Source organism: Hibiscus syriacus, unplaced genomic scaffold (assembly GCF_006381635.1).
Source record: "Hibiscus syriacus cultivar Baekdansim isolate YM2019G1 unplaced genomic scaffold, ASM638163v2 tig00110893_pilon, whole genome shotgun sequence".
In the NCBI taxonomy this organism is placed as follows: domain Eukaryota; kingdom Viridiplantae; phylum Streptophyta; class Magnoliopsida; order Malvales; family Malvaceae; genus Hibiscus; species Hibiscus syriacus.
Window position 1 is genome coordinate 3580008 of NW_024062901.1, and position 131776 is coordinate 3711783.

The following is a 131776-nucleotide window of genomic DNA, read 5'->3' on the forward strand; positions in this document are numbered from 1 at the left end:
ATGGATCATATTCATAAATATATGAACTTAAAAATGTAAAAATAATAAAACTTATGGTTAAAATTAAGATTATATAAAATTTAATGATCAAATTATAAAAATATAAATATTTAAGAGACATGATTAGAATTATCATAAAATATAAATACTAGTAGTGTAATTAACCATTATTTATTTAATCAGTGATTAAAATAGAAGTATTAAAATTAATAGGGACTAAATGTGATATTTGTCCTAAATATATTATTTAATACTGGTAAGGATTAAAACATAATAAAATAAAATTCAAAGGCTGAATTAGAACATTCAGAAGTTATTTTCAGTGACTAAAATGAATAATTATAAAACTCGGATGGTTACGGAAAGGGTTTAGCCATACATGTAAATTACGCATATACCCCTTCCCAAAACGACGTCGTTCGGGAAGGGGTATAAATCCCCCAAACGGCTGGCCCGAAGGGCCAGCTCTCTCATTCTCCTTTCTTCCTTCTCTCTCAACACTGAGAGAGAGCCAGAATCCTCTCGCCTCTCTCTAAAATTGAGAGAGAGGCCACCGCCCGGCAGCCGTGCTACGGCGTCGGCAACCACCGCCGGCCACCGCTGCCGGTGGCCGGAAAATTTCAAAATTTCCCAAAATAAAGATCCGAACGTCCTAAAGATGAATCCGGTGTCCTTTTTCTCTAAAAAGCCTTGTAGTTACCTAGATCTACAGAAATACTCTCGGTATTTCAATTTATTTTGCGGCGTGTGGAGGTTCTGACTATGGTGTAGCTTCCTCAGTGGTAAGTTTTCTCACTCTATTCTCTCTTTGCTTTTTGATTTATTGCTATGGGTTTTGTTTGGCTTGCTGTTGTTTCTGTTATCTCCCATTCTTTCTCCTCCCCCCCTCTTTGTTGCAGGTATGGTCGATGGCTTTTATAGCCATCGACGGTGTGGCTCTCGGACCGGTCTCAAATGGTGACCCTAGGTGAGTCACCGGACTATGGTGGTGACTCACCATAGGGTTTCAACGTGGGGCAGAAACGAGGTGCTTCTGGAGTCTTCTGTTGGTGTCGTCGTGGTACTGGTGTGTCGACAATGGCGGTGGAGGCGTTGACAGTGGGGCATTGGACCACCTGGCAGTGAAGCGACGGTTGGAAGCTTGGAGATAGCTGAGGCGGCGCCGCGTGGTTTCCATAGGGTATCATACCCTAGGGTTTTCGTCTGGAAGCATCAGGACCGTTGGATTTTGGCCAGATCCAACGGCTGTGAGCAATGGCGACTGGGGCATGAGATGAGAAACCCTAGTTGGGTTTTAGGGTTTATGTTGGGCTTCTGTATCTGGGCCACATTGTTTAGGCTTGCAAACTGGGTCTGAGTTCTTGTAATTGGGCTTTGTAATATTTAATAAATAATATATAATAATAATTATAATAATAATAATAATAATAATTTTAATAATAATAATAAATTTAAATGAAAAAATTGATGTCTACACCAATCACCATCATCATCATAATCAACTTCCTTTTATGTCCTAGAAGATATAGGGCAATAACAGTCAACCATGGGAGGAGCTGGTACTTCTTTGTTGTTTAGAACCCTTGTAGTTTTGGGGTTCATGTCTGTTATTGTATCGATTGGAATCCTGCAAAGCCAAGGACACGGAACGACGACGACGACGACACATGATGACCATCGGACTTGGACGTCGATGACAACGACGGAGGCGAACCTGCAGCCGCGGGAAGAGCAAGTGAAGGTTTTAGGCAAAGGAGAGTTGAGTGTGGCGTATCCCAAGCAGGATCTCAACTGCATGAGCAAAAGAAGAGTTCCTAATGGACCCGATCTTATTCATAACAGGTACAACTCTAATAATATTTCTACATGTATACTAATAAGTGATCAATTCGAACTTAAATCATAAAGGTCGCTTGGTTAAGAGAACTTCGAATTCCGAGCATGAATAGTAATACGAATATGTAAGAAAAAATATAATCAACTGTTACATTGAGTCTTGCTGTATATGTGGTATGTAGTATGTTTTAATCTCCAACATTCACTTTATTCATTAGCAAACTAGCATATATAAAATATACTTATTACAAAGCAAACTAGCTGATTAACAAATCAATAGAACTAAAAGCTGAACCAGCATATATGATAATACACTATTTTATACGTAAATAAAGTCGGAAGACTCGAACATAAAATTAAATGGATCGATCGTAATGTTAAATATGAACATATAATATTTTAAAAATGATTGTATGAATCAATTGTTATTTTACGAGAAAAGTTCTCTTTATCTTTATTTGAGATCTTTTTCACTTTTCAACAGGCGAGCTGGCAACTCGGGACGACCGCCGGGACAAGCCTAGCCTCGGCACCGATGTGTGTGGATCGGGAAGCTTCAAATCAAGCCGAAGTGCTAAAAGATCGACGATGAATGACGAAATCTGCCATATATCTTGTATGTATTTTTTGTTGGAAGTAGGACTATAAAACTTGATATTGAAAAAGAAACATTTGAAATGTCCAATATTAAAGCTTGCAATGCATGCTTGTGTAGTACTTTTGATGTGATAGAGGAGTAAACAAATGGAAGCTTGGCTAATACTATGAAGATATATTCCCATCGAAAGCTTCTTGCAAAACCCTTTTGTATCAACTTTTAAATACGCATGCATGCATGAGAGGTCATGTACCTGAAATCTATCAAGCGTTTGAATCCTGATATTTAAGATGTCAACGAAAAGTCTTAACCATTGTTCGTTTACGTTATTAGAGGATTCGGTTTATCGAATGTGTTTCGAGTTAAAGGAGGGGCATGAGTTCCAAGACTAAAGTGAATCCACCATTAAAGGTGTTAAAGCTCTAAAAAGGAAAAGTCGTTTTACGTAAAACTTTGGGTGTTAGTCTTTTTCTCTTGATTCTTTGGTTGTTTTGGTCTTTGGGTTCATTCAAACTTGCATGAGCACGAGATTCTTACATTTATAAAGACGGATGGAACGTGAAGTTAAGAATTTATATTAAGATTTTAAAGAAATTTAAAATTAGATTAAAATGAAAAATACAAAAATATAATTAAATTATATAAAAATTTATTTTTTTTAAAAATACTACAACCCAACACTCTCGATCCATCCCTCACCATATATATTATTCTCGTCTAAGTGTTAAAATGAAAAACAAATGAAAAGGGGCTGCTCCCTCCACCCAAAATTTGACCTTTTTCTTTTATTTGAGAGACTTATCTTGTGCTTGAGAAGCAAAGCAAAAGTAGGGTAAGACTCAAATTGGGGCAATTACTGCTAAATAGAAAAAGCAAAAGGAGGGAAATGCTTATGTATGAAGCTTTTGCTGCATTTTGCATGTGAGATTGAGGAATTTTTATTCTATAAATAAAATAAAATAAATGTTTATATTAGGAGGAGAATATGACAAGGATCAACAGTTCATTCTATTTTAGTGTGGGGCAGAGAATTGCCAGATATATGGGCTGAAAAAGATTAAGAGTGAAGAGGTTGAAGATGGTCAAAGTGATGGGATTTTAGTTCTATCGAATAATTTTAGGTGAATATAAGATAGTATCATTCACATGCTTTCTTCGTCTATTGAAATTGCACAGTCTTATAGGCTTAACTGTTTAAATTCGATATTTTTAGAGAGAATAACACTTTAGTTTACCGTTGAGACAATTTCATAAGTTCGATATCAAGATATAATTTAAATTTGATACCTAAGGTAAAACTTTTAGTTTTAAACCTTTTTATGACCATTAGATGAGAAAAATCGAAGACTGAGATTAATAGTAAGAAATGTGAAGATATTTACTGAAAAGAAAAAAAAAACAAAGTAATCTTAGCCTCTAATTTTCTCATCCAACGATCATAAAAAATATAAAACTAAATATTTTATATTAGATGTAAATAAATTCTAACCCATATATATATATATATATATATATATATATATATATATATATATATATATATATGAGCATAATTCTTGTCTCGAGAAGTGTCCTTCCAAAATTTAAAATTTTAATATTAAAGTAGCACATAACATTTTACTCCATCTATATATGTATTTAGAAAATCGATTTCACAGCTCATGTCTTATGTATTTATTTCACAGCTCATGTCTTATTTGAAAGGGTCTGAGTCTAGTATTCGGCCGAATTGGCCCATTAGGGCAACCGTTAATTTTATTAGCTCATTAGGGGTTTAGGGCACCAAAATAATTAATTTGAGATCTACGACAATTAATTGTTTTGGATGCCCTAAATGGGTTAATTAAATTAGCAGGTTTCCCTAATAGGCCAATTTGGCCCAATATTCTCAAGGGCTTTTGCATTTAAAAATTATTAGGCCCAAAGCAATTTCTAGGGTTTTGAACATTTTAACTTTTGCTTAACGTCAATTAAAGCTTTTAACACCCATGGCCCATACTTTGGGGGTAATAACCTATAGAAACTCTTATTCGAATTTGATATTTAAACTTAAATTTTAAATTTCTTTGATATTGTGATACAATTTTAAAGTGGGCACCTAAACCTTGTTCTTAAACCTAGTTAGTATCTTAATTTGACAAAAAAATTTATAATTTAGTACTCAAAGTTCATTTTTTAGTCTTTTTGAAAATGTGACACAATCTTAAAGTGTTAATGATCAAATAAAAAAAATCATATCAAATCCATACACAAATGAGGTAAAAAAATTATAATGCCAGTTTCGTATAGATTATCAAATTCAAAGGTTAAGATATACATTAGCCCCTTTCAACTTAAACTATCTAGATCTCTTTCTAAATTCTTAAAGGGTATCATGGTTACCAGTGCTTTCGTACTCCCGATGCAAGTTTCTTCTATTGGTCTTCTTCTAGGTTTCTAGTTCTACAGGTTTCCTTGGTTGATTGTTTTCCCGATGCGTGGTCGATTGCATGTGACATTTTTTTTGGCTTTCGGATATAAGTGCCGGATGAGATTAAAATTACAGGAGGATTTCTTTTCCGTTCGTTCACTGTGAATACTCTTCAAGTCCTCCTCCTCTATGTCTGGTGCTCAGGGACGTCGACGTGATCTGTCTTTCTATGTTGTTGCCTCAACTTTTCAGGCTCATCAAACTGCCACTAGTCGTTCATCGTTACATTTTTCTTATGATTGTCCCGAATGTATATATGACATTGTTCTGCATGATATCATTTATTATTAATGCAATCAACATTTTTCTTTAAAAAACCACATCCTCATGAGCGTTATAATAAAAATCATACAAATCGAATTAATACTAAATCACAAAGAATGAAATATTTAAATACCCATTAATTTTTAATGTATATAATTTTTAAGATATATACATTGGGATATCCTTTGTTATTATAATTTTTTTATCAAAAGATAGATAATATAAAGACATGGAACATCCTCAACTTGTAACATCCTCAATACCGGGTTAGTGACCAAATTGTAAAATTTTAGAATTTGGTGGTTAAAGCAGAATAGTTAAATAGTTCAATGATTTATTTCAAAATATTTCCTGGAAGTTGTTAGTAATTATCAAAGGAATTAAAGGGCAAAATGGTCATTTGGCAAGAAAGATATTCCCCCCCTTATATGAATGATTCACGTGGGGTGGGGGAGAGTTATCTACAAACTCTTCTTCCTTCTTCTTCTTCTTCTTCTTCTTCCTCCTCCCGTATCTCCAAGCTCAAAGGTAAGTTTTCTAATTAATTGATTATTTGTTGATTTAAGGTTTGGGTTTTGATCATTAGATGATAACTAAGCTTAAGGAAAACTTAAGTTATCTTAAAATTAAAAGATAAAGGAGTTAGGGAAGATTAAAGATTTCGAGTTCTTGAATGAAATCTTGGAATAGAGTTTATAATTAGAAGTGGAAGTCAAATTTGACTTTTCATAAGTGGAATTAAGAGATATAAAGTGATAGAATTGAAATTATAACATATTGAAAATTTGGGTATGATTCTTGATTTTATATGGAGAAAGGAATTGTGAGGTTAAAGATGGTTTATATGGATATAAGTTGGTTTATATAATGGTAGTTTGATTTAATAACATGATAGGGGTTTAAAATAGAAGAATTGAGTGAAGAGTTGATGATTTTCGGGTTTGAATAGTGAATTTTCGAGCATGAACAGTGATTTCTGGGCAAAAATTTACAGATTTCAGTAAGGGTATCGATACCCTAGGGGAGGTATCGATACCCCCTAAAGGAAAAATGGAATTTTGGTTCATTAAACTAGCTTAAGTTATTAACATCAAGTTATAAGGTTTAGGCTTCTGATAATCGTTTCGAAAATTATGTTTATGTAGATATTGAGCCTAAACGAGTTCCGGAACAATCAAAGAATTAGGATCGAATCAAAGCAAGGCTAAGGTGAGTGTAAGTTAATTTGTACTTAGGTTATTGAACAAACATTGGCTTGCGATGAGCCATTGACGGAGTTATTGTGGTAAGAAGTGACTCCTAAAATATTATTCGATTTGTAATTGATATAATGCTTATGTGGCATGAGTGTATGTGATATATACATTATTGCATATGTTACATGAATTGTGTGAATTCATGTTAGTGTGATAAGTTATGTGAACTGATATAAATAGTGTTTGTAATTACATAAGTTATATGATATGAGATAAGACAGATATATGTGGTAATATGAGGCATGATATGAAAAAGATGAAAAAAAGGAATATGAGATATGTGAAAGTGAATATATGTATACAAGACATGACATATGTGCTTACATAAAAACATGAGAAATGATATAAGTCATATGAAACGATCTACGTGAATACATGCACTTGTGATACATGTGATATGATATGAGATATATGGTTATACATACATGTGGTAATTGACAGAAAAGAAAGAACACGTGATATGAAATGTATAAATGATAATGCCCATGTTATATGATATGAGAGCTAGTGGTATAGTTGGCATGCCAAGAGTCGAGGGTTTACCTATGTCTTTCGGGACATATGGACAATTATAGATTACCTATGTTCTTCGAAACATATGGACTGATCACCTAGATTCTTCGAGATCTATGGACTGGTCCTTCGGGACAAATTTCATATGCCACTCAGTGGGACTTATACGAGCTGTGGTGACAGCAATAGTGCACAACCTCAATGTACTCGAATACCTTAAGTTCTCAGTAATGTACATGGGCCTATAAAAGATATCAAAAGTGTTGGCATGAATTATGTGATGTTATGTGTACTCTGTTGTGAAATGATATACGTGTTCTATGATATGTATAGAAATGTTCAACATATGCTTATATGATCACAAAAAATTAGTAATAATAATATGAATACTGAAAAGCATGTTAATGATATATGTATATGTATAAATTGGTTAATGATAATGATAGAGGTCAGGACCATAGTAGTATATGTGCATGTATATAGTGGTTATATGATAGCATTAATTATTTATGCATTGATATGAGTAGAGTAATGTTACATGGTTTCATGCCTCACTAAGTCATCGACTTTAGCATGTGATTGTTTCACACATAGGTTTGGAAAGCGAAAAGAGAAGTAAAGAGGAACAAGACAGGTCAGTTCTCCTTACCGAAGATCAGATTAGAAATGTAGTTGAATTACATGTATTTTGTTACATAGAATTTAGTTGGCATGTAATATAAAAGATTTGAATCCGATATGCTCTGATCGAGTTTTGTAACGTTTTAAATGTATATAAGGAAATGAGAACTTTATCGTGTTGAAAGATTAATTTTTCGTGAGTTTTATACATGTTTTCCGAAGTTACTGTAGCAGTATTGTAGTAGGATATCGATACCCCTGAAGTAATCTGGAAAAAATTTAACATTCGGTACTGTTCACGGACTGTTCACGATACTATTCACGATATTGTTCATACGGTGTTGTTCATACCGTATTTTACTGTTCATGAAAACGTATTTTTTCAAATTGGTTTTAAACATAATTCAATAATATATGATCCTATTTTATTAATATAAGTTCAAATGTTCTATTATTTTATACGAATATTGTTTTAAAAAGTCAATGTGACATCTCATACTCGTATTCGGGTCGGGTACGGGTTGGGGTGTTACACAAGTACTCTTAACCATGAAGTGACTTGCACAACTAATCAAAGAATAAATGAGAAGATTCATTTAAATAGAGATCAATGCAAATTTTTATATTAGTAGTAAATTCTATGTTTAATAATTTATATTATAAATTTAAAATTAAATCATTAATTAAAAATATTATCCACTTGAATCTATTGAGTGGTCGTAGGTCCAAGTAATTATGTCTTAAAGGTGTGTCTGCGTTTTCGATAACATGAATAAAAATTATTTGATTCGTATTTTTCACTCTATTTTTATTATACATATGATAAATTATTTATATATATATTCAATATAACAAATCACACAATAATATCTTTTAAGAAAGCTTTAAACAACAAAGACAGATAATTAAACCCAACACCTCTTAGTTCACTGTACCTAAAAGTGCATAAAAAAGAAAGCACGGCAGATTGAAGAACAGCAGCTGATCACCCACAACATCAAAGACAAAGACACCCCACTTTCCTTTTGACTACTCTAATTAAGTAATAATTAATCTGTACAAAACAAGGGATTTCACCTAATCACTTAATAATCTATTCTCTTCTCTGTTCTTTTCTTTTTTGTTTATTTTTATTCAATCTTGTCATAATACAGCTCCAGGTAATTTACTACTGTATATGTATCCCATATATTCCTCGTGTAATCTTCAAGCAACGCTGATGATGTTATTGTTATCCCCGCTTGACATGGCCTGAAAACTAGACGAGTGTGCCTCTGACGTCGGCGGCTGCTCGTCGGAGGAGGAGGGTGTGGAGAGTTTCAATGAAAGCGGTGAAGGGTCAAGTTGGATCTTCTGGTTTAAATTAAGATCTGACATTTTTGATGATGGAGGAAGTGGAAGAATCGGCACCGGACGGATAAGGTTCGGGGACGTTTTCGCCACCGGGATCGGCCCTAACGTGAGATTTTCCATGGATTTATTTTCTCCTGTGAATTTTAAAACTACTGGAGTAGTGCTTAGACTCACAGGAAACATTGACATTGGAAAACCACTCATCTGCGGTGGCACCGGAATGTTTTCTCGGTGGACTGGTTCATCTTCTTCCAATATGGTTGAGTTTATGAACTGCAAAATTCAAACCAACAAAAGAAACATAAATAAATAATTCCATATCAGGAATACACATGATGCACGAAGTTCACGTATACGTACGGAATCAGTTGTAATATCAAAAAGACTAGATCTCCGGCGGCGGCGATTATGGTTATTTCGCCGGAGAAAGTACTTTTGTGCATGACTGGCCACCTGAGTTGGTGTACGTGTCTTCACGAAGTTCCTTGAAATCCCTCTCCAGTCTCCTTTCCCTACCTTCTGTAACCCTAGTAAGAACAATCTATGCTCCTCCTCCGTCCATGGAACACCTGCAAATAAAATTTGCATTTAAAAAAAACCGAACATGAATCATAAAACGAACACAAAAAATAATAAAATAAACCTCTCTTTCGTTCACGGTATCTTCCCGATGCATGAACGACATCGTCGGAGGCATAACCGGCATCGGCGTTAGAATCCTGAGGAGTCTGATCAAACTGAGACAGATTATTCATGCTAACACTTTTCCTAAACGATCCTTCCGTCACTCGAACACCGAATAACATGATGCCCTTCTCTCCGCCACCGTCACCGCCGCCAACAACCCGAGACATGATGCCTCAAGTGGAATGAAGAAGAAGATGAAAGACAAGATATAACAAAAGAGTGGAGTGGAATTAGGGGAGTGTTTTTCAGTTCATGAAAGAGGGGATAAAAGGTGGAGCATGGAGAAGAAGATATAGGGACATGTCCAACAAGGAGGACTTATTCAAAGCAACGTGATGTGCCATTGATGTTCAACATCTGCTGCCCATTTTAAGTGTTTCCCAATGATCATGAATCACGACCATCCAATGTCCCTAGTCCTCCTTTAACGATATAAACAAGGCCAAGTGTTTTAATACTAGTATAATAGCCAATAAACCAGACTTCTCGTGTGTTTCCTAACATTTGATAGTCACGTTTCGAGGTATAAATTTAAATAATTATAAGATAATATACGTTTAAAATTAATATAAGGATAAAGTAAAATTCCGTATATTATTAATAATGAGTAAGATACTAATTAAAACCACGACGGAATATGGCATTGGTTTAATCAACTGTGGGTGACCATTGGTTTTGGATCCAATTATAAATTATATTAAATTTTAATAGATGTGTGCATATAAATAACAAATATGCACCAACAATCATTGATCTAGTGGGATAAGTTACTAGGTCATTTATGTAAGATCAGGGGTTTGAATCTGAAGTTTACAAATGAAATAAATTGAGTTGAGAGAGTCGCCTATGCGGTACTTGATCTGTATTAATTGGTCAATAGATCGGATTCAAAAAAAAAAAATTACAAAGATGCGTTAATGGGAAAACTATATGACATGAGAAATAATTAAAACAGAATTAAAGAGGATTAAAAAAAAGGTATGGTGGAAGAAGTGAGCGTCTCCCTACCGTCGAATTGGAATATTCGGTGATGCTTACAGAAAGATTTGGTTGTCTACTCTCTTATGTCCTTTCCTCCCCCATTTCTTTATTTATTTAACTCAATATCATGGTGGAGGATAACAAAACATGGACCCCACTAATCACCCACACTTACATATATAAATCATTAAAGAAATAAAAAATAATTTTAATTTTTTAATATATCATCACTTAATTTATGGATACAACACAAATTAAATTATCTAATCTTTAGAGGTCTAAAATTCAAACATTATTAATTATATATATTTATTTATTATCAAATAATTAAAAATATATACTATCAATTATAATCGACGTAGATTAATATATAAATTATTGATACAATATCATCGATAAATAAAATATGAAATTGTATTAAAAGATGGACGGTTGGATTGTGGTTTGATAATTGGTGATTTGGTTGGGGCCCATTTATCCCCTCGTAGCGCCACTACCTGGCTGTTATCTAAGAAACGAGTGACTGATTTGCAACTTTCACAAATGGTGGGAGCACGTGTTTTATTATTACAATCCTTGTTTTCTTTCTCCTGCTTTTCATCACTTTCAGACATATTTTAATGTAACGTCCTCACCCTTCTCTCTTTTTCTTCGTTGGGTCTTGTTGGCTTGCATTGGCTGTATAATTGTGAAAAAATAGGTAAAGTACACAATTAACCCCTCAACTATAGGATGATGTTTCATTGAGTTGTCCGACTATTAGAAGTTACAAAATAGTCATTATTCATATGCTTCAAATTCATCATTTTTCATTGAAAAGCTTGACGGTCATCGGAGTTAGATGTTAATTTACTGATTAAGATATGATAGTCGTTTTAGATTATGTGATTGAATTTTATCTTATCCTAATAAGCAAGTTAACGTCCAACTTAAGCTGTCATCAATTTTGTTAATTGAAAATGATGTGTTTGGAATATATAAGCAGTTGAGTGACCATTTTGTAACTTTTAATAGTCATTGACTCAATAAAATAATGCCTTATAGTCCATGGGTTAATTTTTTAACTTTTAATAGTAAAAAAACTCAATAAAACAATGTCTTATAGTCGAAGTACTATTTGCATACTTTACCCTAAAAATTACTATATATAGTTTTGTATTGTATTAATATTTTTTTTTGTAAAATATTATTAAAAGTTCCATAAATATTTGTTATGGTTACTTTTACTTTGATTTTTTTTATAAATATTAAGGTCTTGAAAATTTGAACTCGAAATTAAATATAAATTTATGTATAGTTAGATATTTAATTTTGATTTAGATTTTTTTATAATTATCATTCGATCTATTAATCGACTAATAGATCAGATGCTATAGAGGCAAGGGCGACCATTCCAACCCAATTTGCTTCCATTGCAAATGCTAGAATTTAGACCTATGATCTTACTTAAGTAATTTAATGTCTTATCACACTGGACCAACTAGTTATATTCTAAATTTAACTACTAATTTAATCGTTTACACTTTTTAATGATTTATTTTAGATGAAGTAATACAATAATTGGTTATAACCTTTCTTTTATAAAAAATATCTCAAAAACGAATTTAAAATGTAATATAAATTATTCTATCACACAATGGCGGATGCACTACGTCCCCATAGGGGCCAAGTGCATCCCCATTATTTTAAAAAAGATGTTAAATTTAGCTTAATGTGTTAAAGGGACAAATTACAATTTTTGCGTACATATTATTTTTAAGAAAATAAAATTAAAATTTTGAACATCTATTCTTAAATTTATAGATCCGTCACTGCTATCACATAGTTATCCCTTCAAATATTACTCTTTACTTACATTAAAAGAAAATAAAAATATCAGGATCACCATTTAACTCGTTATATATTAGAAACTTAAAAGTAATTTTAATAATACATTTTTATTGGTATACCACAAACTCAACTCGACTTCTTCGCCTATATAGTGTTGTGGGAAAAATGATTTTTTTTCATATAAGACATCGACCATATTATTTTATGAACTAGGGTTTCTTATTGGTGTGAAGACGTCGTGCATTCCTGGGATTTTCTCCATTTGTCTGAAGACATCATACAGTCGTGGGGTTTTCTTTATTTGTTGAAGACACCATGCAGTCGTGAAATCTTCATATTTAACTTGAAGACGCGTGAAATACTTAACGTCTTTAGATAATACTGTATAATTCACCATACATAAAAAATAATATTCAAGATGAATTAAATTGAAATTTTTTCCTCATCTTTTACTCGGCCATTTTATCAACTCAAAAGACAAAGTTGAAACACAATAATTAATAAAACAATAGTGTTCACTACAGTGTGGTTTTGGTCAAGTCTCATGCTTTTTGAATCGATGGCTACATCATTTTGGATCCACAGTCTAAGACTTTCGTGGCGGCTAAAACCATTCACATTATTTTTCTTATCTCATCTATTGTTGTTAATGTTATTTTGAGTTTTAATTTAATCAATATTTTTAAACAAGTTTAAATTCACGTTTTTTTTTAAATTGTAATAATCTTGTTGCCAATTAAATTAAGAGTTAACTATAAATAATGCAATTACTATGTTATTTAAAATTTGATTTTTTATTACTTATTTATTTTATTGATTGTATTCGTATTGAAATTTTATTTTGTACCAATTTATAAATAAAAAATTTAATATGTTGATACATATACGATCATCTGTCAAAATTACTTTTAGATCCGTCACTGTTTGAATGCAATATCGAACGAGCCATGCGACAAGTTATGTACTCTTAAATGCTAAGAAATGATGATCAAATGTGGATGGTTGGATTGCCTTTTGACTTGGCATGAAATATTCATGGAATGGGTGCACGGCAAGCTTCGAAAGTGAAAGGGAAGAAAGAGGAAGGTTCATTAGCAATATTCAAATTATAGTTTGAAAAGCATATTATGAAGTGTACAAATTCTGGTTTCTCATACAAATCAGTGGGCTACTTTTGGTGCTTTAGAGTGAGCAAAGAATCCATCTGTATCTAGTTGCTTTCATATCATTGCTCATTCATTACAGAAATGAATTATGAAAGAAGCAAAGACTGTAATTTCGTCATCACAGAGTTTACAGCTCTGGAAAAACCCTAAACTGTGATCCCAATATCAATTAAAAAAAATGAAAAGAATGGATTTTTTGCTGGTGTAATTACTCTGTTTTACCCAAATTTGGTATCGTTACAAAACCGGCTTCTCCCAAGGCAAGGCGCCTGTGGCGGGATCAGCTAAATTTGCCAAGACAAAGTCCCTCAGTCTGGTGTCCCATACTTCACAAAACTGTAATCGCCAATTCGGTGGTTCAATGGCCTCGGTACCGAGCCCGGGCGCCCGGTCTTTCGACCCTTGGTTCTGGTTTTCTTGCCAGTCGACGACATAGGTCGCCACCCTTCTGAAGAACTTGGTTCTGAATGTGTCCCAAACCTGGTACTTGTAGTGGTTTATAAGCATGGAACTTTCGTGCACATTCAGATATTTGAACCCTTTCCTCAGCTGGAAATGGTGCACCACATTGAGAAGTGTCTCGTTGAGCAAATCGGGTCGAATTATCGACTTGTGCCGCTCGGGACTTTGGAGCCGGCAAGTGTAACCCACGGTTACTCCTTGTGATGGAGGTGAAGTCAATCCAGATGGCCCAAAACTGTGGCAAACTGTTCTTATTTCTGCAATGGTTGTTGAGGAAGAGTAATTTGCAACCAAGGATCTTAACGAATTTGGACCAAGTAGTCCTCTCCGGTGATGACGAGGGAAGTAGTAGAATTCATCAACGTCGAAGAATGCTACCCATTTACACTCATCTCTTGCTCTCAAAGCACAGTGTGAAAAGCCAGCCTCTTGTGTTTTAATCCATGGCCAGGCATGTCTGCTGACATTATAGTCTAGAAAATCTAGCTCTTCAATAACTTGTTGCGTTCCATCGTCGCTGTTGTTGTCATAAATGAATCAGCGTTCGACGCCTAGCCACGCATGGTACGTAATCCACTCACATTCAATGCCGATGCCTGGTTCCATAGCATAGTGCAGGCACAAAGCTCATACTTTCCCCTGATCTTTTCTTCATGTAGGACTCTGAATTGTAAAGTTTAGCCACGGATGGCATCCGATTCGGCTCGCCCTGGGCACCACGGTCACTAGCATGGACGAGACTGACTCGAATTCCCTGAGCCTTATACGGATTGTTTCGTATAGTCCTCGGCAATGAACACCTGACCACCTCTTGTGCAGCCGCTACTGCTTTAGTCACCATAACAAATCCTTCATCTTCACCCCTACTACCTAAACCGAACCGGCACCTGAATCGAGTCGGATTCGATACTCCATGGGGTCGAAGATTCAACCCTTTGACGAAAACCACGACTGTTTCCCCATCGACTGCGGCTTCGTACACCATTCTATCCCATGAATGAACCGTTCTGTTAGTACTCAAAGACGAACTACGATAAACATTGTCACCACGCCACCTCAACGCTGCCGTAGCCGAGTAATTCAAAGGTGGGAGAGGGCACCTAACAATGGATATAAACCCATCATATTCATCAACAGACAAAACCCCATGCTCGATAAACACCTTCTCTTTACTCTCCTCACTCACTTCAGCAGAATCATTCAAAGCTTTGTAGTAAACACAGTCCAATTTATCAGCTTGATAAACTTCGCCGGAAACAAGTAAGAGCAAGTGATCGGGGAACAAGACTCGATCTTCAACTACCAAAGGCAACCGTGATTCACCACGAAGACAACCCTGAAGGGAAATCTTGGACAAGATCGAGAAGCTCGAAACGCTGAGAAGCGGGTGGAAATGCACAGTCCGAATCGGAAACCGAGAGGAAGACAAGAACAAAGGCAAAACCAAGAAAGATAAGCATACCATTAACAGCCTTAGAGACAAAAAATGAGGCTGGGAGTTTGGTTTGTAGCTTCTCTTCCGCTTCCGACGCTGCTCAGACTCCATATATCTTTCCAAAAACCAAAGAAAACCCAGAAAAGTAGAAACAAGAAGATGATGGATCTGAGGTGAGTACTGAGATCTGGGAGCAGAGAGTACCGACAGTTTAACAGAGTTTTAGACGATTAATAGTGGAGTCAAAGGTGATGATGTGGTAGCGGAAGGCTTAACATGGAACAGAATATTAGCTGCAAATGTCGTTTAATGCCATAATGATGCCATTGGAGACACTTGCCACTAATGGACAGGCTACTGTCTTCGTCACTTTGTTTTACTATGATAAACAACAAATGTTATGAAGCTTCCATTTGTTCGATGCTTAACTTAAAAGGGTGATTTTTGTTTCTCTTTCAAGCTTAGGGGACTAGATTTATTAGCTTGGTTGATAAGGTTGACGCTTTTGCATATGGATGAGGGCAAAGGGCATCTAAATTAATATATTGGCTTTGCATTTGGCTTTATTTATATGCAGAATGGTCGGGGCCACCTCCTCCTACTTCGACTCATCCTCCATAAAGGATCTATCTCTACCCTTCTCCATATTCATCATAGCACTGCCAAATGTTTATTATCAAATTATTAAATAAATTAAATAAATATTATTTATATCTACCTCAAATTTATCAAAATAATAATATAATCTTACACAAACATAGATGCCGATGGACCGGAAGTAGGCTCTTCTTTTGTGAAATTAAAAAATTTAAAGCTCCGTCAGGACCTCAACCCATCAGCCCATCCCACACCTTAGTCCATGTGACTTCGTCAACCCAAAAAAATGTGATTAAAGGATAGGTTAAATTAGGGAAATAATTTTCTTTTTTAATAGTCTGGAGTAATTATAATTTAGGGTAAATTACGAGTTTAGTATTTAAGCAATCAGTTTTGATCCATTTCAGTACTTAAACTTTCAATCTTTTTAAAATCATACCTAAAGTTTAATCTTTGTTTCATTTTAGTACTCACTCAAAATTTAACATTAAATTTTGTGGGGAAATTTAAAGTTTTGGTACTAAAACGGACCAAAATTTATAGTTTAGGTACTAAATGCGTTAAGATTTTAACGGCATGGTATTAAAAATGAAACAAAAACTAAATATTAGATATGATTTTGAAAAAATTGAAAGTTTACGTGCTAAAATGGAGTAAAATTGATAGTTTAGATACTAAATACATAATTTATCCTATAATTTCATATTTATTTATAATTTTTAAATTATTTATAGCGCACACACATCTCAATTGTTTGATATTAAGGTTTTAAAAATTAATATTTTTTAACTACTAAAATCATTTAATAAATTAAATAATAATTCTCATTTGAAAAATAGAAATTATCTTTATATCATAGTTTATTTAAAGTGTCGTAATTTTTATCAAGTTAAAGTTTACAAAGTAGTATCTGTTGTAAATAGTCTTAATTATTCGATGATAAACGTTCAGCGTACGCCCGTTCGTTCACCATCACCGATGGCCATATTCTCTAACATATTTCTTTCATTATCAAATCATTTTAATCTTTTCAATTAAGTCACTGTTTGAATGTGACAAAATATTGAATGTGGCTATTGGTGATGGCATTATGATTGAATGTTTGAATTTAGCACCATCGATATAATAATAAAAGATTTATATTATTTTCAGATATTGATTGATATATAATCTAAAATTTAAACTTAAATTTTTCTCAATTTTTTTGTTTTATAATTCGATAATCAAAATTTAAATAAAATAAGTCAGGTTTAATTTTCAAATAATATCTAAATTTGAATCATAATAATTTGAAAGTGTCGAATTGAGTTGGAAAATGTTGGTAAGGTGGGTGGGAGCAAAAATATCTTTGTGGACCAAATTGTGTATTAGACCTTTTTTTTAAGGTAAAACTATTATATATTCGTTGGCTAAATAAAACAACATCAACAAACGTCTTGCCACATTCATACAAGACAAATACATTCAAGTCTATCATAAGCAAAATAAAATGTCACTCAACTATTTATTATGTTCCAAACTCGTCATTTTGTGCTAAAAAATTGGCGACTGTCTAAGTTGGATGTTAACATAACGATAGTCGTCTGATATTTTGATATGCGATTTTATCATATCGCAGTCAACAGGTTAACGTTAAACTCAGAATACCGTCAATTATTAATGGAAAATGATGAGTTTGGAACATAATAAATAGTTGGATGATCATTTTGTAACTTTTAATAATCGAGCGACTCAACAAAGCAAAACTCTTTAATCGAAGGATTATTTTATAGCTTTTAATAGTCACTTAATAAAGGAGTAGTCATATAATCAAGAGATCATTGTATACTTTACCCTGAAAAGTATCACTAAAATAACAAGGGTAAATTAAAAACTTGATAACTAAACTTTCATGTGATTCCTATTTTACTCACTGTACTTTCAAAATTTTCAATTTGCTCACTAAACTTTATACATTGAACTTTTTTTGTCACTCTAACATTAAATAATTAACAGTGCTATGATTTGGAAACCTATAACAAAATGACGTAGTTTTGGATCTCTAAAACATTTAAATTTTGACCAGAACGGTGTCGTTTTAGTCTAGATAAAAAATTATATTTCTTTTTCTTCATTTCTCCCCTTTTCTCTCTTTATTCTTCTTCTTCATCCTCTCATTTCCATTTTCTCTACTATGGAAGTTATGGAAGAATGCAAGGAAAATCAAAAAACAATTTTTTTGTATTTTCATCCTCTTTATTTTTTCTCTTTTCAGTCTTTATTCTTCTTATTCAATTTCTTTATTTTTTGATATTTTTTTTTTGGATTTCATAGAGAGAAAAATATTTTATTGTGATTTTTTTGGTTCTTGAAATAAGTTTATAAGATTTCCATTGGAGTTGCTTGTGGATTTCGATGGTTGACTGATTAATTTGCATATAGGGTTAGGGTTTGGTATATGATTTTGGGTATAAATTTGGGTTTCAGAGTTTTTTTTTTTTGTTGCATGATTAATTTTTATTTTGTTAAATAGAAATCTTATGTGTATGAGTTTTAATATTAAAATAAGTCACGTCAACGAGCTGTCAGTGGTATAACGTCAGAGTGATCAAAAAAGTTCAAGTATAAAGTTCTATGAGCAAATTGAAAATTTTGAAAGTACGATGAGTAAAATAAGAATCACATGGAAGTTTATGGACATCATGTACAATTAACTCTCTCTCTCTATATATATATATATAGTTGAAAGAGCATTCAAATATGACAAGGAGTTCAACAAAAAATTGTTGACAAATACTTGCAAATTTAAAAAGAAAATAGATTCCGTATTCAAGCAATTCAAAAGAAGAAAGAGCAGTCAAATCTGATATCGTATGAGAAGGTGAGTTTATACAAATAAAACAATAAAGAAAAAAAAAGCACTCGAGTAATTTATCCTAAATCTTAAGATAATAATAGTTTTATATTTCATTCCACACGAGTTCACTGATTGTTAGCATCCTTGAAGGTATTATGTTCAAGTATCTACAACAGACATTTAAGCATTTATTATTAAATAATTAAACTGCTTATAAATAACTTATATTAATAAAAAAATTTATATAAGTTTTTGTATAGATTCTTTCTTACGACTTCTTTAGAGGTTGTTTGGTTCAGGGAATGTGGGATTTCAATTGGAATAGAATTCACATTTTCACTTTTGGTTGGTCGGAAATCTCATTCCCGGTAATATTTTATTACAAATAGTAGATTTTTTGGGGTATATTATCGGGAATGTCATTACCCCTTCCCTTAGGTATTGTTGGATTACCGGCATTTTGTACTAAAATGCCCTTATTTTTTTTCAAAAATATCATTCTTCTGTCATTGAATAATAAAAATTCTACGAATGTTAAATTACAAATTTATCCTTAAATTATTTTAGATTTACAAAAAAATCTATAATTAAAATTTTATATGAAGTTTAGGGGTTAAAATAAAATTTTACCATTTCATTAAACCTTTTTATATTTTCAATTTCTATAAAAAAAATTATATAAATTTTATGAATTTAAATTTTTAAAGAAAATATATAAATATTTTTAACTTGTTAAAAAAATAAATATATAATAAGGACAATTTGGTTAAATATATTTCCAATAATCTTTTATTCCTTTAACCAAACACGATAATCTTACATTTCTGCTAAACCAACTAAACACACATAATACAACATTCTCAGTAATCCTATTCTCTGATAATCTTTTATTTCCACTGATAATATTACATTTCGTGAACAAAACACCCTTAATGTGCGATACTCTTTCCATCGTATTAAAAATCAGAGGTTAAAAGGCTTTAAAAAATGTTACTACTTGCTATAAAAAATAAATCTCATAACTAAAGTTATATATGAACGTATTGAAAATACAGTATCCCTTTAACATATGTGAAGTTAAAACAAAATATTAATTTTTAATTTAATATTTTTTCAATTTCTATATAATTATAAAGAAGATATTATTTGTAATTTTTTTGAAAGTTGTTGGGATGATGGCTATGTAGCGAATGGTGAGGCCCTCATTCTCACGCCGAAGCAAAGTGGGTGTATGATCAATCGAACAGTGAGTAAAATTTAGGGTCCAAAGATCTTTCCAGTATCAGTTTCGCCCAATGGTTGAAGGGCACTAGGTCCCCCACCTTCACACCAATCCCATGTGTACCCTTGCTCAAATCCCTTTTACCCTGATTCCCTAAATTGGACCGTTTCTTAAATAAAATCTCAAATCTTTTATATATATAATTTCAATTAAATAAATTTAAGTTTTTGTTATTGAATCCAAAATATTTTTTTATTATGATATTCATTTTTAGATTATTTTTTGGACTCTTTTTTTTCTGTCACTTAGGATAAAAGTGTAAAAGATTTGTGAAAATAACACGTGCCGAATACATGTAATTATACGAGCACAATCACGGGTCGAGGAAAAGTGGGTGATAATAAAAATTTATTAATTTATATTCAATTACTCAATGAATATATTAAACCTTAATTTCTAATAAACGCTCATATAATTATGTATCTTTAATATATTATGAATATATTTGTTTTTGGGTAAAGTACACAAATGGTCCCTTAATTATAGATATTCTTATTAATTTATTTGATTATTAAAAGCTATAAAATAATTCTCCGACTATAAATATTACTTTGTTAAACCCATTGACTATTAAAATTACAAAATGAACACCAAACTATTCATTATGTTAAGAACTCATTATTTTTTGTTAAAAAATTGACGATTGTTTAAGTTGGCCGTCAACATGATGGTTGTGGTATGATAGTCATTTGAGATTTTAAGATTATATTTTATCATATCAGTCAACAAGTTAACGTTCGGCTCAAAATAACGTCCATTTTTAATGAAAATGATGAGTTTGGAACATAATGAATAGTCGAATTAAGAGAGACTCAACAAAGCAACATCCTATAGTTGGAGGACCACTTTGTATTTTTTAATACTAAAGAAACTTAATAAAACAGCACATTATAGTTGGAGGAGTATACCCTTATTTTTTGGGACAGAGCTCATACGATTTTTTCATATTTTTAGTGTATCTTTTTTTTTCTTTCATCTCAACCCAAATGCGTCCTATAAAAGAACATCTTCTGAAAAATTATCCTTACGAAAAACACATAGTTTATGTGGCACAAAAATATAAATCAGTCTATGTGGCATCAAAATATCAATCTAAACAGTAATCGTAAATGAGGGTAACAATAAACAAATAGATTTTTAATAGATGATATTTAGATTAAAAAAGATTTGAAGTCTAAAAGACGGTAATTTAATTTAAAATTTAAAATTAACAAAATTGTGTATAATAGAAATTACGATAAAAATCATAATATTTTAAATTGAACGTAACCTAAAATATTATATTATTTTTAATATTTTTATTTTAATTAAAAATATTATTTTTTTCATGATATAATATTTTTTAATTGATACTAAAAAATTGTTTAAAAGAGTATAACATTTTAAATTATATCTCATTTAAAATGTTATAATTATTATCACATTTTTTATTGCCCTCCAGTTCTAAGGTTTCGGTCTTAATTAATCTGGACCGACCCAGGATTTACACTTGGCTTTGGTACGTGAGTCTCTCAGCAGAGATTTTATGTATACATAAGGATTCGAATATGAGACCTTACTTAAGCGATATCGAGTTGCTTACCACTTAACCAATCTCTATCGATAATTATTACCACATTTTTAACTATATTCTAAAATTAATATTTTTTAATTGTAGATTAAATTATGCACATCAAAATTATCCGTAATATCGTCTTGAAAATGAACGAGTTAATTGTATCATACATCCTTAAATTATAATTATTTTAAATTGATCCTTAAATTTTTAAATGTTTTAATTTCATCCCTAAACTATGAATATAATTCTAAATTTATCCTCAAACTTTTGAAAATCTTCTTTCATCCCCAGGTTTTATCTTTCATTCTAAATTGGCCCATAAAAATTTTCAACATTTCAATTTCGTTCCAAATTATAAATATATATATATATATATTAATCACATACCATGTTAGTAAATCAGGCCAATACATATTATTATATATTTGAAAAAAATAAAGTTTAAGTTAAACTATGATTAAAATTAGTTACATAGTTGGATGAATTTTAAGATGAAATTGGAAAATTAAAAAGTTTGGGGACCAATTTAAAACGTGAGTCATAATTTGAGAATAAAATTAGGATATTAGAAAGTTTAAAGACCAATATAAATGAGAGTTATAATTTGGGGACATATGATGCAATTAACTCAAAATAAATTGACAAAGACAGGGAGACAAGAGTGGCAGTTGTGTCACGCCAGGCTAGCCCTCCTAACACATACACACGTCCCCACTGCCCAATCTTCTTCCAAATATTCCCTTCTCGACACCAATATCATATCGTATCCATTATTATTTCCATATTCATATCATCTGGACCGACCTCCCATGTATCACCATCACCCAAATTAATTAATTTAATCACAATCTGAATTAGGAGAGATTTTATATGTGGTTTTGTTACATTAATTATATATTACAAAAAGTACAACAACAAAAAAGCAAGTGGTCCAAATAATGAAGAAAAAAATAAAAGGTGAAACCAGCAACCAAAAACCGTTAAAATTAACGGAGGATTGCAAGGGAAATTCTAAAAGTTTTGTGAGTGAATTAACGGGTTTTTTTTTGCTTTTGTTCTATTCGGAGCTTGTCGTTTTGAGACGTCTGGTGCGAGAATCTAGTGGTGATGGAGAACTCGGTGCTGATGCTGATACGATCGACGGTGGTGATAACGACGGCGATGGCGACAGTGATTGTGGTGATGGAGATGATGATGATGATGATGAAATCGGAGGCGATGATAAAATGGACGGTGGAGATGAAGAGAGATCGTCAAAGCTGTCTCTTAGCTTTCTCTTGTTGATTCCTTTTCTTGTTCTTTCTTTTTCTTCTCCTTCTCCGACTCGGAAATCTCTGGTCATGTAATCTTTTATGCGTTTAACGTCGGATAATTTCACCGGCTTTACTATGAAATCCTCCGCTCCTTCTTCCAAACATCTGTTCGTCAAAATTTTCCAGAGAATTAGTCAGCCGATTTGCATTCGTTTTAGCAGATTGAAAACAAGAAATTAACCTGTCGATTCGAGCTAAAACGTTCTCCGATGACATGATTACGACCGGGATTTCTCTAAAAGCAGAGGATTCCTTCACTTTCTTGAGTAATTCATAACCCGTCATACCAGGCATACAATAATCGGTGATAATCAGATCGACTTTCAAATCCTGAATCATGATCAAAAGAACTGTTAATCAGCTGGAATTTTCTCAGGAAACTGCGATTATAGCGAGAGAAATTCGAATTTGACTCACGTTAAAGCCATTACTGTTTTTCTCTTCATCTAATCCCAAGAACTGCAAAGCTCTGATTCCACTATCAACTGCAGTCACTGCATCAACCAAACCATATCGAAAGAGAAAATTCATATAAAATGAAGCGGTTATTGGAGAAAAAGATTCAAAGAAATCGCAAAATCCACCTTTGCAAGAGGATATTCTGAGCAGCCTTTCAATGACTTTCCGATCAACGATACTATCATCAACGGCCAGAACATGAACTTCGCCGTCGATCTTCTTCGTCCTCCGCCACATGACGCCGCCGTCTCTCGCCATCTCTCAAACCAAAAGAGGAACCGGATTTTTCTTTACTGATCGGATCAATGAAAAAGGGAAAATCCACACCCAAAAAAAAAAAACAGAGGGTTTTTCCCCTTGGATTTGTGGGCTTGCTTTTATTTATAAGCTGTAACCTACAATACAATGCCTATCTGTCTGTCTCTTCTCCTCTCTCTTTCGCCATCAAACTACATTGTTTTTTCTTTATTTTATTGCTTACTATTTGTTTTTTTTTATTTTCTCTCTCAAAATCAAATCTTTCTTTCTCTAACAAATCCTCGCAATCTACTTTTTTTTTTTTTAAATACAAAGGCTTTTCAATAGTTGATAATAGATGGGATTCGGGCGTTTTTATTAAAAATTATCCTAACAATCAAATATTATTTGTTAGATATTTTTATCTAGATATTATTAAATTAACATTTTTTTTTACAAAATAAAGATCATGAAGTGTGACTTGAAGGGATTTTATTCGAGATGACGTTACGTTAAAAAATACAGATTATGAGATGCATCTTTGTGAGGTCATGTCCAAGTTGATGTCACGTTAAAATGTGTGAATCATGAAATACGCTTTCTCGTGAAAATCTGACACGTATATAAATATGCATATTATGAGACGCGCCTTCTATTATTCATCTTGAATTATTGTTTACTCTATTATTACTCGAGCCTTAAATTTCGGCTATTCACCCATCCCCTGTAAATATCCCCAAATGCAAACATAAAACACACTAAAATTACTTTCACATTCTTCCTTCTATCAAACTAAGTAGATTTTGTTATATTTTTTAAAATGTAATATTTATTTTTTATTTAATTATTTAACCAACTTTTATTGTACTAATTATTTTTTATTTTTTTGTGATTGTAAAATAGAAGGCGATATCATATCTCGAGACATTTTTTTATACAGTAATAATATTAAATTGTGTTATTTAAATTACTGTGAAAGTTTTTTATTTTTAACATTATTTTATATTTTAATTCCTATATTATTTAATTATGTGTATTTTAGCTATTGTTTTTGAATATATAGGACTCTTAATCTTTTAAACTCTCAAAATGAGACGTATTTCAACTATTGTTTATTATGATGGAGAAATTCAGAAAGATGAAACCGACGTCGTCTTTGCATCAAATCATTATGACATAATGTCTTTCAAGAAAAACATCACTCTTTAGGAGTTGATCGCTAAAATTTTAAGGAAGGTTCGTATTGGAAGTACTAGAAGACTGTCCTCACTTCAGTACATATTTTCAATTGCACTATTATAATTAACTCATACAACGTTCAAACTCTCCAACGATGACGATGTTGTTATAATGGTTAATGCTCATAATTAAAATTTAAACGCTGATACACAAATGTATGCCACGTTTATTGAAGCGTTTGTGATTCATGGTATGTCATTATGCTCCCACTATGGGCTGGCTTAACAAGATGATCAAGTTGACAACCCAACTCAAGTAATGTGTAATGATTTTAACTCGTTTATGGGAAATCCACATCCTGGTACCATCACATCAAGTTCAATGGGGGAACATTCATTAGCAACTTGTTACGATATCAACCGAGGTGGCTCCATAAACAATCCATATGGCAATATCGCTTCCAGTTCAAGGGGAAGTCATTCATCTGCCATTTTATTTGACCTAAACATGAAGATGCCCTCGATACAATAATTTGTTCAGTACCCATTTGACACGACACCTTCAAGTTCCAGGAGAGACATTCAACTACGAGCTTCATCGACCTCAATATGTAGATGCATACGACACAACACTCAATTCAAAACATGTATGACAGGATGCGTTCAAGTTCAAAAGAAAGACATTCAACTACCATCTTGTTTGACCTAAATATCAACATTACAGATGAACCCTCATCTCCACTAGAAGAACCTCCTCATGAGCCAGGTGCAGATGATGCTGAGACTGAACTATTTGTTTAGCCAACACATTGAGCTTCTTCAACTTCAATGTGAATATGTCTTTGACACTAAACTCAGTTTAAAACTCGTATGACATGATGCCTTCAAATTGAAGGAAAAGACATTCAACTACCAGCTTGTTCAACCTAAATATCGACATCATAGAGGAACTCTCATCTCCACCAGAATAACCTCTTCATGATCCAGGTACAATGGTGTTGAGAATGGATTATAAATTGAGCTAGAACCACCACAATTCAACATGAACTCTGATGATAATGATGTAGATGAAGTTCTCACAAATACGATATACATGAAACCTCCAACACACACGTTTGAAGATGACTATGGTGTAATTTTCGAGCCAAAATTTATGGATATGCCTAATGTTGGTGATTACTGATTTAACTCATCAATTAATGATTGTTAGTTATATATCGGACTGGAGTTTTTATCCAAAAAAGAAGTGATGATTGCAATTAAGAATTACAACTTTTGTAATTCTGATTACTCTAGAGTCGATCGATCCACCATCGAAATGTATGTTTGCTACTGTGTTTAACGTGATAATGGATGTTGGATGGTTTGTGTATCGAAGAGAAAGAGAAAAACAACATGTGGGAAGTAACAATATACAAAGGTCCTCATACATGCTATACTAGAGGGGTCAACTAGGACCATCCCAACTTGGACTCTGACATTATATGTCAAACCATCATGTCCATGGTCAAAGCAAGCTCCCATATAGCTATTACGGTGCTTATTTTCCTTGGATTTGTGCGCTTGCTTTTATTTATAAGTTGTAACCTATAATACAATGCCTATCTGTCTGTCTCTTCGCATCTCTCTTTCGCCATCAAACTACATTATTTTTTCTTTATTTTATTGCTTATTATTTTTTTATTTTTTTATTTTTTCTGTAACATCCCAAAAGTATGGCCAATTACCAAAATAAAATTTTAGAAAATTTAGTGACCAATCTTAGAAAAGATTGAATAGTTCGATTACTTATTGGAAAATTTATAGGTTGGATTTAATAGTAAAGTTTGAAAACAATAAGGGTATTATGGTCATTTCACAGAGAAGATTTTTATTTCCCTTTATAAAGGGTAATAAGCACGCGGGAAAGGAGAGAATTTCTCCAGAGTCTTCTTCAGTTTCTTCTATCTTCTCCCAGCCGTGAACTTAAACTTGTAAAGGTAAGAATTCTTAGTAGTTGATTATTAGCTGAAATTTAAGTTGGGTTTTGATCATTGGGTGATACTTAAGCTTAAGGAAAGCTTAAGTTGTCTTAAAATCATAAGATGAAGGAGTTAGAAGAAATTAAAGCTAAGGAACTTTGAAATGAAATCTTGAATGAGAGTTGATAAGTTAAATTGGAAGTTAAATTTGAATTGTCATCAATATAATTAAGACATATGAAAGGTTAGAATTGAATTTAGAACACATGGAAATTTGATGAAATTCTTTGATTCAAGAATTTTGGTGAATTATGAGGGATAGTGAAGTGTTATAGTGTTATAAGAAGGTTTACATATGTATAGATAAGTTTTAAGGCATAAGAAGGGGGTTAATAAGTAGAAATTGAGGACAAAGTAAGAATATTCAGAATCAAAATGTAATTTTTGGGTTGTGTGCATCGATGCATCTTCAATGTGTATCGATGCACATGTTAAGGGATGTATCGATACACTGTAGAATGTACCGATGCACTTCAAGGGGAAAATAGAATAAACCTTTCTTTTGGTCTAAGAAACGATAGATTATAGTATATAAATTGGATATCGATATGTATCAATGTATGATTATATAGATATTGAACACAACTTGTGATGAGTCTAATTCCGATATTGGATTACATGAATACAAAGATACAAGCATGTGGTGATATGATGTTTATGAGTAGATAGATATGCCTATATATATATATATATATAGAAGTTAAATGCATCTATATATATGATTCAGGTGATTGTATGTTGTATGATTTTATGATGATAAAAGATGTGAACATAAGGTTTATATGAATACAAGAATGATTATATGAAATAGGATCATATGATACGAGTTATATGGGAAAATATATTTGAATAAGATAAGACATATATGTTTATGTGAAACTATGAAAAGAGATATAAGCAATGTGACAAGAAAAATGAAATGACATGAAAAGTTGATACAAGCTATGCAAAAATGATCTATGTGATATAAGTTACGTGATATATGAAAGTGAACCACGTGTTTATGTGAATATGTGAAATGAAATAATGATAATGCCCATGTTATGTGTCACGAGAGCTAGGGGTATAATTGGCATACCAAGAGTCGAGGGATTATCAGTGGTCCTTCGGTACATAGTGGTCCTTCGGTATATAGTGGTCCTTCAGGACATAGTGGTCCTTCAAGACATAGTGGTCATTTGGGACAAATTCTACGCTCCCCTAGTGGGAATTATACGAGCTATGGTGACAGTATAGTGCACAACTTCTATGTACTAAAATATCTTTAGTTCTTACATATGTACATGGGCGAAGTTAAAGAATAATATGAATAAACTTGATATAATCTTATGTCTGTTTTGTTGGGAAGTGATATATGTGCTATGATGTGATAAAAATAGAAATGATTATAAATAAATATATATAATTTGATATAATGCTACATGTACTTGTTGTGAAATCATATATGTATATGTGTGTATTGGTTATATGAAAGGATATATGCTTTTATATGAGATGAAAGTACTAATTGTTTTTGCATGAATATATGTATAGTTTCATTACATGTTTTATATGTCTCACTATGTCATCGACTTAGCGTGTGAATGTTTCACACGTAGGTTTGAGAAGTGAGAATGGAAGTAGCGAGGAGCAAGACAGGTCAGTATCTTCCTTACGAGGATCAAATCAGAAATATATTGAACATATGTATTTTGTTTATAGAGTTTAGTTTGCATGTAGTTACAAGATTTGAATTGAATATGCTCTGATCAGTTTTAAAGAAACAATTTGATTATAATTATTAATGTAAAATACCCATTTTCTTAAATGATAAATTTAAGATTTTACAGAATTGTAAAGAATAGAGTTTTGAAAAGCCAATGTAACACCTCGGACTCGGATCCGGGTCGGATACGGGTTGGGGGTGTTATAGTTAATGGTATCAGAGCTACGGTTTAGCCGATTTTAGGCTAAAAACGAAGTCAAAAGTGTTTGTAAAAAAGTATACATGTCAACACAAAGTGAAAAAATTTATGATCTGATAGTGTAAGGAGTGTACTATCTTGTTAATAAAGGTAAATTATTATATTATATTAGATGTATGATCATGAGAGCTTCCAAAGTGAAGCACAAGGCGATAGACTGAAGGTAATAGCAATTCATCTGCCCTGGCCAGGCAGGGAGAAGAGCAAACACCTCAGGGAGTGCTTGTATAAGATTAGGGAATGTCTTCATCATGTTGAAGGATATTCTTATGTGTTTTAAATTTTCTAATCCTTTAACTCATAGAATGAATGTATAGAAATAGTTAAAAGAGTTAAGAGCACCCGAGCTCAAGAGTGAATTTGGGGAAGGTTATGTTGTTACATACATTTGGATAATGTTAGAAGGTTTTCATTTCTCTAAAGTGGAGAAGTTAAATTGAGTAGTTTCGTTACTATGTGGGCAAGCTAGAGTATGATGGATAAATGTCACCAGTTTATAAGACAAATGATGCTAGAATATACGAGTTTGAAACAAGGGAAATACACGTGTATGTACATAAATGTAGGTCTAATAAGTTAAGCAGAAGTGTTGCTGAGTTAATTCCAACTAAAAAGAGATTAATGTGGTTGAATATTTAGGGCTTGCACCTTAAATTAAAAGAGTGTTAATGATTTTGAATTTGTTATTATTTCAAGAAATGAGTAATCGCGTTAAAGCTCTAGAGAGAGCTCATAATGAAAGGATTGGAGAATATTAAAAGATCGAGGAATAGAGAATATTATTTTGGAATGGTTTAAGAATATGTATATCAGTGATCAGTTATAAGACAAAGGAAAAAGGAATGGTTGAATTCGAACCAAATGAATTGTATTATTGATGAGTGAGAATAAAGGTTTGATAAGTGAAGGAAATAGAGGATGAATTATTTTGACTGGAAAAAGCATATATGGATAGTTTGATAAAAGTTTATGTTTTGATTAAAAGAAATAAGTTGAATAATAAGTAGTGTGATAGTGAGTATATTAAAGTTAAAGGATTTGTATGTTTGATGGAAACTAAGAATTGATAGAAAAGTTAAAAGGATAAAGAGGGATAAGTATAAATGATATGAAATGAATGTAAAAACATAAGGGAAAAAGGTAAAGAAAAAATTAAAGTAATGAAGTGAAGTTTATGATAGTACGAAAAATTTATTGAAAATGTGATATGTGAAATGGAATAGTAGACATGTAGATAATATTGTGTATAAGCAAGAGTGTGAATATGATAAGGGGTTTGTATTATAGATGGAAAAAGTTAGCGATGGCTAACAAAATTATGTGATGAAAATGTATTGAAATTATAAGATATTGTTAGGTTATGATAACCAACTATGAAGTGGATCCGGATACAGTTGTATATTTTGATCATAGTAATGTGATATAGTGAAAGACTTACAAGTACCAAAGACGATAAAGAATAATGTTCTCTATAAGTAAAGTTAACTATCAAAGTGAGGAATATGTGATAACGATCGGTAATCAGAGATGAGTATAAGTAATATGAAAAAAATATATGAACATGAAAGGAAAGATATGATTTGTGTATAAGGAGATTTCGATTTTGAATGAATAAAGAAATAATGGAAAAAAGAATGAAAATGATTGAGTTTAAAGGATCAAATATAATAAAGGTTATATAGAAGTGTAGATGATAAGTTTGATATAGAAGTAAAAAAAGTGTGCAAGGTGATGTGAAAAGATTGTTTGATTCGATAAAATGTATGTTAATCAAATTTGAAGAAGAATTGAGTTCTTTGGGAATTAAAGACAAGTTATAAAGTGCAACTGTGAAAGATTAAAGTAGTGAAAGTAGCAGGGAAAATTTGGAGGTATATGTAGATAATGCTCTATCGATATGCGTAGTGAAAATTCGAGTACAAATTTTCTTTAAAGGAGGAGAGATTTGTAACATCCCAAAAGTCGGGCCAGTGACCAAAATAAAATTTTAGAAAATTTAGTGACCAATCTTAGAAAAGATTGAATAGTTCGATGACTTATTGGAAAATTTTTAGGTTGGATTTAATAGCAAAATTTTAAAATAATAAGGGTATTATGGTCATTTCACAGGGAAGATTTTTATTTCCCTTTATAAATGGTAATAAGCACGTGGAAAATGAGAGAATTTCTCCAGAGTCTTCTTTAGTTTCTTCTTTCTTCTCCCAGCCGTGAACTCCAACTTGTAAAGGTAAGAATTCTTAGTAGTTGATTATTAGCTGAAATTTAAGTTGGATTTTGATCAATGGGTGATACTTAAGCTTAAAGAAAGCTTAAGTTGTCTTAAAATCATAAGATGAAGGAGTTAGAAGAAATTAAAGCTAAGGAAATTTGAAATAAAATCTTGAATGAGAGTTGATAAGTTAAATCGGAAGTTAAATTTGACTTATCATCAATATAATTAAGACATATGAAATGTTAGAATTGAATTTAGAACACATAAAAATTTGATGAAATTCTTTGATTCAAGAATTTTGGTGAATTATGAGGGATAGTGAAGTGTTATAGTGTTATAAAAAGGTTTACATATGTATAAATAAGTTTTAAGACATAAGGAGGGGTTAATAAGTAGAATTTGAGGACAAAGTATGAATTTTTGGGGTTAAAATGTAATTTCTGGGTTGTGTGCATCGATGCATCTTCAATGTGTATCGATGCACTCTCAAATAAATGAACATCAAATGCAATTAGTGCATTGATGCATGAGGAGTGCATCGATTTACCCCTTTAAGAGTAAAACATCGAAGGTGATTTGTGTACCGACGCATGAGTAATGCATTGATGCACATGTTAAGGGATGCATCGATACACTGTAGAATGTACCGATGCACTTCAAGGGGAAAATAGAATAAACCTTTCTTTTGGTCTAAGAAATGATAGATTAGAGTATATCAATTGGACACTGTTATGTATCAATGTATGATTATGTAGATATTGAACGTAACTCTGTTTCGGAACAATCAAAGAATTAGACACGATCGAGAGAGAGAGATAAAGTGTTAGTGTTGATTCAAATTAAACAAGTCTAAGGTGAGTACATGATAATAAGGATATGCATGTTAGGGAATTAAGACTTGTGATGAGTTTAATTCATATTGGATTACATGAATACAAAGATAAAAGCATGTGGTGATATTATGTTTTTGAGTAGATAGATATGCCTATATATATATATATATATATATATATCTAGAAGTTAAATGCATCTGTATATATGATTCAAGTGATTGTATGTTGTATGATTTTATGATGATAAAAGATGTGAACATAAGTTTTATATGAATACAAGAAGGATTATATGAAATGGGATCACATGATATGAGTTATATGGGAAAATCTATGTGAATAAGATAATACATATATGTTTATATGAAACTATGCAAAGAGATATATTCAATGTGACAAGAAATATGAAATAAAATGAAAAGTTGATAAAGCTATGCAAAAGTGATATATGTGATATAAGCTACGTAATATGTGAAAGTAAACCACGTGTTTACGTGAATATGTGAAATGAAATAATGATAATGCCCATGTTATGTGTCACGAGATCTAAGGGTATAATTGGCATGCCAAGAGTCGAGGGATTATCAGTGGTCCTTTGTGACATAGTGGTCATTCGGGACATAGTGGTCCTTCGGGACATAGTGGTCATTCGGGACAAATTCTACGCGCCCCTAGTGGGAATTATACGAGTTGTGGTGATAGCATAGTGCACAACCACTATGTACTAAAATATCTTTAGTTCTCACATGTGTACATGGGCGAAGTTAAAGAATAATATGAATAAACTTGATATAATCTTATGTCTGTTTTGTTAGGAAGTGATATATGTGATATGATGTGATAAAAATGGAAATGATTGTACATAAATATGTATAATTGATATAATGCTACGTGTACTTGTTGTGAAATCATATATGTATATGTGTGTATTGGTTATATGAAAGGATATATGATTTTGTATGAGATGAAAGTACTAATTGTTTTTGTATGAATATGTGTATAGTTCCATTATATGTTTTATATGTCTCATTAGTCATCGACTTAGCATGTGAATGTTTCATACGTAGGTTTGAGAAGCGAGAATAGAAGTAGCGAGGAGCAAGATAGGTCAGTATCTTCCTTACGAGGATCAGATCATAAATATATTAAACATATGTATTTTGTTTATAGAGTTTAGTTGGCATGTAGTTACAAGATTTTAATTGAATATGCTCTGATCGGTTTTGAAGAAATAATTTGATTATAATTATTAAAGTAAAGTACCCATTTTCTTAAATGATGAATTTAAGATTTTACGGAATTGTAAAGAACAGAGTTTTGAAAAGCCAATGTGACATCTCAGACTCGGATCCGGGTCGGATACAGGTTGGGGGTGTTACATTTTCTCTCTCAAAATCAAATCTTTCTTTCTCTAATAAATCCCCGCAATCTACTTTTTTTAAATACAAAGGTTTTTCAATAGTTGATAATCGATGGGATTCGAGCGTTTTTATTAAAAATTATCCTAACAATCAAATATTATTTGTCAGACATTTTTATCTAGATATTATTAAATTAACACCTTTTTTTTACAAAACAAGGATCATGAAGTGTGACTTCAAGGGATTTTATTCAAGATGATGTTACGGTTAAAAAGTACAGATTATGAGATGCATCTTTGTGAGGTCCTGTCCAAGTTTATGTCACATTAAAATGCGTGAATCATGAAATACGCTTTCTCGTGAAAATCTGACACGTATATAAATACGTATATTATGAGACGCACCTTCTATTATTCACCTTGAATTATTACGCACTCTATTATTACTCGAGCCTTAAATTTTGGCTATTCACCCATCCCCTATAAATATCCCCGAATGCAAACATAAAACACACTAAAATTATCAGCTTGGTTAACCTAAATATCGACATTATAGAGGAACTCTCATCTCCAGCTGAATAACCTCTTCATGATCCAAGTGCAAATGGTATTTAGAATGGATTATTAATTGAGCTAGAACCACCACAATTCAACATGAACTCTGATGATGATGATGTAGATGAAGTTCTCAGAAATACGATACACACGAAACCTCCAACACACACGTATGAAGATGATTATGGTGTAATGTATGAGCTAAAATTTATGGATATGCCTAATGTTGGTGATTACGGATTTAACTCATCAATCAATGATGGTTACTTATATATCGGACTGGAGTTTTTATCCAAAAAAGAAGTGATGATTGTAATTATGAATTACAACATTTGTAATTCTGATTACTCTAGAGTCGATCGATCCGTCATCGAAAAGTATGTTTGCTACTGTGTTTAACGTGATAATGGATGTTGGATGGTTTGTGTATCGAAGAGAAAGAGAAAAACAACATGTGGGAAGTAACAATATACAAAGGTCCTCATACATGCTGTACTAGAAGGGCTAGGACCATCCCAACTTGGACTCTGACATTATCTGTCAAACCATCATGTCCATGGTCAAAGCAATATCCCATATAGATATTACGGTATTGATTTCCCTTGGATTTGTGGGCTTGCTTTTATTTATACGATGTAACCTATAATACAATGCCTATATGTCTGTCTCTTTGCCCCTCTCTTTCGCCATCAAACTACATTGTTTTTTCTTTATTTTATTGCTTACTATTTGTTTTTTTTTTGTTTAGTTTTTTCTCTCTAAAAATCAAATCTTTCTATAATAAATCCCCGCAATCTACTTTTTTTAAAATACAAAGGCTTTTAAATAGTTGCTAATAGATGGGATTCGGGCGTTTTATTAAAAATTATCCTAACAATCAAATATTATTTGTCAGACATTTTTATCTAGATATTATTAAATTAACATTTTTTTTACAAAACAAGGATCATGAAGTGTGACTTCAAGGGATTTTATTCGAGATGATGTTACGGTTAAAAAGTACAGATAATGAGATGCATCTTTGTGAGGTCCTGTCTAAGTTGATGTCACGTTAAAATGCATGAATCATGAAATACGCTTTCTCGTGAAAATCTGACACGTATATAAATATGCGTATTATGAGACGCGCATTCTATTATTCACCTTGAATTATTACGCACTCTATTATTACTCGAGCCTTAAATTTCGACTATTCACCCATCCCCTATAAATATCCCCGAATGAAAACATAAAACACACTAAAATTACCAGCTTGTTCAACCTAAATATCGACATCATAGAGGAACTCTCATCGCCACCAGAATAGCCTCTTCATTATCCAGGTGCAAATCGTGTTAAGAATGGATTATTAATTGAGTTATAACCATCACAATTCAACATGAACTCCGATGATGATGATGTAGATGAAGTTCTCACAAATACGATACACATGAAACCTCCAACACACACGTATGAAGATGATTATGGTGTAATGTACGAGCCAAAATTTATGGATATGCCTAATGTTGGTGATTACGGTTTTAACTCATCAATCAATGATGGTTAGTTATATATCGAACTAGAGTTTTTATCCAAAAAAGAAGTGATGATTACAATTAAGAATTACAACATTTTTAATTCTGATTACTCTAGAGTCGATCGATCCACCATCGAAAAGTATGTTTGCTACTGTGTTTAACGTGATAATGGATGTTGGATTGTTTGTGTATCAAAGAGAAAAAGAAAAATAACATGTGGGAATTAACAATATACAAAGGTCCTCATACATGTTGTACTAGAGGGGTCAACTAGGACCATCCCAACTTGGACTCTGACATTATCTGTCAAACCATCATGTCCATGGTCAAAGCAAGCTCCCATATAGCTACTACGGTGTTGATTTCAGCTATACAGTCCTAATATGGGTACACAGTCTCATACATAAAAACATTGAAGGAAAAATAAAATGTCATTAAAAAACTTCACGGCGAGTGGGATTGATCTTACAACGAACTACCAAGTTGGTTTAGTGAAGTGTGCAGACTGAATCCTGGATAATAATCGACTTGAAAACTTGTCATGTATACCATAATAATCGAGTGCTTCACGATCGATGTTAATTCTATCGAGTTTTTTTGGACTTACTCACAGTGCATTAATATTGTGAAATATAGCAAATCCGTGATTCAAATTGATTGGGTATTCTTATATGGGAAATACAAACAAGTTTTTTATTGGCAGTTGTCCAGTATGGTAATTGCAACATTCTTCCAGTTGCTTTTTCCCTTGTTGAAGGATAATATACAGATTCTTAGGCATTTTCCTTAAAAATTTACGCTTACATGTTGTCATGGGAAAAAAATTTGTGTCACTTCATATCGTGGAGATGAGATAAAAATAGAAATTGAGTCTTTGGGTCTAGTGTGGCAACCACCTTATGTCTAACATCGGTACTGTATCTAATATATTGTCACAAACTATCATGGAAAGTTCAAGAAGAATGATGAACGCCAATTACTTGTGCACATGAGTAGGTCATAATGCCTAATTTTATTTCTCAATCATTTTCATTTTTTATGGGAACTTAACAGTAAGTACTACATTTGATGCTCAGGTTATGAACTATTACCTCAAACGTTTGAGTCCATGCTTCAAGATTTGTGAGGAAAAAATGAGTTGTGGTGGCATTTGAAACGGCTACAGAATATAAACCGGTGTAGACAGTTGTTGATGTGATGGTTCCGATGATACAGCTAAGGACAAGCTGAAAGTGTATGCTTTCTGTCTATGAGTCGGGGGGACGATGATACTGTGACGATGGATGTTTTTTTCGACACCGATGAATGCTCCCGCATCGTGCTTCTTCAGAAAGTAAGAACGGTTTTCCCGTTCGTGTTGAATCATTGATAATAGTCATCTATAATCGAATAATGATTGGGATAAATCGACTCTGAACGGAGAATACATACACGTCGATCCTCCTAGATCATTACCCATTTGTTGCGTTTTATCAGCCAATTCATATCATTTTTGCCCCATCTATAGACGTTATGCATATTGTCGAGATTTCTATATGCTTCAGAAATAGATTGTACGAAACTAATTTGGCATATCACACAATCAGTAGGATGTCACTTGACAATAGTATATCATAACAGAGGGATCGTCGCCATCCATACATATAATGGGCCACTCAAGTGAGGTGGGATGCAATGCCTCATTTATTCAGTACAATAAGGAGCCCATTGAAACTAAAACAAACATATATAATTCTTATCAAAATAATATTCTAATTATATAACGTTAATTAAAATTAAAGAATAAAATTTAAATACACACCTCTATTCCAGCCTTTTGATCAATGAGTAACAAATTTTCTTCTTATTCGTTTGGTATATCTCGATGATTTTTCCTTATACATGACCACATATTCAGTGTAAAAAATTCATTATATACTTAAAAAATATTTATATATGAACTCAATATTGAAATTACCTAAAAAATAGCATGAAGACTAACGAGTTTTTCATGACTGGACATAAAAAACATATAATACCACGTCCAGGACTGCAGAAGAAAGAGACATTCGCCGATAGTATTTTTTCGATAATCAGTTGCCCGACATATTTCTCTATATAGAGATGCCAAAATCGCGGAATCCCAACTGAATGAGCCAACAACTAAAAAATCTGCGAGGTGACACAACCACATACAATGAACTTGGTTACAAGATTTATCGGGCATCAAGATCCCTCCTATGAGTTGTAATATCAAGCTCAGGCAAATATTTTAGCATGTTTATCGGAACAGTCTTTGCTCAATTATTAAAAATTTTGTAGCCAACCATGGTAATTGTATTCGACCACCGTTGAAATTAGACCGGATAACTCCAAGATACTCATCATACAAGGAATGTCAATCACCATCCACTACACCAGAAATATCATCCACATATACCGAAAGCCCCAAATGTATAAAAACATCATAATAGTGCACTTCCCACATGGAAGATGAAATATGTGTGTATTTGGTCTCCATCTCTCAATCACTGCAAAATAAGGTTGAGTTCAATGTTACAATGCTCTTCATATTTCGTTGTATCATTGAATTCAACTGCGCCTAAATATGGCCATACATGACTCAATATCTCTAACTTAACGTTACGAATAAGTAGACCTAATATACAGTTATTTACATACTTAAATAAATAGTATACACATTAAAATATAATCTAGTAATAAAAATAACTAAATAAAACATTCATAATAAATAAAATAACAAAATTAAAATTATTATTATATCGATAAAATGACTCAATATATGATTATCATATAAACTCATCAACTCACTTGTCATTTTATAACAATAATAAATATAATAAAATAATAAAATATTAAATGATTATAATATAATTAAAAAAATAGCTTATAATTATACATTTTTTTAAACTTGATAGAATAAAAAATATAATATTTTCAACGTATAATATTTCGTTATTATGGTTATTTTTATGTAAAAGCGCATGGGATTCGATCATTTTCTCGTGGGAAAAGAGAAATTCAAATCTCTCGGATACGAGGTGATGCTCGGGATATGGAATTTGGCCCGAAAGAGGGACGGCGTTAGGTTAACAATGGGAGGATATAGAGTTTTCAAATTGTTGGGTCTAATCATAGTTTACGTCCTTACTAATTTAAATTTAAGTTCAATTTTGGTTTTTTACATTTTCATTTTTAAATTAAATATTTATTACATTTTAATTATTTTAAATTTAGATAACTTTTTTTTCATACTTGATCTTAATTTTGTCTTTGATCGAAAGTCAATGGATAAATATGTCGAGTGTCCGATTGATAGTTGGTGAAACAAGTAACTTTTTGGATAAACTATTAAAATGATTATTTTTGTTTCATAAATGTTCACTTTATCACTATTTTTTTTAAAAAATAGTTATGTATGTTACAATTTATAAATTTTGGTTATCGATATATTAAATAATTTTTATGATGTGACTTATTAATGAAGTGATATATTTTTAAATTAATTCATAAATTGAAATAAAATATTGGTTCAAAACTTTAAATACAGTAACCGATACATTCAAAACTAATTACAGCCTACATACAAAAGAATTAATCGATTAACCTATACCCCAAGCATTACAAAGTTGAATATTAACATAATCTAATCGGTTAATTTTCTTTCCTCTGAGTTGGATCCCTACTATCTCTTTGATAGCTTTAAAGATATCTTCAGGAGGTCTAGAGCATCCTTTAGAAAGACGTTTGTTTCGCTCCTCCCAAACGATATAGACAAAAGCGCACCACGAGATCTTAAGGATAGTGGTAAGTAGGGATTTTCCTCTCCATAATTCACAGGCTTGTACAATCATGTCCTCCCAAGAAAGAGTAGAATTTCTCAACCTAGTATGCAGAAGCACTTGATTCCATACATGAGAAGCAAAACAACAGTCAAAAAACAAATGATCTCTAGTTTCATTTGCTTCGTTACAAAGGCAGCAGTTTGCATCATTAGCAATTCACATTCGTTGTAAACGAGCTCTAGTAGGGAGTCTATCTAACAAAGCCATCCATGGAATCATGCTATGTTTAGGTACATGTAAAGGATACCATACCAATTTACGCCAGGACGCCCTTTTGTCCTTTCTCCCTTATTTCCTCCCAAATAGATCGAACACTCAATGCTCTAGCAGAAAAAACAGCAACAGCTTCTGTTCTGGATTTTAGGATGCGGTTTAAGCACCAGCTGTAGGAAGGATTAAAATCAATTTGCCAGAAATCTCGATCCTTTATAACATTTGCTTTGATCCATGCCACCCACATGGAACCTTCTCCAGGCCACCCACATTTGCTCTAGTAGGAAGTGCTTGCACCAGACTTTGGTTCTTGGATATAAAATTTTTCCAAAAAAAAAAAACTTTAAATACAATATTAACTTAACCCTGAATCAAATAATGTCTCATTATCGGTCGTCATTTATCACAATCGTGCTCACCATCAAGTTCGATCCTTTATAACATTTTCTTTGATCCATGCCACCCACATGGAACCTTCTCCAGGCCACCCACATTTGCTCTAGTAGGAAGTGCTTGTACCAGACTTTGGTTCTTGGATAATAAATTCAATTTTTCCAAAAAAATAAAACTTTAAATACAATATTAACTTAACCCATGAATCTAAATAATGCCTCAATTATCGGTCGTCATTTATCACAATCGTTGCTCACCATCAAGTCAAAATTATTAGTTCACTCCTTTTTAATATGATATTCATTTCATCAAGAAAATATCTCAAATTTGAAACTTTGATCGAATTCTGAGATTAAATTAATATTTTATCTAATATTTAAGAGGTCAAATTAATATTTCATATAAACTTTAGGGATCGAATTAATATTTTACATATAACTTAGATGTTAATTTAAAAATTAACTCTTTTACTAATATGCCCCATTAAGAAGCTAACAACATTTAATGTTTAAGTAACTAAAACGCTATAAATCGATTATGTAAAAGATTAAAATATTGTTTCTTTAAGTTGGGCGACTAAAAGTGAACACTTGAGAAACATAACTGACCATTTAGATGGTTTACCCTAACTTATTTGTCATCGGGTTTTTTTCATTTAGGTTTAACTACACAGATGTAGATTATGTTTGTGTTTTATTCACTTTTGATCAATAATTTCAAAATACATAAGATGTGGTTACATACATTTTTATTTAAATAAAATTTGGTCAACATGGGTTGTTGAGCTGCCGTTAGATCTCTAACGATTTGTTGAGCTGACACTGAAGAGTAAACTATATTATCACTAATTTCAGTAATGTGGATGACTTCACAACCTGGAGCATTAAGTGTTCCCCTGCATTTTTAAAGCATCAAACTTATATTATCCTAACAATATGCAATGAAATTAAACAATTCTTACTAAATTTTCACCCCGCCGCTTGTAGCTTCATATCTTCCTCTTTCTTTTGTGGATTGAGTTTGGAAGTAATTTGATTTAAGGTCGGGGCAATCAATATTTCAGCAACCCAAACAAAAAACAAAACCCAGATGGGAAGCGGGAGAGAAGATAGGGTGGGGAAGAAAACATACGAAAAAAGGGATAAATTGATATTTTATCTCTAAACTATTTTGGATTTACAAAAAGACACATGATTAGTAATTTATCTAAAGTTCAAGAAATAACATAAAAATTAAAACTTTTTAGTAACTTGTCACATCATCAAACTCAAGGCAACTAACGTCTAAATGATCAAATCTTAATAAAATAATAATGTAAGTGATCAAAACTTCTGTTTTTAAATCGAGTGACCATACATTTATAAAATTAAAACAATAGTGATCAAATATGTAGTTTACCCTTTCGTGTCAGCTCAGAAAATTGTTAGTGGTCTAATGGTAGTAAACCTATGGTGATCATTGATCAAATTTTATTTAAATAAAAACGAAGGTGACCATATCTTATGTATTTTGAAATCAGTGACTAAAAATAAATATAATACAAATATAAGTGATCATACGTATAATTAACCCTTCATCTTAACAAGGTTAGTAAAAAAGCAGACAACATTGGGTAGGTGAAAACAGATATTTACTAGATACTATTTCAGGGAAGGGTTTCATCTCCGAACCCCATTGCTTGTCTCGTACGTGTGCCCGTTCATGCTGATGCGTGTCGACTGTGGATGATTGACTTTGTTTATTTCTTAGATAAATGGGTTTAAATTTATTTAATTATTTCTCAGATAAATATTTGTTAAACATAATGTATTTTATGTTAATACATGCAAACTTTTCTATATAAAAAATGTAAATTTGACCGATAATAAAATAATATATTTTAACAATTATACTCACATTTCATTAATAAAAATAAAAAATATTATAACTACAATGTATCCAAACATAGGGAAAATGAGGACAATAATCACAAAAGAATCCACACAAAAATAAAAATATCAAATCCAATTAAATAAAATATTCCTTTAAGAAATATCGTTTTATCAATTACTAATATATATATATATTAAGCTAACGTGATTATAAAATAGTATATGTTTTAAATACTTTTAATTATTTGATAATGAACGCTCAATCACCTTACTGTAGCCATTAGTCCTCCAACTTATAAACTCTAAGAACAACAATTCATTTAACCACTAAAATAAGTTAGTTCATGCATCAATTACTTTTATTAAGTTTCAGTTAAATCAATTCAGTTCATTTTCAATATTGTATAAGTACGTGTGCAACTTAAATCAAATTAGTTCATGAATATCCATGAAAATAAAGGTGGATGTATTAAATATAGCGAAAAATTTTAAATTAATTAAGTATAATTTAATTTGAAATTTATTTTATATAAACTCTTCAATTTATAATTTAAAAATAAAAAAAAATATATAGAGAATTAGGAGATTTGGGTGTCCCGAACAAATCTAAGAGTGGGGACCACCAAAGACCTCCCCTCCCCTGTTTTAAAATTAATTAATTTGAAATGCTTTGGACTTTTCCTAGGTTTTTTCAAAACTTTCAGACACTGTGTCCAACATTAAATCCCCCGAGATCGCCTCCATATCGTGTCTTTCCCATGAAGATTGATCATATCGTAGCATCTCGCGTAAAAACCAGAAATTACTTTTTCCTCTATAGGTAAATATGTCGTCACATGCGACGTGACGTTTTGCCACTGTAATTTCTTTTTTTTACTTCTACAGCCTCGTGTACGTTGAACCGCCCGACTTTAACTAGATAAATTTAGGAGTGTTAACTGTTCGGTTAAAATTGAATTAATCAATAAAATTAAAATTTTGGTTGGTTAATCAGTCACTTAATTTTGAGTTCTTTTGGTTAACAATTAATTTTTTCACATTTCAGTTTTGGTTAATTTGGTTTAAAATTTATTAATTAATTTAATTAACCAAAATTATTATATATATATATAGCTTTAGGGGTGTTTGAACTCGATTTTTATCTAATTAACCGAATAAACCAAAAAATTATTAAATATATATTGTTTATAAATTTTAATTAATTTGATTAATCGATCAATTAACTAAACTTAGTTAGGTTCAATTAATTTTTAAAATAATTAATTCGATTAACAGTTAAATGGTGAAAAAATTCTGTTAATAGAATTTGGGTAACTAGATTCAAACGGTTAATTGAATTATCTGTTTAAACACCCTTGTCAAAAGGCGTGTGGTGCACTGTAAAAAGTAAAGTTGTGTTCAGTCAGTGAGTAAGTAGTCTACACAGTTCGGAAGTGCGATCTGATTTACCTGAGGGTAAATTCTCTGCCTTTGCTTTGATCTTTCACGGAAATGTCTATGTGGGTCCCGCTTTCAACTTGTGTTGCTGTTCAGTCACGAGTCAGTCGCATAAACTCAATGACTCGTCAACTCTACCAACGTGCTCGATGTTACTCGGTAAGTTTTCATTTTCTTTTTGATTTATTGAAATATTATTTGTTAACATTTTAAAATATATTTTGTTTAATATATTAATATTATTAGGATAAATTATATATTTAGTACATAAACTATTAGACTTAAACTTTTAATTTATTCAAAATATACTTAACGTTTAGTTTTTATTTATTTTAGTACTTGTTAAAATTTAAGAGTAAATTACACATTTAGTATCTAAACTATCAATTTTGGTCCATTTTAGTACATAAACTTTCAATTTTTTAAAACCATACCTAAAGTTTAGTTTTTGTTTCATTTTAGTACCTCCATTCAAAATTTAACATTAAATTTTGAAAAAAAATTAATGTTTAGGTACTAAAACAGACCAAAATGATAGTTTATGCACTAAACGTGTTAAAGTTTTAAAGGCGGTGTATTAAAATGAAATGAAAACTAAATGTTAAGTATAATTTTGAAAAAAATGAAAATTTAGGTACTAAAATGGACCAGCACTAATAGTTTTGGTACTAAATGTGTAGTTTACCCAACATTTAACGTTATTTTTTTTTAAAAAAATAAAATTTTAGGTACTAAAATGGACTACAAATGATATTTTATGTACTAAACTCGTTAAATTTTTATTATCGAGGTACTAAAATAAAATTAAAAATTAAAAATAAGGTATGATTTTAAAAAAACTGAAAATTATATACTAAATGGAGTAAAATTGATCGTTTAAGTATTAAACACGTAGTTTACCCATATTATTATCATTAAGAAATCATGCAATTTTATATTATTACATCGTTAAAAAATAATATCATTATTAATAAAAAAAATAACGTAAAGAAGGGTGTTGACTTTTGTAATCATGAAATACATAATAAATATTCTTACTTTTTAGTCAGCAAGAATCTGAAATTTGGGCAATTTGGTCCCACCAATTTCAATTCCCTCGTTTACTTGGTAATTTATTTTCTTAAAGAAAAGCTGATTAGCACTTAGCAAATTAAACATGGGTGTGTAGGGTCATCCCATCTCTTCCGACCATTCCGTCTTCATCAGCTCCTTGACATTCGTTGCTAAATTTCAACTATTTATTGAAGGGTAAACTATATAAAAGTTCACTAATATATGAATAAATTTGCATTTTTTTTTGAAAATAACATATTAATTACTAACGATATCGATTTGTAATAAAATGATCACTTTATCGTTATTCCTATTAAATTGATGATATGATAACGTTAAAAAAATATTTTTGGCTTAAGGTCACCTTTACCCCTGCAATACACTAAATTTATCATTTTCGTCCATATCGTATTTTCACATCAATTTAATCCGCGAAGTTGCTCAATTGCATCATTCTATATCCTACTATTAACTTAAAACCCTAAACTATAAACCTTAAGTTGGGTTTATGATTTATGGATTATGATTTAGAGGTCATGTTTTAGGGTTTATAATTTAGGGTTTTAAGTAAGGGTAGATATAGAATGATTCAATCGAGTAACTTCGATGGTTAAATTGATACGAAAATACGATTGGGGCGGAAGTGATAAAGTTTTGCCGTTTTGCCAAAAATTTTTAATCCAAAGCTAGAGAGTAAAATCTTAAAGTTGCATCGATCTTTGAACACAATCACCCAAAGAAAACAAAATCTTCAAGACTTGAATATCTCTCTTTATCATTATTTCGTGTTTTTCTTTTCCATCCAAAGCTAAAAGAAAGCAACGACGGTGTGAAACGTCGGCATAAATTTGGAAAAAAATTGGCATCTTCTTTTGCAAAAACAAGTATGATTTGTGGGCATTGTTATTCTTTAGAATTTCTTCATGAAAAGGAGCATCTTTTCTTCTTCCCTTTGGCCGAACAAGTAATGAAGACGCCTTTCCCTTCTTTTCAAACCAATCCATGATACCATATCGAGTTAGTGTTGAAAAGAACAATATTCATGAGCATCAAAGATGCCTTGGAATATATCTATGCCTCTAGAGTTGCCTCGGAACGATCTTCATGTATGTTGTTTCGATTACGTTCTTGAATAATTTTTTCTAATAGAAGATGTTAGTATTATTAAAAAGTAAAAATATTCAAAAATTATAATAAGGGTTTACAACTATAATCGTAAAATAAATACATGAATTGAACATTTTTGTATAACATTGAAACTAGTCACTTTATGTTAGGTTAAATTTAATATTGAATATATTTAAAATTCATAAATTAAATTTTAAACATGTTTACGCATATTTTTATTATAAATATAAATTTTATTTTCAGTATTTATAATTTTTAAAATTTCATTTTTATTAAATTTATCATCAATATTTTATTCTTTCTAGTAAAATTACTGTATTTTTAACAGAACTAGTGATTGGGCCGTTAAATTTAACTCTTATGGGTTTCTGTAATGAGCGTCGCGATAGGGCTCTCATCTACAAGTTTATGCCGAATGGACCGCTTGCATATCTAGAGGGTTGGAATTTTTGATCATCATAAAGGAATTAATGTTCTAAAACAAAATTCTGATTTTAATGATCTCAAATGAGTACAAAATCTTTTTTTTATAAATCGGGAGATGGGCTAAAAAAGGTTAAAAAAATATTAACAAGAAGGTATTATAGGTACATATACTTTTGGGGGAAAATTAATGTGACTCGTTTTATTATTTTTTTCTTAACGTGGTTTTCCAACTCAGAAAATAAATTTAATGTGATATTTTGACTAACTTTTTTCATCGTTTGACCGTTATAGTGCTGACGTACCAATTCACGATACTGACGTAGCATTCTATATGTTATGTTTGAGTTACCAATTTCGTCCATTTACCTTTTTACCCTCACGTTATCAACCACCATAGACTGTCACGTCAGCACATTGAACTGACACATCAACACCGTAACAATCAACGATGAAAAACGTTGGTCAAAGGGCTACAATGAGCTTATTTTCTAAGTTGAAGGGCAACATTAAGAGAGAAAATAATACGAATGTCACATTGAATTTTTTTTAAAATACAAAATTCTCTGATATCTATTAAATTTGATTAATGAGGTGTCTTGAATCGCTCTACATCTGTTAATTTAACAACCGAATCAATCACGTGGGGCATATAATCTTTTTACAGTTCTCATATTATTGTCCTTGACCTCCGGTGTTTTTTGCAGTGATAGAATCATAGAAATATTTTAATTATTAAGAGCACGCAAAGGGACGTTATATAAAAACAACGTAAAAATATATACTTGAGGAGAAATCTCACAATTCCATACAGTATTTTAGGATTAAAAACGCAATATTTAAGTAGTATATAAATCATGTAATGCGATCCATCATCAAATCTGAACTGTATTAAACTGATCGCATCTGCGCCTTACGTCCCCATTGATATTTTCTTGCACCTTGTAAACGCTCAATTTAAGCATCGAATGAGCAAACATGTCGAAAAACGCCTTCTGGTTCGCGGCGTACCGGTCGACGAATGGCTTAGTCCTAGGGTCAGTCACCATGGCCTGATCGGAAGACAACAACCCCAACCCTCTTTGCAGATTCTTGTAATACATGTTGTCGAACTTCCCCGGCGTGTACACGTCGTTGAAAGCCGACATCGCCGGATCTTTCGTGTAATTATGGCAGAGTTTCCTCAACCTTGTGCGTACGTAGGGTTATAGGACGGATCGACCTCGGACGTCTTGCTGAAGTGGAATATCCGGTTGGCGAACTCTTTACAATGGAAGAAACCGATGGTGTGTGCGCCGACCAGAGCCACCATTTCTTCGACGGAGAAGCCTTTGGAAGCGAAGAGAGAGGAGGTCGTTCGTCGGAGTTAAAGCTTTGGGAAGGCTTTAATCGACCCCCGCCGGATTAGATTCCCTGCTGTCTTTTCTCCCCAAGGGTACTTCATAGAACGGACCACCGACCATCACAACGAGGTCTCTGGCCGAAACGGCGAGAATGTCGGCGCATGAGACAATGCCGGCAACCAACATGTTGCTGTCGGCATCGAGTTCGGATTTGTTGAAAGGGGAGGAGGCAATGAGCAACGAGGCATCGCAGCCGTTGACGAAACAATCGTGGAAGAAAAGACGGAGGGCGGCGGTCGTGGGGTTACTGAGTTGCTTACCAGATAAAGACCGTTTGCAGCACGTCATGAAACTTGGGCATGTTTTGCTGTAGTAATGGGTAGTCAGCGCAGATTCCGTCCATGGGGAGGAGTGAAACGAAAGAAAATAACGTGAAGACGAAGACGGTATTAGGAAAGGCCATATTTGCTATAAGAAATATGAAATAATGGCAAGGAAATGAAGATGGCGATCAGCTTCTTTTAAGAGATGATGAAGAGGAAATGAATTGAGGAAGAGAGCATTTGATGGAGAAATTCATGTGTTATGCTTCATGTTTTTGTGGACATGGGGAAAGAAAAAGTATATTATGTATACAATCAATTGTTGTTGGACTAATGTAAGACCGATGAACAGTCACCAGGGAACCTAGGACACCGATTTTGTTTCCCAAACTCCAATCCATGGCAACGAATTAACAATTTATGATCAGGTCAATACAATGGTTTGCCAGAATGAGGTTATTAGCACATCCATGATATAAAATAGGGTAAACAACAAGGATGGTCTCCAACTATAGGATACTATTTTATTAAGTACATCGACTATTAAAAGTTACAAGATGATCCTTCTACTATAAAGTGTTACTTTATTGAGTCCTTCAACTATTAAAAGTTTCAAAATGATCACCCGACTATTCATTATGTTCCAAACTCATCATTTTCCGTTTAAAAATGAACTTATGAGCTGAACATTAACTTGTTGACTGTTATATGATAAAATTTGATCATAAAATCTCGAACAACTATCATATCCCACTCATAATGTTAACATCCAACTTAAACAACCGTCAGTTTTTAACGAAAAAGGACGAGTCTGGATATAACGAATAGTAGAGTGACCATTTTGTAATTTTTAATAGCTGAGGGATTTAATAAAGTAATATCCTATAGTCGGGGGATCATTTACATTATTTACCATATAAAATGACGGATACCTTCTTATTTTCATATTTAATTTTTTATTGATGTAACTTTTTAATAATATCATCTTTAAGATTCAATCTTAATTTCTTATTAGAAGCATAATGCGTATTGTCATTATTCTCGACACATGTTAATAAAAGGCCAATGCATAATTTCTGAATAGTTTAGGATTTTTCAGCCCTTTGATAATACATAGGTCCTTCATTTGTTTACTCAGCTCATCACCTTCCACCATAATTGCTGCAACTTTTGTTCTTAAAAAACTTGACAGTCTTATTGAATTGATGTCTTAAGGGAAACAAGCTCAAGCTCGTCTCTTTCTTTATTTGACCTACACAATTTATCCCAAAAGAAAAACGAGGCTACGTAGATACTATGGCAACTACAAGTCGCCGATGGGCTTGGTCTGCAATCCGACAGGTAACGTGATGACTGAGTAAGTCTAAACTAGGAGTAGGAGCCTTTGTCTCTATAATGTGGGGGAAAGGAACTGCAATAACTCACCATGCTTCCACTATAGATGTGAAGGAGTCAACAGCTTATGATGCATGTCTATGGCTTCAAGCTGGGAGTAGTTAAATCAAGTCATTTAGTCACTGCATATTCGATGGCTCTTCTTAGCCATTATGAGGGTCACCGACTATGTTTGCATCATTATTTATGGAGGAAAAAATTAATGTCATTTGTACCAATGATATAATGAGACGAGACCTTCGATACTTTAAGTAAAGTTAGGAGTTCCAATTCTGATGTTAGGAGTTCGAATCGTGACATTTACGAATTGATAAACTAGTTTAAAGGGTTATCCCATACCCACAATGGGCCTATGTAAAACCAGATATAAAAATCACATGTTATATTTTGATTTGATTATTTTTTTAGGTGAAAGGACACATGAAGCCCTATATTTTAAAAAAATTAATGTGGTCATTGTACTATTTTTTTCTCAATGTGACCCTCCAACTTAAAAAAAACTCAATGTGACCTTTTAACCAACGACTCTGTTAAATCATGCTGACGTGAATGTTCTCTCAAATCTGTTACAAAGGGAATACTGTTTGTGGCTATTGGTAGAGATAAAAATAATCAGTTTCAGATTGCATGAGCAATTGTTAAAGGTGAAGGAAAAGAATCATGTCAATAGTTTTTGCAGAAATTTATGATTGACTTAGAGCAATATCCTAATAGCTAATGACGTACACTAATGTTGGTCAATTACGAAAAAGTTGATCAAAAAGTCACATCGAGAGAAAAAATAGTACGAGGGTCACATTACTTTTTTAAGTACAGGGGCTTCGCGTATGATTTTGTCATTTTTTTTATTAATTTGAGATGATTACAAAATAATATATATGTTCGAAAGATTTTTAATCATTAGACAATGAAGACTTAGATACCTCTACAAATGTAATGCTCGAATATAGAACCTCTACATATAACAATCATTCAGTCACTGAAATCGTTTGATTTATACGGATTTGATTGTTAGAAAATTAATCTGTGTTGGTTTTGAGGATGCGACAGTGTTGCATATTTTCTATGTTCAAATAATTAAGGTTTCTGCAAAGGGAAAAAGCTCTTGCTAAAGTATCCGATGGATGAAATTAATCTGTTAGAAAAGTAAATGTTATATGATTTAAAGAGTTTTATTATGATATAAATCACAATAGATACTATTGAACTCGAGTGAAGTATCGTTTATATCGTTAAATTTTTAAACAAACATTTCAAACATTTTAAATCTGAAAAAAAATTCAATTTCCTAAAAATGATGGCGTTTTGTTTAATTGCGTTGATTTTGAGAATGATGAAAATCAATCACATCAAAATATTAAGAATAAAATTTAAACATTCAATATTGATTTTGTCGTGAATAACAACTGTGATGATCAATGATTTAGTGCTAACACTTATTGAAAAGGTGTGATGCTTAGAAGTGATTTTTTTAAAAAAATTTAGTGATAAAATTGATATATCTCTTACACTTTATTGCCTGAAATGGTATTGTTTGAGGCATCGATAATTAAATCAAAATGATGTTGTTTTGTTCCTTCATTGCCTCGTTCAAATTTTAATGATAATATAATTGAAACTAAAACCAAAATTTGATGTTATAATTGAAATTATTGAATGCCAAATAATATAATATATCACCTAAAATCCAATGATATTTGGTTCAATTACCCTTATTATTATTATAATAATTTTTTAACAAAATTTTAATTTAATAAATATAAATATCATTATACCAACAATTTGTTGATCTAGTGAGATGAGACACTAGATCTTTAAATAAGATTAAGGGTTTGAATCTAGACGATTGCGAATAGAGTAAACTGGGTTGAGAGCGTCGTCCTTACATCTGCAATACCCAATCTGAATTATTCGATCAATAGACCAGATACATGTGATTATACTAAGAAAATACAAATATCATTATTGTTAATTTGTTATAATATTTTGGAGGATGTGGATTAATTTAAATTATAATATAATATAATCTATATATTTGACGGATTATACTTAATTTAGATAGTATATACTTCTCAGTCCTCAAATCCTCATCCATTAGGTCTGTTATTGATAATGATTGTGATTATTCGATCAAATAATGAAAAAATATTTTATGTAGATTTTATTTGAAAAAATACAAATAAATGAAAAAATTATCATACATATAACAAAATCTAAGAGATCATAAAAAGGCACACAACAAACATCTAAAACTCTTTTTTAAACTTACAAATCTTTTTTTTTTATTAATATTAGGTAATTATAAGATAATATTTGTTCAAAAATAAATTTAAACCTTTCGACATTGGATGTTTACACCCTGGTATCTATATTCGAACCTGAGTCTTCAAGGAATAACAATAATTCATTTACCAGACCACTTAATTAGTGCTAAACTTAGAAATCTTATATATATATATATATATATTTATAGTTGTATGCAGGGCCAAATACATGATCTTATGTTAGGGAGGACAAACTTGAACTTATAAAATTCTAACAGAATTTATAAAATTTTGAGGGGATGAAGATTAAAATATATTTTCAATAAAAAATCTAAAATATATGATAATTTTAAAATTTTAAGGGGACAACCATCCTACCGCTAGCATAGTCCATCATACATGGTTTGGATTGAGGAAGCTCCGCTCGCTGTGGCCGATGAACTTTCCACGGACCTTCGATGGATTGATCCGCCGTGATAGCTTTCCTAAGAATATTTTTTCCTAAACATTTTTTATGAGTCCATATCTTCAAAAATATATTTTTCCTAAGAATCTGCAGTTATTTTTTTACATAAAAAGAATTTATTATTTTTTAAATTAAATAATAAGTAGGCCATTACTTTTTTTTAATCTCTTATAAGTTTAAAAATATCAAGGAATTTATTTGTGTAATATACCGTCAAACGCATTGAATGTAAATTATAAGAAGATAAATTCTCTTTAAAATTAAAAAATAAATTAATGAAAAATAAACCTTTAAATTAAATTTGGAAATATTAATATATGGCAACTTCGTAAGTTGACATTTGACTCCCTAATTATTCGACAATGTCACGTTAAATTGAATGAATTATATAAAATCAGCTCTATATTTTCTTTACCATAAATATATTACACTCGTATATTTTTTAACCATAAAACCAGTAAAGTAATAAAATCAGAATTAATAAATAGATTTTAACTTATTATATATAATTATTATAAATATATTTAATAGTCTATAATCATTATAAAATAATATGGGTTCAATTCTTTTTTAATTTATTATAAGACGCGTTTTATAAATACACCTCAAATCTAAATAATCTAGAAATAAATATATTTTATTTTATATACAATCACTGCATTATAAATATGGATATTTTAAAATAAAGTACATTCTTACATGAATATACTTATTAATTTATACACAAGTATAAAAATAAACTAAAATAATTATTTATATAATGAGTATTTATAATATTTAATATAAAATAATCGATTAATATATTAAATATCATATTTAAAAAATTAAATTAGTGAAAGTTTAAAAAATTCCAGCCAATAGAATTTCTTTATTACCTTCCGAAAATGAAATCCCCGTTTTGCCCGGCAAACTCTTACGCGCCAACCAACCAAATCGCAGAAAAAAAGAAATATACAAAATAAATTAATAAACAAATAAACCTCAGATATTTATATCTCAAACTAACTGGTGGAATCGAACTACCAAAAACAGCGATCCAAAACCCATTTTCTCTTCCTTTCATCCTCCTCCTTTCTATTCCTCGATAAGCACAAGCACAAGCACGCGCGCACCCGATTATTTAACAACGCCGTCGTCGCTTAGTACTATATATCAACGGCTTTTATGGAGAGAGGATGAGGCATAATCGACGGCCACGATTGCCGGTATCCATAGTATCGTCTTCAATACCACTCTCGATATGTCGGTGACTTGTTCCGATCGTTTCAGCGACTTAATCTGCGGTGAGGATTCAGACGAGGTATTCTCCGGCGAATCATCGGTAATTTTGTCGGAGCTCGACTCTCAGGCGTCGTGCATCGAGGAATCCTCTATCGCCGGCTTTATCGAACACGAAAGGAACTTCGTTCCCGGATGCGATTACTTGGCTCGGTTTCGGTCTCAGTCTCTCGACGCATCGGCTCGAGAAGAAGTAGTTGCATGGATTCTGAAGGTGAACTGACTAAAACTGTACCTCAGTACTATCACAATCTCTGTTCGTTGAATATTACGAAAATACAGCTAGCGCAAGTTAGCAGAATTTCACTGTTTAGCTAAAAAGCAATCTATATGTTAGCTTTCCAAACCGAAGTAAAGAGATCTAATAACAGCCGTTCGATGGACGGAGATGAATCAGCGATTGGCGGCTCCAACTTTACAACTTTTTCCATTTCACCTTTTTTCCATCAATAATGCTTTTAAATTATCTTTTTGTTTGTTGGCAGGTCCAAGCATTCTATAATTTCCAGCCTTTTACGGCGTATCTTTCCGTTAACTACCTAGATCGGTTTTTATATTCTCGACGCTTGCCGGTGAGCTTTTTTTCCCGTCACTTATAAATAAAACTTAATTAAGAATTATCATCTGGATAATGATAATTTGAGTGATTAAAATTTTGACTCTTCAGTGCAGTTATGTTTCACTTTTCAATGTCGATAAAACATTTGAAAAATACTTGAGTATCAATAAATAATTAAGAATAGCCGGATTTGTTTGTTTGTTTGTTTGTTAAATCTGACAGTGGCTTGCCTTTGCATTTACTACGACAGGAGACTTTTACTGAAGCATAATTATTGACCTTTTTTAAAGACTTTTGTAGTAGTACTATTTTTCTTGGTATGTATATTAAAGTTGTACTGGAATATAATAGTATTATTGTTTCTTTGACCGGCTGTTGGTGTGTGTATTGTTAAATGAACTCAATAAATGTGCATATAGTTCACCCTAGTTATTCATTATTGTTTTATTATTGACGTGATGATGAATTGTGCTGATTAACAATGAGATTCCTTTTTGTTTTATATATTTTTACTTTTCAGCAAACTAGTGGGTGGCCATGGCAACTTTTAGCTGTTGCTTGCTTGTCTTTAGCGGCCAAGATGGAGGAACCCCTTGTTCCATCTCTTTTAGATCTTCAGGTATATTTCTTTTTGTTAAAACTTTTTCTGGGTTACCTTTTTTTTGTTTTATAAATTCCATTGATCATTGATTGATTTGCTCTTTATGCAGGTGGAGGGTGCCAAATATATCTTTGAACCCAAAACAATTCGCAGAATGGAACTGCTTGTTCTCACGGTTCTGGACTGGAGGCTACGATCAGTAACGCCATTCAGTTTCATTGATTTTTTTGCTTATAAGGTCGATCCAACAGGAACATTTTTCGTGTTTCTGATATCGAAGGCAACGGATATCATCTTGTCCAATACCAAAGGTCTAGTTTTTTCATTTTCATATATCCATAATGAACGTATAAAAAACTTGTTTGCTAATTGTGAACAGAGGCCAGCTTTCTTGAGTATTGGCCGTCGAACATTGCTGCTGCAGCGGTCCTTTGTGCTGCCAATGACATCCCAAACTTGTCCCTCGTTAATCCTGAACATGCCGAGTTATGGTGTAATGGACTAAGCAGAGTAAGCTCAACTAATGTGTAAATAAATGTCGTAATTCTCTCAGTTTAACAAAGAAACTTTTTGTATACCAACTTGGACAAATATCCATTTTTTTTGCAGGAAAAAATCCATAGCTGCTACCGGTTAATGCAGGAACTGATAGTTGACAATAGTAGGAGGAAACCGCCAAAGATCTTACCTCAGCTTCGGGTAACGATCAGGCCCAGAACGAGGTCCAGTGACTCTTCACTTTCATCTTCCCCGTCAACTTCTTATAAAAGGAGGAAATTAAATAACTGCTTGTGGGTAGATGATGACAAAGGAAACTCAGACTAAGGGGGGTGTGGGGTAATGATTAGTTGCGTGAGAGAGAGCCATGTTTAGGATTTAGGAGGCTTGAAATAACTAAGGGATGGACTTGAATTTCAAACAACAACAATTATTGAATGAAAGAGAGAGATGCTGACGTGTCCACCCGGGACAGGGCTGGTTAGGGATTGAACGGTTCATCATAAAAGTCAAGCAAATCTTTCCCCATCTAAGGCCATCACTATCGTTTTACTTCAACATCTGCCTGTTTTTTTTTGCTATTTCGATTTCGCAACGCAAAGCTACATGGAAAAGGAGGAATAAATATTTTGTTTGTTGGATTTCTTTGAGTGGTTTTCGTGTGTACACTCGTATTTGGTATGTGTGGTACACATGTGTCCGAGTGCTATTTTGGCGGGAAATGCCTCTGTTTCTTCTTCTTCTTCCAATGGCCGCCTTGATCTTCAGCCAAACTGAACACTGGGCTTTCCGTCCAGTGGTGCTCGTGTGTGTGATGTAACACGTGTGAATGGCTATTAAATTTTTTCATTTTAATTTTTTTTCCAAATAGGAGAAAGAAAAGAAAAAAGCCTCTTTGATGGCCATTGTTTGGCCGAACACATACGAAGAAAGGTCTTTGGGGCATTTTTTCAAGCGTGTTGTATGTATTTGATTCGTGAATGAATAATAATAATAATAATAATCGAATTATTTGCTTATATGTAAAATGTAATTATTTATTTTCATATTGTTTTCTTTCTGTGTCAGTACGTGACTGACAATACATAATTTTGTAGTTTTGCCATTGATTTTATTAACTGTATCCTGATGAAGAAAATGAATGCATTTCAGTGGAATTTTGTGGTGGCAACGCCGAGTGAAGGGACTTGGACTCGGCCCCGCAAGCAATAAAGTCGGTTTAATTGCCTATCGTGACCGCCACATGGCTGCCTGGTTGGTTTCCTCTTTTCCTTCTTTAAGTGTCTCCCAACTGCCAATGGAATCATAGTTTAATTGATACTTATTCATAAAAATAAATGATTTATAATGATTATAAGTGATTATTATTTTTAGTTAGATAAAAGTCGTAGTTAATGGTTAAACGTTTGTTAGTTCATATCTATGTTGTGTCTTCATGAAGAGGAACATAAAAGTAAGTGAATATGAGGTGAGTTCATGTCTCTCTCAATCTTAGTTGAGAAATTACATAGTTAATTGTAGTATGCATGTGAGGTGTAGGACTATAATAACTACTTGAAACATGAAAAACTAAATAGACATAATCATATGATATAAATTTGACTCATGTTGCCCTGTTAAAGGACATGCCAACAAATCATAAATTTTCAAATAATGTTGAATAATAAAGGCCCTTTTTCAAAAGGTGTTCTCTTCATATCATTTAGAGTTTTCGTCGTGAGATTCATTTGAACTTTTCAAAAGTTTAGGTAGGGGTTGTTACGCAGAGTCTTTGGTAGAGGTACAATAATATTAATATTATTTATTATAATATACATGTAAGATTCGAACATATTATATATTTTGACTGATAGATAATAAAGGTTATAGATTTAATTTGAGTATTATATTAAAAAAATTCCAGCTCTTAACTGTTAAAACTTATTTAAAGTGGGGGGCAGAGTGAGATGGACATTGTTTATAAAAGCCAAGGCGTGAAAATCAATCTCCTTTTTTCATCAACAAATATTGGATTGCAATTGCACATGATGGGGATTCTCTTGTGACATTACGAACAGAAAATGCCCATTTAAGTTGTCATTTAGCCCTAGATCCTCGACATAGGGTATATATAACACCGTCTTTTGCATTGCATGTGATAATAGAATGGCCCTTTACCAAAAGGTTACCATGCATTTTAGTTAGTGCATACTAAACTAACGGCCATGCAAATTGCGAACCTTATCACTCAAAAATGAAAAGGCCCTTACCAAAAGGTTACCATGCATTTTAGTTAGTGCATACTAAACTAACGGCCATGCAAATTGCGAACCTTATCACTCAAAAATGAAAAATAAAAATTTATGTGCCCGGTTTCCTCCATGGGCCACAGTGAAAGGAGATCCGATCCTAGGTGACAATTCTTCGCCAGTACAATTTTATCAGACTCTTTTGGATCTACTCTCATTTAATTTGAGAATATATATAGGATTATGATTCATTTATATTGTGTATTTTTTTTTCATTTTATACCTTTTTAGAATAATGAATTGAGTGAAATCAAAGACTAAGATTAACTCATTGTTTTTCCCTAATGAATATCTTTTCATTTTTTACTGTTAATCTAAGTCATTAATTTATCTCATCTAATAATCCTGAAAAAAATATAAAACTAAAATTATTTTATACAATATAATTAAATCTCACCTTATATATATATATATATATATTATTTTTCATACAATATAATTACATCCCGTCTTATATATATATATATTATTTTTCATTAGGAGAGGAAACTTTAATGTCCAAATAAAATAATTAAATTTAAATTGGAATAAATTAAGTCGGAAATCTTCGAATAAAAATCCTGTGTTTCCGCCATCGGTGCAGCTTGGTGGGAGACATGTGGATTTGGACTTTTGTCAAGATACACATTAATACTAAATGCATCCAATCAATCAATAATAAGATAATCAGATTAGACAATAAAAAGATAATTAGATTAGACGTTGAATTGTAATTTGATTTTAAATTATATTAAAAATAGAAATTTGCTGTTAAAATTTATTTTTGTTAATGATATGGTTTTCTGTGCATGTACAAATGTTTGATTAATCTACAGCTTTAGATTTTCGACAAGTGAAAATTAGAATGCAATGACGTAATTATTAGACAAGAAAATGTGTAACTTTTAAATATATTTTAGAAATATATAAAAAAAATCATAAAACACGCGTCTTCACTTGAGATATTTTCCTCTTCTTTTTTCTTTAAAAAAAACTAAATTAATAGAAGGTACAAACACAGTATGCAAAGAAATTAAGTTGCATATCGAGTACGTCGTATTCAATACATACTAGTATATTTATACTATTCCTTTTTTCAGTGTATTTATATAAGAGCCAGCGAAAAGCAGTTCGTATCAATATAAAATTATCTACGTCACCGTGTTGGTTTTATTTAACGTTGAAGTGATCAAAACATGAATAAATCTAAAATTTTGTGACGAATTTGATCAAAATATAAATACATTCAAAGTTGACCGTTGAAAAACATAATTTACCCTAAATTTGTTAGGAGCTGAAAGGGTCGAAAGGGGGCAAAGAGCTTCGGTCCCCAACTTATGCATCTCTATCTTTGAACTGAAAAAACACAAATGCCCACTCTTTTCTATCTATGAACATGATGGTTTAAAGTGGGGGAATCCTATGTTCAGCCCTAAAAGCCAAAATTTCTTTTGCAGTACTCCAGAATCTATCTAATTATTTTACCAATCATTTTTTTATATTCTTCTCATTTTTTGGTATAATCATTACTATACGATTCATTGATTGATTAATTCGGAACATGTACTATAGACGTACATTATCAAGATTATTCCCCTGGTCAAATTACTCCTCACAACACCAGAAATCGAACCATGAAATTTTATTTAAAATACATAGTGTCTCATATCTCCTCCATAGCAATTTGGACTTTATATGATGGCAATGACAAAATTGGAGGACCCCTTTTGAAAGGATGGTTTTCTCTTTAGCCATTGGCCCCAAATTTGGCTAAAGGGTTTTCAAAAGCTAGAATGATATGTTGAGGATTTTAATGCTGAGCTGAATTCTAAGACATTCATTTGCCGTTTTTCTCCACTCCATTTGCCACTTTAAACCAAAAGAAAATGTCCCCCCAAGCACTTCACAGTTGATTAACTAAACAAAGTAAAAGCAAGTCTGCATATCAACTATTCATCGTCATCATAATACAAAACCTCCCAAATCCATGTTTTTGTCTCTTTACATGGACCGCACATGTATGAATCCATATTGCAGTTTTGGTTCTGTGTACTTTATAGATTCTGCAATAATTTCAATAGTTTCATAGATATTGCAGCAGCAGCAGGTGTTTGTAGAGAGTAAAGGCTATAAAGGGTTGGAGAAGGCCATGGCTTTTGGCTTTCCAACTTCGGATGCCATTAAAAGAGATGGAGGGAGCGTGGGCACTTGTCCTCGTGCTCTTCTTTAGTTTTTGTTTGTTTTCGTCATAGTGCATATGGACCTCTCCACCATTCTTACATACTTCCTCAATTTCACGACATTTTCGTCACGAACATACATCCACTGTTGGCCCATCATGTCTAATACACCGTTAAGATATTCGACGTAAAATCGAACAATTACACGATCGTTATGATATTACTTGTGAACAACACCATCATTTTTAACCATCAGGACTTACTTCTTTTAAAGCACATGCATGCGAATTTTCAGACATACATACACATGTATATATATAATATACCTATGAAGTTGATGTTTATGTAGGTATTTTGGTCTGACAAGTCGCACATGATGCAAAGGAAGCTGCCAAAATATCCAATTATTTCAAATGCAATCCAACTCAAAATCCCACCTCGGAAAATATTTTTCCAACTTAACGACAAAGGAAAAAGGAAGGGGTGGCCGGGCGGGCATGCAGGAGGATTGGTGAGACCAAATTTTCGTAATATTTAGGTAAATTATAGTTGTTATTTCATTTTAGTATCTAATTTTTAATTTTTTAAATTATACCTAACATTTAGTTTTCATTTCATTTTAGTATCCAAAAGTTAAAAATTTAATGCGTTTACTACCTAAACTATCAGTTTTGATCCATTTTAGTACCTAAACTTTTATTTTTTTCAAAACTTAACGACAAATTTTGAACGGAAGAACTAAAACAAAACAAAAACTAAACTTTAAGTATGGTTTTGAAAAAAATTAAAAGTTTATGTATTAAAATGGATCATAACTAATAATTTAAGTACTAAACGTATAATTTATCCTAATGTTTATCTTTCTACTTCAACTGTTGAATCTTGATCCGTTGCTATCTGGAAAACTGAAAGTTTTATTAATTAATATGGCTTTTGGATTTTTCATTTGCTCTTTGCTTGTGAATCATTGAAGAATGGAAATAAAGAGAATTGAAATTCCTTTTTCAGAAAATATCATCAAAGCTCATTAATAAGCATATACTTTGTTGAACAATCAAAAACCATATAAAGAGTACTTAACTAGTCATTTTCGTAGTCGTTCCAGCTTCAATTTAATTTATAACATTAATTTTCTTAGCAATTTGAAAGCTGAACTTGTGACTTAACTTTGAACATGCTTAGGCACGCAATTTACTCCAATAATGCGAAGTATATGACAATTTTACCCCATTCTCAATGACATTACCCTAGTAATGGTAAAAGGAAAAGGGTAAATTATGCTTTTAGTACCTAACCTATCAGTTTTGATCCGTTTTAGTACCTAAACTTTCATTTTTTCAAAACCATACCTAAAGTTTAGTTTTTATTTCATTTTAGTACTCCAGTTCAAAATTTAACGGCGGGTACTAAAACATACCAAAACTGATAGTTTAGGTGCTAAACGTGTTGAGTTTTAAAGGCGAGTACTAAAATGAAATAAAAACTAAAGTTTAGGCATGGTTTTTGAAAAGTTGAAAGTTTAGGTACTAAAATTATTCAAAACTAATAGTTTAGGTACTAAATACATAGTTTAGGCAAAAAATGGTTGAGGATAGCTCAAGGAAGGATACATTCATCAATTGCAATGAGAGGTCTTTGAAGGTTTCTAAGAGTGCCAAGAAATGAATGTTTTAGAGCTTTTTATAGGGATGGTCTATGGAGGATATAAATTTGATTTAACCCGAATATGATTTTTTTAAAAAAATAAATCAACTTGATCATATCAAATACTCATCCCTACTTCTCCATCAGGTCCAAAGTATACATATTGCATTAAAGCAAACTTACATCATATTTAAAATTCAAGGGTTAGATTAAAAATTAATGACCAAAAGTGAATATTTATAAAATGAAAGTGACCATTTAAATAATTTGCCCTATTAATTTTCCCACTTAAACTCTTCAAGACTTCAACCGATGGTATTGAGAAATCAATTATTTTGACTCAATAATCCAAACTCTCCATATTATTTTCATGCCTCTTTATTAACTTCCCATTATTATAGCGTTTCCATATATGTCTCATAGCATCCTTATTGTTGATATGATACAACTTCAACCCATTGCATTTGTACAGAAAATCGATTGGAGTTCCTTCACGCATTCCGACATCGAGGGTCGCTATCCTCTCTCGATACAGACACATCTATAGATTCAATCGTGTATGAATTTCGAGCCATGTTTGGATCGAGAGGTTCACGAACATGGCTATAGATTCAATCATATATGAATTTCGAGCCATGTCTGGATCGATCACCTTACGTAACTTCTTCCGGTTGTTCAATATGGCATAACTTGGAGTACAAGGTTTTGATTATTTGGCCCCTGGTTTATGTTGACAGCTCTCCGTCCCATCAATAGCTCAAGAAGAACGACTCTGAATGCATAGACATCACTTTGTAACGTTAGTTTCCCGGTCTGTCACCAAAGAAAATGAGTAAAGTCATGTGACGAAAGGATGTGCGATAGTTCCGTGACATGAATATGCATACCAATGTATATTCGGGATCGAAACATCCAGAGAACTCTGGCCATCACGTAAGTCTCTTGACCCTCTGGCATCAGTTTGGCAAGTTTGAAATCCGATATCTGTGAAGAGTAGAGAACCGAGTCGTTATGAATTATTTATAATCTCTGTGCCCCTTGAAAATGTACCGTGTTTCGGTTACATTTTCCTTTGATTTTTGTATTTAGGACATTGGTGGACTTGAAATCTCTGTGAACTATCGGGATTCCAAGAGCTGAACTAGAATGAAGATAAACAAACCCCCTAGCTGCACCAAGTGTTACTTTCAGCCTTGAAGGCCAATTCATTCTCGTTTCGTCGATACCTATTCAAGCAGTTCGATATTGATCAAATGTTAAATTGGCAAAGAACTAGATCGAAAACAGATTCGAGTCGAAAACTGACCTTTTAAGTGATCCTGCAGGATCCCTTTTCTCATGTGTTCATAGACTAGATACATGTGCTTCCCTTATGCACAATAACCTATCAACGAAACCAGATTTGGATGGTTGAGTCTGCTCAAGATATCGACTTCTACTCTGAACTCGCGTTCTCCTTCGGCTTTTTTAAATGGTGGCAACTCCATCTTCTTGATCGCAACAACCTGGTCAAAATACAGAAAGAAAACAAATGTATTTATTGCCATAACGATCCTATACCGAAACAACATTATGAAAGTCAAGTATACATCTCCTGTTGGCCTGGTGCCCTTGTAGACTCGACCGAGTCCTCCTTTCCCAAGCAGATTCTCATCACTGAAAGAGCATGTCGCCGCCTCCATCTCCTTCAGTGTAAAAATCGATGAACGTTTCTTCGTCGGTCGGGGCATTTGATCGTCCATTTGCCAGTACTCTGCTGGTTTATAAGTCCCTGTAAAATGTAAAGCAGACATGTAACATGTTGAAACTTAAAAAAATGAAATCCAATTTCTAGAGAGGGACACACCATTTTATGTTATTATGTCTACAACAATTATAAAGAAAACATTTAAATTATACGAGAATTTAAAATTTTCAAGATTGATCGCGGATGCGAGTTTACAAGAATGAACTAGTTATCACATGCAGCATAGCAACGTACAAGGATCAGTATGATTTCTGGGATTGCTTCTCCGACGCTTGTTCCATGCCGAGACTAAACCTAAAGGCATTTGAGTCTCCTCATTGGCTGGATTTATCTCGGTTCGATGATTTTTATGGTAGCTTTTATTACATGAAACAAACAACCGGACAAATAATATGAAGAAATGTGTTGGTGTCATAAACAAAATACAAAAAAGCTCAAGAAAAAAATTAGATTTTTAAGTTATTACTAGAAGAATATGAATAAACTAATGATTGATTACGAGGATATGAGTAAAGAAAAGATTACAAAAATCTTACATGTAGTAGGTGAAGTTAGAGATGTAGAGAATACTCAACAACATGTTTCTAACAACCTTATTTCATGTTACACAGAGACAAGTAACTTAAGAGAAATGTTCTTGACCTGTCTTGCAGCCTCCCTAGAATGCCTAGTCTGCCTATCTAGGGCTCTCTCAACTACCTTCGTATGAGGGAAAACTGAGCAAAGACTGTGGGTGGATCTAATGCAAGATGGGTCAAAATGTTACCCCGAAGGCCCTCTCTAAACTGATAACAGTGACGCTTCTCATTCGGGATCAGCTTGGTAGTGAGTCAAGTGTAGGAACTGCTTTATTAGGTTATCAGTAGGATTTGTCCGATGTACTTCTCTCTGAACTAGGTGAGGAACTACTCCCAAATAGGCATCTCTGTCTCCATCGCCAACTTTACAATCTCCCACCACTCTATCGCATCACCTTTAAGTAGGGAGGTGACACACTCTAATTTACCCATTGAGACCAAATGCAACTGTCAGAGGGTACGGAGCGTCTCTCTGAGCCACTGATCTACTACGACAGGATCATCATCCTCAGAATCGACGAAAGTGGTCTTATATCGACAGAGTCGCTCTACTGGGAACTCCTAGGGAATATGCACTGGCTGAGCTGGGGGAATTGGTGGGGGAGATGGTGCAGCCGAAGAACTAGGGAGAGACCTAGTTATATGCCTAAGTACGAAGGTGAGGTCTTGAAGAAGGTAGCCTCCTCAACCCTCGCATCTGTTAGATCATGACGGTCTTAGGTATCTAGGACAAATCCCTCACCGATATTGGGTGGTGGTGAGGCATAACTCTCGTCTCTGCAATTCTGACTATAATTTGGGTCATCTATCTAAAATTAGGAAAATAAGGGGTTTATTATCTCCATTTCAGTCATTTAAGTACTCTGGACTCTCTAGAGACATGTACATATACAGGCACTGACTGAATCTAACTCGCGGGTCCTAGAAATGACTAAACCTGGACATTTTGATACAGGTAAATGTAACACCCTAGTCCAGTTAGACATGAAGATCCATGGATTACAATGTTACACTGGACTACCAAAATAGTGACCCAAAATTTTTATTTTAAAACTACTTGTAAATATTTGAAATTTAAACATACATAAAGTAATATAAAACATAATAATAATCTGGTTTACATAATGGGGAGCTCCCAAAATACATCCGCTAAATAATACAAAATACGGAGTTTCAAAAGAGTTACGACTGAATACATAACAAGGTCCATAACTGTACATGCCCTCTAAAGATGACTCAAGACGTACCCTGAAAGGTCTCTAGAAATCTGAATATGCTGCACTAAAATATCTAATGACGATAACTCCCCACGACATGCTCCCTAAGAACCTGCACACGAAAACACATTCTGAACGCTGAGCCTACAAGCTTAGTGCCTCACTAAAAACTGTACTATACTATATGCATTCACTTCATGAAATGACAAGTGACACAGGTCTAAGTATACAACTACTTGACTACTAATATGTGGCACAGGTCTAAGTATACAACTACTCATGAGTTTGCCCGAGAAGAAGAATAAGTTTCAATACTATCCCTCAAGTATCGAAACTCAACCTACACAGAGCATAAAATAGGTGCAAAAGCTCTTATTCTACTATCCTAAAGACCTTAGTGAGGTCCCCAAACATTATTAATGTTTTATAAAGATACAAAGGAGCATAAATAGGGCCTTAGACATGTTTATAATTCTAAAACATGAAATATACCATGAGAATGCTTCAAGGTTATGCAACATACTACATTTCATTTAAATGAATTATATAAGGTATAGTTGAGTCAAGAGTGAGTTACCTTTGATGTTAAACTGCTAAAAACACCCAATGCTCAACTAAGGGTGAGTTTCACATTCCTTTTAGCTTTGGAGCTTTCTCCAACCTCCCTCAGTAAACAAATTGAAAACAAGGATTACTAGCTAAAATTGAAGGCTAAGAAGGGTTTAAAAACACTTTCTATAGCTAGGAAACACTGAAAACGAGCTGGATTCTCTGAATTCCTTAAACCCCTTCAAAACCCGTTTTTGGCATCCATCACCAAACCTTGCAAGAGTGGGCTTGAAATGAAGCTTGTGAAGAGTATAATTTGGTTCTTACCTTGGTTTAAAGGGATAAACTAGAGATAAACTAAAGCTCCCACCTTTGCTCAAGTTTTCTAAGAATGATGGTGAAGGTTTGGAAAAAGAAAATGACAGAGGAGATTTAAGAAAATGAGGAAGTGAAACAGACGTGAAATCAACTTCAATTAAAGGATTTCAACCTTATTTTTAAACAAGGTTATAATTACTTCCTTGGTCCCTCCAACTCTGACTGCAAATTAAAAACACCATTTTTAATCTCTATTGGGCTTACCTTAAGCCTACAACCTTTTTAATTTAGGTCAAAGCTTCCTACAAGCTAAGGAATTAAAACAAATCCCATCTCGGGTTAGCCTAGTACTTCTAACCCAAGATTCAGGGTGTTACATTATGCATGTTATGGTTACTCTGGTTATAACCTACTTTTAACGAGAGTCTCTGGCCCTTTTGGGCCAATTACGTCCCCCACGGACTATGTTCTACCACCATCCTTAACTCTTACAAACCTTAATCGAGACTTAACTGATCATCCTAGGTGAGTAGTATTGATACTCTACCTGTAGTATCGATACTCTAGGGTCAAGTATCGGTACTAAAAATACACTTGAAAGTTGAAAATGGGGCTCAATATCAATATTGTTACCCTGCGTATCGATACTCTAGAGGCAATATCAATACTCCCCTACTAAAAACCCTATTTTTGCCCTAATTCATCCAATATCAATACTTGAACCCATAAATGGTTTACTTAGGCTCGGGAAAATGCCTAAAATCACTCCTAAAGCCATAGTTTGGTTTCTAATCGTGTGCTGAAGTTTTAGGGAGCTAATTAGGGTCATAAAGTGTCTTAAAAACACATGCTTTACATTAAATTCATCATCTATGGCTTAAATCAAGTTTAAAACCCTAAAAACTCAAATACTCAAATCATATCAAATCATTATATTTAAGAAAGTATTAACACTCCAAAGGATTATAAATACACTACATTGATGCTAGGATTCTAAAATAAAGCTCCTTGCTTAGCCACACCCTTTTTCTTTGTGATTTGGATGAAAACACTCAACTTTATTTTGCAAACAAAGAACCCATGGCTTGAATGATTAAATCCATGTTACTGAAGGCATTAATAATGAAAATGAAGTATAAAAAAGGCTCAAGAACTCACCTTTGGGCTATGGTGCTAGGGAGAAGGAAAGGAATGAATGAGAAAGGAAGAAAAATGAAGGAAGAAGGTGAAATGAAAGATATAAAAGCTCTCATCCTCTAAGCTGGGGTAATTGTGCTTTTGGTTTTTTCTCAACTTTCTACCATTCAAAAATATCCTCTTAAGACTAATTGGGATCAATTTTAACCCAATTAAACACAACTAATTGATTTACAAATTCTACGATGTCCACTTATCTCTTGGGTAAACCCAAAACTACTAACCTAGAATTTGGGGTGTTACATGCCCCCACGCGTGCCTCCATACTCCTGAGACCCCTCCGCACGTCACGTACACTGTCGACCTCTTATGCTCACCCTTGACGTTCTGTTTCCCAATGACACAACCGTCGCTGAGAAATTTGCCAGTCATTGCAGAAATTGGTAAAAGGCCTCGTGGTAAAAAATAGTCACCCATCCTTTGATGAAATCATAGCCGCCTGCCCCAAAAGTTGTCTCTTCCGATTCACACTCCTCGGATAGAGAACAAAGCCAAAAACAACAAAGAAATAAAAGGTAAATCAGAAATCTTCCTATCATTTTTTCATGCAACACGAAAACAAGAAAAAAATGGGGAGTCTTGATATAAAAACTGGACCAAAGGTAACTAGAAGGAGGATTTTTGAAAAAAAAAGATAAAAGGAAAAAGAGGGTGTTTTACATCGGGAGCCCGAAGTTGTCCTCGTCGGAGTAGGAGACTAAATGAGGTTAGTTTAAAACCAAATAGGGGGTAATTTTAAAACCATTTTAGGGTATGTGGGGTTTTGATTTCATGGTTTTCTGTGGGTTTTAAGGCTAGGAGAGGAGAATAGAGGCTTTCAAGAGGACGAAAGTGGTGTTTAGGTGGGGTTTTCATCGCAACGGCCACTGTGGATGGTGGCCAAATTTCTCTTTTCTCCTATCGGCAAAGGAGATGAAGAGAAAGGGCAGAGAAATGAAGTTCCCCATTTTAGAAAAAAGAGGGGAAAGAAACAAAATGAGAGAAATGACATGTTTTTGGCCAAAGTCTTGGTTATATATATAGTGGCCCAAACAACGCCGTTTTAGGGGTCTTATACGCATGTTTTGGGGCTCATGGGCTAACCATTTTCGTAGCCCTTAGTGTTTTATAATAGTTCATTTTGGTTACTAAAATGAATTTTTATTTATTTTAATTTGTACTTCAAATTTCATTTCACTTCTATTTTAGTCACTGTCGATATTTATATAAGTTTTGGCCAATTATGGGATTTAATCCTTTAAATTTTACGTTTAATGCTCTTTAGTCCTCAACCCGGTATGTGTTAAAAACGTGATATTCATGTTTTAGACCCCATAGGTTTTCTGTAAGTTCATTTTGGTCATTATTCAAGTTTAGTTATTACATGAAATGAAAATTGAATTATTCGTTGATAGGTCCCTATAGTTCTAATTTAGTTCTAACCTAGTCCATAAATTTCATTTCATTAACATTTATGCTCGTTTTAATTTTTTAGGTTAATGTTGATCCATATGCTCTAAGCATTTCATAAATGGTAAAATATCCTTAGAATAATAAAAATGATCACTAATTACTTCATGCACCCGTGTATATTTATTTATATTAAGGCATATATAGTATTATTAGATTTTACATATAAAAAATCAAGGCAAAAATTCTGACAAGCTTAACAAATAACGAGTCAAATAATATTTTATTGAGCTTATCGAGTATCGAGTCGAATTGAATAGAAGTCAGTCAGTTTTTGAGTCAAGTCGAACACTACTCGACTCGTGATCAACTCGCTCAATAAACATCCCAACCCAAATCATACTGTCAAGTTTGAATCAATTCAGTACATGAACCAAACTCAATTGAATCCATATTTTTTACAAAAATCTTATTCGTTCAATTTAGATTAGATCAAAACATGTCAAATTTAGATCGAATACCCGTTGTTGATGGTCATCCTTGGACAAAAGAGTAAATGTTGGACATTGTTGTGGATGAGTTTTTAAGTACATCCATGGCATTGGACCATTATCCATCTTCAATTACTCGATCTTTAAGAGGCCGTGGAAGTAGGAGAGCAAGGATGAATTTTTAAATATCATGTACAATTTCAGACACAACGTTATACAGTTGTAATAAAATAAATATAATTAAAACGTGAAATCTAACACATTATGTTCTAAATAAATATATTAAAGTTATATAAAATTACAATATCTTGAACACAACTTTGAGGTGCTATTTTGCTAAAAGAAGAAAGAGACCTATTTTATAGGTCAATTGACTGAAAATTTTAGTCCAAAGTCTAATTGACACTTTCCACATCTTGTTAAAAGTTCAATCCATTGAATTTAAGTTGTGATCTTAGTTAATATAAGGTGATATTTGTAATCACCATTTTCTACCCAAAGTAAAAACTGAACCTCAAGTCCAAACCCTCTTATAATTTAAAGCCCAAACCTAAACCAGACCAACCAGAATCCAAACCTGCAATTCCCCCAACCCGTGGCCACCATTTTCCTACTCAATACCAGCAATACCATTTAAATACCACCATTTTTTAAATAACATCATTACATTTTTTGCTGCTTAATTAATAATATTTAGGGTAAAATATACAAATAGTCCCTCGACTATATAGTGTTGTTTTATTAAGTCTAGACTATTAAAAGTTAATAATCCTCTAACTATATGATGTTGCTTTGTTGAGTTCCTTGACTACGAAGACTTACAAAATAATCATTCAATTATTTATTATATTCCAAATTTGTCATTTTCTGTTAAAAAATTGATGACAGTCTGAGTTGGATGTTAATCTGTTGTCCGAGATATGATAGTCGGGTGACCATTTTATAACTTTTAATAGTCAAGGAACTCGATAAAACAACATCCTATATTCGATGGACTATTTTGTGACTTTTAATAGTTGAAGGATTCAACAAAAACAATGCCATATAATCAAAGGATCATTTTGTACTTTACCCTAAAGTTTAATGGTAAATTTATTGACAATATACCACGCCCGATGTGGACATTAATGAATGCATACACCAAAAGTTCAAATTGCATTACTCATTGCCATTCCTAATTAATGCTACGCCAACCAGCTCTAAAATTGTATCAATGGAAGGGCAACAACACTGGGGCCCGATAGTCACCCTCTCTAAATAGGCATTTTTACCGAAAAATCACCGGTGATTGGTATATTTATCGATCTAACACCGGTCAGATTATATTTTCCGATCTAACACCCGTAGCAGTAAAGCGCGCTCCATGCCCCGCGCTATATACTGATTTAGTGTCACGTGAGGTATAGTACGGCCCCTGTACCGCGCTATAGCTGTTTATCTGACACGTGGGGTATATCGCGGTACAGGGGGCATGCTATACCTTTAATTACCCCTCAACCTTCCCTATAAATACCCCTCGTCCATTACTTTCATCATACCATATTCTCTCAAATACTCTCTCTGTTTAAGGTATATTTTATAATATTATGTATTTAATTTATTTAAGCATTTTACTTTATTTATTATTTTACTAATATAATTTTTTTGCATATATATATAATGGAAGGCGGTTTACATCACTTGGATGGAAATCATATATCTAGACACTTTGCTGATACGGTAACATTTTAACATTTTAATTTAATTTAAATTATTTGTAATAATTTGTTGATTTATTTAATGCATGATTATTAGATTAAGAATTAATTTGTGTAATTATTATTTTTTAGGAGAATGATCGTGTATTAGATCTTTTTATTAGGAATCTTAAGTTAGTGATACCTAGTCGTGTTTTGTCGTATTTAGTAGAGGCTGAATTTGGTTACATAGGTAGATATCAGGGTCACTGTAAGATAGAACCAAACCTTATTTCTACCTTAGTAGAACGGTGGAGGCCGGAGACCCACACATTCCATCTTCCGTGCGGAGAGTGCACGATTACACTTGAGGATGTTGCTATGCACCTAAGGCTTCCGGTGGATGGAGATGTGATATCAGGGATCTCGCAGGGTTCCTGGACTACTTTGTGCCGGGATAATCTAGGACGTGTCCTGGAAAGTTTTATCGGAGGTAGGATAGCGTTAAATTGGTTAGATGCCAATTTTCGGGAGTTGAACGCAGACGTCTCTGAGGATGAAGTTAAGAAGTATGCACGGGCATGCATACTGTAATTGATAAGAGGGTTGTTGTTGCCGGACAAATCGTGCAACCTAGTTCACTGCATGTGGTTGCGACATCTTAGCGACTTTCGTCTGGCCGAATCATTCAGTTGGGGCTCAGTAGTTTTGGCTTTGCTGTACAGGGAGATGTGTGGAGCCACTGACTACAGGTGTAATGCTATCGGCGGATGTCTCCTGCTGATGCAGTCTTGGGCATGGTATCGATTGCTCTTTTTATGTCCCGTTGTGAAGAACCCATTTTTATTTCCACTACTTCTGAGGTAATTATAAAACTGATTTTTTATATTAATAATTTTATACAGCGTATAATAATTTTTTTTCTTGAATAGGTGGTCTACTGATAGGAAAAATCATCAGGAGCTACCTGGTGATTTAGAAAAAAATTAGGGTGCTAATCGATCAGAAGGCTGGCACACAGGTATGAATTTTAATGTTTAAAAAATTGATTTTAGATTATAGTTATATAATTAGATTATTATTTTGATAAAAAATTATATAATATTTGTTTTAGTTTGAATGGGTGTCATATTGTACTGATGATGTGAGGGCGGTGATCCCACCTGAGTTTAGGGGCCCATCAGATGTTTGGATGATGATGGTACCTCTGATCTGTTATGCGACCATCGAGTGACACTCTACTGATCGCGTGCTCTGGCAGTTTGGTTGTTTTCAACCAATTCCGGAAGTACCTCGCAATATGGACGAGTTGCATAGCTTAGATAGACGCTGCAAGACAGGTACAGATTGGCTGGTGAGGCATCATGAGTGGGTCGTGTTGTGGGAGGATCGACATTGGCGCATTCCCCGTAGAGAGCCCATTTTTGATGACCTCTTGATGTTTGCTGACGGTTATTATGAGTGGTTCAACAGTAACGGGAAACCGTTTCTACTTCCCGAGGATGCACGAGGGCAGATCTTTCCGCGGACGTCGACAGAGACGTTCACCAACACAGCACCATCGTCCCCCGACTTGTGGACGGAGAACAGGTGCTTCCGGTTCATCCTCAGGTGCACCAGCAGGACCTTCACAGCAACCACCGTAACTATTTATGATGCCACTGCCTTTTTATTACCAGATGCCGCTGCCGCCGCCTTCACCTGGTTTTATGACCCCGCCGCCACCACCGTTACAGATGACCCCTCCTGGAGGCTATTATGGGTCTATGTTTGTAGATCCGACTTAGGGTTCATATACTGGATATCTAGCGGATTCAACCTCATCACCCATGGCCGCAACACAGATACCTCCTATACAGTTTTTATACTCAGCGATGTCTGGGTTTTATGAGTTTTCCCAGTTTTCCCAGGCCGGTGGGATAATCAGTCATACACCTCCAGGGTCCTTATTATATGGAGGTGCTTCATCGTCATCAGCTCCTCATCAACCTAATGTACCTGCTCAAGACGACGACGACGATGACAGCGAGGAGTCAGAACCAGTGATACGAAGAAATCCTCCTCGAGACCGATAACCATTGCCCTGCGGAACACATTCGCGACGCATGAATCGATAGATTTTTTTTATTATATTTGTATTTACTTTATTTTGTTAAATTATAATTTTTTATTATTTCTCATTTAATACTTACTTTATTTTTTTAAATTTGTTGGACTTTTTTTTAATGTATTTCAGTTAATTTTGTTTATTACCATTTAATATCAGTTATTGTAATTTGGTTATAATTTACCATTTAATTCTTATTGTAAGTTTGTTGTATTTAAATATCAAATTGTTATTAGTTTGATAAAATTTAATGATTGTGTTCATTTTTTTAATCTTCATCAGCGATTATCGAATGACATTAACTTGAAGTAAATGCAAATTAAAGTACAAGAATTATTATTTGATAAACAAATACATCATTTCCTCATCAATTGTTACTTGATGACAACAGAAGTAGACATGATTTTCTAGTGTGTCCTGGGTTTCTATAATGGCCACATCTTCTGTCTTGTCTGGATCTTTCTCGAATATCCATATCGCAATGAATTCGATTGGATTTTGGACGACCACGCTCCCTCAATAAACTCGGATTTGATACAATCGGAAGCCAATCTTGAACCTCATCAGGGTCTTTGTCATTACTTATGAGGGAAAACTCAAATTCGTATACCTTAAAAACTTCAGATAGTAGGTATACGGGATCCATAAAATGGTTATAGTCTTGACGTGTATACGAGCAAGCTGCTATCACATGAGAGTATGGATACTTCAGAGCTTGAAAAAACCCACAGTCGCACGTTCTGTCCCTTAGATTTACTCTTAACGACACAACTTCAATCCCCTGAAGAGGTCGCGACAACTCTGTGACACGAAACATTTCATGCCTTCTAGAGAAGCTTGTTACAGATATTCCATTTGATACAACAATTTTTTTCTGTAGATCTGTAACTAATCTAGGGTGATAGACATGACCGCCTTGCATCCAGGTTTGAGCTTGTCCCCCAAGCTTCGCAAAAAGTTCCCCCAAACGAAATTATGTAGTTTTTACCAAAGCCGCTACAGGTAAGTGACGTGCACCCTTTAAGGTTGAATTGATTGCCTCAGTCAAGTTAGTCGTCATGTGTCCATATCGATATCCACCATCATATGCGTTCGTCCATATTTCTTTATCGATGAGGCTGATGTAATCGTATACTTCCTTGTTCTTCGCCCGCAAATCTTGAAGCATTGATTCAAACGTTCGAGGAAGTAGTTCGTAACCTGATCAAAAAATGTATAACTTACTAACTTGCTTTCCTTGCAAAATTAAAATGATTAAAAGAAAACAAACTACATCAGTTTCACTTACCCATGCGCACAATTAATTGACGCTCATCATTCTTCTTGTACCTTCCATGATAGTTCGCAGCAATGTGTCAGAGATAATACCTATGTTGGACAAAGGGTGGTTTCCACATTGGGCCCAAAGACTCCATTGCTGCTTTGATCCCAGCTCCGCGATCTGAAATGACACATATGTTTTCCCTCATGATAACATGTGCACGTAAATTTCGGAGGAAAAAAGCCCAAGAATTTGTATCTTCTCCTTCGAAAATAGCAAAAGCAACTGGAAGAATGTTGCGATTACCAAATAAAACTTGCTTGTATTTTCCATACAAGAAAGTCCCGTCGATCTGAACCACAGGCTTGCAGTATTTGGTAGCATTAACGCACTGTGGGTAACTCCAAAAAACCCGGTAGAATTGGCTTCGATCGTGAAGAACTCGATCATTATGGTATGCATAGAAGCTTTCAAAGTCCACAATTGTCCCAGGATTCAACGTCTGCACCAGCCTAAACCAACCTGGAAGTTCGTTTTAAGATGCATCCCATTCGCCATAAAGTTTGACAATGGCATTTTGTTTTGCCAACCAAGTTTTTTTTATAGGAGACAGTGTACCCATACTGCGATTGTATAGCTGAAATCAACACAACAACAACTATATGAGAGCTTGCTTTTACCATGGGCATGATGGCTTGGCATATCATTTCAGAGTCCCAGTTGGGATGATCTTGGTTGACCCCTCCAGCACAATATGTGTGAGGACCGTTGTATACTGTTAGTTCTCATATGTTGTTTTTCCTCTTCATTTTCGATACGCGAACCATCCAGTTGCATCTATTTTCGCGTCGGCCACAATAGCATACATATTTTTCGGTCGTCGATCGATTGACTCTGGACTGAACAGAATTACAGATATTGTAATTTTTTATAGCCATCACCGCTTCTTCTTTGCTTGAAAACTCCATGCCTAAATATAACTCACTATTATTTATTGATGAGTAATATCCATAGTCACCGAGATGAGGCATATCCGCAAATTCTGGCCCGTACATTGCACCATAATTAGCTTCATACATGTGTGCAGGAGGGTCAGTTTGTGCCACATTTCCTGGAACTTCATCATCATCGGAGTTGAATTGCGGTGATTCTGGGTGAATGAATGGTCCAGTCTCAGCACCATCCGCACCAGGCTCACGAAGCGGTTCTTCTGGTGGAGATGATGGTTCCTCCATGCTCTCCACATTTAGGTCGAAGAACCTACTACTTGTACACCTTCCCCCTTGAACTAGAAGGCATATCGACATTGACGTCGAAAAAGCTCACAGTCGAATGCCTCTCCCTAGAGCTTGAAGCCATCGTGTCAAATGGAAACTGCACATATGGTTGCGTCGATGGCATCTCCATATGGTCAAAGAAATTTGCAGATGAATGTCTTCCCCTTAAACTGGACTTGGTGTTGCCATACAGATTGTTCATGGACCCACCTCGGTATATATCGTAAAGAGTTACGGATGAATGTCTCCCCATTATGACATTAAAATCATTACACATTACTGTAGTCGGGCTGTCAACTTGATCAACTTGTTCAACCAGCCCATAGTGGGAGCTTAATGATTGATCCCGAACAGCACGCACTTGAACAAAATGTGCATACATCTCAATAGCGACGTCTGAATAATTACTTTGAGCTTCAACTATCATTTGAATATCATCATTGTTCGAAAGTTCGAACGCTGTATAAGTTAATGGCAACAATGATGTTGGAAATCTGTACCGCAACGACGACATTCTTCTACTACTTCCAACATGAATCTTCCTCGAAATCTTCGTTATCAGCTCCTCAAGAGTTATGTTTCTCTTGAATGATATTTTAACACGCTCATTTGATACGAAAACAACGCCAGTTTCATCTTCTTGAATTTCACTATCATAATAAATAATAGCTGAAAGTCGTGTCATTCTTTGAGTTTAAAAGTGCAGTAATATTATATCTGCAAAAAAAAAAATAACTGAAACAAACCTGATTAAATAAATTATATATGAACGAACACGATAAATTTTTTACACATTAACGTAAATAATTTAAATAATATAATTTTATATTATTACCTGCACTGCAAAACTATTTTGACGTATGCTCCTGCTTTTCAAAAATTAATTGAAAATAATTAGTATAATATTTTTTTAAATAATCATAATAAACAATAAGTATAATAAAAAAAATGTATACCAAAATTTATAACGAAAAATCGCACGAACTTCTAAATCAAATATGAGAAAATTACCAGAATTATTACTCGTTGACGAAATTGTTGTATTAATTTATAAGTTGAGAGGAGAGATGTGAGAAACTTAACCGGGAGTGAAGGGTATTTATAACCATATAAGGTGCGGTACCTGCACCGCGCTATATGTAATTATTCAGATAAAAGGTGTAGCACGGACCAGGGTCCGCACTAAATATAAATTCGTACCAAGGTATAGCGCTGAGCAGGGGTGGCGCTATACCCCTACGTGGCGTATAGCACGGAACAGGGGGCGCGCTATACCCACGTGTAAGCCATGTCAGCGTATAGCGCGATACAGGGGGTGTTATACCCCACGTGGCGCCAAATCAGCATATAGCATGGGACAGAGAGCGCGCTTTACTGCTACGGGTGTTAGATCGGGAAATATAATATGACCGGTATTAGATCGATAAATATACCGGTCACCGGTGATTTTTCGGGAAAAACGCCCTCTAAATAATCAGTTGAACCAGTACCCTACAAATTCAATGGGCTTGGAATTAGATATTTTATTTTAGAGGTCAATTATCAAACATATTTTTAATTTTAACTTTAATTAGCAGTTAATAAATTTTTTAAAATTTGATTATCAATTAAAATTAGTTAATTATCTGAATTAACTGAAATATTCAATATTCAATATACTATATATTACATATATATTTTAAGTTAAAACCGATCAATAGTTAAGATCAAACTATTTTTTAACCATATTGAATCAATTAAAATTTTAATATTTAATCCAGATTAAACCCAAATGAAAAAATACATATATTAAACAAAAAATAATCTAATTAAATTTCTATATAAAACTTCTAGTTACTAATTAAAAGATTCAATTCGATTAACAATTAAAGAAAAAAAATCAAATAATTATATTTTGACTAATTTAATTCAATCGATAACCAAATTAGCTCTTTAAAACTTTAAATTTTAGAGGTCATGATGTCACCTATCTTCATTGAGTTCCGCATTGCAACTGCCCTTATCCTCTACTACTCTATAAATAGATCCATGCAAGCTGTAAGTGAAGCACCAAATCTTCTCTTCAATTTTCTATCAACCTAAAGAGCTTTGCTAATTTTTCTCATTTACTACAATTTCCATAGCAATGGCATGCAACGGGAAGCTTGAAGTGGAGGTTGAGCTTAAGTCTCCTGCAGAAAAAGTCTGGGATACCCTAATGAACTCGACCACAATTTTCCCTCAAGCCTTGCCCCATGACTACAAGAGCATCCAAGTGCTCGAGGGCGACGGCAAGTCCCCCGGAACGATCCGTCTCTTCACTTACAAGGAAGGTAATATCCATTCGAACTTGCACCGATACCAATAAAACTAATATTCAGTAAGTAAACATGTTAAGAACTTCGTAGTACTAAAAGAAAGTAAATATTGTTTTTTTTTGTAGGGTGTTCCCTGGTTAAGGTGTCGAAGGAGAAGATCGAATTGGTGGACGAAGCGGAGAAGATATATGTTTACAGCATCTTTGAAGGGGATCTGATGAAATACTACAAGAGTGTCGTAGCCAAGATCGTGGTTGTTCCGAAAGGACAGTCGAGCTTGATTAAATGGTCTTGCGAATTCGAGAAGGTAAGTGAAGATATCCCTGACCCCAACACCCTCAAGGAATTTGCTGTCAAGAACTTTTTGGAGATCGATGAGTATCTTCAAACCAAGGCATAGAGGCCAGGCCAGCTTTAATAAGCCGACCATGTACGTTTTATTAACGTGCAGGGTTCCCACTCCTGAATATTAGCTTATAATATGGTATAATTCGATATATATATGTATGGTCTGTTATTGAAGGAGTTCTAATGCTACTGTACTGTGATAGATTCTATCGATAATAAAAATTAGTAGTTTTTTATATTCAGTATTAGTAGATTCTTCAACTTTAATTTCTTGATATTAAGAGTAGAATAAAGTACACAAATGGTCTCCCGACTATAAGATACTGTGTTATTAAGTCTCACGACTATTAAAAGTTATAAAATGGTCATATGCCTATTCATTATGTTCCAAGCTCGTCCCTTTTCGTTAAAAAAATTAACGTTATTGTGAGTTAAACGTTAACACGCTGACTGTGATATGATAAAATATGATCTCAGAATCTCAAACGACTATCATATCACAGTCATCATGTTAACATTCAACTTAGACAACCACTAATTTTTTAACGAAAAAGGATGAGTTTGGAACATAATAAATATTCAGGTGATCATTTTATAACTTTTAAAAGTCGAGGGACTTAACAAAGTAGTCTTCTATAGTCAAAGGACCATTTTATAACTTTTAATAGTTGAGGGACTTGATAAAGTAGTATCCTATAGTTGGGGACCATTTGTGTACTTTACCCTTAAGAGTCTATTCATCTATTTATAATTTTTTTAATTGGAGACTAATGAATATTTATTGAACTCAAGATTGATGTTATAACTTATAAAAATAATGATGTTAATTAAACAAATTAAAATTATAAAAGAGAAATTAAACGTGAGGATGTGAAATGTCTTAACAAAAATGGATGTGTGACTTTTTTAGCTCAATAGTTTCGAAAGTAATTAAGGGAAAAAGACAAATGTAATGGATAAAATTAAGGGCAAACTACATCATTAGTCATCAACATATCATATCTCTCTTATTTTGGTCATCAAATTAATTTTTTTCCTTGGCAAAAATGCCATTAACATAATTTCTTTATTTTGGTCTTCAATTATTTAAAATTTAACGACAATATTAAAGTGATGTTTATGTGATATATTTTTTGAAAAATTTATATTATTTTTCTCTCTCCTCATCAACAATTTAAATATTTTTAATAATTTTATTTAACCAATATAATGGTAACACACTATACTATTAAAATATTCTTTAATTATATTTAATTAATATAATAGTGAGACGTGATACTATTTTATTGGACAAATAAAATTAAATCAAAATCAAGCTAAAAAATAATTTATATGATGATCAAATCTTGGACCTCTTGCATAAAGGTTTGGGCACCCAATCCCTAAAGTTGTACAAATAGTTTATTTGAGGATGAAATATATGTAAGATTCACTAACGCTATAAATAGATTAAATTTAATTAAAATTTATGAATTCTAAATAAATAACATAAATTCAACTAAAATTTATAACTCATAAATAAATATTTATTGGACTCATAGTGAAACAATTTTTTAGGTTAAAGTTTAGGGTTTAAGATTTAAGGTTTAGAATTTAGGGTTTAACAAATTAAGCCCAACCTTATAGTATAGTTTTTAAGTTTTTTTTTCATTAAAAAAAATTAAAATTTGAACACATCAAATAGCCTCATAGTTAAAGGGAGTATCGTTCTCTTAAATTATGAGTTCGAACAACTGCATATGTAATATTGTGTGTACGATTCCAATAATTAAGAAGAATTTTGAAAAAAACACTATCTTATAAAAAAATTAGTTGACCCTTATTCTCATATGTAATCGGGTAAGGGGAGGTAGGATAGTAGGCTACCCCCAACGTCAGGTTGAGAGCAGCTTCCGTGGGAGACCTCTGAATTATGAATTGCTCACCGTAGAACCCGATCCACGACCACAAGATTAAGAGCCTTGCGTTCTACTAAATAAATTTTTTATTTTTTACACGATTAAACGAAATAACAAAACAAAACATATCTACAAAACTTAAAATGAATCAGCAAGATGCAGATAGATTCAAACAAAACCATATTGACAGAGACATTTAAAACTTGATGACTCTATCCTTCAGTATCCAGCAACGACCTGCATATCATACGTAGCATATACATACATGCAACCCAAGGAGCTTATAGAAAACCATACATTTTCAAAACAAGGGTCCCTTGCCAATAGCTTTCCTTTCAACAATTGTTATGGTGCTCTAAGACCTGTGCTTCTTCCTTCTCCAACAGCAGAGGCTTCTCCATGTCCACTTCTTCACGGCGCTGCTCTTCTTCTTTAATTTGTCCCCACATCATCGTGTAATATCCCGCTCCAATTATCAATGTTCCCATCACGCTGTAACAAAGTTTCTTATTAATTAAATCATCGAACTTTTTATCACTCGATCGAACAAACGATAATAATAACAAAGGTTGCAGACTAATTACCTTCCATAGTGAAGACTGTTCGTACAGAAGGTAACACCAAAAGCTGTGGCAAAGACTATACCAAATGGCTTGAACATGGGCACGTAGAAAGGACCTTTCATTCGTGTACATGCTAAATGAACGTTGCTACGGATAATGCTCCCAAAGACTCCCTACAAAAACAATTTAGTATCATTTAATCCATCGTTAAAGGAAATTTACTTAGCAGAATTTCAGGTTTTCCTGTCTCCATACAGTCGAAATAACGAGTAAGAGGTCTTGTTTGTGTTTCAATTTCCAAGTATTTAAGTCTCTCTCCATCAACAAAGAGAAGACCAGACACTGAAGTCCCGACCAAGCTGTAAAACGACGCCACTTTCATCACTTGTGGATATAGTTTAACGGTTCCAGCCTGAATGATGTTCCATATTGAAACGGATAAGGAGGCGGCGGCTAGGAGAACACCGCCGAGAACCCAACGATCCGGCGCCGAGTAGAACACAAAAAATGTGGGTTCTTGTTGAAGTTGATGGTAGTTGCCTTGGAAGAAGGATTTTCGTATAAATGGGCCTTTGTATAGTTCTACTGCAATGGCTCCGATAACGGAGACCAAGGTGCCAATCACTTGGGCTTGGCTGCTGGTGCTACTCCAATCGGCCTTTGTTGTCCTATATGATAATGAAAACGTCAGCCAACTTTTGGAAACTGTTTACTTATAAGTTATTAATTAAGTATAAGGTTAAAATTAATCTCAATATTCAGTTGGATGATTATTTTAGTCTTTATTTTTTAGAGTTTTTTAATCTTAAATTTTTAGTTAAAATGGTTTGTGTTCAATACACGTTGACGTTACACCTTCACATATATTTAATTGTTAATGCCTTACTTATCACCTAATGGATGATAATCTTAAGTAATATGTTACATGTCATATTATCATATTTTGAGATGTGAAACATATCACATCATCATTTTTGATGACTGTCGTATGTTGGTATATACCACATCATCATCTTAAGTAATATGATGCATGTTAGGTTATCAATTTAAATGGTATAATACATAAAATGTCAGTATTTTAGTACATATAAAAATAACAATTAAGATACTGAAATGTTAAGGACTAAAATATTAAATAAGAAAATATAAGGATTAGAACAAACATCCAAAGTGAGCTAATTTTAACAAAATAACTATTAATTATTATCATTCCCATGAATCATGCATGTGGTGTTGTTGTCATAATCAAGAACTTTCCTTCTTTTTTTTCTTAACTGAAAGAGAACGCCAAGGAAAATATGACTTTGGGAAGAACGAAAATCATTATCAAATAGCTATGTATTGATTAATCGATCGAATATCTATATTTATTAACAAAAAAGTTGAGAGAACCAACCCTGTTAAACCTAGTAAAAATATACGCACGAGGAGTGGGAAGGTGAAGAGCGATTGGTCTGTTCTGCAAATAACAAAGAAACAAAGATAAAGAAATGGAAGAGTACACAAGATAGAGGAGATTGCAGCATTTGAAGGCACCTTTCCGGATGAAAAACCAAGGAGAAAGGGAGTAACAATAGAGATCCAACAGCATTAGTGTAAACCACGAACACGAAAGGGCTCATTCCTGCTGTTATGGCTGTTTTGGCCAAAACAGTGAGTGCTATGGTACAAGCTTCTACCATCACCATCGCCGTAAACGGTGCCATTTCGCTAGCTCTTTCTCTCATCATCAGCACCATCTCCCCTCGGTTCCGCCGATGAATGGCGACGACAAAAGAAGAAGAGAATCCCAGTTTTGGCTGCGTGCTGGCGTGCAATGTGGGGGCAATTATGAAAAAAAGATAAGAGAAATAAAGCTTAATTTGTTTTGTGAGAAGACAGCTAGTTGGATTAGCCTTTCAAGTGTGGGTGAAGGTACTTGGGGAGTGAAAAAGCGACTCGGGTGACTGACTCTAGCTCCAAGTAGAGGGGGAGATGTTGACGTAGTATTCATAATTTCATATATTGAGGTTTAACAGCCATAATCAAAATGGTATTTGATTTTATGGGGTTGATTGGGATGAAGCTTTGTGGTGGACATTGATCAAGGCCCTACCTTTAAAGCATGATAATAAGCATCAATGGTCCACTCTACCAAATTTGATTAATTTAAACAAAAAAACAGTCCTTTAAGTAAGACCACCAACAGCATTTTGTACTTGAGATTCATTTCCTTTGTAGTTCCTATTTTGCTTCCCCAAAATCTTCATCTGGGAAGTTGTTTGAACATCAGGTTTTAAGCATCAGTTGAAGAAACATGTGCTTTAAGCCTTAACCAGGCCAACTTATTAAGGTAAACAGAAACTACATGGCTACAAAAAACAGGCACCTTATAAATAATCATAATATTCCTAGCTATATAAAATTTATTATTTTTAATTAAATCTTTATTCTATACTAGGTCGGGCCGGATTGGATTTATACTCTAAAATTTGGTCGGATCGAAGTCGGGTGGAAGAAATATATTTTTTCGAGTCAGATCGGATGAAAGAAATAAAAAAATTTAATCTAATCGACTTCGATTGAAAAATACATATTTTCGGATTGGATCGAGTTATCAAAAATGCCACCCGTTATCATCTCTAGCTATAACAGCTCCTCCCAATCACTCATATTAACATGTGTGTATAAAAAATTATATTTTTTATATAGCATATAATATAAAATAATTGTATGTAAATATGAAACACATGTGAATTATCACATTAGTTGTTACACTAATTCACATGAGTTGTTACGACAAAATCGTTTATATTTTAATACTTTAGCCAACATTCTCGTTGGAAAATGATTTAATTCTTTTTTAAAAAGTTAATAAATAAGTTTAGCTAAAATAATTAGAATTACGGCTAAATAAATTAAGTTTAAAAATTAAATTTATCATTATATATTATATTTGTTATCGTATAACTCATGGTATTTGTCTAATTTAAATGTTTAATTTATTTTATATGCATTTTTTTGTTGAAAATTTTATAATTACTTTTTTTTGGAAATGCATATTTTCTAAGAAGCTTAAGTGACGAACTTCTATGTTAAGTGGAGAGGAATTTAACAAATTAAAAGATTAAATAGAGATTTGTATTTTAAAGTATACACTATTGGAATAATAATATAAATAGAAAATTATTATCAATTTGATAATTTTTTCTAGTGTGGTTATAGTGTCCAATGCAGATGACACGTGACAACCTTTTTAAAAAATATTAAAGAGTTGATTGTATTATACATCCCTAATATACGACCCTCATTTCAAAACGATCCCTAAATTTCTAAACATTTCAATTTCATCCCTAAACTATGACTATCATTCTAAATTAATCCCCAAACTTTTAACATTTTATTTTCATCACCAAACTATCATCTTTATTCTAAATTGGTACCTAAACTTTTTGAACATTTTAATTTAATCCTAAATTATACATATATACTGATCACATCTTTTGTTAATAAAATCGTTAAACCAAGTTACATTATTATATGTTTGAAAAAAAATAAATTTAAGTTAAACAATGGTTGAAATGGATTACATATTTGGATGAATTTTGAAATAAAATTGAAGATGCAAAAGTTTAGAGACCAATTTAGAATGATTCCCATAGTTTGAGGATGAAATTGGATTTTGGAATGAAATTGAAATGTCTAAAAGTTCAAGGACTGATTTGAAATGAGGGCCAGAGATTGGGACATATGATACAATTAACTTAAAATTAAATGATAAAAATAATTTTAGATACTAAAATTTGGAAAAGAAAATATATATAGTTATGGTTAAGGATGATTAGGCAAGCAGACATTTCAGTTCCCACAATTCCATGGAAGGGTCGATAATAATAGCAGTATGATGATAATATACACAAAATCAACTAAGATAATTTTTTTAAAAGAATCAACACAACACAAAATCCCCAGCAAAATCTATGTTCCCCCCATGGATACAACTATTTTGAAACCAAAAATAAAAAAGAGACCGCATTCACTATCAGTCTATCCCTACAAGTTGAGGATGAAATTTCTCAGAGATTAAAAGAACAAAGCTGAAGAAGAAATGAAAAAGGAAAGAAGGTGGTACTTGAATACCTTCAGCATCACCGAGGATCGATCGGCCTCACATTCCACGAGGGAAATTGTTGACTTGTCCCTCTTCCAAAACATCTTTGTCGTTTTTCTTGTAAGCCATCCTTATGCGCATGACCAATGATTTCTGAAAGTTAAAATAGACAAAAGAGTAACCAAGTCTCTGTAAAAGACCCTCGAAAGATAGGTAGCATCAGGAGAAAGATTGAAGTAAGCAAAGTATTTCGACATATTAGATGCTAAAGGTTACGGGTGTCAAGACCAGGAAGACCATAGTTTTATCAGCTTTTATATTAGTGACCATGTCCTTCTGGGTTTTTTTCCTTTTCTTTCTCTCATTTTCTGAATTAGCCCCAACACTAAACTATGCTTCTCTGCTCCCCCCAAAGAAATGGAAAACTGGATGGTCAGAGACTCGAGGGAAGAACAATTTTGCAACCACAGGACTCCCGACACAATAAAAGTTTAGTTCAACAAATCTCTCCGAGGTTCTCGATTTCACCTTCTTGGGTGCAAAAGTAAAACCTAACATCTAGAGCAAAAAGTTGTAATGTGGCCTTTCTCCTTTAGAGGGAAAAAAATTGCAGATACTTGCAAACTCCTGCCTACAGTGTTACTCCAAGCCATTGAAAAATTGTAGCGGCAAAACATGCTTAGTCAAAGTGACTTGATTCTACCAAGTTCTTAAATCCCTATTATCAAAAGTGCAGAAAATACTTTTATATGATGAAGCAAAAAAGCTGAAGTGCAGGATGGCTGCCACAATAAGCCATTTAGGACGGAGAGCACCACTAACAATGTCACAGCAGCTTTAACCGGCTAAACGGTATATATAAATATAATTTACTAAAACTCGGTGTGCATACCTTCCCATGTTGGCTATTGGTGAGTTTCATACTTTGAGAGATGGACCCATTTGCAGGCAAGGTATTGCTGCTAGCGGGATCCAAATGCAGCTGAAGAAACTGCAGAGTTCGAAAGCAGCAAGCGTATCAGCATCACTTGTTTTTAAAGGGCATGCATGCAAAGATATACATAATAAGATTTATCATCTTCAATGATCATTTTAAGCAACCTATCACTGTTAGATTTGTGAAACTAATGAAGCCTAGATTTTAGGAACCCTAAGAAGGCTAAAAAAAGAAGTATTTTTTGGGCATATAGAGAACTAGTGGTGAGGACAGGCATTAAGTTGGGAACGCAAAGTTCTTAGATTGCCAAATAAATCCATGATAAATAAAGCAACAGAGAGAAAACTGAGAATGCAAAATCCACCTCTTGACAGATGGCACTGAAACAGAAATATAAATTTCTATAATATAAGTATAGCAAGCTCACAAATGACCATCTTGAGTTACCTTAGGAACTGCTGCCTGGAAAAGGAAATCGTTATAAACATTAGGTGACAGATTTGTAAAAATAGCCTGGATCAAAGTTGTTTGTGGGTTTCCTGGTTGCTTTGAGAAGTTGAAGGTCATCCTTAAAGAGCTGCTCTCATATGCAACTAAAGAAGGATAAGCTGGTCCATTTTCCTCTGCCAACAGAAAGAAAACTATAACTACTATGGCAACTACAAGCGCCACAATGCATAGAATCCTTAACTTTAAAACTTACCGTTCTTTTGAGGACTGGGACCAAAGCCATCCAATAAATCCATCACTGCAGAAGGACTTGCGGGAGAAGTGGCATTTGCAGAAAGTGGGGAAAGTGACGCGAGGCCGTTTATATTGGCAAGTGGTGCATTGTTGTCTTGAATGGAGGATAATATGTCAGATGCAGATGAGCTGCTTTGTGCAGGAGGCGAAGTTCCAATTGACAAAAGATCCAGCAGAACATCTGTACCAGCTTTTGGAGGCTGACTTGTACCTAAAATGTTGGATAAAATCAGCCTTTTTTAATCAAAAAGGAAAGAAAAAATACAGAAAATATTTCACTTTTAATTGTGAACAAAATAGGAGATTATTTATTTTCTTTTAACATTGTTACACACCCAAACTGACAACTTAAGTAGTTATCCGGTTTCAACTTAATATTGTTACACGCCCATTATACAAGCAAAACAAACTTGGAATTCAAAATTATAATGATATAGAAATCAAATTTAAATGTGCTTTATGTTCTTTTATAGCATAATCCAAAGAGTAGGTTTCTCACTATGATTATCAGATATAGATGATGGATTCTCAGCAAGTATAAGTTAAATAAAAAAAGATAAAACGGCTGAATTCTTGATTCTTGAACGGACTTTTTATCATGAAAATGTTAATTTCAGGCACTAACACTGCAACATCCAAAGAAGCTTGAAGAATTAGGCAATTTAAAATATGAGCACTTTCTTGAAAAAATAAATTTCACTCAAATGTTTCTCAAATATGTACCATCGTGCATCCCAACTTACTTGGTGCAGAAACTGGGGATAAATCAACACCAAGAAGATCCTGAAGAAAATCACCACCTGAAGAGCTAGGTGCTGGAGCATCATCTGAACTTAGGTCAAGTAAGTCTGCAACAGGAGCTGCAGCTGGTTTAGCAATTCCATTTGGAAGATTACGTGTGGTCCCAGTGGAAGTTGAAACGGATGTAGGCAATGAGCCAGCTCTCCTTCCACTGAAAGTTGCCTCATCCAAAACTGGCATCCTTTCAACAAGCGCAGATCTGTACCAATTCATCCATCATCTTTATACTTCACAACGCTATGTTGTTCAAAGTCTTCTCAAAAGATATGAGGTAAAACATAGAACAAAAAGCAAAATTTTAATTATACCTAATGTTCTGATGCTTCTGAAGAATACAATTAAATTCAATAGATCGCTGTTGCAACTCAAGCACAAAGCTTTGTTTATTCTGGAGAATTATATCCTTGATCCTCCTGAAGGTACCAACCAATCAATTATTTTCATGCCATATAAACAAATAACAAACATTCTTCAATTAGTTTGCACAGAAATTTCAAAATAAAATAAGGATGATTAAACAATTGGCAAAGAAATAAATTTCAACTTGAGGAAAACTTTTCTAAAAGTAAAGATATAAAATAACACAATTGCACAAATCAAATTCATTTTCTGTAAAAAAAAAAATAAAGACTGATGTAAAGATATAAAATAAATTGATATCTATGATTTATATTCATATTAAGAAATAAAAATGATAATAATAATAATCCAATTGAATAACCAATTGACAGCAATTACTTTATTTATTTTAAAAGACATATTTTTAAACTCCTAACTGAACTAAGCTAGTGAAAAGGTGCCTAACAACGGGGAATGAGCATGTTAAATGATCAAATGTACATGGCAAATCATTAACATACTCTGAACAAGAAGGGAAACGAGAAGAGAGCTTTAACAGTGCAATCAAAGCCATTGCTTTAGTAGTGAGATCGGAAGCATGATGCTTAATAGCAACTTCTACAGAATCCACGGCATCGGACTCTCTTACCTGCAGTATAAGAAGAATGTGCAGAGACAAACTAAGCATTCAATTTATAAACAGGATCCTGACATGGAAGACTTTCAGCTAATCATTCAACAGGAAAAGAATCTCATTAGTCTAAAAATCCAATTGGATTTATTTGATTCCACAGAAAAGATTCAAGTAACAAAGAAATCCATTGGATGACACCCATTATTACACTTTACAGCAAGCAAACGTCAACCAGAAATAATATAAAAATCCTTTAAAAAGATATTTGGATTAAAACAGAAGATATTTTGCAATGCCTTGTTAAAAGGGGAATGGCTCCTTGCCTAGTTCTAAATCTGCAAAATCAGATTACCCATAAACCCAAAATCAATACCGTACTTTCACAGGCAATTTTTTGATTAATTCTGGCTTTAGAATAGATTTATCTCTAGAAAGCCAAAATGTATTTGATTGTTATAAGTAACTCAGTTATACCACTTTAAAACAAAAATGAAACTTCCACAATAAAAATCTAGAATCTGATGAAACAAATGACGTGTTTACATGTTTCGTACTACCAATTAAACAAACAATAGTCACCGGTTCTGTTAACAATTTCATTACTTAAATTCAGTTTAGCAGAAACTGTGTCAAAAGTCTTTAAGTCTTAAGCTTAAGGAAATCTTTACAGAAGCTAAAAGGGATCCTAATCAACTTTCATCAACTAGAAGATTCCACTAAACAAACTCCACTTCATATATCACAGCCAACTATCGGCTGAAGAAATCCAACATGATTACTGCAAATACATGCAAACTAGTCATGGATACGAATGTACTTACAGTTATTGGTTCTTCAATATCAAGCATCCCGACATTATTTATCAACATGTCACCATATTCACCAATACACCAAACTGCAACTCGAACAAGTGATTCCTACAGAAAATATCATTTTGCATTTGAAGGCTGAGGCAGATAAGAATACAAATCCAGACATATAAAGTTCGAAATAAACCAAAGAACACCTGTTCTGTTGATGTTTGAAATGCTCTGTACATTGCCCTGACAGAATATCCATGGAGGTCAGAAGCACTACTTATGACAACAATAAGGGCATGCCAGACTTCATCTTTTACAAAATTTCCAGCCTACAAAGAAAAAAACGGTTGATAGAAGTGTTTGTTGCGTAGAGAGATAAATAACAAAAACGCAAGTACCCAAAAATGACAAAGGTTTTCTTGCCTACTGAGGAATTTGTCAAGCAGAAATGAGAGCAAGAATCCAACAGATGATAATCTCGCACCAAACAAGGTTAAAAGAACAAGCATTCTATTACTCGAACATTGACCAATGACACGATCTTTCTGTTCTTCTTTTAGTGGCTCTTAGGCTTCATCAATAAAATGCAAAAACATTGAATTATAGCAAAGATAGAATACAGTACAGGTTCAATAAACAACTACTGGTCATACACCTGGGTTTTCACACTTCCAGCATAATGCCTCCTCTACTCGATTGCTTCCTCGTGCAAATTGAGTAAAGTTTTAGCCAGCAACCAATTATTACAGACCCTAAAACCATTGACCTGACTAATTTTCTAGATACAAACCACAAGTCCTTAACAAGTTACTAGTAGTAGTGGCTTGGCATGAAGTTTCATATGAACTTCATCAATCACATTCGTAAATCCTAACTGGCTTAGAAAGGCATCAGAAACCTTCTGAATCGAAGTCTTGATATCCTCATTGGGATCACACTTCACAGTCATAAACAAAACCATAAGGATAAAGATCATATCAGAACCAATACCAATTTACAAGACGAGCTCACGCAAATTGCAATGTCCCAGCAATTGTTCAGGCCAAAACCACCTTTTCTCTGTAGTCAAGCTTAAATTCAAGTTCTTGGGTAATGTGAAGACTCATACAGTTTTCATTGATGATATTTACTTAAATATGATGTGAGATGGAATATCCCATTTTCAGCCATTGGAAGTTCATTAACTCGAGGCAACAAGCAGCAAAGGTCACAGCTAAGCCAGGCCCACTCACTATATTTAACTTGAAAAATCAAGAGGATAGACTTATGCATTTGACAGTATATTTTGCCAAATTTTCACACAAAAACGTATTAATATATCCAATTATTTTGGAAAGTACCGCATAAAAAAGATGGCCTATTTCACTTTCATTTGCAAGGGATTTATATATTACAAGATCAGATGTTTAATAAAGATGTCCAGTAATCAAAAGAGTAAATATGAAGACATGGTTTACCCCACTTAATGGATTAATGGACACATGCAAAAGATTGGATCAGATCAAGGATTGAAAAAAAATAAGCCCACCAGTGAAACAAAAATGTGATAACATTTAAGAAAATGTAAAATTCCGCAACACCAACTATAAACAGAGACAGCAAAAGGTGCAACTAAAAGAAGAGAGAAGACATTAGCAAAACAGAAACATGGATGGGGATGAATTCCGTGGAATAAAAAAAATATCTTTACTCCAATTATAAAGAAATACAATGAGAAAAAAACATACCTTGGAAAGAACCTTGAGCATCTGATCAATGTACCAAATTTTCTCTGGGGCAAACCTGAGGCAATAAAATTGATTGTTAATCAACTAGGTGGTTTCACTCACCAGCAAGTATACAAGATCAAGTGCCTTCTTTCGAATTGAAGCATCTGAATCCTGGAAAACAAAATTTCAAATAAGAAACTTCTTCAACAGCTGAAAAATCAGTTTTTGACAGTAATGGCACTAGTAAATAAAATAAGAGTTCAATTAAAAGCAATCAATAACATTCTGGAAACTCTTTCATTCGCTACAGTACTATGGCTCAAACTTAGGATCTCTACTAAATTCCTATTCCAAACTAACCCGATTCAAGCCCAAGGGACAATGCTGGAAATATCTATATCTCCAAAATTGAATCCCTACTAGGTCCAAATATCAACATAATAATAATAATAATAACAGACACAATTTTTTTTTACTACAGGGGGTGATCCTCAAGGGGAGATAAAAATCAAGTGACATCTAAAGGGAGAATTAATCCTCACTGCTTTAGCAAATAAGGAGAGTCATACTCTGTCACATTTGGGGTTCACCTGAAAGTAACAAATAAATAACAGAACTAGAGAAATTGGATAGACAAAAGAAAAACAAATGAAACTCCCTGAATGCTTTTTGAGCAAGAACCAAGAACTAAATCAGAGACCTATTGTCATCAAGAAACATGAAACTTAATATCCTCAGGCCCTACCTTTACACATTCCAAAACTGTTGCTCTATGTCTCTGCACTGCTTGAGCATCCACTGCCATAGCCCTCATAAGCATATTCAATGCAACATATCTGAGAAGCAATGCAAGGTTCAGTTTCATATTATACAGGGGCACCAGAAATAAATTTTCTTTTTCTTTTTTTTTTTTTGGGGGGGGGGGGCAATTAATTATAAAATTTTGAATGAATAAAACATAATTTCATCATTGTTTTAACTTATATTTATATAATTTATAAGAGGACTAATTTGAATTTTTATCATTTTTTTGTGGGGGGGCACAAGTGAAAATTACCATGCTTTAACTTTAAAACATTAACTTTATAAGGGACTAAAGCAGATATTTATCCGTTTAGTGGGGTCATGGCCCCTACCATGCCCCCTGCCTCTGCCCCTGATAATATAGTAGAGAAACAACGAAAGAGTACAGAAAGGGATATAAAAATCAAGAAAATATTCAAAAGAAAATACCTGATATTGTTGTCGCGATTTGACAAGAATCTTCCCAAAATATTGATAGCAAGCACACGTAAGCCACCATTATCTTCAATGCTCATAATGGTTCCAACACATTCATAAAGAATGGCATTTCCTGCATTTTTGTTTGACTCAATTTTTGTTGCCACCTATAAACAAAAATTGTGACCACAAAGAAAAATGAATAAATGAGTAAAATAGACCAACAAAACTTATATTTTTCATCATGCAGTACTACCTTAAACCATAATATGTAAGAGAAATATCATTCCTCAATCTAGCAATCATCTTTTTTTTTCTTTTTACAAGTTCTTTTTTTCAGATCCTCTAATAAGAAAGTTTGGTGTTCCGCAGACAATGAGCATGCACATGAAATTCATCTCAAAAGAAAAAGATCGAAACCAAAAGCCTCTATGCTATCATAAAGAAATGAAAACAAAAACCTCGAGGCAGTTACTCAATGGTGAGAGACGATATAGGGATATGTATTATGCTTAAATACTTCTTTCAGGGCTTTGAACATATTACAAATAAGGAGATAGATAACAACATACCTGGGCAAGTATGTCATTCATACAGTCACTAGCATCAGCATCTCCATGGCCCAATATCCGCAGAAGCTTAAGCAATCTTATATGAAGGAAAGGATCTGTAATGCCAGCAACGTCATACTCAGGTGAATAGGGACTGTTTGCCATATCCCTCAGAGTTTTGACCAAACCTTCAGTACACTTCTGCAGTTACGACAAAAAAGCTATTATTTAGATAGTTGATGCATTATTCATTTTTGACAAGTTTCTTCCCACTAAAGTCTGCAAATATGATCTAGCCCAATCCTTCAACTATACTAAAATGGGTCCTGTTTTTGCATGACCCTAAAGGCCATAATAAGTTTTAAAGTACCATAAAGCAAATTGTAAAAGTAGCCTGAAGCATCTTAGTGTGAAAAAGCCAAAAGATAGCCAACAGTTTAGGACAGAAGTCACAGAACATTTGTAAACCTAATCCCTTCCTTGAATCCTTTTGATGGTCAGTACTCTCCAGCCAAAACCAGAACAAAGGATTGATGGTAAAGGGGAGATGTTCCAAACAAGCAAAAGCAGAAATTAACTATTTACAAAAAAAATATGCATCATAGCTTCTTCTTCTTCTTCTTTTCACAGGTTTATCAAACAATTCATATGCTAAATAAGGTTATTGTCTTTCGATGCTATAGCTATATTCTTACAAAATTATAACCAAATTACCTCTCTAAAATATTCAAGGGCTTCTGAACTGACTTTACATAGATCCGTACAAAGTTGAACTCCTGTTATTAGGACTCCATGATGCTTTTCTCTAAGTAGCGAAGCAGCAGGATTTATAAAGTTTTCAGCAAGGTCCGGAACTTTCTTTATGATCCGTATGGAGCACAATGCTGCCTACGAAAAACATATAAGAGTCAAGAGAAGTCAAAGATTGCAGTCAGGTTGCTCAAGAAAAGACGGATAACCTAAAAGTTATCAGATAATGCATATGATAAGAATTCATAAACAAAGGGATGTTGGCAGGGGCAAAGAGAAAAGAACAGAAAATTGCTTGTATGATCAAATTGATCCTCCAATAGGAAAACGAGTAGTTTTATATGGACCAACTCTTTTAAGAGGGATACTTAGCAATGTTTAAGCATATGAAATTCACAAATACTGAAATCAATCTCCCATTTTCTCCTTTACTTAATCTCATTGAAATCAAAATCTGTGGCCAACAAGCCCTTGAATAAAGAGTATCACAGTATCAAACACTTACTTTCTTCCGGATATTTGGATCTCGAAACTGCAGCAATCTTTCTACTTCTGGAGCGAGATCACGAGCCATTTCAGCTGAGCAAATATTTCCAAGTGCACAAAGTGCAAGCCCTATAATATACTGGTTTGAATGATTGAGATCTCTGCATATACGTTAAGGTTTCTGGAAAAAAATAATAATAAACTATATCTCTCCATTTTCTTATTTTTACCTTTCATAATACCAGCCTATCAGGGACAAATTTATTAATTGAGAAAAGAAATGGTAAAAGGGGCAAGGAAATGGGAACAAATTAAGCTTGAGAAAGTCTACATGTAGGATACTGCTTTAATGAATTTGTTACCAACATCAGAACCTCTTGTCTTTCATCAAGAAGCAACATAAGACCAAGATATCCAATCCTCTTCTCTGGAAATCCAGAAGATGCAATCAACTTCAGGCATTCCATTTGGCCAAAATGTGTGGGATACCCAAGCATGTGAATGAACATGAGCTTTGCCAGGTTACGGTGCCTATAATCTTGATCATTTTCACTAATTGCTGCACGAATTGCAGCGCACTCTTTCCTCACAACAGCACGTTCTTCTGCTGCAGTTTTGCAAGAACGTATAGCTCGTATCATGTCCCTGCATTGGAGCAGTAGCCAATAAGAACGTATAATCTACAGTAAAGTCAAATCATTTAGATTCATTAATATATACTGGAGCAGAAATGTAAAAAAAGTGTGTTATTAATTTGATTCATTTGGGGGAGGGGGCGGACTTATACCCTAACTGGAAAAGACAACAATATTCTTAAAAACCAGCCATAGGACCTGCCTCGAAGAAGCTTTTCAAACAATAGGATGCCAAATCCATGGTCCCTTTTTCTTTTTCCCTAAAAAATTACATATAACTAACAGATACCTTTTTGCAACATACATATAAAGTTCTTCATAAATATATGGAACAACTCAGATGCAAAAAAGAGGAGATCATATATTCCTACTTACCAGTTTCTTCCTTTAAAGCAAAACGCTACTGATCATTCCACATAGGAAGAGTCTCAAGCCATAAATCATTTAATGAATAAAGACAAGGAGTGGATGCTTCACGTTATTCATTGAAAACCTACCAGAGAAGATCCACTGGAAGAGACCTGGATCTTTATTTTGTACTCACGGTCATGTTATTGATGCCTTCATTCCTAACAAAAGAAATTCGAAAAGGGTTCGTTTTGGGTTCATTCGCTTTGCAACAATTGAAGAAGCAAGGAAAGCGATATCAAAGATGAATGGTGCTCATATTTACAGCAGCAAAATTAGAGTCTCTTTGGCTAAATATAAACCTCGACAGTCTTATTGGAGAAAGTCCTCGACAGTTGTTCAACGTAAGTCTGGAATGGAAGATGTTTCGAGGAATAAACACTGTGAAGTTGAGGGTGTTGTGGAAGAAGATAAACTTCACATGTTGAGTAACTGTCTTGTGGGGTGGTACAAGAACTTTATCAAAATCGGTAATCTTGTTGGTTTCACGTTAATGAGAGCTGCTGGAAATGTAGTTCTAATGGTTTTTGAAGACTCTGATTCGTTGAGAAGCGTGAAGGATGATAAACTAGAGACTCTGGCAAAATGGTTTTCCAGAGTTAAAACTTGGTCAGAGAGTCTGGTGGTGGATTGTCGTTGCGTGTGGTTAGTTTGCGAAGGTGTTCCTTTTCACGCTTGGAATTGAGATACTTTCAAAAATATTGCAGCTAAGTGGGGCAAATTATTAGCAATTGACAACAGCTGTGAGTTTCCATCGTATTTTGATCGGGCTAAAATTCAAATACTCACAAAGGCTCAAGTGCGAATTGATGAGTTGTTGGAGTTGAACGTCGGTGCTAATTTATTCAAGATCATGGTGCATGAAGTTGATCCTTCCTTCAAACCAAATTCTTGAGTCCCTGAAGATTGCGATATTTCATTAGAACTTGTTCCTTCAGTTGGCTCGTAACTGTTCGGTAGCTATATTCAAAGGCGTTTCTTTTAGTTTTTTTGGTTGCAAGTGTTGGTTTATATTTTGTTATGTTCTTTTGCAACTTGAGGTGTATTTTAGAAATCGGGTTACTGTCTTTGGGGTTTTTTGTCTGACGATGGGAGATTTTTAGGTGATATGGTTTTTGTAATGGTGTATATTTCCATATGAGGGTATTCGGTGTTTTCACATGTACTTGGTGTTCTATTTAATAAATTATGAGGCACTTTTTTCTTCCTTCCAATGTTTTTCAACATACTTCTAAGCATGAGAAAGAATACGAAGGGAGTTTTTAATGAGACCTCCAACTTTTATAAAAAAAAAAAAGACAAGGAGATTGTGATCTTCACACCCAAAAAATATGGATTAAATTCAGTAATCTAATGCAAAGAACTGACTCAGAACTCCCATAACAGGGAATGGAGGATATCAATCAGAACCAGATTCTTTTGCTATCTATATGGATGAAATACATTAATCCAATGCAAACTTTTTAACAATGTTAAATCTATATAGAGAAAGATACTACTATTCAGTTCCATTGCAACAGATACAATCAGCTTCTAGAATTACCTAGCATTCTACACTACGAAAAGTAAAAAGAGAATCCAATTTTCAAATTGATTCCTAAATCTGTGATAAGTACTACAAATCAATTTGAACATATAACCACAATAACTACAAATCACCTACCAGACTGTTCTGATTTCTGACTGTACTTGTGGTAACCAGATTGGAGTATAGTAACATAAATGACTACCTTAACTATTCAAATTCTAAATTTCCACTAGTTACTGGTGTTTAAAGGTTCAGTGTCATATCTATATTCCAAAATATGCTGTGTAACTAACATAATATAATGCAACAAGTAGAGAAAGTGTGGTTTGTACTGTTGGCTGGTGGAGATTCCAGTTTCCTCTCTAGAAAATAGCACTTCAAACACCAAGGTCATTCGACGCATCATTTCATATCATCAATATTCATGAAAACAATAGATCAAGCTATTTTCAAACGCATTACTAAATGAATATGCTATGACTTCAGACATTTCTACATATTCACCCTTAGTTGCAACTAGTTCAAATCAAATCAAAAAACAAAAGGAAAAGCTAGGTTGAAGAATCAAATTATGAAACCGAAAAAACTAACAAACTCTATTCGACTCTAAATTCAGACGCAAACATCTTTTAAGTAGCAGTAACTACAACCTAACTCCCCAAAATCGATGAATCAAACCAAATAGCACAAAAGCCCAGATGTTTCAATCCAAAAAACCAATACATTGAAGATAAAAATCATCGTGTTCTTGACCTGATTTTTCAAATTTAAAAAGGAAAGCGGGGAAGTAAAAGATAAATTTGGCAAAAGTAGCGATTGGTGCTCACCTTAGACGAGTACCAGACGAGAAAGGATTCATGATTTCGTCCAGGGTTGAAGCTTCCGGAGAGAGCTTGAATCAGATCCAATCAAATTAAACGCTGTAACTAATCAATCAACAAATGAAGGCTGCACGGGAATAAACCGAATTTCTATTCAAATCTTAGGATGCACAGCTTGAAGATCCAAAAGTTGGAATTCGAAGATCTAAGAAAGATAAAGCAGGCAGAGATGTGGATCTGAGCAGCAGAGAAAACGCAAGTCGCTGTTTTCCTTTTATTTTCTTCTTTCTTCCCGGTGACAATGAAAATGCTGCCTGCTTCTTTTTGTCTTTGTAAAACTAAATTTAAAAGTAAAAATAAAATAAAATAAAATAAAAAATGGAACCGTGATACGAAAAACAGAAGCGCTGCCGCTGAGTTATTTAATCGCCCCCGGGTCGCAGCTGCATAGAAATATGACCCATGGGTTGGACGGGTCGGACGGGTCGGGTAAATGTTATATATATATATATACAACCAACCATATTCGATCTAGACATAATATTAAAAGATATTTTTAATGTTTAGTTAAATAATTATTTTAATTTTACCGACAGGAGTTTATTTAAGTGAAAAGTAATTTGATATCGCTTAAGTAAGATTTCGAGTTCGAATCTATGCAGAAAACCTCTGCTAGGAGGCTCACCTACCAAAGTCAGGTATACAACACGTGTCAGTCCGGATTAGTCAAGGTGCAACCTTGGAACCGTGAGGGCAACAAAAAAATAATCATTTTTATTTTTATTTTTTATTTTTATTTTTTAGAGTATTTTGATATCTAATGTTTTATTTTAAGGTAAAAAAACTCCTTATATGAAATTAAGGTGGCGTTTGGTTCGCTAGAATGTTTATGAGGGAATTAGAATCTGTGAAGGAATTATAATCTGTAGGAATTGGAATCCAATTCCATATTCTGTTTGGTTGGCAGGAAATTGAATTGGAATCCAATTTCATATTCTGTTTGGTTCGCAAACATGTCAGATGAATTTGATTTCAGTAATATAAAATGACAAAATTGTCCTTCTTGTTTTTTTGCTTTATTTTAGTTTATTTTACAACTTACATGTAGTAATATATTATAAAAAATATTAAATTTTCATTTTATTGATTGATTATTCATTTCAATAAATTATAAAAATCATACTAATAAACATTATAAGTTAAAATCATCGCAATCAAAATATGTTAATAAGTTACCAAAAGATATAGCAATATTTCGATACATTCCAATCGGAGTATGTTAATTAGTTACAAAAAAAAATATACCAAAAACTATTTTTATTCAATATATGAATTAGAAACTCGACCCGACACGACTCAAAATAATAAAAAAATTATTTTTATTCAATAAAAACATTGACTTAATTGAAAAAAAATATATATATAGAGGGTTATTATTGTAATTATTCCTAAATATATAAGGTAAAATTATATTTTTTTCGGGTCGGTCCGGTTTTTTTCACCCTAAACCTAAACCCGACCCGACCTGACCTGAATATCACACTTAAAAAAATCCGACCCGACTCGACCCGAATATCACACTTAAAAAACCCGACCCGACCTGAACAAAATAAAGTTTCATCCAACCCGACCCGAATATATGAATTAGAAATCCGACCGACCCGAAATAATAAAAAAATATTTTTATTTAATAAAAAAAGTGACTTAATCCGACCCGACCCGAATTATATATATTTTCGGGTCGGTCCGGTTTTTTTTCACCTTAAACCCGAACACGACCCGATCCGACCCGAATATCACACTTAAAAAAACCCGACCCGACTCGACCTGAATATAACACTTAAAAAAACCCGACCCGACCCGAACAAAATAAAGTTTCATCTGACCCAACCCAAATATATGAATTAGAAATTCGACCCGACCCGAAATAATAAAAAATTATTTGTATTTAATAAAAACAGTGACTTAATCCGACCCGACCCGAATTATATATATTTTCGGGTCAGTCCGGTTTTTTTCGCCCTAAACCCGAACCCGACCCGAATATCACACTTAAAAAAAACCCGATCCGACCCGAATATATGAATTAGAAACTCGACCCGAAATAATAAAAAATATTTTTATTCAATATATGAATAAGTTACCAAATGATTAATGATGGTAATATGGTCAAATTTCAATTCCCTCCAACTCTATCCATTTTTTGATGGAATTTACTTTCCCTCATTTGATGGAATTGAATTCCATCAGGGATTCCAATTCTCTTGAAAAACTTGAACCAAACATGAGAAAGTTATGAAATTGGATTCTAATTCCCACCAATTCCAAGGGATTCCATCCAACCAAACGCCACCTAATAGTTAATAGTAATGGTCAGAGTTGGATCGAGTACGGAAAAGATCATTATGGGACGGTCTTCCAAACTTAATTTACTCTATTTACAATGTCATGATTCGAACTTCTAACTTTATTTAAAGAATCTAGTATATGATCCCACTAGACAACTAATTATGTGTAAATTACATATTTAATCCAACAACTATAGATTGAGTTACTGAATTCTGATGACAATGGTTGAATCATCAATGCAAAGCACACTATAAAAGATCCCATTGCGACCACAGATTTGTTCGGAAGCGAATGCTGTTGTGATGAACTGATGATCTTATATGTCGTCTCCATAATACGCATTTTAGTGACTAAAGATTCATGCTTTCTAGTTTGTTCTTGAACTGCCCCCGAACACAATCTCATTTGTTTTCTCACGACTCTGCTCGTAGTACGCATGTGGGGTGGATGATAGATAGCGGTGCTGCTGCTGCTGTTGCCACATATTATAATCAAGTCCGCTTTAGAATGCTCGGTTTTGTCGCAACTGATGGGTCTTTTCCGCGTCTTTAGACGTGAAAGGGCACGTTTTCGCCCTTTCAGATGGTTTATCCTTGCCTCTCGTCAACCTAAGGATGGATCGAGAGAGCGAGTAGGGGTGATTATTCTCTCTGAAAATTTAAAATCATTTTATATTTTAATTTAATCTATATATTTTCTATTGAAAATCTATTTTCGACTTCTTTAAAATTTTATAGTTTCCTTCCCTCTTAAAAATTTTAAAATCCTGCGTTCGTCTATGTATCAACATGTCCGGGGTATCCTTGAGGGGAACCAGCAAGCAGCCTTGGTATAGTACCTGCAGTTCTCCAATGAGTTTAGCAAAAAAAAATGTTGTAATCCTCCAAACGATAGTAATGCGTTTGAATTACATAAATTCAAAGGTAGGGTTCAAGCTTTAAACGAACTGAAGCTTACTTGCAGGTGAAGAAGCAGTAGGAGCTAAAGAAACACCTCCAAGAAGAGGAAGAAGAAGCAAAAGAGCAACACCCTGAGCCAACACATTTTTCCCTTGTTGCTATCAAGAAAGAGTTGTTGGATATTAATCAAAAGGAGTTAATTGCATCACATGTCTCGCACTCATTTTAAATTAATCTTTAAACTTTTAAACATTCTAATTACATCCCTAAACTATGACTATCATTTTAAATTGGTCCTCAAACTTTTGAAAATTTCATTTTCATCCCCAAACTACGATCTTTATTTTAAATTGGTCCCTAAATTTTTAAACATTTCAATTTCATCCCACATTATACATATATACTAACACATCCCTTGTTATTAAAATTATTAGATCAAGTTATATTATTATATGTTTGAAAAAAAAAAATTTAAGTTAAACTACGGTTTAAACTAATTACATATTTGGATGAATTTGGGATGAAATTAGAAGATTCAAAAGTTTAGGGACTAATTTAGAATGAGAGTCATAGTTTGGGATGAAATTGAAATGTTTAAAAGTTTAAGGATCAATTTAAAATGAAGATTATAGTTTATAGACATATGATGTAATTAACTCTAAAAAAATCAAACTTTACACACTTAGGAGATAAAACCTAGAATCTTATTCGAAAAATAATATCGATTTTTTTTTAATTTATTAACGATACACATCATGTGGAGTTGCTACTTGAATCTGAATTCTCTCAGAAAATCGATATTTCATGTAATCAATCCATTCAATACATCCGAGTGCAATAATACACGTATAAAAGAAACGTTGTGATTTTTAAGGTCGAAAGTTTAGCAACAACGACCAAAGTTTACAGTCATTCGATGCTTGTCTTGTCAGTCAACCTATCCTTGCTCATCTTTTGTCGTGTTGAAAAGATGGCAAAAGAGTAATTTTTATCTATGTAGGAGACTCAATTTATCACTTTCGTCCTTATCTTATTTTCGCATTAATTTAACCCTTGCTCAATTTCATCATTATATACATACCCCTAACTTAAAACCTAAATTATAAATCTTAAACCCTAAATCATAATCTCATAACCTCTAAACCCTAAACTCTAACTTAAAATTTATGATTTAGGGTTTTAAGTTAGGAATAAGATATAGAATGATATAATTAAATAACATTGAGGACTAAATTGATACAAAAATTCGATAGGGACAAAAATAATAAATTAAATCTAAGGTCAATCTTAAACTTAAAAACATTATAAAAGCCTCCATTAATACAACGATGATCCACTCCCATTCACATCAAGATGTGTTAAAGGATATACATTCATAATAAGACCTTGCTTAGTTAGCAGTCCGTCATTTTCATTGGTAATGACAGACAAATGGCCAACAACAAAAAAGAAATTAAAAGGAAACTGGCAACTTGAATAATTAGCTATGTGGAAGACTGTCATTTTAAATCCTAAATTTACAATCAACTTTGATTGAATGTACAATATAAGAGTAAATTACGTGCGTTTAGTAAGTAAATTATTAGTTTTTATATGTTTTAGTATAAACTCTTAACTTTTTCAAAATTATACCTAAAATTTAGTTTTTATTTCATTTTAGTACATGTTCAAAATTTAACGTTAAATTTTGAACTTTTTTTTTGAAAGTTTAGTTAGTAAAACGGACCAAAACCGATAGTTTAGATATTAAAACGTTAAGTTTTTAACGATGGGGTAACTAAAATAAAACAAAAACTAAATTTTATGTATGGTTTTGAAAAAGTTAAGAGTTTAGGTACTAAAATGAACTAAAACTGATAGTTTAGGTACTAAATGATAGTTTACCCATAATATAATACATGAACATTGATTTAATTAGTATTATTATACACAAATCTATATATCTAATTAAACCCAAAAAAATATGGCAAAAGGTATCGAGATCATAGTAGTTTTGAAAAAAAAATCAATGTGGGCTCGTATTAGTTTTCCTCTGACCCTCAAACTTATAAAATAAATTCAACGTGGTCTTTTGACTAACATTTTTCTATTATTGACCGTTACGGTGTAGGCGTGGCAGATCACTAATATTGACGTGGCAGTCTACGGTGATGATGTGACAGTCCATCCGTCATGTTTAAGTTACCAATTTAACACATTTGTCATGTCATCCGCCATATTATCAACTATCGTGAACTGTCATGTCAATACCGTGGACCACCATGTCAATACAGTGAACTGTCATGTCAGCACCGTAACGATCAATGACAAAAAACGTTGGTCAAAGGGCCATGTAGGGTTTATTTTCTGAGTTGGAGGGTCGCGTTGAGAAAAAAAATACAAGGGTCACATTGATTTTTTTTCAAAAGTATAGGGACCTCTGGTGATTTTTGGCAAAAAAAATTAAATTGGAGTTTAAAGCCTCAAATTGCATCTTAAAAGTTAAAACAAGTTTAGGTACCAAAATATTGTGGCCCCCAAGGACAAGGGTATTTGCAAAGGCAACCAGCCCCGAAACATGCTTCTCTTGCTTCGCCTCCATGTTTTTCCTTACACAATTTCATGCAAACCGTAGTTTTCGCAGCCCTCCATTTTGATTGCTTCACTGCAAAGTTTTACCTTTATTGTTGCTACCGGCTCTTGTCCTGCAGCAAAATGAACCACCACCATGAATAATATAGCAGACACTTGGAAATTCTTCATGGCTTCTCATTAGCTTTTTATTTATTTATTTATTTTATGGAAATGAGCTTGCAATTCTCCTAAATATATAGATGAAGTAGTTGGGATTAGAATTGTTGAATCTAAAGTATTATTACCGTTAATTTGGAATATAGGGAGACTGTTGAATTGATTGCTAAAGAAAGGAAGATGGGTCAGAGGGTAATAAGGGCAGCCACCCTCTATTTCAAGCCCTCTGGAAATTGAGTGTACCCTTCGTGAGAGCCTCCTAAAGATAGCCTGCCCTCCATGCATGGGAATGTGCAAGGGAAACCAAATCAAATCAACCTTGTTGAACCCTAGCTACCGTATATTAAGCGATCCTCCTGCAACTGCAAGAATCACTATTACCATCCCAGATTACATGCAGGTAACCTTTGTTATTTCTTTTATGGCAAAAATACATTAGAGGTCCCTGGACTTCTGAAAGAAAACCAATGTGACCCTCGTATTATTTTTCCTCTCAATGTGGCCCTCTAAATCAGAAAACAAATCCAATGTGGCTCTTTGACCAACGTTTTTCGTCGTTGACCGTTACAGTCCTGGCGTGCCAATTTACGGTGCTAACGTGGCGGTCCATTGTGCTAATGTGGCAGTCAATCTGTCATGTTTGAGTTACCGATTTAGTCAATCTGTCATGTCATTCGTCACATTAATTATCACACTGGACTGTTATGTTAGCACCGTGGACTACCACGTCAGCACCGTGAACTGTCACATCAACACCATAACGGTCAACGTCGATAAAACTTTGGTCAATGGGCCACAATGAATTTATTTTATGAGTTAGAGGTCACATTGAAGAGAAAAAAATATGAGGACCACATTGGCTTTTTTAAAAAGTACAAAGACCTCCGATACTTTTTTATTTTCTTTTATTTTATGCTATTCGGATTCTTCATTTTTACAAATTTATATTACTTTCGAGTCTTCGATGATTCGTGTTGAATATAAAACCTTGCAGGTGGTTAGTTGCCAACTCAGCATCTTCAGTTAGGTATACGAGCCTGGAAGTCGTTGTGCATTCAATATCAATTCTTGTATGCTCTTTACTTGTTTCTTAACAATTAGATACTATGAGTATGCAAGAGGCAAAAATGTGAAATTTTCATCGTTTACTAACAACAAATTGACCAGGTGCCAAGGTGAATGAAAAGCTCTCCACACATATATATATATATATAGTTGAACATAACTGTAAAGATGTATATGATACATTTCCGGTTTGTCTATGACCAAAACTATCCCATAAAAGAAGAAACAAAAAATGAAAAAGAGACTAAACATGATACAACATACCCACCTCCAACGTAGATGCATGTGGTACACTTAGCGCATAGGTTGATGGTCGGCTGTTTCTTCTCAAGAATTCATACCCATAGTTTATTACAAGTTTTTTGATCAGGCTAGACCCTTGCTTGGCCTTAACATACGAGTGCCCTAGTATGTACGCTATCCCGGCTTCCCTAGCTTCCATGAGTTCCTGCAGCTCTTCCCTCGCTCCGGTGTTGATCTCCGGGCTCTTCGGGACGATGAACCGTACTCTTTTTCTCGGTTTCATTACAGGTGGTGGTGACCGTATCTCCTTCAACTCTGATGGACCAGCTGCCTCTATGTTGTCTGCATCGTCCTCACTCATCTGGATCCCTTCCGTGTGGCTAGAACATGTTCCGACAACTGTCATTTTATCTTCGTCCTTTAACGGATCTTCGTCAACATGGACAGGAGAAATGCTTCCCGAGCGTATGAACTCTGCTATACTGCAGACAAGATCTTTCTCGAACTCCATGTCATCTTTGTGAACATCACGATAACCGTATCGTACAATGCACCTATAGAGCCTGTATTCCCTAGGTCCAATATGACCAACCAAAAACCGTTCCTCGGGTTTAACATGAGGAACCGGGACGGATTTGATGCAAAGAAAGACTAAGACCTGATGGAAGGCTGGAAGGTTAGTGACAAAGTGGGAGAAAATTGCAGGGATTCCGGATACAAGCTCCGTGTGTATAAGCCCGATCCCACGAACCCGTACTATGCCTAGACTGGGACCCAAGCTAAGTAGCCAGTTGATAGACACCTTGTTTTGAACATCGAACTCGTATTTTTTCAGGGTGCCGTAGTGCCAAACACACATGATTACAAGGAAGATGAATGCAAGGGCAACCGGAACCCAGGCCCCTTCGAGGAACTTGGTGAGGGAAGCGGTGAAGTAGAGTGCTTCAATCGTCCCGAAAAAGAAAACAAACGCTATTGCCAAGAACACACTCTTCTGCCAGCATAGAACAATTACCAAAGACATTAGGCAAGTAGTGACCAGCATCACAGTTATAACAGCCAAACCTGTCCCACAAGAAACATGGAGTCAAAACCACTAGAACAAAACTAGACAAAAAGGCGATCCGGTCTCTGTTTCATATTGAGATTCAGACATCTATTGTACAACCAATCTATAACAGAAAAATAATTTATGTTGCAAATGGGCCTAATGTAATTGAGACATCTATTGTACATTGCGAATTTTTCGGACTTACAGAAACAATCTACAAGTTGAGCACGGTTTTAGGTGGGTCGAAAAGGATACCATAAGTTTCCATTTTCTGTATATAAAGAAATGGTTCAGGCTAGAATATGTAACTGATATTGCAAGATGCTCTAAGCCCCAAGTTATACAACCAATTGAACGCGTTTATCCTTTCAAAAAAAAATTGAACACATTTATGGAGAGGATTGTCATACCTGATGCATTACCCAAGCGCCTCGTGTCTCTAAAGCCAATAGTAACTGCCAAGCATAACACCATCAGAAGCCAGTTAATCTCGGGAATGTAGATCTGACCGTGGATTTTGGACGATGTATGGACTATTTTAACCTTCGGGAAGCATCCAAGGGAAGAGCACTGTTTGATTATCGAGAACGTTCCAGTTATGATAGCTTGGCTTCCCACTACTGCAGCAAGTATGGCTATAACCAAAACTGGCCATCTTAACTTCTCTGAAGCAATAACATTTGGATAGTTACGATTAGCTGAAAAATCAATTATTATCCGAGTTATACCATTTCAACAACAATTCAAGTTACCTACCTGGTACGGACACATAAAATCCGATTTGAAAATCACTGTCCATAGTATGATGCCGAGATAGATAGGCAGCTTGCCCCATGTATGCAAGAATCAAGGATGGATAAACCAATGAGGTGAAAGCAATCTGCGGAAATGGGGTAATTCCCATTCGATAAAAGCATTTCATTAGCATAGTTCAAAGCTGAATAATAACCAGCAAGCATGCAACTCTCGGAAATTCTTTTGCAAACTAGAAGTGCCAATTATAATCCTAATTTCATATACTTGGAAAACTTGCTCAATGCATCTATAAATCGCCTATTCGATATGTCTAAATGCTCACTTATTTAAAAGAAGAAATCCCTAACCATAAATTAAGGATATATACCTTTATTGACAATTGTGAAAAATGTCCAAGATCAGCAAACATAGCTTCTGAGCCTGAAAATCGAAAATCGAAAATGTAAATCAACTTAAAACGAACCTCTTTATTTTAAATAGAAAAAAAAAACATACACACGCACACACCTGTTATACACAATAAAATTCCACCCAGAGACATCCAGCCACCTCTCTGGGTTTTTCGAAAGAATTTGTACATATAATACGGAGAGAGTGCTTGATACACATGAGGGTTCCAGTGAATGATATTATATAACCCAATGGCACTGATGCAAAGAAGCCATAATAGAACCACGGGTGCAAACAAAAAACCAACCCTGTGAGTGCCATAATGTTGGAGGGCAAACAAGCCTATCAGTATGATGCAGGCGACTGGAACCTCTACATCTGCAAAAAATTGTCGAACCTTCATAAGAGGTGGTACACTGCTATATGGAATTATGAACAACATACGAAGAGGAGGAGGTGGTACAAATACTCATGTATCAAATAGAGAACATGTATAGAAGGCGTGCACCTAAGAGTAAAAATACAATTAGTACTCATGGCTAAAACTTCTGCTAGGAAACTTCGAAAACATTTCAATGTAGTCTTTATTTATAACATGTCATAGGAGCACTAGTCATGCTAGCGGGTAGAAAGAACTGTATCGATTAAACATTAGTTGCACAACTAAAACCACACTTCAAAGGTCATGAGTCGTTGGTCCCAGCAGCACTCAAGTTCACATCGTACACGGTTCAAATAAGTCGGCTAATTTGAAAACTTGAATTATTAGGTAGGTCATTTCTTTTAGAAACTATAACTGAAGTAATGGCTTCTTACAAAACTAGATGCCAAAGTATGCACTCATAAGTCATAACAACCCTATCCCAAAGTGGGGCAGTAATTTTGATTTAAACAAGAAAGTTTCAGACGAAAGCAGAGTACGCAAGCAGAAATATCGCTGAAGAAATTCGATCAACCAGTTTGGGCGGACTATGCAACAGTGCCCCAGTTTAGCATGTTGATTGAAAGTCTAACCAACTTGAGGTGAAAGGTAGAACCATGGGTTCCACGATACATATGTTTAGGGTTTGGGGGACCAAGAGTAAAGAGTGAAGACAATCGTTGAAATCATGCGCCTTATCATTTAGGTTGAAGAAAAAGGCCAGGATGAAAATAATAGAAACTTAGAAAAAGCCTAAACAGCCATCGTTAAACTTGAGAATTACTGAAGCAATCAAAAGGATAAAAAAATCTCACTTTTTGCTAAAATACAGTAACACCAACAGGGAAACAAAGAGAAGGGAGAAAGTATCTTACATTTGTGATGTTCTTTCGACATCGAAAGTTCGAGACCGGACACGGCTGAGAATACTGCACAACAACCCAAACAATCAAGCAGTTCAGTTTATGACACAATTGCACAAATAAATCAATTCAGGGAAAGAAAAGCCTAATTACCAGAAATAGCTGGTGTGAGGATACCATCACCAATCACCATACAGGTCCCAATCAAAGCAAGAACAAGCAAGAACCTTTGCAACACCCTATGCTTCTCCAGAGTGGATTTCAAACTCGACCCGAAACTCGATTTCGGTGCCAAACCGATACTATCCTTCTTGTACTCAAACAGCTCTTCATCAGCCAATTGGCAATTGGGGAGAGAGTTAACTCGGGCGTATCGACAAAGCAATGAATACAAGGCAAAAGTCCCTCCTTCACCATTATCGTCAGCTCTAAGCACAATGAACACATATTTGAGCAAAGGCACCAAAGTTAGAGTCCAGAAAACAAAAGACAAAACCCCAAAGATCTCTTCATTTGTCTCCGAGTGTCGAATATCTTCCTCAAATGTGTTCTTGTAAACATACAAAGGGGAAGTGCTTAAATCCCCATAGACTACACCAAGGCTTTGGTAGGCTAAAGTCAATACAGTTCTCCATGATTCCTTCTGCAAAAGAAAAAAAAACTCCAATTAGAACCTGAAATCCAAAACCCAAAACAGAAATGCATTTTCAGAAAAAAAACAAGGATTGAATACAAATTTGTCAAACAAACCCATCTTACTTTAACATAGTTTTGGTAAACACCAGTTTTCAGATCCATGATCGAGGAGATTCAACGAATGCCCATTTGCTAAATAAACCTTCTCCAGAACATACCCAAACTTCAAAATTCAAAGACCAAAGCTTTTTGCTTATTTCCTTTTCTTTATTCTTTAGTGACAGAGTTGTATGTATGTGGAGAGCAGTTGAGCATTCATCAACGGAGACAGCAAAAACAAAGAAAAACTTGCAAGACCCGGAAAACCAGAAGTGAATAACAAGTATAATACTTAATAGTAAAAAGAAGAAAACTTGTAGTGATTAAAAAACATGAAAAATAAGGAACTAGGTGAGCTATGATTCTCTTGCGTGTGACTTGTGAGGCTTCTGGAGAAAGAAGACAGAGAGAGAACCTGTTTGTTGTATAGTTGGTGGGAAAGTTTTATATGGATTTCAGTTTTTTTAGTAAGTAACTGCTATTTCAATAAATTAGAAAATACTTTGTATTTATCTTGAAATGTTATTATTTTGAGTCATATAGTGTATAAAATTTATGTGGGCCATGCTGTTTAAACTTAAGTTTATTATAATTATTTTTAAATAATTACAATTACTGATGTTTAAATTTAAAATTTTTAAAATAATAAGAATTTTTTTAACTATTAAAATAATTTGACACGTATAAATTTATTATGATCTTTAAATGGCTGTCCCTTTTTCCCTATGTATGGGGTAAGGGGAGGTAAGATAGTAGACTGTCCCAACACCAGGTTGAAAACAATTTCCGTAAGAGACCTCCGAATTATGAAATGCCCTCCGTAGACTCGATCCCACGACCTCAAGGTTAAGAATCTTTAGTTTGTATCAATATAATGTTTTATTCTTTTTATAATTAAATTAGTAAATTTATTGTTTATGATCATATTTTGTATTTGTAAAGTGTAGTTCAAAAAAAACTCCAAATTCTTTTGAATAATTTTTTCAAACTAATAACAAAAGTTAGTTTTATAATAAACTAAAATAAAATTATAATTTTAAATAAAAATAATAATAAAAATAAAGTAATCATATTGTTATTTTTTATTTTGAATATAAGAGAAATCATACTAAAAGCATGTCTTCTGCAAATCACAACTCTGAACATTTTTATAGAATGCAACACCAATCTCAATAGGTCAGCCTTAAAAGATATGTATCATCAACATTAACATAAAAATAAATATCACATTGACAATTAATTTTATCATAACTCGAGTATCTTATTTATGATGGTTACGAAAATTTATTAATTAGGACGGAAAGTATTATGAGGATCCTCACAATTAACTTAATAAAATAATTAAATAAATGTTAATTAAATATGAAAAAGGTTGAAATCAGTCTTAAAAAAACATGTTACAAGAATAAAGAGTATATGTCCGGACATATATTATTTTATAATTATATAAGTTTAATTAATATATATATATATTTTCAATGATACATTAATTAATAATTTATAAATTTTATTTATTTTACTCTTTTTAGTTGGATTATGGAACTAACTTATTTGTTTCTTCTCATAACAACAAATTCCAATAATGTTAATCATTTCATCAAATTTATACTTTAAACAAGATTGCAACTTCCAAAACATATATCATAAAATATATTTTCAATGACTTTGGCAATGCTCAAAATAAAATCATCAAGTGGATTTTTTTTTTATTTTAAATACCAGTTAATAAAAAATATGGGTAAAATGGTAATGTTATCCTTTTAGTATACTCAATTTATCGCTTACGTTCCTATCGTATTTTTGTATCACTTTAGCCATCGAAATTGCTCAATTGCGTCATTCTATATCTATCCCTAACTTAAAATCCTAAATCCTAAACTATAGTATATAACCCCTAAACCCTAACAGTGGGCTTATAATTTAGGATTTTAAATTAGGGGTAAAATATGTAATTATACAATTAAATAATTTTAAAAATTAAATTGATGTGAAAATACGATAGAGACGAAAATAATAAATTAAAATAAAAACAGTGACTCTTTAAAAAAAAATATGAGAGTAATGATGATAAAGAGAAAGAAAAAGGAAAGGTGGACATGAAATCACAAGACCCTTTTGATAAGAGCGATATTGGTTCATATAATTAAAGCTTTCTATAAAGTGAAAACAATAGGGGAGAGGAAGATAGTCAAATCTATGCTTTTAAAGTGGCATTTGATCAACTACTGATTATGGTTTTTTATGAGTACCAGGGTTTGATTTTTTTTTAAATAATAATATTTTTTTAATTATTTTAGGTTATTTAATGAATTCAGGGTTCATTTTTTATATAAATATCTAAATCTAATCGAATTATATTTTTATTTGTTTTATATTTGAAAGAAAACAATTATTATATTTTTAAGTAATGGAATAAATCGACAGTTTGTGAACCATACAATGTGGTTCAAATTTCATTGTTAAGGTGATTTAGTTACATGAACTACATTTTGGTTTGATTAATATGTTAATTTTGACGAGAACAAATTTATTTAATCGATAGTCGGTGATCGTGATTTAATTTTTTTTAAGGTTGGATGGAGAACTATAATCGATATGAAAATGGTTATTGGTCCATATTTTTATATATGACAGAACTGATCATTAATATTCGTAATTATCCGGCTAAATGGATATAATAGTTAAATCTTAAATTTTCTTCTGATAGATCATATAGATCTGTAAAGAATGTATCTAAATTTAGTCGAATAAAAAAGTTATTGATTCTTACAAGTTACATTGTAACTGAATCCTTAAGCATTAACTAGATTGATTTCTACAAGAAATGCAAAAGAAAAAGTTGTTTACTTGTGCAGTATGAAGAATTCTGGAATGTATAAAGTTTGAGTGCTCCTTTTGATCAATTTGTCTGTTGCTGAGTGAGAAAAGAAGTAGGGAAAAGCTGAAATGTCGACCAAGTATGAACATTGATAAAAAGGAGTAAAGTACGCAATCCGATCCGATTATAAGATATTATTTTGTTAAGTCATTTAATTATTAAAAATTATAAAATGGTATTCTGATTATAAATTATTATTTTGTTAAATTCATCAGCTATTAAAAATTACGAAATGGTTACCCGATTATTTATTATGTTCTAAATTCGTTATTTTTAATTTAAAATTTGACAGTATTATGAGTTGAACATTAATCTACTAAATGTGACATGATAAAATCTGATCATTGAATCTTAAAGACTACCATATCTCTGTCATCATGTAAACGTTCGGCCTACCTAACCGTCAATATTTTGACAGAAAATGACGGGTTTGAAACATGATAAATAATTAAATGACTATTTTGTAACTTTTAATAGTCAAGGGACATAGCAAAGTAACACTCTATAATTGAAGGATTATTTTATAACTCTTAATAGTCAATGGACTTAATAAAGTAGTACTCTATAGTCGGGGGACCATTTGTTAATTTTACCCTAACAAGTTGTTCTTTTTTATGTTGAAAATGGTGATAAGAGTTTGAATCTATGATTGGATCTAAAATTTAACTCCATTAATTTCAAGAAATCAAAACTTGATCTTTAAGAAATACATTTCAAATAATATGGTATTGGATTAACCTTTCAACACTGAACGTTCACACTCCGACATCCTATGATATTCGAACTCGAATTCTCAAAAAATAATAACAATTATTTTAACACAGAGATCACTTAGTTTGTGCGATCATTTAAAAAATTAAATGTCAAGCAACAGTAATTTTGCAATGTTGAATTTATAAGAATTGAATTTATATTGCAAAAATAAAGTGAAACAGTTTCATTATTAACTTCTCCTTAAAATGGGAAGAATAACGAGATTAATGTGAACAAATTTCACTAAAAATACTACTTTTTATTAAATGAAGAATCGAAAAGCTTTTACCAAATTGAGAAATGTGTGGGGTGGATGCCCAGGACACATGTTTTATGTACAATAAAAGAGTCAAAGCTATAAAGTCAATCTTTTCGGGACCACTAAAAAAAGCATATGCAAATCCATAACGCAGTCACCTTATTATGATTTTCGTTAAATTATTATAATTAAAATTGATTGTTTAATTGACTTTTTTAAAAAACAGTTGAAAGTTGCTAATGAAGATAAAAAAAATTAAATAATCATTTTTTTCTGCTCAAAATTTTTATTATTTATAACAATTTGGACGTATTTTCTAAATATAATTATTTAAATTTAAATTTTCTAAAAAATATATCCTTTTTTACTATTAAGCTATTTAACGAGTTCTCGGTTCTTATAAGTTAAAGGCTAAAATTTGTATGAATAGCGGTTATTTTTAAAGATTTCGAATTCAAACACCAACAACTCTGTAACACATATAATTAAACGTTTATTGTAAAAATAATTAAGAATATTTAAGATATATATTACTCTATAATAATATTAGCTTAATTTAAAAAAAAACTGAAGAAAATACTTGAAACTTGCACCATAAAAATATCTTTAATGCCAAGGTCTTAAATCCGCCCTTAATGCATGGGTAAAAGGCAAAAGAAGCGTCTAGAAAAACAAAACAACCCTAATATATATATATATATATTTTATTAATATGAGATAAATAAATGAAAACATTTGTTTAAATATAAATTTTAATATTTTAACGTTGAACACTGACAGTCTGATATTTATGTGCTCGAACTTAAATCTTTAGAAATAATAATAATTACTTTACAACAAAAGTCACTTGATTCATGTGTGTATATATATATATACACATAAATATATATATATATATATTAATATGAGATAAATAAACGATAAATCTATTTAAATATAATTTTTAATTTTTTTAACATTGAATACTCATATCACTGACATTTATATGCTCGAATTAAAATCTTTAAAAATAATAACAATTCATTTATTATAAACATCACTTGGTTTATATATATATGTATATATATTGAAGAAGTAAAACCATCGCTTTCTTTGATTAACACAATACAAAGAAGATAACTACTTCTCCTTTTGCTAAAAAGTATACATACGCGAGAGACTTCCATTTCATGCAAACACCCATATATCCACGTCATCATTAAATCTACTCCCTCGACGTAACCTTTTTTAATACTCATTCTTTTATACTGAATTAAATAACATTTTAAATCAAAATTAAAAATATCATATTGTTTATAATATATTGTGTAAGTTACGTAATTACTTATTATAAAGAAATTCATATAATATTTTCGATCGTAATTATAATTATAATTAAACCTTTTAGAGTAAATATAATAACATTTTAAGTTAAAACTCATTACAAATTAATCATACATTTTCCCGTTGCACAACAGAACTACTCATATATGTTATCGATTGAAATATTATCAATAACTGTTACGGATAACATTATTAATATGAATATAGAAATGTATATAATGACTCGTTGATTAACTAGTTTTTCAAAATTTAGTTACGACTCTGCGACTTATATTTAATAATCATAAATATAGGTTTGAAAATACGAATATTCAATCTAACGTTGAAAAATAAAATTAAAAAATATATACAATAATAACAAACACAAATACGCTACAAGAGGAAACGATTTAACTTTATAGATGTAACTACGGCAAATCAAAACATTTTCTTAAACTAACAAATTATAAATAATATTATTGTTTTATGGGTAAACTACATAAATGATCACCCAACTATAGGTTTGGTCTGGAAATGACCACAATTTTTCAATTTGTGTCAATAATGATCACTGAACTATTTAAATGGTTTCACTATAGTCACATGTCGTTAACATTTAACGAAAGTGTTTACGTGGCATTTAACAAAACTGATATAAGTCTTTGTAAAGTTACGTTTTCGCGGCGCTAGAACCCTGCTTTGTTTTCTTCCGTTTTGGTCACTACTTGTATATGATTTGTTTCCTTGGATTTACATTTAATGCAGTTTGATTATGATTATGTTTTTAATTTGTCTAATACCTTGATTTGAGCATTAACTTTAAAATCTTTTATTCTAGTCATTTATTAAATTTATAGATTAAATCCTCTAGAATACAAGATTTTAAAGTTAATGTTCAAATTAAGGCATTAGACAAATTAAAACAAAACCAGGATCAAATTGCATTAATTGAAAATCCAAGGAAATAAATCATATATACAAGTAGTGACCAAAATGGAAGAAAACAAAGTAGGGTGCCAATGTTGTGAATACATAACTTTACAAGGACCCACACCCTAATTATACTTGTTAACTTCCACGTAAACACTTCCGTTAAATGTTAACAACATGTGACTATATTTAAATCATTTAAATATTTCAATGATCATATTGATGCAAATTTAAAAATGATGGTCATTTCGAGACCAAGCCCATAGTTGGTGGTCATTTATGTAGTTTACCCTTGTTTTAATCCGATCATCACCACTTGTATTCTAATTTCAAGTGATCCATAACAATTTATTTATTAATGCATCATGCATAAAAAAACCTATTCACTTTAAATAACCCAATTTATTAATATTTCTAAAAAAAACCTATTTATTAATGAATATGATCTACGATAAATTTTTACACTTACGAACCAAGCTATTTCAATGATTAAAGAGATGATTGTTATCTTTAAAGGTTCTAAGTTTGAGAACCACAACTGCAAGATATTTGAGCGTTTATTATCAAATAGTTAAAAGCCTTTAGAATATATACTATCACTTGTAATTTCTTAGATTAATAAAAAATAAACGAGTTTTATAGAAAAATTGAAATTGATTGAATTATAAAATTATATATTTAAATTAAACGATCAATGAATTATAAAATAAAAACCTCAAACCGAATTAAATCATATTCTTTAATTCATATTTTTTTATTTTCTTAATTATTTTGTTCAATCCTATTTAAGGCCAGTTTAAGAATACATCTAGTAAGGGAAAAGTGGTTTTGCACCCCGTAACTAATGTTAAACACTCAAAAATTGATTTAACATTATTATTGGAAAAGTGATTTTCAACCTAACCTCAAAAAATATAATTTATAGCTTTTGTTGGGAAAAATCACTTTTGGGATGAAATTATAATTTTGTCCTCAATTACTTGATTTTAATATCTAAAATGAATTTTTAATCATTTCAAAATCAAATTTTAAAGCACTCATAGACAATTAAATTTTAAATTATATTTTTCAAAAGCACTTTTAATAAATTTAACATCAATTTTCAACCTCACCTTTTAAAAATAATATCAAACCGACCCTTAAAAAGGTTTTAAAACTATCAAATTGTAAATTATCAAACTTCAATTTTTTTTAGATGAATTTGAAATTCATTGCCTAAAAACTAATAGTCTGTACCAATAAAGAATAAACAATCAGCTATACATTCAAACCCCACCTCTCACGGCTAAGCCTGTCAATTTGACTCATATTGCTGGCCTTCACCCAGCAACCTTCATTCGAACCATACCCATTATCTGTGTAACCAACGCCTCATTCGAACATTGTTTACCCTGAAACACTCTACAATTTCTTTCCTTCCAAATCATCGCAATGGCACAGTTTCATGCCAAGCGAAACAAGTAAGCCATAGCTGACTTTCCTCTGGTATTGCAACAGGCTCAGCCAAACTCAAAACTCCATCCCATAGCCTGGCTTGTCACATTACTAGCAAAAGAATGTTCTTCCAAACCTCCTTAGAATAACAACAATAAAAAAAAATATGGTTTCGAGACTCAATCCCATTTAAGCAAAGAACACACAAACCATCAATATTCATGCCAAACGAAATCAATCGACTCTTCGTTGGAAGCCTGTCGAGCACACCCATCCAAGAGATAACATAGTTCTTGGGAATATGACCCGAGTGCCAAATCAACTTATCCCACAATACTCGCACACCATGCTCATGAATAGTTTCCCAGATATCTACAATTGAACTGGTAGGAGCAAGCAATGCAACACTAATAACAACATCTTTGTTCCTCAGGAGCAGCAAAGAATGCCAAACCCAACCACAACTCGCTTACCAAAGGAACCACCTTTCAAGACATACAAATTAATCCAGGCAATCCAAAGCGAGCCCTCGTTCAAAAGAAAATGCCTAATCAGATAAATTAAACACGCTTGGTTTCAACACCTAATGTCCTTTAACCCCAAACCACTTTCATTTTCATGCCACAAATTTTAGACCAACTAACCCGAGCACCTCGCACAGGCTTATCCTCCCCCTTCCAAAAGAAACACATACAAAGCCGGTTTATTATGTCCAAAACCGCACAAGGAATGACAACTTGCCTGCTCCAGTAACCTTGTATGCCAAAAATCACTGGCCGAATAAGTTGGACTCTTCCAGTATACGAAAGATGCCTAGTCTTCCAACACTTTAACTTCTGGAAATTTTGCCAATAAGAGAATCACAATCACGAATCATGAGTCTCTTCGAAACCAGAGGAATACCAAGGTACTTAACTGGAAACACCTCCCGCTTAATCACAATTTCCCCTTGAATAGCCTCAAGGAGGTCCACCCTCATTCCAGAAGAAAAAAATTCAGATTTCTCTAGGTTTATCTTCAAACCAGAAAACTCATAAAACAACACAAACAACCCCAAATGCCTTTCACCGAATCCAAATCTCCCCGCAAAAACACCAACAAATCCTCCGTAAAGAAAATGTTCGTGAGATAAAGTCTATGACATTTCGGATAGAATCGAAAAACTCCGTGCTCAGCAGCTCTGTCCAACAAGCAAGACAACACATTCATCACCAATACAAAAAGATAAAGAGAGAGGGGATCACTCTATCTCATCCCTTTAGCACCCTTGAAAAAACCCACCAGCTCCCATTAATAGCAATAGAGAACCTCGTAGTGGAAATACATTCCTTGATCCACCCAATCATCAAATCAAGAACACCCAAAGCTTCTAAAACCAGCACAATAAAACCCCAATCCAAAGAGTGGAAAACTTTCTAGAGATCTAAATATTGAAAAGTCAAGCAAAGTTGGTTGCCAAACATGTTGAAAAGTCATCCAAAGTTGGCCAAACATTTAGGTGCAAACCTTCGGTGCCAATCAACATGAAATTGTTGAATTTCATGGATGGTAAAATTACACATTTAATCATTATACTTTAGGGTATTTATAATATTAGTCTTAAGCTTCAACTATAAATACCCTAAGCCATTAGCTTCAAAACCATCCCAAATCATTCTAGCTTTCTCTCAATACTAGAGAATTTAGAGAGTTTTCTTGAGAGTTGTTTTCTCCTTTTTATCAAGAGAGAATTTTCATTGTTTTCTCCTTGGTAGATTGAGAGAAGTTGTAATTCTTGTTTTTCATAGTGAAATTCTTCTACCGTTGCTCGTGGTTTTTACCCTATATTATTTAGTGGTTTTTCACGTAAAATTTGTGTCTTTTTATCTTTATTTTTATTTTCCCAAATTATCAGTTATGATTTTGCTCTATCCGATAGCCGTATTCCGCAACAATTGGCATCAGAGCCAGATTAGAGTGTGTAATATATACTTATTGTCTTTGTGGTTGCCACCAAAAGGTAGATCCTCCAATATAAGAAAGTAAGAAGGTATTACCCATTCTTGAAGGTTCCAGAGAACTATTCACGATAGTGAAATAGTGGAGCTATCCATAATAGAAGCTATGACAATGAAATTTGATATTGAAAAGTTCAATGGGAGAAATTTCTCATTGTGGAAATTGAAGGTCATCCTGATGAAAGACGGTTGTCTAGAAGCTATCAATGAAAGACCGGTAGATTTTACAGATGACAACAAATGGATCGAAATGGACGGGAATGCTATGGTAAACTTTTATTAGCATTAGCAGATGAAGTATTGTCAAGCATCGAGAAGAAGAAAACAACTAAGGAGATATGGAATCGTCTCACAAATTGTACGAGGCCACATCGTTGCACAATAAAATTTTCCTTAAGAGGAAATTGTACACTCTCCGTATGCCAGAATCTACTTCAGTGACAGAGCACTTAAACACGTTGAACACTTTATTTTCTCAGTTTACATCCTTAAGATGTACAATAAGAGAACAATAACGTGTTGAACTTTAACTTCAAAGTCTGTCTGATTCGTATGATCAACTCATCATCAACTTGACAAACAATAATGTCACAAGTCTAGTCTTCAATGACGTTGCAGCTGTTGTTCTACAAGAAGAAAATCAACGCAAGAACAAGGTAGACAGATAAGTAAATCTGCAACAAGCAGAAGCGTTGACAACGATGAGAGAGAGATCAACAGAACGTGGCCAAAGTAGCAGTCACAAACATGGTAGATCAAAGTCGATAAGCAAAAAAATTTAAAGTGATACAACTGTGGAAATAATGGTCACTTGAAGAAGGATTGTTGGAGTCTAAATAAAAACTCTAATCCACAAGTCAATATCGCAAACACTTCAAATGATGGAGATGCTCTATGTTGTGAAGCGTTAACCACCGTGGAGGGCAGGAAAAGATTTGCAGATATATGACTCATTGATTCGGGAGCAACATATCACATGACCTCAAAAAGAGAATGGTTACATCATTATGAACCTGTCTCAGGAGGATCTGTGTATAGTTACAATGATCATGCCTTAGAGATAGTTGGCGTGAGAACCATCAAATTGAAGATATATGATGGAACAATTAAAGTTGTTCGAGATGTGCGGCACGTGAAAGGCCTGAAGAAAAATTTATTATCCTACGGATTGTTGGATAATAATGCAAGCAAGATTGAAACATGAAAGGAATCATGAAAGTGTTCCGTAGAGCGCTTGTGGTGATGAAAGGCGAAAAGATAGATGCAAACTTATACATACTGAAGGGAGAGAATTTGCTAGAAGCAGAAGTCTCTATTGCCTCATGTAGTTCAAATTTTGCAATGCTATGGCATCAGAAACTTGGACACATGTCAGAACAAGGTATGAAAGTCATTGTGGAGCAAAAGCTACTTCCAGGCTTAATAAATGTATCACTTACTTTGTGTGAGCATTGCATAACAAGTAATCAGCACCGGTTGAAATTCAACACGTCAAATTCTAGAGGCAAAAGTGTTCTAGAATTGGTTTATTCTGACGTATGGCAAGCACCAGTTACATCCCTAGTAGGAGCAAAATACTTTGTCTCATTTATTGATGATTACTCCAGGAGATGTTGGGTATACCCTATTAAGAAGAAGTCGGGTGTGTTTCTAACTTTCAAAAACTTCAAAGCGCGGGTGGAACTTGATTCTGGAAATAAGATCAAGTGTTTCAGAACAATAATGGAGGAGAATACACAAGTGAAGAATTTGATGACTTTTACAGGGAAAAAGACATCAAAAGACAGTTCACAGTGGCGAACACTCCTCAACAAAATAGAGTGGCAGAGTGGATGAAAAGAACCTTGTTAGAAAAAACAAGAGTAATGTTGAGGGCTGCAGGCCCAGAAAAATCATTTTGGGCAGAAGCAGTCAATACCACCTGTTATTTGGTGAATCGAGCTCCATCAACTGCAATAGAGCTAAAGACACCAATGGAGATGTGGACTGGTAAACTAGCTGATTATTCAAACCTCCATGTATTTGGAAGTATAGTGTACGTGATGTATAACTCCCAAGAAATTTCAAAGTTAGATCCAAAATCCAGGAAATGCAAATTTTTGGGGTATGCTGATAGAGCAAAGGGGTATCGCTTGTGGGATCCCACTGCCTGCAAAGCAATCATCAGCAGAGATGTTCTCTTTGTAAAAGATAAACTACAAAGAAAAGAAGACGATGATAGCACTGAAAATTCAGAGACTACACAGATATATGTGGAAAAAGAGGTTGAATGTAACATCCTCAATATCGGGTTAGTACTAGTTTGAAAAATTTCAGAAATTGGTGATTAAAGTAGGATAATTGAATAGTTCAATGATTTATTGGAAATATATGATGAAGTTATTTGGTAATTATGGAATGAAGTAAAGGGTAAAATGGTCATTTGACAAGGAAGATTTTTATTTTCCCTTATAAGATAAGGAAACTACGTGGGAAGAGGGAAAAATGTTCCAGAGTTCTCTTCTCTTCTCTTCTTCCTTCTTCATACGTGAAGGCTTGAACCAAAGGTGAGCCTTCTATTTAGATAATTTCTGGTTAAATTTAAGGTTTGTTTATGATCATTAGATGATAATTAAGCTCAAATCATTTTAAAAGCAAAGGATGGTGGAGTTAGGAGATATTAAAGATTAAGAGTTTTTAAATGAAATCTTGGAATAGAGTTCATTACTCAAATTGGAAGATAAATTTGACTTATCATCAACTTAATTAGGAGATATGAAGTGATAGAATTGAATTAAGAACATATTGAAAAATTGGTATGATTATTGATTTCCATATGGAGAAAGGAATTTTGAGATTTAAAGGGTGATAAAGGAGTAGAAATGAGTTTAAGTATGTATATGAGAGTTAATAATATGGTAGATGGTGTAATATGAAGTGTTTAAGTAGAATTGGAGTGATTTTTCGGGCTTAAAAATGAATTCTGGGCTATGTACATCAATGCACATTCAATGTGTACCGATGCATCAAGGGTAAATTTCCAGAAATTGTTCAGTGTGTATCGATGCACAGGAAGTGCATCGATGCACCCATTAAAAATGGAAACATCGAATGCAATTAGTGCATCGATGCATAAGGAGTGCATCGATGCACCCCCTTAAAATAAAAATATCGAAGGTGATTTGTGTATCGATGCATGGGTAGTGCATCGATGCACATGTTAAAGAATGCATCGATGCACTTCAAAGAAAAATATAATTATACCTTTCTTTTGGTCTAAGAAATGATATATTAGTGTATATCAATTGGATACTAATATGTATCAATGTATGATTATATAGATATCGGGCACGAACAAGTCCCGAAACGATTATCAAGTTATGATTCGATCGCAAGAGAGGAAATTATAAAAATGGATTGGAACTTAGTGAGGCCAAGGTGAGTGCACCTTATTTTATAGAATGATATGGAAAATGGAATTGTGATAAGTCTATTTCCGATAGTTAAAATGCATGAAGTCTTGATTATAAGTAGGTAAATGACATGAAATATATGTATGTTTGATTATATGAGTGGATATATTTTTGTATGTGCTATGTGGCTTATATGAACATATATTTATGAGATAAAATAGGTAATCATAGGAGAATATGATGAAAATGAATACATGAGAAGACATAGCCATGTGACATGTGAATAATATAATAAGAAGATAAGTGATAAAAAAACCGTGAGCTTATATGAATATGTAATATGAATGTGATATACTTGAGGTATGAGAATTATATGACAATTAAATATGACAATGAGTTACATGTCATATGAACACAAAAGAAGTGTTATAAGCTAAGTGACATATGATTATGAAATCATATGAAAAGTGAAATGTATATATGAATATGTGAAGTGATATGAATATAATTCCCATGTTATATGATACGAGAGCTATATGTATAGTTGACATGCCAAGAGTCGAGGGTCTACGCGGTCCTTCGGGATATACAGTGATCCTTCGGGATATTTCATAGTGGTCCTTTGGGACAAAATTTCGTATCCCCTAGTGGGACCCCATATGAGCTGTGGTGACAGCATAGTATATACAACCTCAATAGACTCACATATCTACAATTCTCACAGGTGTACATGGGCTAATAAGAGATAACATTGAATATAATTTATGTGATGTATATATGTGTTTTGTGATATGAATTATATGATATGATATGTGTGTATGAGTGATTATTGTATATGTTATAAGATATAGGATATGAACATAATGGATCATATAAACAAGAGAATAGAAATATGAATGGTGATAATATGATAATGATAGGAAATAAGATAATTATATGCATGTGTGTATTTGATATATATATATATATATCAATGGATATTTGTTTGGGTATGATGTGATAATAGTAATTGTTCATGCATGATTACAAGTTATAGTTTACATTATATATTTATTACCTCACTAAGTCATAGACTTAGCGTGTGATTGTTTCACACGTAGGTTACAAAGGCGAGAAGAGAAGTGAAGAAGAGCAAGACAGGTCAGCATCTCCCTTACAAAATTTCATATCAGAAAATAGATGATTTAAATGTGTTTGGTTTATTTGAATATAGTTGGCATGTACTAATTGATTGAGTTGAATATGTTCTGATAGATTTTGATTATTTTGGTCAATTATATAAATAAACCATTTTTATTTTAATGAAAGTTTTAAATTTTCTTTGAATTTTGTCAAGAGACAAAGTTTGAAAAGTCAATGTGACACCTCATACTCGTATTCGGGTCGGGTACGGGTTAGGGTGTTACATTTAATGGTATCAGAGCTAAGGTTTAGTCGATTCTAGGCTTAAACCAAAGTCAAATGAGGTTTACAAATGTGTACATGCCAACTAAAAGTGAAAATTTCTGATATGATAGTGTAAGGAGTATGATGTTTTGCTAATAAAATAATAATAGTATGATATTGTAGAAATCTAATTGCAATAGTTTCGAAATGAAGTGAGAGGTAATTCTTATTGTAATAGCAATTCGCCTGCCCTGGCCAGTCAGGATGAAGAGCGGACACATTAGGAAATGCCTCGTAAGATCAAAGATTGATTTAAGAAAGTTGAAATCATATTAGAATAGTGATAGTAGGTTTTCATTATTTTGAATCGGAAAAGCGATATGGAGTAGTTTTATTATTTCGTGGATAAGATAGAATATGGTGAACAAGTGTCACCATATGAGCGTTAAAAGATCAAATGATGCAGTGAGAATTGGTAGAAGAGTTCAAGAATAAATGTATCAGTGACAAGCGTATAAAATGTATAAAGTCAGATCTTATGAGTTCGAAACGAAGGGATAGCATTGTGTATAAGTAAGAATGTTTATATGATAAGGGTGTGCAGTTAAGACGGAAAGAATTAACGTTGGCTAACCAGAGTACGTGATAAAATATATAGAATATAAAATTTTGAGATGTTGTCAGGATAAGACAACTAAAGATAAGGTGGATCGGGATACAGTTGTATATTTTGATCCTAATAATGTGACATAGTGAAGAAGATGAGGATTCGTATGTTTGAGTAAAGCTAAGGATTGATAATAAGAGTTTAAGAATGGGTATATCGATGATCAGTTTATAAGATAAAAGAAGTCAGAATGTTTAGTTTGAACAATGGAAATTACAGGATGTATGAGAATAGATGTGAAATTGACAAGTTAAGTAAATGAATTTTGAGATAATTTTGATTGGAAATGATGTATGTGATTGGTTGACTAGGGCTTGTGCCCTAGATTGGACATATGTTATTGACTAGCTACCAGAGTAAAGGTGTTAGAGTTATAAGATTGGAAGAAAGGATAAAGTGAGTTAATTGATTATGATGTGAATCTGAATATAGTTGTGTATTCTGATCAGATAGCTATGATGTAGAAAAGGAGATAAGTATTTGCATGGAACCTTAAGGAAGGAAAATACAAGTATAGGAATTGATAAAGAATAAATTATATAAGTAAATGGGTTATCAAAGTTATGAGGATGCAATGAAGATTGGTACATAGAGATAAGTATAGGTGATAAGACAAGAGTATGTGAACATGAAAGGAAAAATATGATTTGGGTATAAGGAATAAATAAATGAATAATGGAATAAAGAAATGAAAGGGATTGAATTAAAGGATCAGATACGATAAAGGTTATATGGAAGTGTAGATGATAATTTTGATATAGAAGTAAGAAAAGTGTGTAAGGTGATGTGAAAAGATTCTTTAAGATGTATGTTGAATCATATTTAAAGAAGATTTAAGGTCGTGTTCTTGGTTAAATGATGATGGAAAAAGAGTTTGGTTATGGTTATAAGGTAATTAGAGATGGATGTTACTGTCTACGTGATTAGTGACATTATATGAAATTTCAGAAAGGGTAAAAGGAAAATGCATAATGGAAGAGAGAAAAGACAGAAATGGATTAAAGTTACTAGTTACTGTTTATATGATAAGTGACTGTAGATGAATATATAAGGGAAAAAGGTAGTTGAAGAACTAAAAGAATGAAAATTAAGTAAAGGAGGTAACATGAGAACATTAGAAGATATGTTCTTATTAATATGTTCAGTGAAAATTTGAGGACGAATTTTCTTAAAAGGAGGGGATATTTGTAACATCCTCAATATCGGGTTAGTGACTAGTTTGAAAAAATTCAGAAATTGGTGATTAAAGTATGATAATTGAATAGTTCAATGATTTATTGGAAATATATGATGAAAGTTATTTGGTAATTATGGAATGAAGTAAAGGGTAAAATGGTCATTTAACAAGAAGATTTTTATTTTCCCTTATAAGATAAGGAAACCACGTGGGAAGAGAGAAAAAAGTTCCAGAGTTGTCTTCTCTTCTATTCTTCCTTCTTCATACGTGAAGGCTTGAACCAAAGGTGAGTCTTCTATTTAGATAATTTATGGTTAAATTTAAGGTTTGTTTATGATCATTAGATGATAATTAAGCTCAAATCATCTTAAAAGCAAAGGATGGTGGAGTTAGGAGAGATTAAAGATTAAGAGTTTTCAAATGAAATCTTGGAATAGAGTTCATTACTGAAATTGGAAGATAAATTTGACTTGTCATCAACTTAATTAAGAGATATGAAGTGATAGAACTGAATTAAGAACATATTTAAAAATTGGTATGATTATTGATTTCTATATGGAGAAAGGAATTTTGAGATTTAAAGGGTGATAAAGGAGTATAAATGAGTTTAAGTATGTATATGAGAGTTAAGAATATGGTAGAGGATGTAATATGAAGTGTTTAAGTAGAATTTGAGTGATTTTCGGGCTTAAAAATGAATTTTGGGTTGTGTGCATCGATGCTCATTCAATGTGTACCGATGCATTAAGGGTAAATTTCCAGAAATTGTTCAGTGTGTATCGATGCATAGGAAGTGCATCGATGCACCCATTAAAAATGGAAACATCGAATGCAATTAGTGCATCGATGCATAAGGAGTGCATCGATGCACCCCCTTAAAATAAAAATATCGAAGGTGATTTGTGTATCTATGCATGGGTAGTGTATCGATGCACATGTTAAAGAATGCATTGATGCACTGTAGAATGCATCAATGCACTTCAAAGGAAAATATAATTATACCTTTCTTTTGGTCTAAGAAATGATATATTAGTGTATATCAATTGGATACTAATATGTATCAATGTATGATTATATAGATATCGAGCACGAACAAGTCTCGGAATGATTATCAAGTTATGATTCGATCGCAAGAGAGGAAATTATAAAAATGGATTGGAACTTAGTGAGGCCAAGGTGAGTTCACTTTATTTTATAGAATGATATAGAAATTGGACTTGTGATAAGTCTATTTTCGATAGTTAAAGTGCATGAAGTCTTAATTATAAGTAGGTGAATGATATGAAATATATGTATGTTTGATTATTTGAGTGAATATGTTTTTTATGTGCTATGTGGCTTATGTGAACATATGGTTATGAGATAAAATAGGTAATCATAGGAGAATATGATGAAAGTGAATACATGAGGAGACATAGCCATGGGACATGTGAATAATATAATAAGAACATAAGTGATAAAAAAAATCGTATGGTTATATGAATATGTAATATGAATGTGATATACTTGAGGTATAAGAATTATATGAGAATAAGATATGACAATGAGTTACATGCCATATGAACACAAGAGAAGTGTTATAAGCTAAGTGACATATGATTATGAAATCATATGAAAAGTGAAATGTATATGTGAATATGTGAAGTTATATGAATATAATGCCCATGTTATATGATATGAGAGCTATAGGTATAGTTGGCATGCCAAAAGTCGAGAGTCTATGCGGTCCTTCGAGATATTTCATAGTGGTCCTTCGGGACAAAATTTTATAGCCCCTAGTGGGACCCTATACGAGCTGTGGTGATAGCATAGTGCACAACCTCAATAGACTCACATATCTACAGTTCTCACAGGTGTACATGGGCTAATAAGAGATAACATTGAATATAATGTATGTGATGTATATATGTGTTTTGTTATATGAATTATATGATATGATATAATATGTGTGTATGAGTGATTATTGTATATGTTATAAGATATGATATGAACATAATGGATCATATAAACAAGAGAATAGAAATATGAATGGTGATAATATGATAATGATAGGAAAGAAGATAATTATATGCATGCGTGTATTTGATATATATATATATATATATATATATATATATATATATATGAATGGATATTTGTTTGGGTATGATGTGATAGCATAATTGTTCATGCATGATTACAAGTTATAATTTAGATTATATGTTTATTGCCTCACTAAGTCATAGACTTAGCGTGTGATTGTTTCACACGTAGGTTACAGAAGCGATAAGAGAAGTGAAGAAGAGCAAGACAGGTCAACATCTCCCTTACAAAATTTCAGATCAGAAAATAGATGATTTAAATGTGTTTGGTTAATTTGAATATAGTTGGCATGTACTAATTGATTGAGTTGAATATGCTCTGATAGATTTTGATTATTTTGGTCAATTATGTAAATAAATCGTTTTTGTTTTAATGAAAGTTTTAAATTTTCTTTGAATTTTGTCAAGAGTCAAAGTTTGAAAAGTCAATGTGACACCTCATCGTATTCTCGTATTCGGGTCAACAAACTTCTTCCAGACATGATGAAAAGAATCAGAGAGTCTGAAGCTCCAACAACTCTTCGATGTGAGAAGACGTCCCAATTGACACTCAAATTATGTTATAGAAGGAAATATTGCATACTGCCTTTTAATAGAGAACTGTGAGCCATCAACATACCAGGGGGCAATAAACAGCTCAGATGCTTCACTATGGATGATGGCGATGCAAGAAAAAATCAAAGCCCTTCATAAAAATAATGCATGGGACCTTGTGCCACTACCACAAGGAATGAAGCCAATTGGTAACAAATGGGTCTTCAAAATCAAGCGAAATAGTGATCATCAAGTTGAGAGGTATCATGCAAGACTAGTGGTCAAAGGATATTTTCAAAAAAAAAATATATTTATTTTAATGAAATCTTTTATCATGTGGTTCGACTAACAATAGTTCGAGTAGTTTTGGCAATGTGTGCTACATTGAACTTACATCTAGAGCAGCTAGATGTTAAAACAACTTTTCTTCATGGAAATCTTGAAGAAGAGATTTATATGCTCCATCCTGCAGGTTTTAAAGAATACGAAAAGAAGAACTTGGTTTACAGGTTGAACAAATATCTGTACGGTCTAAAGTAGGCGCCGAGGTATTGGTATAAGAGATTTGATTCCTTCATTATGTGCCTTGGATACAACAAACTTAATGTAGACCCTTGTGATTGTTTTAAGAGATTTGGTGATAACGATTTTATTATATTGTTGTTGTATGTGGATGACATGTTAGTTGCAGGACCCAACAAAAATCATATTGAAAAAGTGAAGGCACAATTGGCTAGGGAATTTGAAATGAAAGACTTAGGATCAACAACAAGATTCTAGGGATGCAAATTCACCGAGACAAAAGTAATAGGAAGATTTGGCTTTCACAAAAGAATTACTTGAAGAATATCTTGCAAAGATTCAACATGCAAGATTGTAAGCCAATTTCTACTCCTCTTCCTATTAACTTCAAATTATCCTCTAGTATGAGTCCTAGCAGTGAAGAAGAGAGGATGGAGATGTCTCGAGTGTCGTATGCATCGACAGTGGGAAGTTTAATGTTCGCTATGATATGCACAAGACCATATATTGCACAAGAAGTGGGAGTGGTTAGTCGGTACATGGTGAATCCAGGCAAAGAGCATTGTAATACAGTAAAGAAGATCCTGAGATACATCAAAGGGACCTAAAATGTTGCATTATGTTACGGAGGATTAAACTTACTTATCAATGGGTATGTCGATTCTGACTATGCAGGGGATTAGGATAAAAGCAAATCTACAACAGGATATATGTTCAAAGTTGCTGGTGGAGCTGTAAGTTGGGTTTCAAAATTGCAGTCAGTTGTGGCTACATCCACAACAGAGGCAGAATATGTAGCAGCTACACAAGCCAGTAAAGAAGCAATTTGGTTGAAGACGCTATTGGAGGAGCTTGGGCACAATCAAGAGTATGTCTCTCTGTTTTGTGACAGTCAAAGCGTTCTTGCATCTAGCAAGGAATCCATCATTTCATTCAAGGACAAAGCACATACGAGTTCAATACCACTTCATTCGTGAAAAGGTGGAAGAAGGGACAGTAGATATGCAGAACGTCCATACCAAAGACAACATAGCAGATTTCATGACGAAGACAATCAATGCTGATAAATTTACCTGGTGTCGATCCTCTTGTGGCATGTCAGAGACGTAAGCAAAATGATGGTATAAGGTATAAAGAATGGTGTGAAGATATGATTGTTCCAATCAAATCTTCAAGTGGGAGATTGTTGAAAAGTTAAGCAAAGTTTGCTGTCAAACATGTTGAAAAGTCATGCAAAGTTGGCCAAACATTTAGGTGCTAACTTTCGGTGCCAACCAGAATGAAATTGTTGAATTTCATGGATGGTAAAATTGCACATTTAATCATTTTACTTTAGGATATTTACAAGATTAGTCCTTAAGCTTCAACAATAAATACCCTAACCCATTTAACTTCAAAATCATCCCAAATTATTCTAGCTTTCTCCCAATACTAGAGAATTTAGAGAGTTTTCTTGACAATTGTTTTCTCCTTTTAATCAAGAGAGAATTGTCATTGTTTTCTCCTTGGTAGATCGAGAGAAGTTGTAATTCCTATTTTCTCATAGTGAAATTCTTCTACCGTTGCCTGTGGTTTTTACTCTATATTATTTAGGGGTTTTCCACGTAAAATTTGTGTCTTTTTTATCTTTATTTTTATTTTCTCAAATTATCAGTTGTAATTTTACTCTATCCGATAGCCGTATTCCGCAACACTAAAGAGTGGAAAGCTTTCTGGAGATCTACCTTAATCGCGCAACGAGGCGAGTGAGACGAACGCCCATAATCCCTCACAAGCTCTTGAGCCCTAAGTGTGTTGTCAATAATATTTCTGCCCGAGATGAAAGCACTCTGGCTAGCGGACACCAAACCAGGAAGCACCCCCTTTAAACGATTCACGATGATGCGAGTAATGCACTTATACACAACATTACAGCATGATATAAGGCCTAAACCCCCTCATATGACCCGGATTGGATACATTTGGAGCAAGCACAACCGTAGTCACGTTAAAAGCAGACAAAAATGTAAAGTGCTCAAAGAAATAGAGAATCGCAGCCACTACATCATCACCCACGACGTCCCAAGCAGCTTTGAAATAGACAAACTTCAAATTTTATTAATAAAAAAACTTCAATTTTTATTATTTACAAATAGTAAACTTAAAATAGTCTCAAGATTTTTACATTATTAGTAAACTATAAAAAATAAACTAAAATCAAGATTTTTGTATATAATTATAAAATATCAATATATATATATTATATAGGAGGTCTCTCGATCTCGTGGCCAGGTACATAGAGCTGTCGAGATCTCTAGCTTGGAAGAATTGGTTCTTGCGGCTTCCTCTTTTCGTTGGCAACTCCCTTCTGTTGGTGTTGTGAAGTTCAATTTGATGGCTCTCTGGATTATTTGTGGGGGTCTGCTGCTGTGGGGATAATAGCTCTTCTGCAGGGCTTTCTCAATCAATGCAAGGTGCTCTTGACCCTACTTTGGTTGAGTTCAATGCTTCTGTAGCTGTCCTGGATCTTGTTATCGAAGGCAATGGGATAATGTACACTTTGAATCTGATTATGCTAACTTAGTTAACAAATTACTCTGTGATGAGAAGTACATCTCTACTTTGAAGTTACATATTCGACAGGCTAAAGGGTTTCTATATTACTTTAATTCAAAGATCCTATAATATTGTTACAGATAGTTTGGCTAAATGGGTCATTCAATCTTTGAGGTATTTATATTTTGACTCAGTTTGCCAATAGATTATTTTTACGGAAGTTGTCCACGATGTAACGTTTATTTGATCAATATAGTTCGGGGTACTCTTTTTCCCTCATAGGTCCAACACTTTGGTATTGAGTAGGAGATGTTTTTAACGAGACTCACTAAATTTAGAATATATATAATAGAAATAAATTTTTCTTTGAAAAATAAAATAATACTTGTACAGTACTCGGATAGCTATGTACGAAGGTGACCCTTTCTTTAATTTTGGTGGCCTGATCCTTTTTAGGCCATCCTCTACAGATAATATTAAATGTCACATATAATTCAAGAATTTGACCTTCCAAAATTAAACGAAAAACCAGTTCAATATAATATTATTTAGACAAAAAGAGACTAAAGGTTTTTTATAAATTTTTTAAAAAAAGTAATATAATTCTCATATTATTTTTTCTTTTAAAGTAAATTTTCAATTCAAAAATAAATTTAATATAATGTTTTGACCAATGTTTTTTTATCATTGATTGTTATGGTGCTGATGTGATAGTTTATGGTATTGACGTGACAGTTTACGCTACTTACGTGACAATCCATAGTGGTTGATAATGTGACGGATGAGCTAAATTGGCAACTAAAACATGACAGATGGATTGCCACGTCATCACTGTTGACTGCCACTTCGATGTCGTAATGCTCAACGACAAAAATCGTTGATCAAACACGTTGGGTTTGTTTTCTAAGTTGGAGGACCACTTAAGAGAAAAAATAATACGAGAGCCACATTAATTTTTTCAAAAATATAAAGGCCTCTAATATCTTTTTGTCTATTATTTAAATTAAAATTAATTATTTAAAACCCAAAATTTTGTTCGCATTATAATAATAATGTAGTCGAGATAATGAATAAATAAGTATATGAAAAAGATAGTTTGCAAATTGTAGTTTGACCTAATCAATTAACAAAACGGTGCGCATGGAACGTGACACATTCACCACCAAGCATGCATGCTAATTAAGACCACACATAATTTTTATAATCCAAAGCATGAAACCACATCAATGGATATATATATTTTTTAATTTGTTGATTAATATGCTACCCACACGAGGAATGAATTAAATGAATGGGTATATAAAGATGTAGGACCATAATTAATTAATGTGTCATGCCAATTCAAACTAACACAAAGTTGGGTGTGATGGTGATGTAATCTATCTCGATGTATTGTTTTTTGGTTATTTATATTAGTTAATCTCAAATTTGGTTAGGGTTTATTCTATTATATGTGGTCTTGGTATAATATATTCTTAATTAATTACATTTTATACTCGATAGGTTTTTAGTGGAATATTAGGTATTTATTATTTTAAGATAATTGTCACATTTATAGGGCAAGAGATTGATGGATTATGGAAGGGTGTTGACGATGATTCTTGTTCAAAAGCTAATAAATTTTATATGACAAGATCGGCTTACATATTACGTAAAACTAATAAGTTTTACATTGATTTATAATTATTAAATTTAAATAAATAATTAAAATTTAATTAAAAGTTATAACTCATAAACCTTAAAATTTGTAATAAGTAAAACACTCTCTCTTTTTTTCGAAATCTCAAATCTAAATCTTAAAACTTAAATCATAAACCCTAAACTTAGACTTTAAACCTTAAAGCCTAAATATTAAACCCTGAATTCTAACCCTAACCTTAAAAAGAAAAATATTATTTTATTGTGAGTTAAAGAAATATTTATTTATGAGTCATAAATTTTAATTAAATCCAAGTCATTTATTTATTTATTTAAATATAATGACTATAAATTAATGGAAAACTTATTACTTTTACTTAGTGTAAGTGAATCCTAACACTTTTTGAGGCATATACTTTTAGGTTTTTTATATATATATTTTGTTATTAATAGTTTAATTTTATACTTGTAAAATTTTATAATTTTTTATCTTTAAATTTTGAATATAACTTCCTAATAGATTTTTAATAGATTTTTAATATAACTTTTTAAAATTTAATATTTTTAACCTAAAATCTTGTGTTCGTCGATGAAAGTAATAATAATAATAAAACGCAAAACATTCTAAAAAAAATAAAGTTGTATATTTTAAAATAATTTTATTAATAATTTTGAACGCGCACACCATGCAGTTCAATTGATCAAATCCAACATTTTTAGATCAAAAAAATAATATTTTATTTTGTCTAATAATTCTAAAATTGAATATAAATCGTAAAATAATTGTCGAAGATATCTAAACAGGAGATGTTTTAGAAACAATGTAAATATATTAGGATTGAAAAAGGTT

General features: G+C 33.0%; 6 protein-coding genes and 5 pseudogenes across 8 annotated transcripts; 3 read left to right on the forward strand and 8 right to left on the reverse strand.

The window, feature by feature from the left end:
* The first annotated feature begins 1490 nt into the window (after window positions 1-1490).
* LOC120145455 (CLAVATA3/ESR (CLE)-related protein 25-like) lies at window positions 1491-2523 on the forward strand. The gene is made up of 2 exons (XM_039159284.1): window positions 1491-1842; window positions 2321-2523. Exons 1-2 carry the CDS (start codon window positions 1547-1549, stop codon window positions 2358-2360), a joined length of 336 nt encoding a protein of 111 aa, XP_039015215.1. The 5' UTR covers window positions 1491-1546; the 3' UTR covers window positions 2361-2523.
* A 5941-nt stretch (window positions 2524-8464) lies between these two features.
* Window positions 8465-9988, reverse strand: LOC120145751 (transcription factor MYB1R1-like). Of its 2 annotated transcripts, XM_039159504.1 has the most exons (4): window positions 9555-9975; window positions 9272-9480; window positions 9036-9184; window positions 8469-9005 (listed from the first exon to the last, which is right to left on the reverse strand). In XM_039159504.1, the coding sequence occupies exons 1-4, from the start codon at window positions 9763-9765 to the stop codon at window positions 8765-8767; spliced, it is 810 nt and encodes a 269-aa protein (XP_039015435.1). In that variant the 5' UTR covers window positions 9766-9975; the 3' UTR covers window positions 8469-8764. The 2 variants fall into 2 exon arrangements, with proteins under 2 accessions (XP_039015434.1, XP_039015435.1); XM_039159503.1 differs by having other exon boundaries at window positions 8465-9184; window positions 9555-9988.
* A 3760-nt stretch (window positions 9989-13748) lies between these two features.
* Window positions 13749-15642, reverse strand: LOC120145750 (annotated as a pseudogene).
* A 7153-nt stretch (window positions 15643-22795) lies between these two features.
* On the reverse strand, window positions 22796-23852 carry LOC120145752 (two-component response regulator ARR5-like). The gene is made up of 4 exons (XM_039159505.1): window positions 23643-23852; window positions 23476-23552; window positions 23240-23388; window positions 22796-23163 (listed from the first exon to the last, which is right to left on the reverse strand). Exons 1-4 carry the CDS (start codon window positions 23773-23775, stop codon window positions 22803-22805), a joined length of 720 nt encoding a protein of 239 aa, XP_039015436.1. The 5' UTR covers window positions 23776-23852; the 3' UTR covers window positions 22796-22802.
* A 22777-nt stretch (window positions 23853-46629) lies between these two features.
* LOC120145418 lies at window positions 46630-47560 on the reverse strand (annotated as a pseudogene).
* Window positions 47561-52580: 5020 nt separating this feature from the next.
* LOC120145268 (cyclin-D1-1-like) lies at window positions 52581-54821 on the forward strand. The gene is made up of 6 exons (XM_039159150.1): window positions 52581-53037; window positions 53309-53395; window positions 53903-54001; window positions 54093-54294; window positions 54363-54493; window positions 54593-54821. The coding sequence occupies exons 1-6, from the start codon at window positions 52786-52788 to the stop codon at window positions 54806-54808; spliced, it is 987 nt and encodes a 328-aa protein (XP_039015081.1). The 5' UTR covers window positions 52581-52785; the 3' UTR covers window positions 54809-54821.
* Window positions 54822-60989: 6168 nt separating this feature from the next.
* Window positions 60990-62623, reverse strand: LOC120145327 (annotated as a pseudogene).
* A 13822-nt stretch (window positions 62624-76445) lies between these two features.
* On the forward strand, window positions 76446-77119 carry LOC120145087 (MLP-like protein 423). Its single transcript, XM_039158987.1, has 2 exons — window positions 76446-76691; window positions 76802-77119. The coding sequence occupies exons 1-2, from the start codon at window positions 76505-76507 to the stop codon at window positions 77074-77076; spliced, it is 462 nt and encodes a 153-aa protein (XP_039014918.1). The 5' UTR covers window positions 76446-76504; the 3' UTR covers window positions 77077-77119.
* Window positions 77120-79141: 2022 nt separating this feature from the next.
* On the reverse strand, window positions 79142-81224 carry LOC120145419 (annotated as a pseudogene).
* A 2254-nt stretch (window positions 81225-83478) lies between these two features.
* Window positions 83479-96273, reverse strand: LOC120145513 (annotated as a pseudogene).
* A 6859-nt stretch (window positions 96274-103132) lies between these two features.
* LOC120145573 (potassium transporter 6-like) lies at window positions 103133-113366 on the reverse strand. Of its 2 annotated transcripts, XM_039159399.1 has the most exons (9): window positions 113356-113366; window positions 107466-107547; window positions 106860-107349; window positions 106719-106772; window positions 105540-105800; window positions 105400-105452; window positions 105033-105156; window positions 104687-104941; window positions 103227-104290 (listed from the first exon to the last, which is right to left on the reverse strand). In XM_039159399.1, exons 2-9 carry the CDS (start codon window positions 107502-107504, stop codon window positions 103227-103229), a joined length of 2340 nt encoding a protein of 779 aa, XP_039015330.1. In that variant the 5' UTR covers window positions 107505-107547; window positions 113356-113366. The 2 variants fall into 2 exon arrangements, with proteins under 2 accessions (XP_039015331.1, XP_039015330.1); XM_039159400.1 differs by lacking the exon at window positions 113356-113366 and having other exon boundaries at window positions 103133-104290; window positions 107466-107504.
* Window positions 113367-131776: the final 18410 nt, after the last annotated feature.

What these genes read in the sequence shown, in the direction of transcription:
- LOC120145455 (XM_039159284.1), top strand. Translation starts at nt 1,547, where the DNA reads ATGGGAGGAGCTGGTACTTCTTTGTTGTTTAGAACCCTTGTAGTTTTG. An exon ending in CCCGATCTTATTCATAACAG is followed by an intron (nt 1,843 to 2,320) that starts GTACAACTCTAA and finishes ACTTTTCAACAG; the next exon opens with GCGAGCTGGCAACTCGGGAC.
- LOC120145751 (XM_039159503.1), bottom strand. Translation starts at nt 9,765, where the DNA reads ATGTCTCGGGTTGTTGGCGGCGGTGACGGTGGCGGAGAGAAGGGCATC. An exon ending in ATACCGTGAACGAAAGAGAG is followed by an intron (nt 9,481 to 9,554) that starts GTTTATTTTATT and finishes TTTTATTTGCAG; the next exon opens with GTGTTCCATGGACGGAGGAG. An exon ending in TTGATATTACAACTGATTCC is followed by an intron (nt 9,185 to 9,271) that starts GTACGTATACGT and finishes TGAATTTTGCAG; the next exon opens with TTCATAAACTCAACCATATT.
- LOC120145752 (XM_039159505.1), bottom strand. Translation starts at nt 23,775, where the DNA reads ATGGCGAGAGACGGCGGCGTCATGTGGCGGAGGACGAAGAAGATCGAC. An exon ending in CAGAATATCCTCTTGCAAAG is followed by an intron (nt 23,553 to 23,642) that starts GTGGATTTTGCG and finishes TGGTTGATGCAG; the next exon opens with TGACTGCAGTTGATAGTGGA. An exon ending in GTTTTAGCTCGAATCGACAG is followed by an intron (nt 23,164 to 23,239) that starts GTTAATTTCTTG and finishes TTTGACGAACAG; the next exon opens with ATGTTTGGAAGAAGGAGCGG.
- LOC120145268 (XM_039159150.1), top strand. Translation starts at nt 52,786, where the DNA reads ATGTCGGTGACTTGTTCCGATCGTTTCAGCGACTTAATCTGCGGTGAG. An exon ending in TATATTCTCGACGCTTGCCG is followed by an intron (nt 53,396 to 53,902) that starts GTGAGCTTTTTT and finishes TTTACTTTTCAG; the next exon opens with CAAACTAGTGGGTGGCCATG. An exon ending in CATCTCTTTTAGATCTTCAG is followed by an intron (nt 54,002 to 54,092) that starts GTATATTTCTTT and finishes CTCTTTATGCAG; the next exon opens with GTGGAGGGTGCCAAATATAT.
- LOC120145087 (XM_039158987.1), top strand. Translation starts at nt 76,505, where the DNA reads ATGGCATGCAACGGGAAGCTTGAAGTGGAGGTTGAGCTTAAGTCTCCT. An exon ending in TCTCTTCACTTACAAGGAAG is followed by an intron (nt 76,692 to 76,801) that starts GTAATATCCATT and finishes TTTTTTTTGTAG; the next exon opens with GGTGTTCCCTGGTTAAGGTG.
- LOC120145573 (XM_039159400.1), bottom strand. Translation starts at nt 107,504, where the DNA reads ATGGATCTGAAAACTGGTGTTTACCAAAACTATGTTAAA. An exon ending in TTTACCAAAACTATGTTAAA is followed by an intron (nt 107,350 to 107,465) that starts GTAAGATGGGTT and finishes TTTCTTTTGCAG; the next exon opens with AAGGAATCATGGAGAACTGT. An exon ending in TTTCACAATTGTCAATAAAG is followed by an intron (nt 105,157 to 105,399) that starts GTATATATCCTT and finishes CCATTTCCGCAG; the next exon opens with ATTGCTTTCACCTCATTGGT.